This window comes from Ambystoma mexicanum, chromosome 9 (assembly GCF_040938575.1).
Source record: "Ambystoma mexicanum isolate Mex_15411 chromosome 9, UKY_AmexF1_1, whole genome shotgun sequence".
In the NCBI taxonomy this organism is placed as follows: Eukaryota; Metazoa; Chordata; class Amphibia; order Caudata; family Ambystomatidae; genus Ambystoma; species Ambystoma mexicanum.
In genome coordinates this window covers 157,149,551-157,293,729 of record NC_090931.1, presented here as the reverse complement: position 1 = coordinate 157,293,729, position 144,179 = coordinate 157,149,551, and the positions used below count along the sequence as shown (strand labels likewise).

At 43.9% G+C, this 144,179-nt stretch overlaps 1 protein-coding gene across 4 annotated transcripts; it reads right to left on the bottom strand.

Annotated features, from left to right (window-relative positions):
* Nucleotides 1-79,343: 79,343 nt before the first annotated feature.
* Nucleotides 79,344-139,568, bottom strand: TRIM29 (tripartite motif containing 29). Of its 4 annotated transcripts, XM_069614346.1 has the most exons (11): nt 138,362-139,568; nt 126,035-126,130; nt 114,884-115,117; nt 113,278-113,467; nt 110,551-110,640; nt 104,929-105,021; nt 104,593-104,649; nt 97,301-97,360; nt 94,095-94,181; nt 92,269-92,345; nt 79,344-83,088 (listed from the first exon to the last, which is right to left on the bottom strand). In XM_069614346.1, exons 1-11 carry the CDS (start codon nt 139,286-139,288, stop codon nt 83,026-83,028), a joined length of 1,974 nt encoding a protein of 657 aa, XP_069470447.1. In that variant the 5' UTR covers nt 139,289-139,568; the 3' UTR covers nt 79,344-83,025. The 4 variants fall into 4 exon arrangements, with proteins under 4 accessions (XP_069470447.1, XP_069470448.1, XP_069470449.1 ...); XM_069614347.1 differs by lacking the exon at nt 97,301-97,360; XM_069614348.1 differs by lacking the exon at nt 104,929-105,021.
* Nucleotides 139,569-144,179: the final 4,611 nt, after the last annotated feature.

The window sequence follows — 144,179 nt, the reverse complement described above, 5'->3', positions numbered from 1 at the left end:
AACTTGTAATGAGTCCCATAGCTTAAATGCACATCTAGAGCAGTATGTTCTGGTGTTTGCAATGGCCAAATCTTGCAAACTTCCTCATAAAGATTCCAATCCTTGGTAATGCAAATTCAGCACCCCGGGAAGGCCAGCACCATGCCTTCCTCAAATCCTAAAACAATACTCAGGGCCTCATTACGAGTGTGGCGGTCTGGAAACAAGGGTGCCGCTAAGCTTACCGGCACTCTTGTTTCCAGCCCGGCACACTACGGGTTTACCTGCCGGGGCCGCAGCCCTGGTAGGTAGACTTTTCACCAAAGCACCGGCACTGTTAGTGCTTCCATCGCCCCACTCCCATAGAGTGGACTCTATGGGAATGCTGAGTTACAAAACCAGGCGCCTGACTTCTGGCGCCGCCGGGACTTGTAATGTCCCGGTGGCACCGGGAAGTTGGGCACCGGAATCAGTTTTACGGGGTAGGCGGCAACCCACCAGTCACACCAGCAATTTATTGCCAACCTCGTAATGAGGCCCACATTTACTTATTGAAAAGATCTGAGAAATGTTCTAAAACCGAATATTTAAAAAGGTTTTTCAAGAAAGGAACTTGGAACGGATACTGGTCAGATTTACTACTGTTAAACTATCGACCACTCTGAATATCCCTGTGGTCATTTCAATTTTGATCCTCATAGACCTGGTTTACAATTTGTAATGCACTGTTGGAATTGGGCCAGATTTCCCCAGATTAGGAAACCTGGTTTCCAAATAAGGGGAAACCAAAATCCCTAGCCTAATCCCCCACAAAATGAGCCCACAGTGATCGGCTGTTCCCAGTGCTTGGAGGAAAACCTCTGCGCTAACACGACCACGGCTCCGGCTTGTGTTTATTTCACATCTAAGCACATTCAAGAGCAATTAAGTTGCGATGCTGCAAACTCAGCAGTGAGTGGGTGATTATTGTCCCTGAAGAGGAGCAGATGATGGGTGATTATAAATGGGAGGTGTGCATGAGGCTGTGCAAAAAATGACTTCATTCAGGCGATCATAATGCAGCGTATTTCTCTGTTTCTTTCAGTGTTCATCGTAAATTTAAACCCTGATTGCTTTAGGCCAACATTACTTTGGATGCTGGTAATTGTAGACTTCTATTTAGGATGGCGAAAAAATAAAGCAACTATTGTACCCTTTTGTTTTAACATGTCAGTGTTATGTTTTATACATTGTCAGATTGGTTTATTATGGGTTCTGTGTATACTTCAAGACATTTCTTTAAAACGCAGTTATTTGATCTCTTATTGTTTAAAACTTGACTGAGCAAAGCCCTCCCCCTATTACTCCCTCGCCAGATGTGGACACCCAGAGATTTTTATTTCTCCATTTCAAGCACAGATTTACTTTTGGGTCCTGATCTACAGAGACCTGGCAGGTTACCATTCTGATGTGTGCCCCAGTAGCTGAAATCTTTGCTGCAGAGGAAGGACCTCTCTTGACTGTATGTAATGTGTGCGATTAGCAGTTACTAGTTTTTGGTGTACAGCCTAAGTGATATACTGGGGGGAGGCGGCCTGGGAGTGGATGAATCCCGGGTGGTTCCAACAGCTAGACCCTGTTTCCCTACGAGAACGTATGAGTAGATGAACAGGGAACCGGCTCTCCTACTGGAAACAAGCCATGACCAGTTTGGCTTCCTTGGTCGAATACACATAGCTGTTCACACTCTAGTGTTCCTATGTGTTTCAATAGTGTACATTTGAACCTAAGTCTATGGAAACCCCAAATTCAACAACAGGCATAGATGAGGTTAGTGCTGTAATGGCCATCTTCTCCACCTCTAAGCTCCTTAAAATACTGGAGCACGGCTTCACTGGAGCGCCACAAGACACTGGGAGTAGCAACCTTCCATGGTGAGGTCTGAGCAGCGCACTTGCTGGTTCATTAACTAACCAGTGGTCGCCACTATTTCTTACCTAGATAGGCTGTCTTGACTAGATTAAAATGATGCTTAGGCCTATTATTTTATATTATCTAAGAATGATCCGAATTTCTTCATTCATGAGTCCCAGGTATGCCGGTCTGCTCCATCGCCTCCATCGTTTGCAGCAGACTGCAGACGACTGCTCACCCTCTGCTCACGCTCTGCTCACCGCTCCATGGTGAATGACTGAGTTTAAAGCACTTCTCAGTGTAGACAGTGTAGAAAGACTGGCGTGACGACTGCTCACCCTCTGCTCACGCTCCGCTATGTATTATCTAAGAATGATCCAAATTTCTTCATGCACTGCATTCTTTACAAAATTTGACCAATTGCTATCAAAGTTTCTTTGGAATAATAGAACTCCCAAAATAGCTCTTAATAAACTTTAAACAAATAAAGATAATCTTGGTGTTAAAATCCCAGACTTTCCCAAATACCAAAAAGCCATTTTCCCACAACAAGTTATATTACATCTTCATAATGAGTCACTATTTTCCAAAGCTGCCACTTGGATTAAAGTAGAATCGAATCTAGTTACCCACTTTTTGCTTTCTCACTTTGTTCGAACTTCCTCTTGGCCAGGTATTAAGAAATTACCTCTTTTGCATTTTATGAAAAATGGTTGAAACTATTTGTTGAATTGTTCCTTTGTTGTACAAGATATTACCAAAGTCTTTTTTATGGTTTAATATATTCTTCCCCTTTAAACCTAAATATAATTTATTACAAAAATGGTATCCAGCTGGCATTCATCAAGTCAACTACATCCTTTCCAGTGGTGGAACCAGTGCCCAGGGCCGTTGGCCCTTGGAGGTTGCACCTGCCTGCTTGCCGTTCAAGTGTTAATCACTCACCGAAAGGAAAAACTCACGCTTAATGTCCTATTATGCCCAGTGAGTCCACACTCTCAAGAGGCATCCACCTCTCCAAAGCTCAGGTCAATTTCGAGTTAACCCCCACCATGCAGGGATCACCTAGGTACCTGATCCAAGTAAACTTGGAACCCAGAAGTGATGACTTTGCATGATAGGAGGACCCCTGGCTCAGCTCCCTATACCGACACAGAGTATTGGTAGGAGGATGCGCCTTCCGTATCCTCCTATGAACACTACTTCTCCTTAAAATGTACACAACCCGGCTACTCTGGTCTGCAGTCATGAAGTGTGTGGTTGTGGCAACCTTGCTAATCTCAAACATGTTTGTGTCCTTTCCTCCCCATTAAGGGATGGTCTTGAATGTTAAAGTCCTGCATTGCCATTGCATCCATCTTTAACAAAGGCCCATAACCTCATAAACTCATCTCCGTATAGGGCCATCGCTCAGTCATTCCACAACCAAGTTGGGTAAAAACTGTGTCAAGGCGCCTGATTCCTGGGACTGGAATCATGACCACTGCTGGACCTGGAGAGCCACCTGGCACTGCATAGCTCCATATGCGCTGTCTGGTATGTCCCCTGTAGCTTGTATCCCTGATCACCAAAGTGGGTCACCCAAAAACTGCAACAGCAAGGACCTCAATCTCCATGTACATGAATGCAGCTGAGAAACTACAACCACATGGTTTAGGAACATTTCTTAAGTGACTTTCAGCATTGCTGAAGTGTTTATGCTTGTTTCAGAAACTGTGAGCTTGCAGGCTCAGAATACGGGTAGGGTACCGAGTAAAACAGTCTTAGTAGTACCCAGACTCGCACAGACATTGGCAGTGAGGAGACACAAAACACAACCTCTGGAAACAGAAATGATTACATGTGGTCAAAGGTGGGCGAGGAGGGGTGTCTTGTGTCCCGGCAAGAGAGCTGTGTGTCTCTCTGGTCTAACTGACTGAGTTCTAACTTTATTCATGTTAGGAACCCCCCATTAGTAATTATGAGATTATTTACTCATTGTTTGGTTTATATGAAGCAGTTTTCCTCTGTTGTTCATTTTGTAGAGCTGAGGTTGATGTTTATGCCCGGTCCTCCTCACACAATTCCATAATGATGACAGCGGCTTGCGGGGTCCTGCAGAGAACTTCAACCATCGTTGCAGCGTACGGCTTACTCAGGTGTAAATATTGTACTGCGCCATTCAGATATTGTTTTCCTCTGCACTTCGTTGTGATGGTGGCGGCTTACCGGGCTGAATAATTGCTTGGTAGGATTCCTGTTTGGCTGACAGGAAAGCTTCTTAGCTTCCTGAAGAAGCAACACATTCATACGCAAGAGCGTGGCTGCACTTTGATAACGTGGCCTGCACAAATATGACATTTAGACTTCATAATTGGTACTGTTACTTAAATTAACTCTTATATTGATTTACTCTGTGAATGCTTGCATTTAATAAGGGAATTCCTACTTTTCATTCATTACAAGATCAGTGAACATAATCCTCTTTCTTCCTTAATGGAATTAACTTCACTCAACAAGGGAATGGAAAAAGTCTTGAGTGAATTATCTACTATACAATCATCTGTTTCAGTACTAAATTCCCAGACCTCGGTAATGCAAGATGACTTTGGTAATTTCAAAAAGGAATTTAAATCATTCAATGGGGGACTAACTGAGATGGAGGAACGTATTTCATCTATTGAAGACAGATTAGAAGGGTTTGAGGACATGCATCATAAAATATTTCAATTGGGGTCTGAAGTGTCGAATTTAGAGGATAGAAACAGGTGTGACAACATCAGTATTTAGGGGATTCCAGAAAACTCCAAACAGAATGATCGTATTACATTTATATGCAGGTGGATTACTAAGGTTCTAATCTTACTTTCTCCCCACCTCTTGAATTTCAAAAAGCACACAGAACTAGACCTAGTTTTTCTAACAACAGCTCCTCTCCCCGAGCTTTCACTGCCTGCCTCCTGCATCACCAGCAGGCGTGTCCAATTCTTCTGTCAGCAAAAAAACAGTCTCATATAGCTTTTCAGGGTAATGATGTTTATTTTTCTCCTAATTTCTCAAAAAGCACTCAAGATAAAAGGACAATAATTCTGGAAATGAGACCAGCACTGAAAGACCTGGATATAAAATATGGTCTATTGGAACCTGCCAGAATGATTGTCTCTCCTCCTCATGGCATCACTAAGGAAGACTCAGATCCTGATGAATTATGTGCCCTTATCAAATCACTTCAAACTTTGGATACAGATACTTCCTATTCCTTCATCCTGTTCAGCGATGTGCTCCAATACTCAACAACCTCTTCAAAACAGCCAGTTTTTCTAGCAGCAACAAGTCTAAATATAGAACATGTCATCCCTCCAGTAACAGAATTGATCTCAATCCTCTATCCAATTAACAAAACACTCCAGATAAACACAGAGACAAATCCAGATCCCCTATAAAGCAATTAGATTCTGAGGCTGCAGCCCCAAACTTTTAACTTTATGTTGCATATATACGTTTACATATAACTAATATCAACTGTTATGGTCCTAATGCATATATATTTATTATCTGTTTTACTCAGTCAGCCGCCATTTTATTCACTGTACCTATCTTTTCTTGCCTATGGCTGCTCCAAAGAGTTGTTTGATTCCTTATTTTATTGGTTTTTATTACTGTCACTTTTATTTTTTCCTTATATTTCCTTATATTCCTTATATTTCCTTATATTGATATTTTTCAATTGTACCATTGTCTTATTTATTATTATATTAGAATTTCATGTATTCTCGTTTCTGCCAGTATGTAGTACTTGTGTCTAAAATGTGTTTGCGTCTAGTTAAGTTGTTCATATCTGCTCCATACCTCATACTTCTGGTCAAACTATCTACATATGCTTCATATTGTTAGCTTACTTATCATATTTCTTCACTTGTGCAAGAATGAGTATTAAAATAGTTGTCTGGACTGTGAAAGGGCTAAATCATCCTGTGAAGAGGCAAAGAGTTTTGAGCCTTTTAGGTGAAAGTAAAGAGGATATAGCTTGTATTCAAGAAACCCATCTCAACGCAATTAATGAGAATAATACATTGAGTAGATTGTGGGTAAGCCATGCTATGTTTGCACCTGCATTAGCAAAAACAGGAGGGGTCATTATACGTATTAACAAATGAGACGCTTTTCAATTAATTAATGTAGAACATGATTCTCTAAAATGCTGGGTGACTGCAAAAGCCATTGTTAATAAACTCCAAGTCGCTATTATCAATATGTATGGACCTAATGCCCCTCACCCACAATTTTGGATTGACTTAAAATTGAAGATTATTAAACAAAACTATGAACGCCTTATTATTTGTGGGAATTGTAATCAAATATGTGATTTTGTTCTTGATCAGAAATTTGACACCAATATCAAATCACAGAAATAATTGATCAATTTTAAAAGGAATTTAAATCTTATTAGCACTTGCCATTTGTGTCACCCTGAAATGAAAGACTATGGGCCTCATTACGAGTCCGGCGTTAACCGAGGCGGTAAAACCGCCTCGGTTAACGCCGGACTCATATTACCATTCCGCCTCCGTGATTCCCGGAATTACCGGGGCATTACAACCCCGGTTTTCCGGGAATCACGGAGGCGGAATGGTGTAAATCCCCATTCCCATTGAGTCCTATGGGACTCGATGGAAATGGGGATCATGGAAACACCGGCAGCATCTCGTAATGCTGCCGGTGTTTCCTCGTCCGCCTGCATGCGGGAGGTGTTAAACCCGCCAGGTCAGACCTGGCGGGAACATCACCTCCCGCCTTCAGGGGTCGGACTCAGGCAGTCCGGAAACAACGGTGGCGGCGGGTTTACCGCCACCGTTATTTCCGGACCGCCTGTGTCGTAATGAGGCCCTATACCTTATACTCTCCTCGATATCATCCTTATCTAGATTAGATGACATTTTCATTAATACTCCACTCGCTTTAAAAATGCTTCATTCTGAAACAGGTCCTACTGTCATATCAGATAATGCCCCAAACTTCACAGACCTTGAATGGGAACATCAACCCAATTTCTCCTCCAAATGGAGATTTAATTAATTTTGTCAAATGATACATATTTTCTTTAACATGTCAAAACAAATGGATTTTTAAAAATTAATAAACCACAAGATATCTCAGTCCATAACAATTTGGACGTGATTAAAGCTACTCTTGTGGTTTTAACATACAGTATGTTGCTTCTAAAAAGAAAGAAAATGATAAAATGGCAAATGAATTAAATTACTAGAAGCATCATACTTTAATTGCCCATCAGATATTACATTTAAATCCCTTTTAGCTAAGCGCATTGAATTGAACAAAATGAATACCAATACAGCATGTTCCTCTTTATTAAGAACAGAAGCCTAGTTCTATGGGGCAATCTAACGAATCAGTTTAATTACTCTCTTCTTAAAAAGGAAAGAGAAAAATAGTAGTACTTCTATCATTAATCAGCATGGTTTGAAAGTTACCACTTCCAAACAAAATAATTCATTTTATACATTCTATTCAGAACTTCACTCAGCACTTTACAAATCCGACCGTACCACTAATAATGATAATATTATTAACTTTCTACATAAAAATAAGAAAATCATTGGTCATCCAGTGGATCTATCCTTCCTAGATTCTCCCATTTCTTTGCAAGAAATTATTTTATTTATTGTTTATTTTATTTTTATTGTTATTTTGCTACAGTTTGTTGCAACTTTTCACAAAACCTCTTGCACAGTTTAAAAGCAGCGCAAATCCTATTTACGGGAGAACCATCATGCATTAAAAAAGAACTAACACACTATGACCCCACTGTATAATCCAAAGTGAAAGTAAGACGAGCAAATTTACCAAACACTTTTTTCGAGTTAGCAAGAAATTTAAAAAGCAATACTTGATCTTAAAATTGGTAAAGCCCCTGGTCCACATGGGTATTCTATCGATTTTGACCATTCCTTTTCAGATTTACTTTCCCCTAAACATCTTGAGTTATTTTATTATTTCTTTTCATAGAGTCATAGTTCTGGAACTTTTGGTGAAGCCATATTAATCCTATTTCCTAAAACAGATAAAGATCCCTCACTTATCAAAAATGATCGTGCCATTTCAGTTATTGACTCTGAGTAAAAAGAAATTTCCAACACAATTGCCAATATAATGAAAGAGGTAATGACTAAACTTGTTAATGTAGTTCAATCATGCTTCATTAGGGGAAGATGTCCTTCTTCAAATACCAGACTTCTTTATAATATAAATTCTTATGCACAAAAATCATCAGAGTCTTTACTTCTCCTTATACTTGATGCTAAGAACGCATTTCACTATGTCTCAAGGCCTTTTATCCTTAAAATTGTATGGTATTAGTCCATCTTTTCCAAGTTTACTATAATTCTTAATTCCTCACCCTCTACTCGTCTTTTCATTAATAGTTCCTTTTCTCAATAATTTCCCATTACGTGCGGTAGTCGACAAGGTTGCCCACTTTCCCAACTTCTATTTAATTTGGCCTTAGAACTCCTTTTACAAAACATTACCCTTGATGATAATATTAAAGGTATTACTATGAAAGACTTTTTGATAAAATTCTCTGCCTGTACTGATGATATTGTTCTCTATTTCTTTGAGCCCTCGTCATCATTGATGAACAGTCTGGAAGAATTTTATAAAGTCTCGAGATATAAAGTAAATGTTCATGAATCGGAAATTCTGCCATTAACCAACTCCTGCACAGCCTTTTACTTTCCTTTATGAAATGTTGTACATCTTCCATTAAATATTTAGACATCCTTATATCAAAAGATATCCCTTCCACTCAACCCGTAATGAAAATATAATTATAGATTTAAAAAAATTCATTAACTAACAAGTGGTCGCCACTATTTCTTGCCTAGATAGGCTGTCTTGACTAGAATAAAATGATGCTTAGGCCTATTATTTTATATACATATTTTTTTTATTACTTGTCTTTAATCCCCCAAAAAAAAGAGATTTTTACAAGAGTGCATTTCATTCTTCACAATTCCATTTCAATATTCACAATTTCATTTTGCCTAGTGTCTCACATTTGGTATGATCCTTGCAATTAGATTATTTGAAGGTTTGTTGAGCCTCCTACCTCCACTTTCACTTTTGTTCTTTCCATTGCCAGGTTCAAAAGTTTTGCAGCAGCCGCGTGCCATCGAGTCTTTTCTCCTGTGATTAGCCGATTCCACCAGATATGTTCGTTCCCCACAAATGAGGAGGCCGTCAAAGGGGAAAAATAGGCGATCCTAGCTTGGTGAAGGGCAGGGCAGCGCATCAATAGATGTTTTATTGATTCAATTTCTTCGGAGTTTGCACATAGCCTACAGGTTTTTTCCTCTGAACCCCTTCTAATCGCTAGAATTTCTTGAGTTGGTAAGACATTGAGGCGGGCTTTTAAGAGGGTTCTCATCAATAGTTTGTCAGGGTATATTTTGCAATACTCCATGGGTTCTTTCAGTTTATTGGTATTTGTGGGAAGGTGTGCTAGAAGTTTGTTCGTTGCAGCTTTTTCGATCGTATTGATCCAATCCCAACATTCCAGTTTCGTTTTTATCCTAGTTGGATTCTTCTTCAGTTCCTCTTCTGTGTACGCTATTGTCAGTAGTTTTTGTTTTTGATCCGTAGCCCACTGGTTCATAGTATGGTTGGAGCCATTTTCAAGTTCTTCTGCCATCATTTGATAGATTTCGAGACTCTCCGGGTGAATGATTTTTCTGTATAGCTGGAGTGAACTGTGGTCTACCACTGCTTTCAGAGACAGAAGGCCAAGTTCACGCCTTATAGGAGCTATCGCAGTAGAGTTTGGTAGACCCAGGACAGCTTTCCATATGTGGCCTTCAAGTTTCTGCCAGAGTAGCGGAGGGATGGATGGTATGGCATGCCGTAGGTCAACGACGGAACAATTGTTGCTTTATAGTAGTTTATTGCCGGCTGAAGTGAGAACTTCCCATATTTCTGGTCCACAAGTCTCAATTGCGCTGTTAGATTTTTCGTTTTCGACCATAGGATGGATTGCATGGTGCCAGATTTCTTCGAGCTGTCGAGATGAACTCCAAGATATTTAAAAGAGTCCACCACTTCAATTTGTGTCTCATTGAAATGCCATTGAAACCGCTCTTTCTTTTTACTGGTTGTTTTTTGTAAGATCATTATTTTTGTTTTGGATTTGTTAATCTCCAAGTTGTTCTCCTGTATGTACGTTGACAGATTGTCCAATTGACGTTGGAGACCCACCTGGGTAAGATCGAGTAGAATTAGGTCATCCGCGTACAGCAATCTGGAAATTCTTGCCGAACCTATTTTCGGTGGAAATTATCTGATCTTACTTTGGCTATCCTTGAAATCTCCCAAAAACGCTACGAACAGCGCCGGAGCCAGAGGGCAACCTTGCTTCACTCCGCGGCACGTCGGGATGGAATTCGATGTTAGGCCTTGATTGTTTAGGTGAACCTTTATGCTGGTGTCACTGTGAAGACTGATTATGGGTTCCAAGATCGATTCCGGACAGTCCCAAGTCTTTAATTTCGCCCACATTTTGTTTCTGTCCACTCGGTCGAAGGCTTGGGATAAGTCGACAAACGCAAGAAAGATTCGAGGGCCTCCTGTTAGAACTCTTTCCTTGAGTATGGTCAGGCACATTATATTTGCGTTGGTACTTGCATTTTTCTGAAAGCCTGTTTGCAGAGGATCGAAACATTTGGATGAGAGAGCCCATTTTCGAAAATGTGACAAGAGGGTAGAAGCGAAAATCTTCCCAATAACATCAAGAAGGGCTATCGGCCGATAGTTCAGGGGATCCTATCTGGAGCCCTTTTTGAAAATTGGGACGATCAGAGCTTTTGACCGTGATTCCGGGACTGTTCTTTTGTCCCTGCACATTCTGAAGATTGCGCTAATAAGCTTAGACTACTCGTCCGGATGTTGTTTTAGATCACAGTTCGCCAAGCCATCCGGTCCGGCTGCTCTTGATGAGTTTAATTTCATTATTGTGAATTTGATGTCACTAATGTCCATCAAATCCACCCATGCGGAGTCGGTGGCTTAAGTAAAAACGTCCTTTGTTCTTTCTGGTGGTTGGAACAGTTTCGAAAAGTGCATACTCCAATTTTCTTCCGGGATGGATTGATCATGTGTGAATTTGCCAGCTTATTTGGTTTGTTTATCAATGCCCAAAAGTCTCTGGATTTTTTGTTGGCAAGTGCCTTCAACATCTGTTCGGCGTCCGCTTGATAGCGGAGACTTCTTGAATTTTTCAGCCATTGCTTGTAATGTCTGGTTTCCACCTTGAGAACTTCCCATTTTGATGGTAGGTTCCAACTCACTGCTTCTCTTCTTAATTTTCTTAGGGCTCTGCGTTTGGTGACCAGAGTTACATTGTATTCATGGGTGTGCTGGATCGACTGTGTATTGAGGCTGTTTCTAGGTTTTCTGAAGGCCAGAAGAAGTGGGATGTAGCTCGATCTAGCCACGCCATCTTGCAATACAGGATCAGACATTAGGTTTGTAAACTGGTCTGTAAGTTTACAGATGTCTGATGCGATCATACGTAGTCGAGTTTGTTGCGGATTTGTCTCAATTTTTGAATTGTACAAATGTGACATTGTACCCTTGTATCTGTATGAGAGATTTAGTAGGTTGTGGTCGCTGTGTCTTGTTTTGACGACACTGAGGAGATTATGTTGAGATATAGCGCATTGGAGACAAAGATATAATCGAGAGTTGCCGATGATGTGTCACGTTCCCAAGTTGGAATCAGGGCATCTAAGTCAGTCACCATGGCCGAATTCTGAAGATTACGAGATTTCATAATTGCGTTCCATGCCAAACCCCTATTTGAGGGGGTCGAATTCGTAGATTGTTTTCTTTGAGTCGGGCTGCATGTTGCGCAATTAGCGTTGAGGTCACCGCAGATCAAAATGTTAGAAGAATTGTAGTTGATTGCGATGTCATCAATTGTGTTGGTCACTTCCTCGCACAAATTCTCAGTTGAGGTCTTTTGAGGATTCCAGTACACATTTATTATTGCTACTACATCTTGTGTTCCCGACTTAGTGGAGAAAGATCCCGGATTCCATGTGGTGAGGACTGCCAGGATTTCGTAGGTCTGTTTTATGACCTTTATAATTGAAACCCCAGAACCAGCCGCGATCGCTGTAAGTAATCCCGACGAGGGGCGGCCTAGTGGTCCCTTATGGGCCGGAGATATTTCAATGCATTCACCGTCAAGTGCCGGTTTTTCACGCAGCCACGTTTCTTGCAGACATATGATGTCATAGCAACTGAGGTTGTGGCTCTCAGGTTCTGTGAGATGGACATGTCCCCTGGTGTTCCATGATGCTATACTTAAGATTTCACTCACAGGTGGTGACACAGACGAATGGGATGTGAGTATCGTCGACTTAGCATCTCTCGATGGTTGCTATCTTTTCAACCCTGGAGTTAGAACACTGCGAAACCAGCTCCATTTGTCCTTCTTTGTTGATTTTTCTGGGTCCGTCGGGGTTTGTTTGGTGGCTCTTCTTGCGGATGTGTCGTTGAACGGTGAAGTTCTTCATTCATGATCTCGAAAACGTAGAGTTGTGGCTGGTTTAGTGTACCGATCAGACTTGTGCTTTTGTCCCCTCTCTTCTCTGTGTTCAAATCTTTCGTAATCGCTTAACTTGTGTTTCCAGTGGGCAGAGCTTGGCACTCCTTCTGATAAATTGCTGTTGGGTCTCTCAGTCTTGTACGATTTAACTGTTGGGCTTTTCCCTCTTCTTCCTGATCTATATAGATCTTCAGTTCTGCATTTGAACCTGTAGTTCTTCATTGGGGAGGTTCTGTGGGCGAGTCTTGGGGACACTTTGGGTGTGACAGTCTGGATCTCGCATAAGTTGAACCCCAAGTAGGCTAATTCCTCGTAAGCATCTTGAGAGAGTTCTTTCAAGGCTTGTTTTTTATGTATAAATACGCCTTTTCGATCTTCTTTCTGTGATATGGCTCAATCAAGACAAAATCATCTGAGTTTAGATTTCATAGGGTTTTTACCTTCTTAAGCATCTTAAGGACCATATTGCGATTTAAGACCATATACTGGTCGATTGAGGTTTTTTGTTCAATTTTGAAGAGACGTGTCTCCGTTAGGGATGGACCTCTTTGTCTGGCGTGATCGTCCCTTGAGCTTCTTGGTGGACTATTTTTACGGTTTGGATGAGGAACTGGCCCTGGAAGTTGTTTTTGATCCTTCCGGGCCGTCGGGTCTGGTGCTGGAATGGAGTCTTTTAATTCTGGTTTGTTCCTCTGCGCCGAGGTAATAGTTACTTCAATAGGATTGATGGTTAGGGTACAGTTGCCTTTTGTAGTCGCTGGCGTCGTAATTCCACCATCTGCTCCATCCAGATGTTGAGTTAAGTCCATCATCGAACTCTGGACTATAAATTCTTCTACCGACCTCGGGGAGGTGGACATGCAAATTATTGAGTTGTTGGTGCTTTCGGTTGGTTGAGATATGTTTGAGGTTTCGTTTGTTAGTTTCTTTTGTTTGTTTCTCTTTGTCATCAGTGGATCCAGAGCGATACTATCTGCTCTCCGTTTCCTCTCGATTCATTCGTCGTTGCGATTTTCAGCAGTGGTTTACTTTTAGTCGACAATGTTGCTGTCTGTTGAATTTCCATGGTCTTCTGATGTTTGGTCACTGTTGCATTGCCTAGGGTTTGCTTTTCTGATTGTTTTTTGAAGACGGGTGCCAGATCTCGAGGAATGACTGGCCCTTCAGTCTGAGATTCTTTTTCCACGGTAGCCAGAGAAGCTGGTTTGATACGAGACAAAACATCTTCTAGCCGACTAGTTTTGTATCCCATATGTCGCTTTGATCTTTGTATTTCTGGTCCAATGCTGTAATGAAACCTTCAACAAATATTAATTTGCTGTGCATCATTGCGGTAAGGACCGAACTATCTTTCAGTGAGTCGTTGATTAATTCATGCAGCTTTCCAAAAGGTGCTAAGGCTATTGTAATTGCTGACATGATAATTGGAAGATCTGTTTTTTTCGAAGGCGAGTCTTTGTTACCTGAGGCTGAGATTTCACTGAATCGTCTGTTCTTGGGGGGTGATCTGAGATGTGGTGTTTGTTGAAAAGGTTGGTTTGAAATTGGCGTATGGTCGTCCGTTTGAGAGTCCCCCACATCTGGGGCCCGATGGTCCAGAAGAGGCCGTTTCTCTGGTGGTGTTGTATATGAGCTTGCTTTCTGTTGCGGGCCTTTTTTAGGAGTGGACAAGATTTGTATACCCCGTACAGAGTCTTTCGGACTGGACGGCTTAGGTGACTCGTGTTGCTTGGCCTCTGACCTCCGCAAGTTGTCAGTGTCAGATCGATTTTCACCGACTGTGATGCAAATCGCTTCTTGTAGTTCTGGATCTTTGTTACTTTCTAAGGTCGAGGGGACCTTGTTGTTAGGGTTTGATGCACCCCTTTCAGGTACCTCTTCATTTCTTGGGGCCTCCAAAACTTCTTTCGATCCAATTAGTTGGTTTTTAATGGCCGATTGAATCTGGGCTTCATTGGGCAGCCCAGAGGTTAATTTCCTTGACTTGCACACCGGTGGTAGGTCTTGTATGGCCTCCAAATTTTCTGCATCTGACAGTTCTTTAGTTTGGTCCAATTTTCTTTTAAATTGTTTGTTTATGAAGTCTTTCAAAGCGCTAGAGAGAAGTGGTGCAGGAAGAGTAGCTTTTTCAGTTTTCTTTGATCTGTTTAATTTTGTTTTTGCGTTTATAGTAGTCTTTTTTTTTCTTTTTTGAGTTGGTTTAATAGCTTCTTGAGGGTCTTTGCCTTCTAATTCCGATGCAGTTACTGCTTCCAAATGGGGACTGGGCAAGTCCGAAAGCGTGTCCGTATGAAGAAGTGCACATGGATTCCTTGGATAGCCAGGCAAACTCTTTAGGGTCGCGCAAGACTTTTTCCCTGTTGTTGCTACAGTTCCTTGTAAGAAAGTTTCAACCCAAACTGTTAATGGGGGGGCCAGAAGGGCCGAATGACCGTCTGCATTTCTTGACATTTCTTGCGAGGCATGATACTGGGCCACCACTGTGGTTGTCATGGCATTTGCGCTGGAAATTGAGTCCGTTGTGAGGACCTTGGAGGGGCCCTCTGGTTCAGACGGCCGAACAGCGTCGTTCTGGGGGGACTTTGGTGCCATAGCGGAATCCCGTTCTATGGAGGCATCCGTCTTTGCCTTCGCCTCAGCGGCCCCACTTCCCACGGCCACATGCCCATGGCCCGTAGCCTGCACAGGGACCCGGGCCATCCGTCCTTCGACGGGTGAATCCCACACACCTCTCGTCTCGTTTCCAAGACGGGGGGCAGAGCCAGAAGGACGTGGGAGCGGTTTCCAGGGGGAATGGAGCAAGCCGGCTGTGTTACGGCGGGACGAGAGATATCCGAGGACCCCAAGCCCTGGGTCCGAATCACTGGAGAAACAGGTATGGCAGGTAGTGTGTGCACGTTTGACTCAGCGATTTCAGAAAGGATTTCTGGGTGCGCCGCTTCCGCATCGGAGTCCAAAATGTCCGACACGTTTAGGGACGTGTTTGTCGATATGCTTGCTGCATCAGAGAGGGTTGTCGAGGCACTGAGGTGTTCTGCCTCGGCCCTATGGGTAGTTTTCAGGCTTTTCAGGCTTTGTTCTTTGCTACCTGTAGAAACTGTTGTTTGGGTCGGGAAAAAGATAATGTTCAGCCACTGGTGCGGCTCTCATTTCCTTCGGTGGTACTCTTTGATCTTTCAGCTTTTTGGGGCCTGGCGTTGTGCCTGGCGTTGGTTTGATTTTGGTGTTCTTATTATCAGCTGACTTCGCAGAGCTCCGTAATATTCGGAGGGAGGCCTCCGAGGCGAGGGAATCCATTGTAATAGCGTTTGCGGGCTGTTTATGCTGATTAGGCTGATTAGGCTGAGTCCCAGGTATGCCGGTCTGCTCCATTGCCTCCATCGTTTGCAGCAGACTGCAGACGACTGCTCACCCTCTGCTCACGCTCCGCTCACCGCTCCGTGGTGAATGACTGAGTTTAAAGCACTTCTCAGTGTAGACAGTGTAGAAAGACTGGCGTGACGACTGCTCTCCCTCTGCTCACGCTCCGCTATGTATTATCTAAGAATGATCCGAATTTCTTCATGCACTGCATTCTTTACAAAATTTGACCAATTGCTATCAACGTTTCTTTTGAATAATAGAACTCCCAAAATAGCTCTTAATAAACTTTAAACAAATAAAGATAATCTTGGTGTTAAAATCCCAGACTTTCCCAAATACCAAAAAGCCATTTTCCCACAACAAGTTATACTACATCTTCATAATGAGTCACTACTTTCCAAAGCTCCCACTTGGATTAAAGTAGAGTCAAATCTAGTTACCCACTTTTTGCTTTCTCACTTTCTTCGAACTTCCTCTTGGACAGGTATTAAGAAATTACCTCTTTTGCATTTTATGAAAAATGGTTGAAACTATTTGTTGAATTGTTCCTTTGTTGTACAAGATATTACCAATGTCTTTTTTATGGTTTAATATATTCTTCCCCTTTAAACCTAAATATAATTTATTTCAAAAATGGTATCCAGCTGGCATTCATCAAGTCAACTAGATAATTCAAAATTATACAGCTATCCGATTGCCCCAACTTTGTTTACGTTTTATTCTTAATGATGCTGATCACAAAGGATATACTACCCCGATCAATTTAATTGCTAAAGCTCTGCCTATTTACTCACAAAAGATACCTTCTAAACACATAGAATTGCTGATGCACTCACCATCCTTCAAAACATCTATACTTTATTCTATCCTCAATCAATCCAAAGAAAATGACCTGCTTAACTCCAGAGGGATTGGAACTTGCATCCCTCACCTGATATAGAGGTTAAAATTTGGAAACAATCTTTCACTACATCAATTGCAGCTAACCTCACTCAGTCATATTATTTTATCTTGCATAGAGCTTATCTGACACCAGTTAGATTATCGAACATGTCTAAATTATCGAAAATGTTCTCCATCGTTGCTGTTTTACAGGAATTAGACAAGACATATTCTATGTGCAACCACAGCTAGGGTCAAGGAAACAAAGGTAAGTGGTCACACACTGTGATGGTAAGTTTGCACCGTGCCATCTGTGAACATTTGATACTGCTGGATCAAAATTCAGGTCCATACCAAAAGTTGCAGTAGAAACTGGAGATTTTAGGCAGAGGTTGATGTGAAGGTTGTGGCAGCAGATGATCTAGGCACTAATCACTTGTATGGCAGACTGGTTGACATCTTGGTTTCTCCCTCCCTTAACTATATTGCCTCACCTGCCTGCTCACTTTTCCTTTTCCCTTTGGGCTAGGAGGAGTGGTGGAGAGATATAGCAATCTTATCTCAGCTGTTTGGAGATCTTATGCTCCAATTTTTGCCCTCAGTTTCCTCGCTGTGGTTTTCCTTGTTGTTGAACAATGACCCTTACTTTAAGCATCGAGCAACATTGCATCTGGCTTGATTGGGGGATCAGAGATGACTACCAGTTGGAATTTATGATGGTCTTTCTCTGCTATCCCTCACATCACCTTATGTGACTTTATTATGCTGCAATTCTAAACTTCTGGGAACGTTCTTGTGGATTGTTCCACTCCTCTGCCTTCATTTCTTTTACAGGGCCAGTGGGTGGACTTTGTACTGAAGCCTGAACACTGCAAACACCAGTTCCTAAACTACTCTAGGTCTTGGAGCCAGTGGAGTGCCTTGGAGTCAGACGTTTTTTGCATCGCCATGGACTCTTTTTCTTTCCTTGTGATTTTTTGCATAGTTACCTTTGCTGTTCTATTTTTGTATTTTATGTGCTTTTGGTGCAATCATGCCATTTCTTGGCAACTTCCTCCTCTTACCGGAACTATGTGGACTCTGTAAAAAATAGTTAACAAAGAAAGAAAGAATACAACACTGTTCACATTCAAAGCCATCGAAAAATGGTTCCTCATTCCGTTGGCTTGCTTGTGATTTCTCTTTGATCTTGCATTTCTGTAGAAGGTTTCGAAACAACCTGTTTTTTGTGGTATGCCGCATTCAGCAAAATCAAACAACAAAACAAAGTATCATGCAATTTGTGAACAGATGGGTGAATGCAATTTGTGAACAGATGGGTGAAAATGTAGTTCCTTTCCCCATATCCTCTGAAATGTGGCCACATTTTCTGCTTGAAGCATCAATGTGGTGCCTTCTTGCTGGTGACTCCATCATCTCAGACATAATACTCCTGACCATAAAAGCTACCTTGTCTGTAGAGCATTAGGCAGTGGTTCCATTCATGGTGCTGTATTGTCTGCCCTCCCCAGTATGAATGGGCCTGTACAGGTTACTGGGGCAGGCCTCTGTACTTGTTTGAGGACAAATAGATGAAGACTGCACAGCTCTGGTCTTTTGACTCTTACAGACCACCATGCTGTTATGCTTGAGCTAAAACATGGCACTGGTGTGCAGTGCTTTCTGGGAACGCTCGGAGCCATGATGGATATTTACGTCATGCCGCAGTGAAAAGCTGCACTCATTTTGCTGAGAGCTAGATTCACGATGCTGAAGAAAACATGCTTTCCAAACCTGGTATGCAGTCAAGGACATTTCTGCTGGGAAAGCTAACTTTGTTATGACTTGTTATGAGCTCTGGGACTGTTTTCCGTGGTGCTTGTTTTTAGAGGAGGGAGGCACTTTGCCCCTTGAGGGTACTGTCAGTTGACCCAGCTGGCAACCAACGGCTGCTCATCAATGCGCAAGTGCGTTGCCAGAAGGTTCGAGAAATCGCCACCCCTTTTTGAAGGGTGCATATATGCGGAACCCCTGATCGGTCAGGTGAGACTTCAGCCGGAGGGGGGACGCTTCTTTCCGGCATACCTGTGGGCTGTTGTGCTCTCGGCCTGGCTGTTATCGGGGTCTTCCAGCCGCTTCTGGCGAGATGAGGAATCCAGTTACGCTCACGGTGATGTATTTTCTTTTGAATTCTCTGTTTCTTCGGTGATTTATTTCTATGTTATCACTGGTTGCTTCTAAGCTTTGAATAATAAATAGCCGTATAAGTGCTCATTATTTTCTAAGAATGTGTGGTTGCAAGTTATTGCGTCTTCCTGCGTTCAAAGTATTGGCTCCGTAATTGTACTGGTGATTTATGACTTTCCGTGCACTTTGGGAGAGCAATACACATGCCTGTTATATTTTGTGACTTAAGAGTATTTATTATTTATTTTTATGTATTTATTTGTATAGCGCTAAAGCCTGGGGAAATCAAAGCGCTGCAACATAAAAGACACCACAAACAAATAAAGGACAGCAATTAGGCAAGTTCAGCATATCAAGAAGATAATACAGGAGAGTTGGTACTAGATGAATGATTTGGAAGAGAGAGACGTTTTCAAGCTCTTCTTTTGCGCAGATTAGGTCACGTGCCCCGTGCAAACGTCCGTCTCAACCGACCACTTGGTTCAAGGTGGTGTTCATCGCAAAAGCCTGCTTTATATCCCAAACCCACATACCTTTGTGTTCTATTGAAGAAAGCAGTCTGCACCACTCGTGTCTGCTGAATCACACAAAATTGGATGGCTCTTGAGGGTATGAGACCTGCATAGCCCAGGTCCCATGCCCAGGCGAGTTTTTAAAGAATGAATGGACTGTACAGTTCTATGCTGCCTTTTCTTGTAGGCGTCCACACTTGCACGGCTCAATGGGAAATTATGAAACACTGTAAAGTAGAGGTGAATGTGCGGATCCTTTTTGCAGCTCAAATGATGAGGATGCGCTTGTAAATCTCCCTCTCTTGCACTGAAAACGTTTTGAGGTACCGTGAGTCCCCATGGATTTTTAATACAGTCGTACAGATGGATTTAAGCAATATTGAATTCAAGAGTGCAATAATTCAGTACGTAGATAACATATTAATCTGTAGTAAAACTGAGGATGAATGTAGGCAGGACTCTGTTCAGCTAATGACTGCATTGGCAGACAAGGGATACAAAGTAGATAAGGAGAAATTACAGTATTGCCAGGAAGAGTTGTTGTATATAGGCCATTTAATTTCACATGAAGGAAAGAAAGTGACACTTGCGAGAGCTGAGGTTATCATGAAAACAACAAAGTCAAATACAGCGAGGCAAATGCAGCAATTTCTTGGCCTATGCAATTATTGTAGGGCCTGGGTGTTCGACTACAGTACATACACAAAACCACTTTTGCAAGCACTTAAGGAAGCACATGTTGGTGAGGAAAAGATAGAAAGGACTGAAGAAATGGAGGAAGGATTTTAGGAATTAAAAAGAGCAATTTGTACAGCTCCAGTTTTGTGAATTCCCAATTATAGTGAAGAGTTTCATTTGTTTTCAAGCACTTATGAATCAGTAATGACAGCAGTACTCACATGAAGAACAACACTATGGTGTGAATCTTTGGCGTATTACAGGGGGATTTTAGATGCAGTTATGAGAGGACATTTTCCATGTGAACAATCTTTGGCTGCTGCCACATTTGTGATTAAGAAGTGCACAAGTATTACTAAGTGCAATGACGCTGTGTGTGGAGCACAGCTTAGTTGCCATTTTAGAGAAACCCAAAAGATCATGTACACGATTGCACTAACGATGTGGAATTTTATGATGATATACCCCTTTTGAAAGAAAATACTTTAGCAGAAGGGGGGATTCTTTTTATTGATGGTTCATCACAAATCGAACAGACTAGTGGGGAGAGGCATTCATGATCTGTAGTTGTAAGATACAGATTAAATGGTGAATTTGAGGTAGTGGCAAGTGCAAGACTACCATCCCATTTTTCAGCACAGGCAGCAAAATTGGTAGCAGTTATTGTTGTGCTCGAGAAACACAAAGATCAGGAAGTAACGGAGGGGTCATCTCTGCACAGACGGCACTCCAGTGCAACATGTGTCTTTATTGGGCAGGCTCATTAAGACACTACAACTCCCAGTGGCCATAACAGTCATAAAATGCACAGCGCACAATACACAAACAGACTTTATTTCTCACGGAAATGAAACAGCAGATTTAGAAGCCAAAAGTGTTGTATATTATTCAGAAATGTTTAGTTTTGAAACTGAAAATGTTAAAGAAATATTAGATAGAGGCATGTTAGTACGAGAGGGGCTTAATATGCTGTCAATTATGAAACTAATAGAGATACAGGATAGAGCCCCAAAAGAAGAGCAGGACCTATGAGGACGGAAGGGGTGTTCTTTATCCCCCAAAGAGGCACTATGGAGACAGGAACACTATGGAAAGCCAGTGATGCCAGCAGCATCATTAAAAGTGGCACTTGAGCAGCTGCATTACCCCATACATATAATCCAAGAAAGTCTTGCTGCCACTATTGGAGAAGACTGGTCTGTTCCCAATCTATTGGAACATGTTGCACAGTTAATTGTGAATTGCATGTGTGTCAGATGTTCACAGTTGGGCATACACTAAGAACAATAGGAGGAGTACTGCCACGTCCAAAAGGCCCATTTCATAATGTACATATTGACTACATAGATATGCTGCAGACATGTAATGTATATAGGTATCAATTGGCAGTGGTTTGTCCTTTTTCCCAACGGACCGAAGTTGGGCCTTGTACATATCCTGATACCACCCGTGTAACAAAGTTCTTAGTGCACAAGGTATTTCCGAGATGGGGTGTGTGCAAATATGTAAGGTCCAATAATGGGCACACTTTGTCAATGAGCTATTTGAACAAATAGGACTTTTATTGAACATAAAGCATGCGTTTTTCACCACTTATCACCCACAAGCAAACAGGATATGTAAGAGGCTCAATGACCTCCTCAAGGAGAGAATAGTAAAGATCAGATTAAGTTTGAAAAAGTGATGGCTATATTGTCCATCCCTAGCCTTGTATACCCTTCGAAATCAGCCAGGTTTAGACCATCACTTTACACCCCATGAATTAGTAACAGGGCACCGCATGAGGAGGCCCTCACACTCCAATCTAGAGTTCAAAATGATGCCCAGAGTGTAGCGCAGACTCCAGGTGATGAGATGCATGATTATTCGACATGTATGACTACCAGTGTTTCTTTCATTTCATATCAAGTTAAGCATCAGAAGGAGGGGTTGAAGAACACGCAAGACGACAGCCCAGTAACTGATCAAAGTGAATTATTGCCACCACCAAAGTTGTATGTTGGAGATCAAGTGTTTATTAAAATGTTTACATGTAGGCGGCATGAGCCAGGGTTTAATGTATCATATCAAACCGAGTATGCTTCCCCTACTTCAGTTAGGGTGTCTGGAAGAAGAGCATGTTTATATTTGGGTGACGTAAACATCTATACCCGCTGACTGGGAAGCAAGACAAGAAGAAGAAATGCTGCATGTGTAGACTTGATCGATGACCAAGAAGAAGGATGATAAAGCAATGTGATTAAAAAACATTTCTTTTGGACTGGAATTCATTGGACACTCCTTAGAAATATTAGCACAAAGTGCATAGACTTGCAGATCATTCCAGATCATTCCAGAGCTTAAACATACTTTTTAGAGATTCTTTGAAAAAGTAAAATCACATTGGCATTATGCCAATGTGCCAATTCCTTATAAAAAACTGGAAGAGAGATCAATACCCAGATTCATTTGGAGAAAATATATCGCAAAAATAACACATGACACCAGCCGATAGTGACACACATAGGTTTGTGGTTACAGTTTTTGTGCTAATACTTCGTTCATACCCTAACCTCCTTAGGAGAGATGTTAATATTCTCATCTTTCTCCAAGATCCAAAGAACAGCCCAGTTATAAGAAGGTTTTTGATTTCAATAATCGAGCAGATTGTGCAACTACGAATGTGGTTTCAGTACATGTATTAAAAATGATTCAAAAAGAAGAAAGTGCAGCCGCAAGAAGGCTAGCAATTCAACATGAAATGACATGGGATACAAAATGTTTTTTCTAGACTTTTATGCATGATATACATATGCATGTTCTTTCTTTTCATCTTTTTGTATCTTACAGTCTTTATCATTCAGAAAGCTTAATTGAAAATACGACACGTGATCTTTCCCAGTATAAGTAAAAATGATGATAATTACTTTAACCTATTTGGGCATGTCAAACAAAATATGAGAGCTGCAGAAGAAGATAACCAGGGGATATATACCTATCTGGATAATTACGCACACCTGGGGAATAATATGTGGTACCAACATATAAAAAGGGTGGGGAAGAGGGCATCTGATGAGAGCTGTTATGTCTGTTCTCTCATCCCCTATAGTAGGTATAGTAAGAACATTTTTTTAAAAGAAGTGCTGGTACATGATGCAAAGTGCCTCAGCCATCTAGCAGCATTTACTACCAGGGGACAGTTCCAAGGGAGCTGGGCAACCCTGCAATGGCGCTCAAGACAGACATTCCCGTACCAGGATGATTATATCAAGACAAAACAAATGGAAAAAGAGCCTGGATGGACAGACAAGATGCTTGTGTATCTTTCTATGGGAAAAAACAATCTAATAATTGAAGAAATGAAGAGGATGAACAGCTCTGACAAAGCTGAAAAGACTGGAATGCCTGGATGCTGGGAGCACTCACCGCTGTTAATCTACAGACGAGTAATTATGGCCAAAGGATGGGAAGATGGGATGATGTCCTGTGCAGCTCATCTGCTAAAGAAAGAACCAGTGCACGAGGTGCAGAAAGTTAATGATGAGTGTCTAAAGTCATGGGCCAAGAACGCTAAACTGCTAACATGGGTGGATGATGAATCAGGAACTGTGGCTGTAGTCCAATTGACTAATGCAACAATGTGCTTTCAAAGCAAAGGTAAAGTCTGAGTTGGAGAGGATAAAGGGTGTCAGAACATAATTGCTATCCGAGGAATGAAGAGAGGGACTGCTGTCCCAATGGATCAATATTGGAACTGTGGATCTAGACCATATATGAAGTTGCCCAGGAACTGGGGAGGAGTGTGTTCCGTGGTACTCATCCATGTTCGAGCCTTGGTGATTCCCCAAAGCGGCCTGAATATCGAGGGATTTCCGCAAATGGATAGGCACCTGAGAAGAAGAAGGTCACTTATACTCCAGCAGGTGAAAGAAGAGAATTATTTCTCAGCTAAGTCAATAGAAGCCTACAATGAGATTTCAGATGAGCACAAGTTGTTCAGCAAGACTGCTATGATAATCATATCTATATTTATGCCTGGACTCCACACAGCAGTGAATGCCAAATGGTTAGAAATTACCAGATGGGAGCTGTTAAATACAATCAATGACACTATAAAATGATTTAACGCCATAAGGCAAGAATTGAGGGCCATAAGGTTGATGACCCTCCAGAACACGTATGTCTTCGACATGATTACAGCAATGGAAGGAGGTGTTTGCACCAAGGTCGGGCTTTCTTGTTGTACTTTCATACCATCCCATGACAGTGAGAACGGGACACTGGCGCATGCTATAACTATGTTGACAGAACTGCACACGAAAATGGAGGCAGGAGACAGAGGCTATTGGAGATGACGATTGGTTCTCATTTCTCAACTGGATGGCAAATGTGCTAAAGTTCCATGGAGCAATATTCGTGATGATAATTTTCAGATTCTGTGTCACAAGGATAATAATTGGACAATTCCAGAAAACAGCTAAGAAAGCAGTGGGAATGAAGAACATGATTGATGTGAAGGATGAAACAGAAGACAACGCGCAGACTGAAAGTGCCATTAGAGGCCACATGAAAGCAAGTATTGTGGCACCTAAAGGAACAAACTTCCTGTACCCAAGAGATCATAAGCATTATATGGGATGTTGGGTATTTTGTACCCCAATGGGTGAATGTGATTACATGACCTGGGGTGTGGACGCACACATTAAAAGTGCGGGCACCCTGAGGGGGGGTGATGAAGATATGGATACCAAAGAAACCCTTTTTCAAGAGAAAACAGAGAAACTTGAGGAGGTGGTCAAGGACTCGACTTGAGAGGGGAATGTAGAGGGTTCCATGTAATTTCATCGCAGAATGTTTTTTTGCGGGTTTTTCTACCGCGATTCTTTTAACGAAAAAACCCATCAAATTTGTTTTTATTATTTTTAGGGGGATTCCCCTCCTAATCTCCCCAGTATATTTAATAGTTTATTTATTCACAAACACCCACACCCCATGTATATAATTGTCTAAACCCCCTAAAAAATGTGATGGGTTTTTTCGTTAAAAAATTAACGGTAACAAAACATGCGAAAAAACCTCCTGCTATGAAAGGACGTTGTACCATATAGAGGAGCAAATGTATACATCTGCAGGAGATCCTACCTCCCTACCTCCCCTGTTTTGGAGACCTTAGACCGTGCCCTGTCTAACACCAGCTATTGTACCAATACTGCAGCAAGTATTTGGAAGAAGGTATTCATTGAGACAATCATATCAAATGTACCTTTAAATTGATGACAGCCTGCAGGAGGAAATCCCTGAAGGAATATGAGAAAGAGCTAAGAAAATGGACTGATGACATCATAAGAAAGTTTGCACAAAGTCCTGAAATACTAAGTAAAGAAAATGTATGAATCTTAGAGGACAAATTACGAAATAAAGAATCAGATGAACCTTAAAAGCGTAAAAGAAGAAGATTATACTTTGGAAAGTACTGTAGAAATCAGAAGTATAATGAATGTACATACGCTGAAACACAAGATAGATCAAGCCATCATATAGGCTAGCTTCTAGTAGTGAATAGAATGCAGGCGGAGCCGCCATTGTATCAAAACTGGACATTGGTATCAAAATAATTAAGCCAAAGAATCATGAAGAGGGAATGAAAGGCTCTGTCGCAGTAGCATAGCAGGTTGTTGGAGCTGCGTTGGGAGGCTGTCTGGCCTGTCAAGAACTGAGTAGTCGAGGTCAGCTATCGACGCATGAAGACGAACATGTGTGCAGAGGATGAATCCTCTGACGTTAAGGTGCAAGAAAGCACACAGAGGATGCAGAGTCTTAATTCATTAAAACATTTAAAAGCTTGCAGAATGAACAGAATTGTGGTCTCTTCTCACATGAAGTCGAGGCTGAAAAATGGCTTGGACTTGGAGTTCCAGACACGATAGCGAGTGCCCTCACTCCTGTTGCATTCCTAGGACAAGAATACTCTGCAAGGCCAAGTACAAAGAGAATTCCAAGGCAGAAGGCATGGGTGATGAGGGATGTTGGGCTAATTGGGTGGTAATGCAGCTTCATGTCCTATCTGTTTTCACCTGGGTCTCAGCGTATGGGCTGCTAATTGAACCAAATGTTCCAGACATGGCACAAGTGTGCCAAACCAATTGTATTAGTCCGTATTATGAACAACTTTATTGCTTGAGAAACCAATGAAACACTGTGTAACTGATTTTTCTTAAATGACACGTATGAGAAGTAGGCATAAATTGTCCACCTGACAGCCAATAACAAACCCACCTCCTATATGATTGTGTATCTAGCTGTGCCCCTTAATCAATCCCAATCCTTGATAGGTTTTTCACTATTGCTGCATAGCATGAAGTCATTCTGATGCATAAAGAAGTATATAATTGTATTTTTTGTGGAAATCGCTGAGAATGAGTGTACATCCTTTGATGCTCATTGTAAACTCCCTGTTTTAGAAAATTGCTAATAAAACAGCAACTTGCCATCTTCTTGAGTTTGTCCGGTTATTTGGACTCCAAATTATTCCGGTGTAATCCCATCCAGTAACAGATGCACATTCCAAGGGCCCTCATCTCACTTTTCTGCACCACAAGCAGAGAGGGTGCTGTGTATCAGGCTACTAATCAAGCAGGGCACAAGTACACTATGCCTTTGACATGGAGTAGCGACCATGGGGGATCTGGTTAGCACCCTTGCCAGAAGTAACCCTTGAAATCATGACATCACAGCAGTCTTCATTTTTCCCCTCTGATTAATATGATCAAAAATGAGGTGACGCGACTTTGAACATTACTGAATGAAGGCAAGTCACAATTCGACACCCCAAGATTTGCAATAAACATGCAATGTCACATTCAAGACTATTTGATTAACACATATGAAGAGCCGATAGAACAAGCTCCAAACACCCTGTCAAACAAACCCAGCCCAGTGAGACGTACCCTGTGTGGACAGTGCAGTGTCTGCTCACTAACAAAGAGGTCGACCTCCATAGACATAGGTTGGAAGTACCCTTGAGCACTTTGTACACAAAGACCATGGTCCATCAGATTTCACCTGGACAATAATAGAAAAAAAACAAGCACCAGGTAGAGGGAGCAACCAGCAAGCACTACTCTTTAAAGAGAGCAGCTGTGGATTTTCTGACTGGGCACTGATAATGTCGGCCTAAATGAGCACACAAGCTGGCAGACTCTAGCAACCCTTTAAGAGGTGTGACTATTTTGGATGATGGTCTGGGGTTAAGCATGTCCGGCTCGAGTTAGAATTTGGACATGGACATAGATTCAAAAAATCAGAGAATAGGGAAATATGCCATTACAGACCTGAATGTGCATAACATCACTATCCTATAAATAAAGTAAGAAAACACATCAGAACATACACAAGACTTGTGCTAGATACACTCACACACAAGGCAGAATGGATACTAGCCAAGCTTCATTAAGCCCCTGGGGGTGCTGTATTTAGGAGCACGCTCGTAAACAACACACTATGCACTGCAGCTGTTTGGGTGCAAATTTGCATAGCCCATCAGTGAATGTACCAGCCAACCCTGGGATGGAAAAAATTAGAACGTCAAACAAGTTCCAACGGAAATAGGATGAGGGGACTCTAATTTAACATCTCATATGCACCGCAGACATGACATTCTTAAGTGAAAACTGGAATATGAGCATTACCCTAGGAATACGAATGATCCTGCCAGATGAAGGAAAATAAATTGCACATTGATATGCCAGAGCCTGTGAACACTCCAAGATGGAGGTTCTAGTATTCTTCACGCAGCGTGCCATTTACGCGCACACGCGATCAAAACAGACCCGACCCCCGAAGCAACATCTACGGTCAGAGAATCGCGCGTTGAAAAGTCAGCTATTATTCGCCTGGCGTTCCTAGTGATTTCATTTCCTAAATTGAAGGTAAGATTAAAATAATCCGGCTGAAAAAATGGGAGCTTCCCTTCCTTCCACACCTGCCTACATTTGAAAATCAAAATTCCTGAGATTTAGGCCCCGCCCACAGCCACACAAGACTCCACCTATTTGCACACAGCTCCGCCCACACACCCCGCCCACCCGTCAAAAAGGTAAAGTGCCCAAGGGGGTCTGCCTGCATTGTATTCTACACATAAGCATTTCTCTTTACAACCTTGGAGTTTAGTGAAGTTTGTTCACATTTTCAATTAACATGAGGTGTTTAAAGGGCTGCAAGTCTGCAACCTCGCACACCACTACCTCTGGCAATACAATAAAATCTCCTTTTAAAAAAACATGCACGTTAAAAACACACACACAAGAAATACTGTATTTTCACTGTTTTAAAAAGTAAGCAAAATGAAGGCAGCACTGCCGCCGAAATAATGCTGCTTTCAATCTGATGACATGGCTTTCAATCCACGTCATTCCATGGAAAGCACTATTATTACGGCGGCCGCTTGAGGGAAAGGAAGGAAAAAGTTAAAAAGTAGCGGAATTGATCCTCGCTACACAGGCAGTGAGTTGTCACGGGGGTTACCAGTCACGGCACGGCACACGGAAGGCAGGCAGTTTCCAGGTCCCGCCCACTTCTCCACCCGATTGGCTACCGGCGGCAGCCAATCAGGTGGAGAATATGACGGGACCCGGAAGGAATGTGAAAATTCCTGAGATTCGAGGAACTTTTCCGGAGACCCGGAGAAATGCTCAAAATTCCGGAGTCTCCGGAAAAATTCCGGAGGTTAGGCAGGTATGCTTCCTTCATCATTCGCGCCGTGTTTTTAAACCTGCACATCAATGCTGTGCACTGCACTTTTGAAACAAGAAGTAGTTGCAACACTATCCCTCCAAGAATGCATACTTACATGAAACATAACGTTTGTTTTGTAGGCGCTGGGGTGTACAAACGAGACCCACACCCAGACGAGGCACAATAATGCCCCACGTAGCTGTGGCTTGGCATGTCAACGCAGATTGGGGTAAGGACATAATATAATATGCACTTGAGTGTTATAAACAAAATACTTTGAAGGGAAAGTAACAAACACGTTGTTTCCAAATCCCGCCATTCCCCATCCCGCTCTCTCCATTTGCAGATGCAGTGATCACCACCAGCCAAGCCTGCCTTTGTCGGTACCCAACACAGTATCGAGGCCTTAAAGAAAGTGACACAGCTTGATAAGCCACTGAAACTGGTAGGCCTGTTTTGTGGTTCCTGTGGTAATTGAATACCACCTGGAGGAACACTAGTGGAGAACCAACACTAGCAAAGGAGATAGCTCACAGTCAATGGAGCTCTGCTTCTTAACCTTTTGTTTTTAAATTTGTTGTGGGGTCGCTAAACAGGAAAATTAAAAAGTGTTAGGTATCCTGTATGGCCTCCATCACAGCTTGGGGCAAAACACCCAGTGCCTGTAGGAGTGTTTTTTTTAACAATGTTACTAAGAAACTCACCCATTGCCTGGATTAGGTAGAGCGAGCCTCTTCCGTCTGTCCCCTAAACCGAGTTAAGCGGCACATCAGCGCAACCTAGAGTCCAAACACTGCAGGAGGGCATAGTTAGCATGGTTGGAGGGCAAGATAGGTTGCACACGTTGGCAACATTAACATTTAAATAAACAGAATCATAGACCTGTGTGTTTGTGTGTGAAAATGTGATGGTACATTTACAGGTTAGTTTCCGACCCCCAGTTCCCCAGTGTGTTTTTTTCTTCTTCTAATTTGTGCAATGTTATGTTATGTTATCTGCACTTGTAAAGCGCACGGTCGCCCGAAGGCATCATGGCGCTAAAGAGGGAGGGCTGACCAATTAACAGAGACACATAAAGTAAGGGGCTAGAAAAGAGTGGTCTTAAGCGCTCTTCTAAAAGCAAGATGATTGGGAATTTTCCTCATTGCGGAGGGGAGACCATTCCAGAGGGTGGTCGCGGCTATGGAGAAAGCCCTGCCTCCGACCCTAGTACAATGATATCTTGGGACAACAAGAAGGTTCGCAGTGGATAAGCGTAGGTCCTGCTCTGGTAGATAACAGGAGAATTTGTCCCGCAAAAGCTCGGTCCCTTGACCGTGGATGGCCCCATGGACTGTACACAGGGCCTTGCAGCGGACACGCTGGCAGACTGGCAGCCAATGGAGTGAGCGCAGCACGGGGGTGATATGGGCTCCATACAGGGTGCCCGTCGCCAGCCTAGCCGCCAGATTCTGTGTGCGCTGTAGCCATTGTGTCAAGCCAATAGGCTACTACAGATACAGCAAATTATAGTAATCTAAGTGGGAAAGAACTAGTGCTGCGACTACCGAAGGACGCATAGGTTCGGGTATTGAAGGTAGATATTATCCTCTTACAGGAAACAATGAGCATAATAGATTTGTCTCTAGAAGGTTATTATACTTTTTGTAGGTATGCAACCAAGGGCTTAGCGGGTCGTCTGATGGGAGGGCTGGCAATAGCGATCAGCAATAAGATTAATTGCAAATCGACTAATGTATATTTGTCTTCTAATGTGATAGCTATTGAAATTGACATGTATGAAAAAGATGGGGACCCGCTGTTTATGTTATATCTATACTGGAATCCATTGAAAATAGTATTAGAGGAGATCTTTGATGACTTGGACCAATGTTTAGAATGTATACACAATTTGAGACCTCTGTCCAAGATCATCATTGCTGGCGATTTTAATTCCTTGAGTCTCATGAGCAATGAGGTAAACTACTACAAAGGTAACCCAGTGAAGCAGGTAACGCATAGCCGAAGTGCCAAATGGGTTGCTTATTTTGACACTTGGGAGTTATCTTTTTTGGAAACAATCTTGCAGCAGGCCAGAAGCACACATGGTGCCGTGGGAATTCCACCTCAATGATCGCTATTTCTAACACATTGTTGCATTTAGTTACGCCAGTGATGATCCATCCGATAACTACAGGTGACCATGCGCCTATACAGCTTAATCTAACATTGTCCCATGATTGCTTTAACATCAATCGCTTGCTTCCTCTAAATGAAATTAATTGACCCAAGTTATCAGTGAGGTGGAATCCTGTTTTATGCAAACGAATATCAGAGAAAGTAAAAATTGAATATGCCATCACTTCGCAGAATTGGGGTCCACAGGAATCGCCCTTTGTAAAAGAAAGAATTATGGGTGAGATAGTTGCTGCGGCTATACAGTCTATCCAAGTCAAACCAATGACAAAGGGAGCCCCCCACTCATGAAATTTGATTCTGAGATTCAGTTTGTAAAGCGTAAGTAAAATAAAGATTTGCGCATTATTAAAAAGCTTATAAAAAATTCGGCTCAGTTAAAGCTTGCAAAAAAACGAACTCTGCTACTGTATAAAAACAAACTGAGATCTCTGCATAAAACAAAGTTAAATGATCTCAATTGTGAGATTGTACGCAAATTATGTATGCATGATGCAAAACACATATGGTCTATCATACGCAATACCACCCCCTCTAAAGTGACATAATACCTTCCCACATATGGGTTTCTTATATAGCAGAGAAATTTTCGTGCGCCCCTCGACTCAAATTGAACGCACATGTGTTGAGACCCCTGGTGAAATGGGATATTTTTAATTGGACAGAGAAAGACATCATCTGGGCAATTAATAAATTAAGTCAGTCTAAGGCACCGGGTCCGGATGGCATACCCCCATGTATGTATAAAGCTGTACCGGCCGTATGGGCATCCATACTTAAGATGAAGTTTGATGTAATTCTAAAAACTGGCAACACACCAGAGCAATGGGGAACATCCATAATTGTTCCAATCTATAAAAAAGGCAATGCAAAGACCCTAATAACTATCGGCCCGTTTCTCTTATAGACACAAGTGTGAAGGTTTTTGCGAGCCTAATCCTATATGATCTAGAAATGTTTATTGCAAGTAATAACATTCTTGCTAAAGCTCAGATAGGTTTTAGGAAAAAGATGGGCACCTCGCTGGATGCAACTCTGATGTCCCATATTATCGCCAATATGAAAAAGAAAGGTGCGTTTCCAGTCTATATTGCAAGCATTGATCTCTCTTCCGCTTTTGATTCTGTGGTGAGGGAGTTACTTTAGTCCAAATTACTTCTATTGGGCATTCCTCCAGGAATTGTCTTCTGGCTGATGAGGCTGCACTCTAATACTGCATGTAAGGTTAAGCTATCCAGAGAAGGTTCCATTATTGAAGCTATTAAAACCTTCATTGGTCTTAAGCAAGGTTGCAACCTTGCAGCGATTCTTTTCAATCTCTATCTCTGCGATCTAGATCAGGTATGGAAGGGGCTAGGGATGTACCCTGTAAGAATTGGCACGCTTAGACTTCACTGGCTGGCATTTGCCAATGATTTGATCATAATGGATACTACTCCAGCCGGACTTCAGGCCAAACTGTATGTATTTGAAAAATATGCTTATAATTTGAACCTTATACCAAATGTTGGTAAAACAAGTATCTTGATTCTCCATGCTGGTAGAAAACTAAAATCGTTCAGATGGAAAATTGGGGAACTTATAGTACAGCAACAAATTGAGATTTGCTTCTTGGGGTATCAACTAAGCAGCAACTCTTCCATTTCTATTTGGAAAGAAAGACTCAATCAGAAAGCTCGCCCCCGTTAGGAAGTCCAAATGAAGTTAATCTTCGCAAAATACTATCAATTCTCACTCATTCCGTTATGTGACTTTGTAACTATGAAAGTACAAGCTGCACTTATTTACATTCTGGACATTTGCCCATTTGACTTAAGTTCCTACCTGGATTCTCTTCAAAGTCGCCTACTCAAAGGAGCTTTACATATGGCATTGTCAATCCCTAATTGTGTGATTAGGCATGAGCTAAGTCTTATATCATTATCTTGCAGAGTGTTATGGCGCTCATTGTCCAGCTACGCAAAGCTTTTTAATCCTCCAAACAATTGTTGATATAAAGATCTGCAATGTTTAATGGAAGAAAAAACTGTTGATTCTATTAACAGGTTTAAAACCCATATGCAGGAGGTTTTGGATAGGCTTGGTGTAACACACAATGATCTGTGTATCAGACCTGCCTTGGTTAAAAAGAAATTGTTTGAAGAAGACTGGATTCGAACTACTGACCAATTGAAATTATATCCTTCGTATTTTGAATATGCTAAATTCATACGGAAGCGTTTGCCATGTAGTCGCTATGTCTCTATATTTCCTTGTTCTGTGATCAGAGGGTTATTCATGCGTATTAAAATAAATCAATTTAGAACTAAGGAACAATGTCGCCATTGGGTGGACATGGCACCATGTATGCAATCTATGATATTTAGGTTTCCTTATTACCTTGAATCATATGAAACCTTGAAACACTTGATTGTCCTCATTTTAAAATTCCTCGCACACTCCTATGGATGAAATTTGTTAGCGCTGAATTTATTGATTGCACTGCACTTTTATGGAATAGACTTATGAATGATGTACATTATCCATTAATTTTAGCATTAGGACACTTTTTAAGGGTTATAGAAAAAGAACTTTCTAGCTTCGAAACTCTAGCTGAAATGAGTCAATGATGATAAACTAAAAAACTAAAAAGTGTTTATCAGTGTTGAAATATTATGTTGTCATAAACGATAAACGTTGTGATATTTTAGGTATGTAATGATGTATCTAGCATTGTTTTAATTTTGATGTGATCTGTTAAATTATGTATATTTCAAGTTTGTCTTTTGTAAAGGTTTACTTTTTAACCAACTATAATTAAAAAAAAAAGGTAGAACCTGCTTCAAAACCCTGAGATGGTGGTGACCTGCTTGGCACACAGCCGTTACTGGATCAGACATGGAAAGGGAGGCAGAGAGAATAATGCCCAGGTTTTTCACCTTGCTCACTGGGCTGGGGAGGGGATCCAGGGAGGAGGGCAAAAAGGCGGTGGTCCACAGTGAGGGATCCGGGGGACCGCCCACCACCAGCAACTCAGTCTTGTTGCCGTTGAGCTTGAGCCAGTTCTGATCCATCCAATCGCCAACAACCCTCAAGCAGTCACGGAGGCACGACAACAACTCAGCTTGATCCTGATCCAAGCGGATCAGGATTTGGGTGTCGTCGGTGTACGAGTAACAATTGAGGCAATGGGCACGGATGAGGCATTTCAGTGCCCAGTTGTAAATATTAAACAATATCAGGGACAGTGAAGAGCCTTGCGGGACACCGCAGGTGAGAAGACAGGGCGAAGAGAGGAACAGAAGCGTGGCAAGAGTCTGAGTCTGGTCTGATAGAAAAGAAGTGAACCAAGCACAAACCTGGCCAGATATTCCCATCTGTTCCAGGCGTGATAACAGGAAGATCCAACAGAATCAGTGCTCCAACACCACCTGAGTCAACCAACCTGGACATACCATCCTGCACGGACACAAGCGTGCTTTCGGTGCCTCTACCAGGTCTAAACCCTGCCTGTGCAGGATTAAAGGCCTTTGAGGATTCCAAAAAGTAAGATAGTAAGGGGGTAATTAATGATTCTAATAATTTAGAAAGAAAAGGGAGCAGAGAAATCGGACAAAAATTTGCAGGGACCATAGGGTCGACTGAGGGCTTTTTAAGAAGGGGACAACCCTCGCAGATTTTAACTCTGGGGGGACAAGTTCAGATTGGCAGGAATTATTTATTACCGATGTAAGTTCAACCAGGAGCGATCTTCTTCATGGTTTCAATAGGGATATCATCCTCAGGGGAGGACGATTTAATTCTTTGGATAGCCGCTAGAACTTCTGCCTCAGTGAAGAGGGGGAAGGACGACCAATTAGTAGGGGGTTCAGTGGAAAAGAAAGGGGGCAGCTTAGAAACATTAGGAATCAATGTAGCCAAGGATTTAGAAATATTGGTGCGGATGACTTCCATTTTATTTATGAAGAAAATAGAAAGATCATTGCACAGTTTTTGAGACAGTTTAACCCTTGAAGTGAGGGTTTCAGAGGAAGCTGGTGACTTCACAATAGAGAAGAGAATTTTCTGTTGACACATCGCTGTTTCAATCTTATGAGAAAAGAAAGAGGCTTTGGTGGCTTTATCGTCAGCCAGGTAGATTGAGAGCGAGGACTTATATAATTCTCTAAGATCGGGATCATAATTTTTGCACCATTTACGTTCCGCCTGCCTTAACTTCAGGCAGGTGGCTTTAAGTTGTTCCAAGAACCAGGGTTGGGAAGGTATCCTGCGGCCCCGAACCAACTTCCGCGGGGCACAGACTTCTGCAGCATCTAGAAACTCCTGAGAGAGAGAACCCAATGATAATGGCCTTAAAGGGGCACAGTTAGTAATTATTTGAGCGCTGTGTACTTTCGTATCAACTATGCGCCAGGGGCGTAATAATATTTTTGGAGGTGGAAGCTTAGTAGGGGGACTCACAGATTTAAATGCACAAGTCACTAAGTGGTGGTTGGACCATACAACAGGTTCCGTAATCCCAGGGCAAAGCAGTGGGTCCTTCGAAAATACCAGATCAAGGGAGTTACCATGGATGTGAGTAGGGCCTTGGACCAGTTGGTGAAGTTCAAGATCAGATAGACTATCAAAGAAAGAGCACAGCTCATTCGATCTGGGGGGATTAAAGCAGAGATTGAAATCACCTTGCACTACTAAATTAGTGTATTGAAGGTTCAAGTACGCCACTAACTCAATCAGAGATTTCCCAAAGTGTCCTATGGGTCCAGGGGGGCGATATATGCCAGAAAGTGGCTAATACAAGATGGTGGAATAGCGCATCTTAAAAACATGGCTTCCATGTTGAGCTTGTGGGGGCAAGGTAGCTGAGTAATAATATATTTAGCAAGGAAGATGGCAGCCACCCCACCTGCATGCTGTAGGGGAGGCCTGTCATGGTGGATAATGCGATAATCAGAAGGTATAGCTTGAACCAGAGTTGGAGCCGAGCTTGGCGCCAGACAGGTTTCTGTGAGGCAAAGCAGCGCGGGTTGTCTACTAGATAGCAATTCCAGAATTTTACCAGAATGAGCTGGGAGAGACTGAGTATTCAATAGGAGTAGAGTAGGTACTCCAGTGGAGAGCTTTTTATCAGTGATAGGGTAGGGCTGTTGTTCCACCCAGCTGGCCATATTGTATTAACTCGTGCTAGGGAAAGCAGGATACTTCTACCAAGCAGTTCCCCCCGTCCCATACCGGCACAAATGGGCACAGGCGGGCTTGCCTTAAGCGCGCCTTTGGCGGGCTTGCCCTAAGCGCGCCTTTGGCGCACTGGCGGTGCGGTCGATCCTACACGTAAGTGCTAGGATCGGCACGAAACCGAGGCAGAGGTCAAGAATAGTGGGGCTAGAAAGAGGACTCAGCAGTAGTCCTGACCTGTAGAACTGGCAGGCATTAAACTGCCGTAACCATAAGAAATGCAGTGGAGCAGTATAAAATGTCTAAATTAAACTTCATTCAAACCACAAGCTTTAACAATATAATTTCAGCAATTCAATAGTAATTAAACGTCAAGGCAGCACTAACTGTCTAGGTAGCTGTCCGCTAACAGAGCAATGCCAGAGGTTCATCCAACGGGCCCAATAGCCATACATTTTGGTTCAGGCTTTCATAATAATTTCCTTTTTTAGGACTTGAGTGTAGAGATTCTTTTTCTATTTCCACTTGGGGACTTGCGGGTCTTTCCCTGCATGGGATCATCAAACTCCCCGCGTACTGTGAAGCAGATTCTCTATATACCTTGGCCATCATTGCGCCATCATTTTTTAAAATATCAGGTTTTTTTTCAGCCCTTCTCTCAACGGTTTGTGCTTCCCAAATTCTCCATATTCCAGAGATGGTGTATTCATTTCTGCCAGAGTTTCTGAGTCACTTCTAGTGTTTCATCAACTTTGCTTTCTTCTTCTTGTTTACCACGTGGCTTCATTGAGTAGAACTGGAGAAGTTGTTCAATTAGTTCCACATCGGGGGTGGGGGGTGGGGGTGTCCAGGAAAGCAGGCCATTCTATCCCAGGGACTGTCAATGCCATGGTGCTTCTTGACGACGTCCCCAAGATGATTTGCACACTTAAGTCTGGTGCCCCTCTTTCAGCGTTCTCTAAGGGGGGATTTCCCGGTGTCATAGTGGTCATTTGTTTTTGAATGTCTTCAGTCCTTATTGTGGATTTCAGGACCTTTTTTCTGTGGAAAGGCAGCTGAGTAAATTCTTTCGGTATGTTGACTAAGTTGTTTACAATCTCCTTCACTTCATTTTTGAAAAAGAGAGGCAGTAATTCTACAATAGAGGTAATTTTCTTAATTTGTTCGCTGTTGCTCTTTGATTCTTCATTTAAAATGTGAATCTTCTGACAACTAATGAGATCAGAGCTATAAGGAAGTTAACACTGGCTAATGGGTGCAGCTTCTGTAAAGGAGCGGAAGAACAGGAGACAGTCAGACGTCTCTTGTTGTCATGCACAGGATTGACGACGCTAAGAACCACGCACATGGGGCACATATTTAGAGAGACTACAGCGTGCAGGGAGGAGGAGTGGTGGGGCCGCTTAATTGAGGTGGACAATACTTCCTTTTTGATAGTGGTCTCCCAATTCTTCACGAACTTGAAGCTTCAGGAGTGTAATTAAGACCCGTCTGGAAGATTTGGACTTGGTCCCCCAAATGTCTTTCTTCTAAGGAACTTTTCTAAGCAACGAAGGAGGGAGGAGCGGAAAAACCCTGTTTTTTTTGTTTTCTTTCTTGTAAAAATTTCTTGTAAATTAAATTAAGTAAATAAAAAAAATTAAAAAGAAGTTCATACGAAATTCAGTGTGGGTAGTGATTGATGTTCCATACTAGACTCTGTTGGAGTGCCACACACTGAGGAGTTAGAGTGTTCAGATGAGTCTAGATCAACAGATCTGTCTTTCTCCATAGGCGTATTGAACAGTTCGGGGGTATTAGATAAGGAGTCTCTGTCTGGATAGTCCTTAGCTAGTTCTTCCTCTGCTTGGGGTGGGGGGTTTATTGCCCCATAGAGAGGAGACTGAAGGAACATTCTGGCCTTCCAAAATTCGTAGCCCACCCTTCAATTGAGGGGGGGTTTGGGGCTACAGCCGCGTTAGTTGCAAAACATTCCCCTACTTTCCTCAAGATAGAGATGCTCTTTAGTGTGAAGTCCAGTGTAGCTGATTTTGCCTGGTGCACTCGATGCTGATTAATTTCCTCCAGGCTCAGTGGAATAGGGTCAGCCACTTTGCTACTGTCCTGGTGATGTCAAATGGAATACATGCTTGCTCTGTTTCCGATTCCGGTAAAGAGTTTGTGAAGACGTCATCACATATCGTTCCTCCCTTAACTTCACTTCTTAATTTCATGATTATGGCAGAATAGTCACATAAAAGTTATATAGTTCCTTTTATTAATTGGCCAAACTCTTTGACAATTATTTTTAGTGTTGTTAGTAGGGGGTTAGCAAATGCGGGTAGCGGCTCTCCTTGTTATGCTCCCGTGTAAAGTGGGTGGAAAGACCTTGGGACAATTTATTTCCGTTTGCCAGAAAGCTGCACGTTAGCTCCTCTTCTCGGAACATATCATTGAGCATGGAGATCCTCCATCAGAGAGTCCCTAAACAACTTCTCCACCATTCAATCCCCGCCCCCTGCTCTTACTGGAAGGCTTCTGAGTCTTACTTCCAAACACCAGGGGATTTTCTCATCAGGTCCTGCACCGCCGCGTCTCTGTCGGCTCCCGTGGAACACTGCAGAACACTTTTTCACATTTTCACTGTGCTTTCACATGCAATTCGATTTTTAAGCTGCAGTAAGGACATCTGGGTGATTCTATTAAAGGCACAGGGGCCTCAGTCCAGCATCATGGCAAACACAAGCCAGATAGCGCTCCTTCGCATCAGTCAGTCCTCCTTCACCACAGACTGCAGAATACTTTTTCACACTTTCGCTGCGCTTTCGCCAGCAATTTGATTCTTATGCTGCAGGAAATATTTATGTATGCCTGTTTCTAGGTGGTTAACTTAGTTTACGGATGACAAGATGGATCCCTGTGCCTAGGTGCAAGTTTATATCATGGAAGACAGTACCTTATTGAATCTTAATAGATGTATTCCTATGCTCCGGTATAGAAGAAGGTCAATGCATTTTTAAGAGTTTGTATCTGCTGTGATAGCCGGCTGATGGCTGTGGGTTATTTGTGTTGTTGTGTCTTGATGTATTGTGGGGTTTGAGAAGGCACTCAGTATTTTTGCATAACCGTTGATGATGTCCGAAAGGGTTGATATGATATGATATGGCATTTATAATGCACCTTTACACAAGTGTTTGTTAATAGAATATAGTACATTGGCGGAAGGTTTCGGCCAACTGTTGGGCACAGAGTTGTTGGTCAAGAAAGAATAGAACAGATAGTTTTGTAGCAAGGTAAAGTAGTTTTGAAGTACTGAAGAATTAAAAGATTGTGGAACCATTGGGTTGGGCTCGAGTAACGCTTGTAGGCGTGAGTTTATGGCCCTTAGGATCGTGCATATGGAATGGATGGGATCTAACCAGAAAGATTCTGAGTCCAAATAACGGAACCAACTCAGGAAGATGGCAAAGTACTGTTTTATTAACAATTATCTAAAACAAGGCGGTTACGATGAACTTCAACAGACATACGCTCAGTCTCTCAATGATCTCTACACAAAATATGTTTTTTTATACGAAAAATACATCCGAGTGGTACCAACCTCTAAAAACATGTAATTTCAGAAACATTAGATACACAATTTCTCATTGGTCTTCAAACTATAAGGTCACATCAAGGGAGTGCTCAATTGAGTGCTGTTTGCTGGAACGATAGACTGCTGTAACCTGAGCAGACCTTGCACAGACCTTGTGACTGCAAAACGAATGTTGGCAGTACGCATCAAACTCTTCCTCAAAAATTGGACTTTCACGTAGTTGGGCTATTTTTAACAGTAACAATGTTAATATATTCTTTATCCTTTATCTTTTAGTGTTTATCATGCAAACCCACAAGCACAGCCGCCACAATCAGAAAACAGTATGTAGAGCATTGTGCGTGTGCATCAGCTGCAGCGCATCAAGGGAGTGCTCAATTGAGTGCTGTTTGCTGTTCGTTGTTCGTGGCTGAGTGCCTGTGTGGGGTGAGGGTTTAGACACTTAAGCTGCAATCTCAGTGATTCCACGTGATAGCACAGATGGTAAAAATCCAGTAATTGTATGTAACATTGATCCCCCCCCTGCCTAGCAACCATGACCCTGTAGAGGTCAGGCAACACACGAGGGCATTCTTCCCAAATTCTAAAGAGCACGTGAATTTAGTTATCCATTGAGGCATCGCAAAGAATGCACCGCCAAGGTTATAGCGACTAAGGCAACTATGAAATGGTACAACGAGAATTACCAAGTATTACCCTGTAAAGGATGACCTCGCACCTTGCACTAAATAGACCGTCATGAAAGAGATTGGGCCTCATCACAACTCACCCGGTATGGAAACAATGGTGGCGGTAAACCCACCGGCACTGTTGTTTCCATACTGGGTGATCACGACTCCTGCAGGCGGAGGCGTCAATCCCGCCAGGTCTGACCTGGCGGGTTTAACACCGCCCGCCTGCAGGCGCACAAGGAAACACCGGCACCATCACGGGATTTACACCATTCCGCCTCCAGAATTTCTGGGTCACCGGGGTTGTAATGCCCCGGTAATTCCAGGAATCACGGAGGCGGAATGGTAATACGAGTCCGGCGGTAACCGAGGTGGTTTTACCACCTCGGTTACCGCCGGACTCGTAATGAGGCCCATTATCTCAGACATGAATGACACACTACAGTGTGTCGGAACAAAACTAATAGAAAGGGTAATGGGCCCTGTCAATCATTTAGATAGTCCTAGCAGTTAAAATGCTGATAATTTGCCAGAAGCTCAACGGTGCTGTGACAACAACACAAAAGGGATGACTAGATCCAATACTCAAGGCATTAAAGCACTTACATCAGCTGGACCACAAGTTTGCATGATGGTCCAAGCTGAAGGCGAACAGGCAAATAGCATTGAGCCAGATATAGCTGATGTAGTAATTGCACATGAACAATGTTTGGAACTACTAGCGTAAAATGAGAGGATGGTGAATGATTGCATACATATGGTCCCCTCTGCATGTCAAGGCTCCAATGTGCCCATTGAGCAAATTGAGCTGACTCGACTAGATGAGCATGCGCAAGTACAGGATGACAGGTGTGAAAGAGATGATGAGGTCATAGGAAGAGAATTTGCATTTGAAAATTCTCCATCACCGTCCTATGATGTTTTTACTACGACTTTACAACAACAAGTACAGTTAGTTACAGTTTTAGATGAGTGTTTCTGGTTGTGCGATGCAACACCTTGAACTGGGCACACGACAACCCCTGATGAATATTGCAATTGCAACCCCAGATATTGAGTGGCAAAGAGTTGACTTTGCAAACCCTATCCTTGTAACACCTTGTCCTATTGAACACATCACCTGTACAAATGACACGAGTATGACCTCCACTATGATGTTTGAAATCTCTGAGAACATATTAATCACTGTAGCTGAAAGATGTGAAAGACTAGAGACGAAGTTAGATGTGCAGTCATTACTGCTCCACAAAAGCATAAATCGATGTAGAAAAACACTATGAGAGCAAAGTAAAAACACCATGGGCCTCATTATAAGTTGTGCGGAATGGGTTTAACGGCGCCGGTAATGATGCCGGCGCCGTTAACACCCACTCCGCACTATTACGAGGCCCCTTGCGGGACCCGCTCTGGACGTCTGGTTTTTCCAGACGTCCATAGCGGGTCCCACGAGGGGACCATGGAGCTAACAACGGGCCATTCGTAATGGGCCCTTTGTTAGCTCCCTCCCCATTCCCATTGAGCCCTATGAGGGTTCGAATGGGAATGGGGAAGGACCGGGCCCGGGTTCCCTGAAGGGGGAAATACCGGGCCCTCTATACTCAGAATGGCCCGGTATTTCCCCATTCGGGTGACCCAGACATGATTTTGGAGGCAGCCATGCCCTTATTAAGGGTATGGCTGCCTCCAAAGTCGTAATGAGGCCCCATAAGTGAAAGTGAGTGTGAAATTATTTATATCGGTGCAAGTTCTGATCTGGGTCGAAATACCACAGTTCTCAGTTCTGAGTTACTCCTGCAACCAATTCCCAGAATAGAAAATATTGGGCCAGAGACCATTGACTCAGTAATAGGTTATAAAGATAAAATAACATCTAAAACTAGAAGTCAAACCCACAAAGAGGGGAGAAGAAAACGAAAGAAAATATCGCAGGCTACAATGTATGGCAATTCTCGTTCTAAACGGATGAGAAATGCCGGTGTTATAGATAATGACTCGCTGCAGATTGGCAGTATAGAAGCAGACGCAGAGATAGGAGATGTTGTAATTGCGTCTAGCAATAAGGCTCTACCAGGTGGAAGAATAAAAAAGAAACAACAATCTATTACTAGGAGTAGTCGACGGAATGGTAAAGTACATAAGGTTACTTAAGAAGGTCAGTCTAAAAATTCCCCTGGAGAACACATTAGAAATAAGGACACAATGCAAACCTGTGACATTCATATTATATGCTGGACCAAGCCACACAGAATGAGCTACTGGGGAGTGAAAGTGCAACTGGAGATTGTGTGCACAGCAAAAGATGTCGCAACATCCAGAAAAGAGAGCTGACATTGATCAGGATGACTGTGTGCATGAGGATGTGCAATGTCTGTTTGTTGAAGAGGTCAATACACTGTGTAATCTGAGCAGCAAAAAAGGTAAAATGGGAGATAACCTCATGTCAGTACTTGCAGCATCACCAACTGCTATGATCAGACCAGACACACAACCAGTAATACATCAAAACAGGATACACAAACCAACAATAGTACAGAAATGGATGTGATCCTTTGCTGAGTTACATCCACCACTTAATTGTGTGGCGATTCTACGTATCCTGCACAATACAGTTCCCCTACGGGTGATCAGCACAGAGGATATCAATATTATCAATATTATAGACAAAGAGGAACACACCACATATGTGACCTCCAACATTTGGTTTACAGTTAATTCAATACTCAACTACATACTTGAATACGAGAATGGCATGTTTAGGCTTGGCAATGGCTGCTCAATTGTGAATATGTTGCCCACTAAGCTTAGAAATATATCAGCAGTGCCTCCAATAATAGTCAATGGGCACCCTACTTTGACATCTCGAGGCCAAATTGTAATAGGAAAAAGTGATTTATTTGAGATTGTGGCTTTGCAAGCAACATTGATGTCTGTGAGACTGATGGAAGATCCAACTCACAGATACTAGCTGTAAAAGGGCAGGTAGGGCGTCCTAAAGGAGGACTACTTATCTCGGTATGCCATCCATGGAAAATGGAAAAATGGAAGAAATAAATGCATCCACTAGCATGGTTCAAGCAGTCAGATTAATTGGTGAAAACGTACCTCAACATGTGATGACTGTTATTAACATCTACAACCCACCGAACGCAGTCCTTAATAAACAAAACATTTCAACTTGATCCTCATCTTCCTGCATGGGTGGTAGGTGATTTCAATGCCAAGATAGACACACACATATTAGACACAGCAGGGACTACTGAATCTGCCCCGGTTAATCCTGCTTCCAAAATCGGCGTGGAAAGCATGGGCGGCGAAGTTATATCAACATAACTTAAAGATGCTCAATGAACTCTGTGCTGGTGATGAAGGAAAAGTGCATGCTAAAGTCAGCGCCAAAGGCACATCAACAATGGACTATGTGTTTATGAATCCAACAGCTTATGCCAGTGTTCAGAATATGTCCGTCCTAATTAGGGATGAGAGTGATCATATGCCACTATGTGTTCTCCAGAAATCGTATAGAAATCTCCCAAGAATGGGACATGAATGGTAATAATTTTGTCAATAAAGGCTCTGATCGCATACAGTGGAACCCTACTAACCTGGCAAAGGCAAAGTCCCTTGCAAATGTTGAGGTGTCTTTGTACAGTGCACAATGGGTCAATCTCTATAGCGATGCTGGTTCCCTTCCCATTGATGAATTCTCAGCCTTAACACATAATATAAAAAGAGTGTTCCAGAAAAAGCAGAAATATAAAAGTATTAATGAACACTGAAATCTAAAAGCAACTAATGTCATTGGTACGATCATAAATTTCAGCTTGCTAAAAAAGCACTATGTAAAAATATCACTGACATTTTTGTTAGTGTAAGTAATGGTCTAACAGAAACTTAAGCCAATAAAAGCATTAAAACATTAAAGGTGAGACATCGGCAATGGATGTGAGAGCACCGAATACAATGTGATGTTGAAGTATGGCAAGAGTTGGCATCATATGCCAGACTAGGTGATAATACTGGCATATGGAGGTGCACAAAATAGAGACCTATCAATAATTAGTGTATGTGAAGATATGTGGGGTGCACATATTGCAAAAATATTAGGAGCAGTAGAACGAGCTGACCCCGATGGTCACTTTAAATGTGTACAGTGGACATGTAATGCATCCGTATATGAGATCTCTAAGATAATTGAACGGTTGAAAAACTCAAGGGCTATTGGCCCTGATGTTACCTGTAATGGATTGCTTAAGTTATCCCCTGCAATCTGGGCTCAAGTGTTGCATATACTATTCATAACCATAGGCAACAACGATGCCATACTAGCTACATGGAGAGAAAGCCATATACCACTGGTACACAAAAAAGGGTGTTGGAAGGATCCTGGCAACTATCGAATGCTTGCAATAATAGATATACCAGCACAGATATTTGCCAGAGTTCTACTTGATTAACTGTATTTATGGATATCAACAAATAAAATCCTCCCTCTGAATCAAACTGGTTTAAGAAAGAAAGCCAGCGCAACACACAACCTCTTGACAATAGTCACTGTGGTAGAGTACACTGGTACAGACGACAATGATCTGTTTATGCAGCTTGCATAGACTTTAGTGCCACATTCGACACTGTAATGCAAAATGGCTTGAGGCACACACTATTGTCTTGGAACATTCTACATGGCCTGTTGAGCATGATTATTAAGTGCCACTAAGCTACGAGCGTTAGAGTTCGTCTAGATGGTCAGGACAGCCTATCAAACTCCTTCTCCACACTCAGGGGAGTAAAACATGGTTGTACATTAGCCTCTACCCTTTTTAACGTATATCTTGCTGATCTTCCAGGTGCACTCACCATCCTGGAGGCCTGCCCAATACAAATAGGTGCAATAAGGATAGGATAGTTAGGATATGCAGACGATCTGCTCTCAACTGACTACACCCCAAAGGGGCTACAACACATGCTTGATGCGCTAGGAACATATGCAGATGACAATGGATTATGTATTAACATTGTGAAAACCAAAATAAGAGTATTTGCAAAGAAGAATCATGTACCACCAACAACTTATATATGGAAAATTAATCCTGAACCTATTGAAACTGTAAAACAATACAAGTACTTGGGTGTAATAATTGATGACAAACTGAAATAGCACTCACATTGAGAATCAACCAAACTTAATTGTCTGAAGATAGCATATAGCATAAGTTCATTCATTAGTAGACAGGGAGGTTGTTCTATCCAAATAATATTCCGCCTTGACTCTGCCAATATTGTAATGTATATGTCGTATGGTGTTGAGGTGTGTGGAGACAAATGTATTCCTCAAATAGAAAAAACTTGAGGACAAAATACTAGGGATGTTATCCAGGATGCCCAAGAGCCTGCCAATAGAACACATACGTCTTGCATTTGCACAGAAATGTATCATGGTAGACTATATGGACAGATTGGTAATGTGCCATGAAAAGCTTGTAGTGTTTAATAATGATACCATAATGGTTGAAACCTTTAAAGCCTACATGAAGCTGGATACATATGAAAATGTTGGCACGCTTGGACAACTTTTGTCAAAATCTCAGAGATGGTTTTCTGGACTTGCGTTTTCAACAGGTAGAGTGCAACACATCTCTGGTAAAAAAAGAATTGGCCACAACTTTTAACAGTGGGTTGTTTATTCAATACTGTCAAGAATGTCTTCAGACTTGTAAGGATATTTGGCATGTTACAGCACAGAGTACAGCACTACTGCACAGGTAGCATTTTTTTTTGATGCAGCACCACCACATGGGTGTGGTGCATTGCTATATGTGTTGCCAGAGTAACATGGACATATAAGTAAAGACAGGCTATTCAGTCAAAAATGATTTTTCCATATAAGATGCAAATCTATTTTTACAGTTAAAAGCACACGTGCACATTCAAAAATGCACACTATTTTTCACCTGAAATGTCTATGGTGCAAGAGACACATTTGAAAATTAATAACTAACCTTATTAATAACTAACCTGACTAATAAAACTGCATTTAACATAACCCACTAATAAAAATGTGTCTCCACTGCAGAATTAGGCCTACTCTGAAAGTGAACTTTTAAACGCACATTCATTTTTTTTTCTCTGCTGCTCTGTCCACATAACTACAGGAAGCAAAGAGCTCGAAGGAACAGGAAATCAGTTGGTTACAAATTTTTACTGTAGAAATGAGCCATTGTGTAGTGAGGGAGGAGATGACATGATTGATTCTGATTGGAGGAGCGTCATAGCAAGTATCATGCTAGAGGCAGTGATTAGAGTTTTGCTGGGGAAGCTTGAGGAGAGAGGGAGAACAATCGAGATCTTGCAGAGCTGGGAGAAGGACCTGTTTCCTGGCTGAAGCATTCCTGCTGCAAAAGCTGAGAATTCCAGGCAATAACCCCAGTTTGAGAACGACAGACGCTTGTTTTCACTCGGGTTAATCTTCAAGGGAGCCAAATTCAGAAAGAGAATAGCCGGAGAAAACTCATGCTGAACAGATAAGGTAATTACAGAAGTGTGGGAGCTGTGCGAAAGTGTGCGAAACTGTTCAGTCAGTGTATTCGAGGGAGTCCCAGTCCCTTATCAGCATATGTAATGTTACCAATTGAATATATTCTCGCAGTTCTCTGTTCATTTTATCACAAATAATGTTGTACCATTTCATTTATTTCTGTAAAAAAGGGTTAAACTGTGTTTAAAGGAAATTTCTATAATACAAAAATATCTGAAAACAGATAGCTAGTGTGTATTATTTCTCTCTTTCATTTTGCATGGGAAAAGGTTAAAACGTGGGTAGATTTTTAAACAGTGCAATTGTCATTTTAAAACAGATGTGTGCATGATTCTATTCAGTATGGACAGTTGTGAGTGACTGTTTGTAGCATAGCTTGTTGGAGGTACATGAGCCAACGGGAAGAGAGACTCTCTGGACATAGTTCCATACCATATATAAGGTAGTGGAAATTACCACAAAAATACCACAATAGCCCATGATGGCACACAACACTAACACTGAAAATGTGGTATCCCTAAAATGTAGGCCTGAGGTCTCTCTAGTGATCAAGAACAATCTAGATAAAAAACAAGGGATGTTGGATATTGGGGCCACAAATAAACCAACCACGCAAATTATCGCGCACATTATCTAAATAGGTCTGAATTCTGAAATAATGCAATGTATTATTGTTATGTGTGATCCAATATGAATACAGAGAGTTATTATTGCTAAAGGTATTTTGGCGGTAAGAAAATACCGCAAAGCCCCAAATATCCACAAAATACCCAACATATTTATGGTGCGTTGCAGGCCGGGAAAGTGATCATAGAGTACCTACTGGGCGTGGCAAGCGTGTCTCACACTGCCATTTGCACATTAAAGGGAACCCATTTTATAATAGCAGTGTGCCACTAAAAACGAATTTCAGAATGTCACAAAGGGAAACCACATTTTCAGACCTAGTGCAATATTTAGAGGCAAAGTTGTTTGCACATGGGACGTGGTCGTCGAACAGCACCTTAGAATGGCGTGACCGCATTCAGGGTGAGGTGCAGAAAGAAAAACTAGACAATATTTTTGCAGAAGGCAGCATAATTCAGGTCTGCCTTACAAGATTATTGAATGCAGCCGATAAAAGTGCAGAGAAAGACTGTTTAATACGGCTATGCGGCAAAATATGGTTTATTTTGAATAAGTCCCTGCGAATGCAGGAGAATGATACCCAGCTAATTAACAGGTTAAAGACTGAATTAGATGGGGCAAGTAAAAATCAGGAAATGTTAAGAGCAGAATTGGATGTATGCCAAAAAGACATGCAATTAAAATGCAGAGACTTTGATGCTCAGTTATCCAAAAGCAAGAAACAATTTGAGGATAGTGAGCAAGAATTGGTACACTTAAAAGCCTTAGTGGACCACATTAGACAGGATAAAGATGAGGTTGTTTCAGAAATGCAGATTTTACAAAAAGAACATTGTGAAAAAGAATGTGGTCTCCAGAGTGCAGAACAAGAAATTATTAAAATGATTCAAGAAAGAGACAAGAGAAATAAAGAGCTCAATGAATGCCAAATGCAAATGTGCGACATGCAGGAGATGATTAATAAGATGAGTGATGAAAACAACTATTTGGAAAATGAAGCAAACAGACTCCTTAAAAAGTGTAAGGACTTAGAACAGCAAATGTGCATTCCCAGGTCCCAGGAGAGGCGGCAGGGTACCACATTCAATGGAGTGGAGGTGAATTCTAGCTCTGCCCAAAGAGCTAGTGCTCCAGTGACTGGGCCGGTGACTGAACTTGGTTGCAGCGCCCTTGGGGGATTTGATACTCCCATTGGGGGCAGCCACCAATCTCATACACCTGAAAACAGGATTGAATCACAAAATAGTGCAATTCCATGCATTGCAACAAATAGCCCCATAAAAATAATGAAATCCATTAAAGCCCTGATCAAACCATTTAAAAAGGGAGGTGAATGCTGCATTGAGGATCACTTAGAAGCGGTGCATGACATTTTTAAAGCACTCCAGATACCTAAGGAACAGTACAGACAATATTTTCATTTAACTTTAGATGCCCCGACGGCCAGCATCATAAGGGGATTAAATGAACAGCAGAATATGACCTGGTTGGAGTTTGAAAAAGAAATTAGGCGTCATTTTTCTCCTTTTCAGTCATTGCAGGAGGCAAAGAAAGTCGCTTACACAATTACTGCTGGACCTAATACATCCCCTCGCCAATTTTTACAAGACTTAAAAAGAGCATTTTCTCGCTTTGATGTATCTTTTGACTCAAATTCCAATGAGTTTAAAACTGCATACTTCTATGGGCTACAGAAAGACATCATATCCCAATTGGTCCGTGAATTTGACCGTGACAAGTCCCTTGAATGGATTGTACATCAAAGCACAAAACTATATGAGGTACTCTATTGTCAGGGTAGAGAAAGTGATAAAATGAAAGATACTAGACCTAAATCTAAAGAACCCTCAGCCACAGTAATGGAAATCAGGTCAGCCAAAATGTCCCTTGAGTCTGCTCAAAGCCAAGGTAAAAATAATGTGACACCTGAACAAAGGGGTAATCAACAAAGATCGCCATTTCCTGTACCAATGTTCCAATCACATGATCCTAGTAATAGAGAGAGCTACATCAGCCCTAGGTATTTAGGAGACAGACCCCGGGTAGGATATCGGCCTGATATGGCAGGTATGCACAATAACCGGAGACAAAATCAAGATCAAAGAAATGATGGTCCCTACCAGTCATTGGGGACACAGAGCAGATTTGATCCCAACACCATGATATATGGTAATCAGGATAGACCCCGATATGTGGATCGATTTACTGATAATGGAAATCAACATAGGGGCCAGTACCCACAATCTGAGAGACAGGACATGAGGCAAAACGTGAACTACAATCCACGTCAGTACAATGATTCCCCACCAGGGGACTATAATCAAAGGATGGGTGCAACCCGCTCCCCTCCACGAATGAATCAAGAGTTCAGAAACCATCCCAACCGACATCAATCACCTGAGAGGTATCAGAATAGATCCAATCAGGGGGAAAACAACCAATATCGACCTAGGCTACAGAAAGAGGATCCTAGAGAGATGGAAAGGTTCCAGTGCCTTGAGGCCCAAGTGAAAATGTTAGCTGAGCAAATAGGAAAGCTCTATACAGCGCAAAAACAACCTTCCAAAGAGGGGGCTGATGGCCATAGCAATGACCGGGGGGCTTCCGAAAAGTGACTAAGTACTCATGATAACTGCAGTGCCAAAATGACAGATTGCTCTGATATAATTTTGCATAACGACTCTGAGATGCCTAATGGATTAAAAATGAAAGTGCCAGTAAATGAACTTGTGACAGAAAGTGCAAATACTTCTAAAAAAGAGGTATGGTTAAACCTAGAGCTAAATAAAACAGTAAAGATTTGTACAAAGGAAAAAGAAACATTAGGAATTCCAAAAGAACAAAGGGACAGATTTAAGAAAAATGACTCATGCATGGGGAATACCAGTGAACAGGGAGTAAGTGGGAATGCTATAGCTCCTTCCCTGGCCAAGCAAAACAATGACCAAACACAGACAGAAAAAGGAAATACTCAAAAGGAGGGTACAAGTCAATCACCTGAAGAATTCTTTGAGCCACATATTTTTGAAGAGGCTGAAAGGGCTGGTATCACACTAAATGATCAATGCACAGAATTAAAAAATGACAAATTGCTGAATTATGTTGTTACACATGTTCAGTTGGAAGGTTGTAATGTGGTCTCTGATGTTACCCAGATGGATGGGCGAACAGTGGCCACACTCCAAAAACCTTCTGATCATGGAGAAATGAATAAAGTCTCTCGCGCAGAAATGGGTAAAAAGGAGGGAAAAATGTCTTTCCATTTACCAATGTGTTTAGCCAAAAGTGAAAAAGACCTGAGAAAGGTGAGCCCTGAAATCAGTAACAATTCACACTTCTTATGTGTATTAGAGGAAGTTGAGGACAGATATTATGCACCCATCACTGTAGAAGAAAAATGCCACACCTTTGCTATGATTGACACTGGCGCACAGGCCACAATTATGTCCAAGGAGCTGGTAAAGAGTATCAATGAAGGGAGACCCCCACAGAGTCAGATCACAGTGAAGGAAAATCAAGGCCCAGTCAGGGACGTCATTTCACCAAAACGCCAGGGGTAGCGGAAGTGACATCACAGTGCCACGCCCATAAGAGTGACATCACAGGAAGTGATGTCATTTGACCACACCCCACTCGACATCACAGGAAGTGATGTCATTTGACCACGCCCTCCACATGACATCACAGGAAGTGGCCTCATAAAGCATTATCCCCTCAGTACACTAAGAAATATATGGTTACGATATCAGTGTTTTGTGACATTTCATACAAGAATGGATCATCATATGTAGCAGTGTCAAGGTCCATGTTGCCACGCGAAGTGTATGAACCCAAATCCCCTCTTAATCTGGATCTGCCCTGTTAGTTCAACAGGACTACAGAGCGAAATCACATTCTGGGGGGACAGGGACGGATAGGCGGGTATGGGGATAGGGGAAAGCCAGGATAAAAGGCGAGAGGGAGAATATTTCACCAGAAAACATGTATGGCATCCACAGTTTTTAATAATTCTTCTTCTTGTGTTATTTTGGCTGCCAAAAGATTAGTTCAAAATGTGTTCAAGGTGTACAGTGCATTACTGAGCGATGCCACCTTCAGTACCAAAAGCCTCATAAGTCATGTCCCCATATTTTACGGGGAAAAAATCCTGGCTGCATTTTGCATTACTCCCACACTCACCAACACTCTTTATATGCCTAGGTTTCTGTTCCTACATGTTCATTGTCCTCCACACCCCTCACCTCTCCATAATGGTACACATTCCAACAATTAGTACTATTGTATAGATTTTGGGATAATGCCCAACCCTTCACTCTGATCATAAGACTTAAAATGTAGTTTCTTACCAGATTGAGCAGAACAGTGGCTTGACAGATGTGTCCGAGGCTGCTGTTTCAGTGGCATGTAAGGTGAAGATTCTGACACAGAAAGGAAGGAACTCCACATGAAGATGCAGGTCTGAAAATAAAAAACAAATTATCAGAATGGAAGAATCATTTGTACAACAGCACACCAGAATATCATTTGTCATAGAGACAAGATACTGACTGAACGCACTGAGGGGTGTGCTTTCCAGACTACCATTAACTGCAGTGCCCTGCTTCTGACCTTGCAATCCGGCCACCCAGCAGCCTATTCCACCCTCCGTTTCCCGGCATCCCTGGAGCCTGTGGTACCTCTCATCCCGGCACATCTAGCCTCCCCTCACTCACATGAGCACTTGGGGTGACGTGATATTATCGAATTATACTCCTGAAACTGAATACCCTACACCCAGTGACCCTAATGTGGCTGGGAAGAGGTGGATGGTGACGTCCCATCACCATGTGAGGTCATACACTGGGAAACTGGGGCGTGCAGCGTAACCCCTCACTATTTACCCAGAGGCAGAACTGATTATTGTGGCAGATATTCATTGGCCCATTATTTTTATGATGATGATATTTTGAATGCACAGAGCTGGATTCCAGCGAGCACTGAGCAACTCAATATGATCTCTGCTGCATAGGAGGCATTTCAATGAAGATGCAGGAAGGACAGTTGTCTCAGGTAAGGAGCGATTGTGCTGCGAAGTGACTCTGTTGAAAAGTCTACATGTCCCCTTTGTGTGAGGGACCGGCAGGGTTCCACGACTCCCACCACACTTGCCCAGTCAAGGAGGCGTGAGAGAAGGGAGGCCACAGAGAGACAGTACACCCTGCACTCCAGACACACCTCCACAGCACGGACCCAGGGGCCAGAGAAGCACCCCAGGCACAGGGGTCCCTTCCAGATACCAGGGAGCGCACAGACCACACAGCTAGGGGGCCGAGAGCGTAGCCCGCAACACTCCAGATAAAGCCCCCTGATTTGGGCCAACCAAGCCCTGCAGCACTCCAGATACAGGCCCCCCACATCCCACAAACGCACACACAGACTAGAGCAAGCAGACATTTGCATGCATGCACACCCCCACCCCGAAAGCAGAGCTCCCTGCCCTTGGCCACAGGCACCCTGCCAGTGGAGTGTGTTGGGACCCTGATTACATTCTGCTTGAGGAATCAGATTTTAGGCTTTTAGCTCCAATTGTGTGTAAGTATTTGAGGTATTACAGATGTGTGCAGCGCACTTAGTTGCTGTATTGAATCCATGCTCCTTCGCCAATGAGGTAAATTCACAAAACCCCCAATTCTATGGAAAGAGGCAGAGAGAAGCTTCATCATTCTCCAATGGTACTGTGTTTTACTTTGTGTATAGGCGCGTTATAAATGCCATAATATATCATATGTTGACATTCCTTGCCAATGACATTTTAGAATATTGCAAGGCCGGGACACACATGATACTTTATAAATCGGGGCCACTGTCTATATTCTAGGGACTCTAAGGGGGAGAAACTGGGGTGGCTAAACCTTAGCAACTCGACAGTCCGTGGGGCAGATTCCTAGCTCAGGGGCAACTGGAAGCAAGACGACGTGGGAGCAAAACAGGTTCGATCCCCAGGTCCATGCTTAGAAACCTCTGGGTATTAAGCAACACGTGTAGCTGTTGTCGCCTGAGGTGCCAAGCTATCCGCCTGCGGCCGCAGGCGGGTAGTGGGCTAGCACAGCACACACGCAACCTAGGCTCCACCTGGTCCTGGCGGCCGCAGGGGAATGCCACAAGAGCACACATCTGACCTCAGCCTGGGGCAGGGCTTTAAGTGGGCCGGGGCCTGCCGGGGCTGGGCCCCGGCAGGTTCCGAAATTTCGTTTTGAGGCGGGGCCCTGCCGGGGCCCACTAATCTCCCCGGGCAGCCCCGGCCACTACACGAAAAGGCATTTTTTTCTACAGCCTGAAACTCTCGCTCGTGTGCGAGAGCTTCAGGCTTCAGAAAAAAATGCCTTTCAGCTATAATGGTGGCGCCGCACCTGCGAGGCATCCCTTTAATCAAGGGATGCACGTGGGCCGGCGCCACCATTAAGGCTGAAAGGGTGAGGCCGCTGGAAGCAGAGGCCTTGCTTCCTAAATACTGAAGCTCCCGCGGATTCGCGGGAGTTTCAGTCTTTAGGAAAAAGGCCTCTGCTTCCAGTGGCCTCACCCTTTCAGCCTTAATGGTGACGCTGCCCCTCCCCAGCTGGCGAGGGGCAGCACCACCATTAAGGCTGAATAGGCGAGGCGCTGTCCCCTGCCAGGCAAGCCTATACAAAATAAATGCAGAGATCAGCACCCTCTCCCCCATAGGGGAGAGGGTGCTAATCTCTACAAAAGGCTGCCTGGCAGGGGTGCCAGTAGCCCATTGAGCCGGGGCTCGTCAAGGGGGCGTGGCCTAACGGCCCATCAAGACCACGTTGTTGGGCCACGCTCCCTCGATGGGCCCCGGCTCGATTTGTAGTGCCACTTAAGGCACTGGCCTGGGGCCTACGGCGGCACACGCCAGCAACATTAATCCACCCAGCAGCTCACACACACCCGCTCGCCCCCGACCTCAGTCACACACACAACACAGACTGACTCACCGCTGTGTGTTAGCTTGGAAGAAGTTAGTTGGCCTGGACTTTCTGGCACCAAGAGAAACCACGAAGCTGCTGCTGCACGCTGGCTTCGCTGCAGTGCTCACAAAATGGAGGACCACCAGCACGCTGCACCGCTTGAGTGGTGGCCACGCCCCCTCCTCCTCTGATTGGAGGAAATGCCAGAGGTCGCAAGAGAGTGACAGAGGTCGCTGGCCAATCGGCAGCGGTCGCTCTTGCGACCTCTGGCGACCCCCAAATGACGTCCCTGGGCCCAGTGCATAACTTTAATGGGGAGGAGGTGCCCATCATAGGTGTAACTGAGGTTGACATAAAAATAGGAAAGCACAGAATGAAATAAGAGGTATTGATGACATCTATTTGTGAAATTCCATTTCTGATGGGGACAGATTGCCTGGAAAGATTGTCTCCTCTCATAGATGGGGTGAATGGAGTGCTGTGGTCCTTAACCAAAAAACCATTGAGGCCTAAGAAACTAAAATCACAAAACAGCAATATAAATGAATGTCACACCGTTGCCAAAACAAATGATGCTGTGGAGGTATATCTCCAGAATAGCTGCATACCTAGTGTCACTGTTATATTAATGTGTCAAGACAAAATGCAGAGCGACAATGAAAAACTACCTGTACAAATATACTTGGACCCAAGGAAAAATTGCAGACTGCCATAGATGAGCACACAATACGTTTTTATTTAAAAGAGAAAACATGCAAACAGAATATTGCTCCTAAAACAGATTCAGAAAAACACATTACCACTCTGGCAGAAATACACATGGAAGATGAGCAACCATGGGTTCATGTTGGTATAAATGACTATTTTAAAACAATAAAAGCCACTTTAGCGCTTGGACATAAAAGGAGTTTCATTAATGATAAATTGTTGCAAAAAATAATGGAGAGGGAAGAAATCCCGAAATTTAGGATTAAAAAACCAATATGTTTCTGGGTTGGACAGTCCAGACTTTGAAAACCGAATTGCAGGCAGATGCATGCTTAAAATTAGCATTGGGCAGAAAACAATTTACCATAATGTATGGATAGTGAGTGGAGCACAAAATGAATTTTACATGGGCAATGACATCATGCACAGAATGTGTATGGTGTTAGATTTCCTTAATCAAAAAATATGGTCACGCCTAGGTGGTCCGGCACCTGAATTTGAAGACAAAAGAAGGGCTTATCATTGTGCACAACTGGTTCCTTATGCAATCGAATTACAAATGAGGAAAGATACTATTATTCCTGCATTTACAAAACAGTTTGCAATAACACTGAAATGCAAAAATGGACAGCAGATGAAAGGCTCTGATGCATTTGTATGCCTGAATGAATCCATAAAACAGCAAGGCCTGGATTATGAATACATTCCATTGGTAGACATTGGTGAAGGATCTGTAAAAAATATGGTAAATAATAAAGGTTGTCAGGATATTCATTTAGAGGAAAACTTCCCATTAGGATTAGGAATGGCCATACAAAAATCACATTATACGGCAGATTTAAATAACATGGTGATTGGAAATATCCCTGAAAAGTATGTAGATGCCAAGGGTGAGTTGCCAGAACACCTGGACTCTCAGCCCAAAGGAATATTTAAAATTCATTCTGTGTATCCTTATGATTCAAATGAGACAGTGTGCTGCCATCAGAGGATTGCATAATATTTAATTTAAATGAAAATGAAACAGAAAATCAGCCCATTGAAGTGGAAGCTGATATGCCAAAATATTTAAAAGTGGCAGTTTTACAAAAAGACACAGCCACACAGTTAGAGGAAAGCGCCGAGATTCCCTTACCAGAAGATTTTCCAGAATTTTCCAAAATGGTAGAAGAGCAGATCTCCTTAGCGGATGTGTGAAAGCAATGAGGATAGGGACAATCTGAGGGAGATATTTATGGAGTTTAAGGATGTATTTGCAAAAGATGCTTATGATTGTGGTTTAACTGATTTACATGTGGCCACACTACCAGAAGGGTGTAGCAGAAATCCAGTGTTTGTACGCCAGTATAGACTACTGCTGGCATGTTTAGAATCATTGGCAGTGATTATTAAAAATTTGGAATCGCAGGGAATCATCAGGCCCATTCATAGCACATCCAATACACCTATTTTAGGTGTGTTAAAGCCAAATGGTCAATGGCGGCTATGTGCAGACTTGAGAGAGTTAAATAAAAGAGTACCAGTATCTAGATGGCCACTGCCATTCATTGATCAGGGCCTAGCTCAGGTACATGGTTCAAATGTATTTACCTCATTAGATCTCACCTCTGGACATTGGTGCATGCCATTGGCAGAGGATATACAACATTTATTTTCCTTTACATTTGACAGGACTCAATATGCCTGGCTTAGAGCTCTGTTCGGGTACATCAATAGTGGGAGTGAATTTGGCATATTTTTGAGAAAGGCCATGCCGGATGCAGCGGAAAGAGGAACAATAGTTTATGTGGACGATGTCCTGATAAAAAATGAAAGCCTGAAAAGCCATTTTGATGAAATAAGACATGTACTTGGCCAATGCAGAAAGCAGGCGCCAAAGTATCTTTGTAAAAAGCACAATGGTGCAAGAAAAAAGTGAACTTTCTAGGGCATGAAGTGAATGAACATGGGCTAAATCCACAAAAGAAGAAAATAGAGGCCATACAAAGGTTAAAAGATCCTAAAAATGTGAAAGGAGTAAAAAGTTTATTAGGGATGACAGGCTATAACAGAAAGTTAATTGAAATTTATGCATAAATCACTCAACCATTGACTAAACTGCTTAAACTGAATACTCCCTGGAAATGGGAAAAAGAGCAGTCTGATGCAGTGGCTAAATTAAAGGAATGTCCTGTAAAGGCACCATGTTTAGCATACCCCATAAAGGACAGGGATTTCTTTATAGAAATAGGTTTTTCTGAACATTGTATGTCAGCAGGGTTATCACAAAAACACGATTTGAATCACAAAACCATTGCCTATGCAAGTAAGGCATTTTCCCAAGTTGAAATGAAATTTAATGAATGTGAAAAGGCCCTATTAACCACTGTGTGGGCGCTACAACATTTCCGCCCCATTGTTCAGGGAGAAAAGGTGATTATTGAAACAAATCATCAACCTTTGCAATTTTTAGAGAGTAAAAGAATTAGATCAGGTAATCTAGCGCAGTCCAGAATCACTTCATGGACGCTGGCATTACAAGGTTTTCCCGTAGAAGTGAGATATGGACAAAATAAAAAGAACCCAATTGCTCAAGGGTTAGCTGACTTACATGACTGCGCAGCTGGACAAATACCAAATGAAATGGAACTGGAAACTAGTTTGCAGGAATTTGAACAATCACCACACAAAGCTTTTGATGAAAAAACATGCAAGGATTTGCCAACTGTATATGTGGATGATTGTACTTTTCACATTGAAAATGACAGTAATAAACAATTAGTGGCAGGAATAGGAAATGTCTGGTTGAAATGTGAAGGCGTCCCCAGTATAGGGATGAGGATTGGAGATAGGAGCAGTCAGGTGGCGGAATTGGCAGCCATTTATAAAGCAATTGGTACTGCAGTTGATAAAATGTTCACTGAAATTGTCCTGGTGACTGATTCTGACTATGCACGGAATAGCTTTGTGGAGTATTTGCCTGGTTGGAAAGCAAGAGGCATGGTTACATACAACAAAAAGCCACTTAAACATGGAAAAATGATACAAGCCATAGACAAATTGGTGTCAGAGAATAATTTAACAATATACTGGAGAAAAATTCGTGGGCATTTAAAAACACCAGGAGAGGATAAGGAGGGAAATGATAAGGCAGACCACCTGGCTAAGATTGGGGCTGTGATGGGAGAATTGCTACCTATTGATTATTTAATGGGTGAAATACAAATTGATGCAGTGACACGTTCTAAAGCAACAAAGGAGGTAGATCAACCGGTGGTGCAGTGGAGTCATGACACGCCAGACCAAGATTTGATTGAGGCACAAAAGAATGATCGAATTTTGGGAATCTATTATAATCATTTGATAGATCCTGAACAAAATTCTTTAACAGAAAATGATTGTATGGGAAAAGAAGAGTTGAGGGTGCTATGAAGAACAAAACACAAATTAGATTACAGGATGGACTCATGATTAGAGAGTCCATAACAGGACAAATACAGTGGGTGGTACCCCTTTCATTCAGAGGGCTAATGCTACACCATGCACATGATGCCATAACTGCAGGCCATAGAGGTTCACAAAAAACATTAGAAATACTAAAAGATTATGCTTACTGGCCACATATGTCCCAAGATGTGGAATTATATACTAGAGGATGTCTAGTATGCGCCCAATTTAAACCTGCTTCACCAATGCATAGAGCACCATTGATGAAAAGAGGCCTAACTCTCCAATGGTCAGATTTGCAAATAGACTATGTAGGTCCTTTAAAAAGGTCGAGCAGGGGAAACCGTTATATTTTAAGTGTGGTATGTTTGATGTCGAAGTGGATTGAATGCATTCCTGCACCAGATTGTAGTGCGCAAACAGCAGCCACATTGCTGGTGAACCATGTGTTCTCAAGGTTTGGGTTGCCACAAAGAATTGAGTCAGACAGAGGAAGTCATTTCACAAGTACTCTAATGAGTAAGGTATGGCAAATACTAGGTGTGAAAAGGAAACTACATATCGCATATCGGGCAGCGTCTTCAGGTACAGTTGAAAGAAGCAATAGGTCTGTTGTGGATATTTTAAAGAAATTTGTGGCAGAAGCAGGTTCCAGCTGGGATTTACGTTTACCGTTGGTTTTGATGGCAATCAGATCAACTCCTGCCAAAGCAGCAGGCGTTAGCCCCCATGAGGTCTTGACAGGTAGGAAAATGGTGTTACCACAACACCTACTATACAGAACACATGAGCAGACACTTGTGAGTGCATCCACAGTTCATGAATATATTGATGAACTGAGGAGGCATTTGCAACATGCATTTGCTTTTGTGCAGAGAAATCTGGAAAGAGCTGTTGACAGTGCAAAGTCTTATTATGACAAAAAGACATCAGTAAAGGAATACAGTGTAGGGGATCAGGTGTAAAAGTTTCATTTTGGAAAAAGTAAACAGAAAAATTCTAAATTTCTAGCAGCCTGGCAGGGGCCATTTCGAATTATAGATAAGGTCTCTCCTATAGTTTACAAAATTTTGAAAAATGATGGTGAAACGGCAATTGAGCAGTTCGTCCATGTAAATCAAATCAAACCATGCCATCCCAGACATGAGATCAGGCAGCTTGAGCATGTAGAAACAAATAAAGTCCCTTGAACACAAAAAGAGAAAATAAATGGGTACAATCAGGAGGCAGTGACAAAGAAGTTAAAAAGTTGATTGTTATAATGGCACATAGACACTGTAATATATGTAAAAATATATAATATAAAATAAATAAATAAATAAATATAATGGAAGCTCATGGTTGGTGCGCAGAGAGAAAATGTATTAAATATTGAATGCTGTTTTATATGTGCTTGTTTTCTTTTTAACTTTTGTTTAATTTCAGAAAAAAAAAAAACGAAATATTTTTACCAAGCATGTTTTATTTTTGGCAAAAGGGTGAAGTTAGTATTGTGCTATGTACTTAATTTGTTTATTTTCTATTTGATTTAGAAAATTAACATTATTTGGTCGGAGGTTCCGGGATCAGAGCCCATGGGAGACGATGGAGTCCTGGAGCCCACGTGGACGGATTCCGGGAAAACCCCAAAGAGGGGTGAAGACCAAGGATGCAAAGCGATCAGCATTGAAGATGATACCGATGATATGGTTAATGATGATGATATTTGGAGGGATCTTCAAGAATTCAGAAGCACAGGTTGTCATTGAACCTGGACCAGCATCTGGTATCGCGGTGGAAGAGGCACCAGGATTCATCATGAGTGATAGAAGGATGATTTTCCAAAATATATACATACCATTGAATCCTGAGATTTTGATTGAAAAACATTTGAACAATACCGGAATTAAGATTGAACAGACTAAAGAGTGGCTGGAAATAAGAAAAGAGGACACTAAGCAGTCAATAAGAGATATATTAATGCAATTGCAAAAAACATTCGTGAATTCAGCAGACATTAAGAAGAGGAGAGGAAAGAGGGGTGGGGTGTTGCTCGCGATATCATTTGTAATGTCTATAGTTGGAGCCATAATAGGTACCACAATATCAACAGCCAATTCTATTTCGGTAGGAACACTGAGTACTAAAGCGCAACAACTGAGTATTGACCTAGAAATAATACAAAAAACATTAGATGGAATTAGAGGGGGACTGGATGAACAAGTAAGATTCATAAATGAAACTGCAATCATTCTAAATGAACAAGCGGATGTAATGCAACGGGCGACTAAAATAATACTTAAGCATGACAGAACTTTAAATGAAATATTGAACATAATGAGTCCTGTTGATAGACTATTAACGAATTATATGAGAGAAGTTCAAACTGCAGTTTCACAATTGATTCAAGGCCATATCCCCTTGTATTTTGTTTCGCAGGATATTATTCGTCAAATGATAGAAAGATTGACCAGGAGGGAAATTGATATAATACAGGTAAAAATTGCATTCGAAATGGGTAATGCAATGCCGTTATATGTGGACTTGGAAAGACTACAGATCGGATTTTTGCTATGCATCCCATATGTAGCCCCTGCATTTATTTATCAAACGAAGTGGGTACACAATGTGGGATTTTGGCAAGAGGACAAATTTATTAAGATTAAGACTCCAGAAGTGGTGGCATTTCAGTCATGGGAACCTGAAGTTTATTTAATACCAAACCTGGAAACATGTGTCAAATTTAAAGAACAAAATTATATGTGTCCAGGTAAACCGTTTGTTCCTGATGCCACAGATGCTATTTGTGGTTTGAAATCTGACCCAAGTATATCAGAAGGATGTGAAGTGATCATTAGCAATATGGGGAGTGAAGAAATGGCACAGGCTAAAATGGTCAGAGGTAAATGGTTGGTCAGCACCTGTTTAAAGAACATGACGGTAGTACATTTAAACCATGGAACATACGTGGTTAAACAGGTGAAATATAATGTTTTTTATTTACAGGTTCCAAAGGATACAATTGTGTCAATTGGGGGGTTAACATTGTTTCATGTAACAAATGATGTTTGGGAAAGCCAAGTGGAAAAATCGATTTTTTTCAAAGGGATACTTTTCCAATAGATCCGGATGTGGAATATTTATTGAATCACAAAGAAAGACATGTTATAAAAATGAATTTGAGAAAAAACAATATTACAATTAGTAATCTGGGGATAATAGAAGTGGAAAGATTTAATTGAGGAACCTGGGGGGAACGCTCAATAGTCGGTTTGGCTGTCCTGGTGCTAATCATGGGTGGATGGTTGATTGTGCTATCAGTAAAAATGAAAATGTTACTGATTTTAGTAGCTACGTCAGGAAGAGAAAGATATCCCAATACACATGCATTTTAAAAGAAAAAAAAGAACAAGCTGTTTTTAGGAATTGGCTTGGATCGTAGCCAAGTTCTAAAAACAAAAGGAGGGTATGTAAGGATATTTGGCGTGTTACAGCACAGAGTACAGCACTACTGCACAGGTAGCAATTTTTTTTTTTTTTTGATGCAGCACCACGACATGGGTGTGGTGCATTGCTATATGTGTTGCCAGAGTAACATGGACATATAAGTAAAGACAGGCTATTCAGTCAAAAACGATTTTTACATATAAGATGCAAATCTATTTTTACAGTTAAAAGCACACGTGCACATTCAAAAATGCACACTATTTTTCACCTGAAATGTCTAAAGTGCAAGAGACACATTTGAAAATTAATAACTAACCTTATTAATAACTAACCTGACTAATAAAACTGCATTTAACATAACCCACTAATAAAAATGTGTCTCCACTGCAGAATTAGGCCTACTCTGAAAGTGAACTTTTAAACGCACATTCATTTTTTTTTCCCTGCTGCTCTGTCCACATAACTACAGGAAGCAAAGAGCTCGAAGGAACAAGAAATCAGTTGGCTACAAATTTTTACTGTAGAAATGAGCCATTGTGTAGTGAGGGAGGAGATGACATGATTGATTCTGATTGGAGCAGCGTCATAGCAAGTATCATGCTAGAGGCAGTGATTAGAGTTTTGCTGGGGAAGCTTGAGGAGAGAGGGAGAACAATCGAGATCTTGCAGAGCTGGGAGAAGGACCTGTTTCCTGGCTAAAGCATTCCTGCTGCAAAAGCTGAGAATTCCAGGCAATAACCCCGGTTTGAGAACGACAGACGCTTGTTTTCACTGGGGTTAATCTTCAAGGGAGCCAAATTCAGAAAGAGAATAGCCGGAGAAAACTCATGCTGAACAGAGAAGGTAATTACAGAAGTGTGGGAGATGTGCGAAAGTGTGCGAAACTGTTCAGTCAGTGTATTCGAGGGAGTCCCAGTCCCTTATCAGCATATGTAATGTTACCAATTGAATATATTCTCGCAGTTCTCTGTTCATTTTATCACAAATAATGTTGTACCATTTCATTTATTTCTGTAAAAAAGGGTTAAACTGTGTGTAAAAGAAATTTCTATAATACAAAAATATCTGAAAACAGATTGCTAGTGTGTATTATTTCTCTCTTTCATTTTGCATGGGAAAAGGTTTAAACGTGGGTAGATTTTTAAACAGTGCAATTGTCATTTTAAAACAGATGTGTGCATGATTCTATTCAGTATGGACAGTTGTGAGTGACTGTTTGTAGCATAGCTTGTTGGAGGTACATGAGCCAAAGGGAAGAGAGACTCTTTGGACATAGTTCCATACCGTATATAAGGTAGTGGAAATTACCACAAAAATACCACAATAGCCCATGGTGGCACACGACACTAACACTGAAAATGTGGTATCCCTAAAATGTAGGCCTGAGGTCTCTCTAGTGATCAAGAACAATCTAGATAAAAAACAAGGGATGTTGGATATTGGGGCCACAAATAAACCAACCACGCAAATTATCGCGCACATTATCTAAATAGGTCTGAATTCTGAAATAATGCAATGTATTATTGTTATTTGTGATCCAATATGAATACAGAGAGTGATTATTGCTAAAGGTATTTTGGCGGTAAGAAAATACCGCAAAGCCCCAAATATCCACAAAATACCCAACAGACTCCTAGCTGTGGGACAGGTCCATGGCAAGAAATAATAGCTACTTGTAACATTATATAGAAACCATGTTAACTGTTCTTCATGGGTATCCTTAAGGCACTATTAGGAAACAAGTTTATATTTAGTTTTATCTTGAGTGTGATATAATGTAATCAAACCATATGAAATCTGATGGACCGTCTCCAAGAGGTTCATGCCTATGAAATGTTTAAAATTGTTTTTAGAGTTTTTATGTTGTAATGGATCATGTCTTAATTGTATATATATTTATATGAAGTAAATGTTTTGGCTAAAAGTATATTAATACAAATGAAATTAAAAGAAATAATGTCCTTCGTTATATGTACTAATACAATTGCTTGGCACGCTTGTGCCACATCTGGAACATGTGGTTCATTTAGCAGCACATAAGCCCAAACCCAGGTGCAAGAAGATAGGGCATGAAACTACCCCACCACCCAATTAGCCCAGCATCTCTCATCACCCATACCTTTGGCCATGAAATTGTCTTTGTACTTGGCCTTGTAAAGTATTCTGATCTTTGGGAATGCATGGGAGTTAGGGCACTCACTATTGTGTCTGGGACTCCAAGTTCAAACTCTATTTCCATCCATGGCTCACATGACAGGAGACCTCATTCTGGTCCATTTTGTTGGTTTTAAATGCTCTAAATGAATTAAAACGTGACATCCTTTGTGTTCTTTCTTGCACCTTAACAAGGGAAGATCATCCTCTGCACACTCGCTCCTCTCCAGAACAGATAGCTGACTTTGGTTGCTTCAGTCTTGACTTCATGTCAGAAGAGCCTCGCTATACAGCTCCATGAGCCTATTATTCTTGCTGCAATACAGTTTTCCATTCCACTTCATCGGTTCTGCCTTACTAGATTCATGATACCAATGTCCAGTTTCTATCCAGTGGTGTCCTTGCTTGAATTCTATTCACCACTTATAGCTAGCTTCTATGATGACTTAATCTATCTTGCGTTTCAGCATCTGTAACATGTATTGAACTTCTGGTTTCTTCAACATCTTGGTTATTGCGTAGTTTTCTTCTTGCCTACGTCCATAGTTCATTTTACCTCTTGCATCAATGTTTGTCCCCTAGGACCCATACCTTGTCTGTCTTCTTTATCTTGAGGCATTGTGCACACTTCTTTATGGTGCCATCAATTCATTTGTTAGCTTCTTTTCATACTCCTTCAAGTTTTTCCTCCTGCAGGTTATCATCTAGTCGTGGGTACATTCATTAGGGCTGTCTCAACGGGTATCTTCTTTCAAACACTCGCTATGGTATTGGTATTATGGCTGGTGTTAGGCATGGCACAATCTCATGTCTCCAAACACGGGAGCTAGGGGGGCGGGATCACCTGCAGGTGCACACAGTTGCTCCTCTATAGGGGGTTAACTGCTTTTAAAGGTCGGAGGTTAGAGTGAGGGTGGGGATGGTGTGGTATGTGTTGTGTTTGAGGTGCACCCAGGTATACAGACAGTGTGTGCTGAGGTATGCAAAGAGTGTGTAATGTGATCATGGATTTTGATTAAACTGCAGAGTTGCGAGTGGGGAACATTGTATTTTCAATGTGAAACATGGCTAAATATTGCTCAAACTATAAACCCCCCTTTTTTGTCTAAAAGAAAGAGCTTTTGTAAATGGCTGGCAGGGGGCCACATTTCTGCAGATGCCAGACTGTGTGCACGCAGTGATGGGGGAAGAGGGAGGGGGAAACTGGAGCAGGCTATCTTGATCAAGCCTAGGGAGTGAGTGTACATGTGGCTTTATTTTTCAACATATGTCTTGGAATAACATGCAGTAAAATTAAGTAAGCAAAAGAACAAGGTATTGAGCATTCTGGTAGGTAATTGAAGTATGCTATTTGGGTCTGAAACCATGTTTTCGAGTGGCAAAAATATTGAAGACGGAATACACACAGGAATTTGGACATAGGAAAAGAAGAGTTTTCTCCTTGTGAATGTCGATTTTGATTGCACAGCAATGACGAGGATGCAAGCATGCGTACATTAGGGAAGAGTATGACATTGAAGTGCTAAATGCAGCATAGAGGTTGTTGGCAATTACTGGTTGTTAACATTACATGTGACGGTGGCACAGCAATCTTGGAAAAGGTGGGATTTTTGGACCTTTGACAACATAAGGAATAGCTGCCATAAAGTGTAGCATGCTTATAAAATGTGATTTGGGAAGCAGAAGAGAAGAGAGCTATGTAGTAAGTTAATTAAAGAGGATGAATTGCTTCTAGTGGTGTGATCTGAGGCACATAAGGTGAGCGCGCGTGAAAAATAGATTAGGGAATAAGGAGATTTGGACTATAATATATAGGGGTGGGTAAGGTCAGAGATGATATGTATCGGTGTGTGTTTACATGACTAGTGCAGATTGCTGAATAAGACAGGGTTTCAGGATTTGCAATTCTTATCTATATCAGGATGAAGCAAAATATTGCTTAGAGTAAGCAAAGTGATTTTTGGAGTTTAGGTGCATTGTGGGACGATAATTTGGAAAAGGGGGATGCTTGCCCAACTTTTCCCCACATACACACATAGTGACACTGTAATGGCTTTAAGGGACCCGCGACGTGCCAACGCATTAAGTAACAAGACAGGGCCATGCTGACACATACAGCTATAATTATGAGAAAAAAGAAGCCCCAGATATAGATGTACATAGTTTATCTCTGCAAAAAATAACCACAGGAAAGGCGAGGAACATGAGTGAGAGAGAGAGAGAGAGAGAGAGAGCGCATACCATTAGGACACATTTTCAAGCATGCAGGTGCAGGAGAGGGACGTAAACAAATTAGCACGGTCCAAGAGGGAGATGCACACAGTGCATGACCACATGAATATTATGCCCAAGATGACACAGTGTCAGGCACATGCATCTCGAGTTACACCTGCATCACAGACAAATGCAACCACTACATGTACCAATGCAAACATGGGCACACACGCAGGATGGGGGGAGCACTTTCGAGGAGAGCATGACCCTTTTTACACCATTCATGTCAGCATTCTATGGCTAGAAGAGACAAAGTTGCATGCCATCAGACTTGGAAGCAGTCCCTCATGAAACACACACATACAGTCAGCATGAATGGTAGGGACAAAGGTCAGCATATCCTGATTACTAACAGGGTCTCTATTAAGATGCAAGGCACACATAGAGGAAGACTAACAAGCGGCTACAAGCAAGCTCAAAAGCTGCAATGGTGGGGGAGGACAGAGAGGCTTCATACAGGGATAATAATGAGGGAGTGAAGTGGGGAATGGGGACAGTTCTTGATGAGGGGCAGGCTGAATCATTTGATAGCTGGAAGCGTGTTTATACCAAATGGATGGGTATTTAATATACGTTTTATGTACCAACTAAAAATAGAAAACAGAGACAAGGAGGATTTGGTGTCAGTACTAAGCACACTGTGAGCTGGTAGCACACACGATGGCTACACATTGATGAAAGTAAAGATGGAGGTGGGAAAAGAGGGGGGCATAGTGCACAAAATATATGGAACCAGAGGGGTGTCTCATTGTGGGGTTTTGTCAGTTTTTTCCTCTTTTTGGCCATGAGAGGGGGAGGGGGCTACACCCGCGGTAAATAAGGACTCCCCCCCCCCAATATCAGACAATATTCCTGTAACATGAGTATGATAACAGATTGTGTGGCAGGAATCAGATGTTTGCCTGAACACAGAACAAGGGCCAGGAATGAAGGTCTGTAGGGGGAAGTACAACGTGCAGAATGGGAACGCATCTGCCAGCACAAGGAAGCAATGTGGAAGAGTAAATAACACAATATTCATGTATATGATTAACAGACCCAGGATGTGTCATAAAGTTTAGGAGGAGTTCTTACCTACGGCCTCATTGGTGTATCATATCAATGTAACTGGAAGGAGCAACACTTGAGGAGGTAGGTACGTTTGGAAGTAAAGGGAGGGTGAATAGGGATGACAGGTAGGTACTGAGGAGGTCACAGGAGGGTGGGAGGTCTCCATGGAAAGAAAAGGAGGTGCAGGCGAGTAGCAGGTAGAAAGTGAAAGAGGAGGAGGGATTTGGAATGCGGTGCATCTTTTGTATAGGGCAAGAAGCACAGGTAAAGTATGATGCTTAGAAGGTTGCCATCAATGATAAAAGAACATATTTTTCTATCAGATGTAGGAAATATAAATGCACTGAAATGTTATGCAATGTTTTTGTTATGTTTGAAAAGTAATATATGTTTCATGAAAAATTGATTCTTAAGTAAATACCTTTGAAGAAGGGACAGAAATGTATGTGCTAGAGATGGTAGGCACACTTGTGTACACATATCTCACACCTGCATGCACAAATACATCACATGCACTTGTTTCAGCGTCAGGAAAGGTTAGGGGGGTAGAAGTTATGTTTTGCAGGAACACCCAAGAATAAAGAAGGTCTAAAAGAGGAAAATGCTAGGACAAAGGCAGCTCATGCAAGCCTGCCTGCACATTAACAGAAAAAGGAAAAGTTCAATGGTGTTGAAAGAAAAAGAGACATTCTCGTACTTCACATGAAAACCATCACATTGGCCGAGAACACTCGTCACATGGAGTAATCACGCAGCGGCAAGACCAAAGCCTGTTGCGCAGAAGGGGAAGAGAGAGCTCATTAAAGTAACATTCTATTCTATACTTTATCGTGATTTTTTGCCCCCATTTGGTCTCTACAGGACATAAATAAATTCAGCTCATGAACATATCCAGAAGAACGAGCAGAATTGACAAGGACAGTGAAGGGGTTTTACAACTGTCGTTTCTGTTTTGGTCTTTGTTTCTCTCTGATGGGGTTAAAGGAAGGTGCAGCAGCTAATCCTCCCATGAAATTAACAATACAACAAAAAAATGATATTGGAGGCAGGTTAGGCAGTGAGTATGCAAAATATGCAGTAGATGGTAGGAGTAGTGAATACAAGGAAGGAGTATTAGAAGCAAGCCTGTGTATAGGCACTTTATGAAAAAACAATACCGTACCAAAACGAAACTAAGGATAGTCTGTGTAAGGAAGTTCAAAGAAAATGTCTGTCCGTGTCCAAAACCTTCACTTGCCTGTCTGTGTCCAAAACCTTCACTTGCCTTCACATCTAAATGTATACAATGTGTAGGGATGTCAGCATCAAAATAAGTAGTGTTCAAATACAAGTTCAGAGCTTCTTCCAGCTCTTTGCTTGTAACCAGGGTTCCCTTCCTCAAGTTCAAGATAGTTCACAAGACATAGGGTTTCCCTTCCCCATGAGTTGAAGTCCTTCCTGTTTCCAAAACAATACGATTCCTTGGGACAATTCCCAGGTGTTCTGACTTGGTTGTCTTTCATAATTCATATATCCAGAGACGTTCCTTGACTTCAGATCACACAAGTGTTCCTTGTTATTCAAACACAAGCTTCTTAACAGGTACTTTCAGTGGCTCTTATGTAGAGGGGTGCACTCGGTCTAGGCGCAGTTATCGGACCACACGGTCCACCCATCACAGGTCATCAAACCAACACACATTACTTGCTTCTTGTTCACAAACACTTTGCCACTGCTTCAGTTCGACAGTGCTGCTTGTTTCCTTTTGTTTTGCCACCATATACTTGTTTCACTTTCTTATATTCTACTGGCTCTTGCCAAGCCTTGTTTTCTCATATCATACAGTTCCTCAAACTGTCTTGGCTCTTGCCATAGCTTGTTCATCAATACTTCTCATGTGGCTCTTGCCAATACTTGTTTTCTCATTTCATACAGTTCCTTGTAGCAATGTTTCACCAACGTGCTTTCAACCAGTTCGGTATTCAAATGTGCTTATTCTTATTTTCATTTAGTTAGGAATCCAAAACAAACAAGCTTTCCTTCAAATCAGTGTTCATTGCTCACTTTGCATGTTCGCCTGCCAACCCAGTGGGTCCCCTGCTTGGTTGACTCACCGGTGAGAGCTTACGGCATTCCAGCAAGGCTTCATGCCACCACAAGTTCTTTCTCTCTCATGGGGCACCTTGCGTAGTAACCCAGCAGCTTTCCGTGGATTTGCTCACCCAGCGGTGCTTCTTCTGCAGCTCAGGCCTCAAGCGATTGCTCTGCCTGATCAAGCCAGTTCTCCTTTTGCAGTCCACCACCGGCCTCCAGCATCCTTTGCTTTGCTTCCCACTGTATACACTCTGCATCCTCCAAAGGGTCTCCAATACTCCACTTGCCACACCGCCTTACCGGAGAGGTCTGCTTTTGCCCAGCAGTCCATTGCCCTCCTCCCACAGCTGACTCCACGTTCACAATACTTCCTGCTTTTAAAGGTTCCACCATGATTGATCCAAAAATGACTAGACAGCTCACTGTTAAAACAGGAGTACTGCATTACTATTGCTGGCCTCCTCCTCATCCCAGTACCCAACTGTTGTCTGTATGTGGGTGTGTTAATAAAGTGAGAATATGTTTCTCTAGTTGGTCTCTTTCTCCTCCCAGTACCAAACTGTTGTGTCTTAGAGAAGGTTTTAGGGGAAAAATAGGGAAAGGACTGACAATAGCCTATAAACACTTGAGGGCCAGAAGACTCATTAGGAAAGAGAAATTGGGGCTATCATGTCTCACCTAAAGGTGCCTCATCCCCACTCCCCAAGTCTCCTCCACCCAGGTGATCCTCCCTCGCATAACCAACCCTAGGGTCAAGATCCAAGAGTGATGGCCTTTCCCTGGCCACCGAGAGGAGGATATAGGGCGAAAAGAAGTGAGGACCACCCTCAGGTTTCTCGCATTTCCTTCCCCAATGCGGTTTGGATCTGGATGTTTCACAAGTAAACCTAAAAAGGAAGTCGACATTTCCCTGATCTCGATCCTTCAGGTGTTCCACGGTGAATCAAGATGGATGAAGATCCAAAAACCACTGCATAGCTCTAGGCTTTGTTTCTTTTTGTTGGCTTATCCAGACAAGATGTGTACGATCCGTGACTAGTCTGAATTTTCACCCCAATAGATACATTTTCAGGTGAATAATGGCCCATTTGATGGCAAGTGCATCGAGTTCTATAACCAAATAGTTTTTCTCTCTGGGGAATAACTTTCTATTGATCTAGAGTATAGTATGTCCCAGGCCGTCATGATCTTGGGAAAGTACAGCTCCTAGTTCTGTTAAAGAGGCATCTGTTTGTAGAATTAAATCATTTGAGAAATCAACTACTTTTCAAATGGGGCTTTGACAAAGGGTTTCCTTCAAGGTGGTATAGCATTTCTGATCTTCTTTCGACCTGATATTTTGGGCTTCTGCATTTTTCAATTTGTCTGTGAATTTCGTGGTTTTACTTGAAAAGTTGGGGATGAACAGGCAATAATAGCCGATCAATCCTACAAAAGCCCTAAGAGCTTTCTTTGTTCTTGGTGTAGATGTATCTAGGACTGCTTTTATCTTTTCTTTCTTGTTGGGCCTGTACTGTGCCACTCCCCACAAAAAATCCTAAATATTTAACTGCAGATTGAGCCAGTTTACACTTTATAGGATTAGCTGTCAACCCGCTGTTCTCAAGACTTGCATGACTGTATATAGGTGATAGACATGATCTTCCCAGTTCTTACTGTGTATTAAGTATTGTCTATGCAAGCGCCACAGAAATCAGAGTAGGGCTGTGAGATGGTATCCATCAACCATTGGAATATTGCAGAGGGCCATGTTATCCAAATGGGAGGACATGAAATTGGAACACACCTAGAGGTCTGGCAAAGGCAGTTTTTTCTTTTTCAGGCCCATCCAAGGGGACTTGCCAATAGCCTTTTGCAATGTCTATGTTAGAGGGATAGACAGCGTTACCTAGCCGATCAATGAGACCATCAATATGGGGCATCAGATATGCATCAAAGGCGGATATGGCATTGATTTTACTGAAGTCAATACAAAATCTCCAGCTCCCATCGGGTTTGGCCACCAACACAATTGGGGAATACCAGGGGCTATGAGATGTTCAATATGTTAGTCTCAAGCATCTGCTTGACATCCTGGATGATGGTAGCTTTCCTTGCCCAGGTAGTCTACAAGGTTTTAGGTGTACCACTTTGCCTTCAGGAGTGTGTATATGGTGGTAGATATCCTTCACTCTCCCTGGTTCCTCCCTGAATACATCAGTAAACTGGAGGAGTAGGTCATAGAGATCTTTTTTCTGGTTATTATTAAGGTCAGGCAGGATAAGTACCTTTCTATCAGAGTCATCAGGAAATAAACAGGATAGAATGGTTGTAGTAGACTCTGTAAGGTTTTCCTTCCATTCCTTTAAAAGAATAATATGGTATGCCTGGGTCTTTAATCGGCAGTTAGGTTGGAAAATGTTGTAGTTGGGTATTGCATGTTCTAACACCTCATAAGGCCTGTGCCACTTAGATATTAGTTTTTTTCATAGGATGGTAACAACACTAGTATATTTTGGCCTACCTAAAAAGATCTTAAGGTGATCTTTCTATCATACAAGGGGTTTTCTGCTGTTCCTGTGCCTTGGCCATATAGGTTTGGACTAAAGACCTGACTCCAGTCATGTGTTCTATAAGATGTTTTGTGGTTTGGGAGAGTGGAATCAGAGCGTCCTCCCTTTCTTCCCATGTCTCATATCCAGGATGTCTCAAGGTTCCTGTCCATAGAGTAATTCGAACAGGCAGAATCCTGGAGAATCCCGGGGGTTCTTTTCCGAACAGAAAATAAAGCCCAAGGTATCATCTGATCCCAATTCCTGATGTCTTGTTCTAACTTCTGCAACATGGTTTTCATGGTCTTATTAAACCTTTCTCCAAGGCCATCTGTCTGTGGGTGATAAACTGAAGTTCTTAAGGTGGTAATATGTAACAGTTGTTTTACTTCCCCCATGAGTTTGCTCATGAATGTAGAGCCATGATCTGTTAAGATTTCTTTGGGAAACCCTACAAAATAAAAAAGAAGGCGAGTAGGAGTTTCATGATCACCTGAGTGGTGTTAGCTCTAAGAGGAAAGGCTTCTGGATATCGGGTGGCATAATCCACTATTACAAGTATGTATTTGTTCCCTAACTTTGATGTTTCCAGAGGGCCTAAAATGTCCATGCCAATTCTAGTTAATGGAACTTCAATGATTAGGGGAGCTGTAAGGGTACTGGTGGTGGCATATGGGTCCTGGTCTTTTCGCAGTTTGTGCAGGACTGTACAATGGTCTCAATGTCTACATGAATTCCGGGCCAACAAAATTTGTAAAGCACAGTTTTTGTCTGCCCTAAGTGACCTATTGTCAGATGGGTATTAGCTATTTCCAAGACCACTTGCTTATGACATTTAGTGATGTCTAAGTGAGTTTTTACTTTGCTATCTGAAGTGGTGTCTCCCATTACATTCAACCATGACTTAAAAAGAAAAATTGTCCTCCTCTCTCACTGCCCCCTTGTTGAGTTACAATTTGCAAGAAGGCTTCCGCCAACAGTGGGTTGATCCTGTGGGCAAAGGCAAGTTTGGGAAGAGTTTCAGTGTCTTCTTCTCTGATCCTTCTAGGCGTGGGTTTTTGTGGGGTGTCAGGTGTATTATTAGCCTCCCCGAAGCCTCGGGTACCACGATCTGTCAGTTATTTCCCCGCCTCTTCCTTTACCCTAGGGAACACTGCTCTTTCAAGCACCCCTTGTACAATTTTATCCCCTTGAATGATCTGGAAGGGGTCTTTTCCATGATTCTATAATAACACTTTGATGTCATCACTGAAATCTAGATCTCTAACCCTACTAACACATCTTTCCAAACCTCCATGCTAACCCCACCTTGGAAGCCAATCAAATGTAGGAATTTGGGGTGTAATCACAATCAGATCAGTGGGTATTAGTCTTCTTTCAACTGGGGGAATGATTGCTTCTCTACTGCTGCAGATATCAAACAGAAAAAATATTTCTGTGGCTAGTGAGGGGTATGATGCTTTGGGACTTAACTTCTCAAACTTCACGGTTCCCCAGCTTGTAGCAGTTGAACTGCACCCCACTCTGACACCATTTGTGAAGGCATCACGAAACAGACACAAACAACAGATCAATGTCCGGTCTTCAAATTTTTATGAAATAAAGAGTCAGTATGGAAAAGGGCCTAACTTGCCCTATGCTAGGGTCGGATTTCCCTACCTAACGGAAACTAAGGATAGTTTGTGTCAGGAAGTAGATAGCAAATGTCTCTCTGTGTGTGTCGAAAGCCTATATATGCCCTCACATCCAAATGTATACAATGTGTAGGGCTCTCAGCATCAATGTAAGTCGTGTTCAAATAAAAGTTCATAGCTTCTTCCATCTCTTGGCTTGTAACTAGGTTTCCCTTCCCCAAGTTCAAGATAGTTCACAAGACACACGGTTCCCCTTCCCTATGAGTTCAAGTCTTTCATTTTCCAAAACAGGATTCCTAGAGACACTTCCCAGTTCCTCAGACTTGTTACATTTCACAATTCATATATACAGGTCAGTTCTCTGACTTCAGATCACACAAGAGTTCCTTGCTATTCAAACGCAAGCTTATTTGCATGTGTTTTCAGTGACTCGTTCATAGAGGGGTGCACTTGGTCTGGGCACAGTTGTAAGACCACACAGTCCACCCATTACAGGTCACACAACCAACATAACTTTCTTGCTTCTTGTTTACCAACACTTTGCCACTGCTTCTTTATGACAGTGGTGCTTGATTGCTTTTGCTTTGCCACCATGTACTTGTTGCACTTTCTTATATTTTCCTGGCTCTTGACAAGGCCTGTTTATCAATACATCTCATGTGGCTCTTGCCAATACTTGTGTTCTCATTTCATACAGTTCCTTGTATCAATGAGTTTCACCAACTTGCTTTCACCCAGTTCATTATTCAAAAGTGCTTATTCTTATTTTCATTCAGTTCGGTATTCAAAGCATACTACCTTTCATTCAAATCAGTGTTGATTGCTCACTTTGGGTTTTCACCTGCCAACCCAGTGTTCCCCCTGCTTGGTTAACTCACTGGTTGGAGCTTACGGTGTTCCAACGAGGCCTCCTGATGCCACGAGTTCTATCTCTCACGTGGAGTGCCTTGCGTAGTCTCCCAGCGGCTTTTGTGGCTTTGCTCAACCAGAGATGCTTCACCTGCAGCTCTGGCTTCATCCGATCTACCGCCTGATCATGCCGGTTATCCTTTGCTGGGCCGCCACCAGCGTCCTTCAGCTTCACTTCCCGCAGTGTACACTCTGCATTCTTCAAAGGGTCTTGAGCACTCTGCTTGCCAGTCCGCCTTCCCAGAGAGATCTGCTTTCGTCCAACAGTCCATAACCCTGCTTCCACAGCTGGCTCCATTTTCACAATACTTCCTGCTTTTAAAGTTACCACCACCATGATTGGTCTAAAAAGGACTGGACCACTCACTGTTGAAACGGGGATCGTGCATTACTCGTACTGGCCTCCTCCTTGTCCCAGTACCAAACTGGTGTTTCTTAGGGAATGTTTTAGGGGAAAAATAGGGAAAGGATTGACAATAGCCTATAAAGACTTGAGGGACAGAAGGCCCAATATGAAATGGGGGGTTCCATGTCTCACCTAAAGGCACCTCATCCCCACTCCTCAAGTCTCCTCCACCGAGGTGATCCTAGCTCACATATCCACCCCCATGGTTAGGATCTAAGAGCAATGGCCTTTCCCTGGCCACCCAACAGCAGGATGCATCGGGAAAAGAAGAGAGAATGCCCTCAAGTTCCTCACAACCGATTATCCTACTATCCAGCACTTGGACTCATTGAAGGAGCGTTGGACTGATCAAAGGTTCCCCCCCGACCCAGCAAACCATCAAGGTGACAGATGCCCCTCACTGAAGCAGCCCTACATGCCATAACCGGATGACATCGCCGAAATTATCATGAAGAGGCGACATGCCTGAACACACACGCACATGTACATGCGTTAGACATGAAACACACACACATTCCTGCATGAAGTTGTGCAGACACTTAATCCACATTTCTGCAAGACATGAAGAACATGCTTATGACTCACTTAGTTAGAGGTTGGGCACAATTTCGCAATGCAGTAACCACAAGTGCACAGGAATGCACATGATCTGCTTGCTGACGCTTAAACGCAACTAACATGACCATATAAATCAAGATGGATGCCAGACCGCATTGAAATGAATGGAAGGCATTGAAGAGGCTCAAGAACACAGGGAGAGACATGACATACTGATTTCAGTGAGAAACATAGCCCAGCCTGTCAGTGCAGCTATTGTGCCCAGCCTTACCAAGAACACAGAGAGAAGGAACATTTGAAGTTGACAGAAGAGATAGGACACCTGCAAGAGTTAAGGCAGAGAATCCCCATAAATGCAAGCAGGAAATGTAAGTTTGTGGTCCCTGCACATGTGATATGAACCTGGGAGACAAAGCCCATTTATTCGAGCAGGCAGGGATCGTTGTTCCCACCAAACTGGAGACAGAAGATACAAAGGTAATAAAGCACAACGTTGGAAGCTAGAATGTCCTTGCTTGATGCCAGGGGAGTCAGAGGGTGCTAACCTTATTGGGACAAGGTGACACCCTGGGGTCCTGCACCCCACCTCCTTTGTGCTTGTGTGCTGGTTGCTTTCCTAGACTGAGAAGGCCTACAGTAGCCAATCCCTACCCACTGTCCACTCTAGTTCACACTTTGTTGCAAGAACCAATAGAAGAGTGCCAGCCTGGCATGCCTGTATTGCAACATGTAGGAGGTGGTTGCAGGTGGAGCCACCAGATAAAGTATATCCAATTGGAACACTGTCCCCGTATGGATGCTTTATATAGTTTGCCCCATTACCCAAACCAATCCCACCTTATGTTTGTGAAATGTATCATTTGTTTGCGACCTAACTGTTCCTTAAAGACTCCATGGCATGCCTGTTACCACTGAGAGGGCATTGGACATCTTGAGACGTTCATGCATAACCCTGTTTTTTTAAATGTGTTATTAAAGCAGTAATTTTGTCACATTCACACAACCACCTCTCGCACAGCAAGCTGCACGCACTTCACCACACCGCAACAACAAACAACACATAAGCTGCACCAACAGCACACGAGGACTGACATTGATCAGATACTCGCACTAAAGCTCAGCGAACGGTGTAAACCGAACTGAAGCTGTCAACAGAACACCACTTCTCTCACTATCCTACTCCCTCTCTCGCCATACTAACCCACCCAGCCTTCTCGTTTGCAGATCTACCCGAGTGTTCAGGGACCAATTCCGTTGGTGACGGTGCGCGGTACAAATACCTTTAACATTCCTGGACTCCACCTTCACTTGGGCATGGGGATTTCCTCTGAGCCAGACCTCTTGCTTTTATTTTGCTTCAGAGCTATGGTAATGGGTTGGACCTATTAAAGTTCTCAGAGTAATTGGCTCATTCTTAGCAGCTCGGCTCATCGTACAGTCACCCTCGCCAGTGCTTTGGAATCTTTGGAAGTCAATTTGCAAGTGTTTCGGGAAGATAGGCTGCAATGGATCAGAAACGTGTTTTCCCAATTCCTGGACAATGTGTATGGGAATCATCTCCTTGGACCCATGGGTTCTTTTGGGAATAGGCATTGATTATGTTGCACCTCATATTGCATATGTATGGGGAACTGTTCCTTTTACTGATAAATGCAGTCTGCAGGCTAACACAACATGACTCATACCTTGGCTCCCTTATATCAGGAACTATGCAGAGCAGAGACCGAACTCATATGCATTGGGAGGAAGCAAATGTTAGCATAAAAAAAAAATCTTTGGGAAGTGTGCTCAACAAAGTTCAAGGATACAAAGCCTCAATTTTGTCCTTGACTTTTAGCTCAAATGTTAATGCCTCAAATAAAGACAGCAGTAAAAAAAGCCCTTCTTCCAGCACAAATTTAAACTGATTCTCTCGTTTATCCCCAAAGACTGCGGATCGTGAGTAGTCAGCCCTGGAGCACGCAGCGTAATTAATTTTGACAACGCCGTCTGTTGGAGCTCTCTGCAAAAGCCAGCTCCCTCATGCAGAAGGAGCCAAACACGCCGGCCCTTCCCATTCTAGGGCAGTGCTGTGGATGTCCTACCTGGGCATTTACTAGAAGGCGTCCATGGTCACAAGTCAAGGTGCGCATCACCAGCAAGCTCATATGGCCGTCCATTAGCACCGGGGAAGAGGTGTGCAGTCAATCAGGTACTGCGGATCGTGGGCTGAAACCTCTAATCTCAGCCCGCATTCTGTGGACCACGCCGGCTGCCTCCCGCAGCCCCACAGTGCCACCCCCTCCCCCATTCCCGTTTCTTTTCTTTCTTTTTACAATTCAGCAAACCCCCTTCCCTGCCCCACTTACCGGAGTGTTGCGGCGGCAGCACCCACCGCCTTTCACTTTTCCAGGCTAGCATGTTATTGGGAGGTGGGGTTCCGTATTGAGCCCTGCCTTCCATTGCCATGGAGACCATCTGACCAAAGGACTTTCATTTATTTAACAGGAGGCGTGCGGCCTGCTGTTCAATGAATGAAAATCCTTTTTTTGTTTTTAACACCCCGGGTTACCGCTTTGGTAACCTTGGGTGCTAATGGTGTTAGAACCCCGCTCCAAGGGCTGCAAAGCAGCGTGACATCCCGGTGCCCACATTATAGGCCCTTGCTTCGCTCGGGCTTGTAACTCGTGCTGCTAGGACGTTCCCCCCTGTTCCGGCCCTAGGAACAGGGTGCCAACGCCATGCTATGCTCTTTACAGTCTTCTTTAACAATCTACTGCTGATCTAGAGAGTGGATACTTTTCGAGCAGGTCTTTGTGCCCATCTCAGCTACGGCCAATGGCTGCACTAGAATTTCACACTCAGTCGTTACAACTCTAGGTCCGTGCCTGTACAGAGCACTGGTGTCAACGAACCTTCACATGCACTCTTGTGGTGCCAGCAGTGCAGGCTTTCGCAGGGGCTTCATCAGGACATGTCGTCAGGCTCAAGAACAGAAGGGTGTCCATTCCTGACGTCACTTATTGCGGGGTACTGTAGCGTGCTCGCTGTCCGGCGGTAAAAGTGATGCCTTTGCTCAAAGACGACAAACCAAGTGCCAGTGACCCTAGGCGTATGTCATTGCTGAATGAAATTGTGGTGTTCTCCACAAGAAGGGCATGCTTTTTGTACCCTGTTCTCTCTCAGCTTTCCACTCCCCACAGCAATCTGCATATTGCTACCTGAGAGAGAAGTCATGTCATGCAAGGCACTGCCCAAGTATCCTGAGGACACTCCCAACTCACCTTGCCCCCCTGCACCGGAATCTTCTTCCTCTCCCTTTGTGCTCTATTACTTCTCATTCTTTATTCCGTAAATCACTGACACAACATATGATCGGGAGGATAGCTCAGTGGCAACGTGCTCGCTTTGAAAGCAAGACAACACAGAGCAGCACAGGTTCGATCCCTGGTCCGCACATAGAAACCTCTGGGTATTAAGCGCGTTATAAGTAACCTATCATGTCCAGCAGGGCTGATTCCGGGCACCCAATGTCAATTTCCATTTGTTCACTTTTGTGCCGTTTTCATAATTTTGCTATGTTAAGCGCTTTGGATTAAATCGCTATATAAATACCAAATAAATACAAATAAATACAAAATACAACTCGCATTCAAAAATCTTGCACATAAGCTGGAAACGGAGCTTCATTTGAGGAAAAAAAGGGGAGTCAAGATGAACCAAAAGAAGTCAATGAAAAGGATGTAGTTTTAGCATCTTTATAGGAATGTGCCCTTTAATCCACATTAACACATTATGGAACAGGATAAATGAGACAAAACATAGATCAGGTCCAATTTTATAAAAATTAAAAATGCAGAAGAATTTAAATACTGGTGAGCAGCCTGCCGGAACAGCACGTCAAGTGTCTGATATCGTTCCATGTGGACACCAGAGTCATGCAAACACTATTTACAAGCCATGGGTACCCGATTCCTTTATTGCTGAAGTATTCCCCATATTACAGCCAGGCATGCAGTACACAGCTTGAGTCCTCACCAGAATGTTGCCTTGGCAGCCAGTCCCACCATTTTACTGCCTTTCTGATCAGTGGGAAAAACGTGCTCAAATCGGCGGAGACTTTGAGCGACTCTAGAGAGTGGTGTGTAGCAATTGGGCCTTCAAGCGAAGAATATTAGAGGGTATTCCCCAGGTGGGACCCAAGCACCATGAGTGACTGGCTGGAAACCCCGAAGGATGTGAGCAAAATACTTGACTCGTAGAGAATTCAATGGAATAAACCCATTCCAGTCCCCTGCTACCCCTTCTGGCCAGCAGAAACAAAGTCCAATCACTGCTTTTTAATGAGTACCCTCTGTCAGCAGAAGGGGCCTAGACGTGGGACGAATACGATGCATATCTCTGCTCAAATGGGACCATTTCCTGCCTCCGGAGGACAGGTCTGTGGGTTTCTGTAGAACTGAATGTTAGTATCAGATGCACAGAAAATCAGCTTTGGTAATGGGACAGGCCATCCCAAATATTTGTGGGAGATTTGACTGCTGGTAATTGACACCATACAGGTATGTCTGGGCACTCTTATTTTTCCGCTCTGTTAGTTTCCACAGGTATATTTTCTGCCACATTATAATTAAAAAAAAAAAAACTGAAGACCTTTTGAAAGGAAGCTGGCCAAAGTTTGTCAAGTCAAAATAAGAGCAGCTAGACACAGCTGTACACTGCACATTACTGGCATCCAAGCATTTTTCTTTGCCCAAAAATATTGATGCAAGCAGAACTCACCTGTGATGAGTAGGTAACCTTATTGCATTCTAGCACCAGGATAGCTCTACTGAGTCTTGCTATAACACTGATACGAGCCAAAACAGCTCTACCCACTCCTGCTCTAACACTGATTCCAGGTGGAACAGCTCTACTGGTTTTGGCTGTAGAACTAAGCCAGCATAGCTCTAATCCATCCAGCAATAGCAATGACACCACCTCAGGCAGCTCTACTCACTCTGGCAGTAACACGGATACCACCCAAAGCAGCTGAACTCATTATGGCAACAGCAGTGGCACCAGCCAGAACAGCTCTGTTCTCTCGGCTTGTTATCGGATCTACCCTACATTTCCATCACACACAACCACCTGAAAACCTAGGCCTGTGTGCTCTTGCCAGCCGTGATGTGTAACACCAAGAAAGTCCTGCTCTGATACAAGACCCTGGTCAGAGTCGGGAATGCAAGGTGTGGATCTGTTTTTGGACATTGCATTTAGTGCCTGCGTGTGTACTCGTGTGTCTTACGTTGCTGGGGGGAGGGGGGCTGGAGGATTGAGGGGGCTCTAGCCCCGGGTCGTTTGGTTGTAGGCCCAGATAGAAGCTCATGGGCTACAACCAAAAGGCTAGCTAGCCCCGACAGTCTCGACATTAGCATAGCCCCAGATCTTTTCCAGACCTATCAACACCCCTGTGTCTATCTATTTTTATTTACTGATCATACTGCGCTGAGCATAAAACAATAACGGAAATCTGTTAAATGTTACATAAACCCTAATGGGTTTCTTCTACATCCCCTTACCACGCTCACATATATTTTCCTCTGATATCAAGCAAAATGCGAAGAACAGCAAATCTGCCCTGGTGCTGAATTTTGGGATGGAGGAAACACTGCGAACCTTCCAGCACAGCAGGGAGCATGCAGATCCCTCAAGAAAAGGGGGGAGCATGCCGATCTATCTGGGACAAGAATGGCATGGATATCCCTCTAGCACTGGAGGCAGCATGCATATCTCTCCGGCACAGGGATATGCAGATCTCTCTGTCACAGGTTGGAGTTTGCAGATCCCTCTGGCCCAGGTGGGAGCATGCAGATCCCTAAAGCACAGGTGGGAGCATGCATATCTCTCTGGCACATGAGAGAGTATGCAGATCCCTCTAGCACAGGAAGGAGCATGCAAGTATGTCTGGCACAGGGGTGGCATGGCGATCCCTCTAGCATAGGTGGTAGCATGCATATCTCTCTGGCACAGGGGGGAAAATGCATATCCCTGTCACAGGTTGGAGCATGCAGATCCCTCTAGCACAGGAAGGAGCATGCAGATCTATCTGGCACAGGGGTGGCATGGAGATCCCTCTAGCACAGATGGGAGCATGCATATCTCTCTGGCACAGGTTGGAGCATGCACATCCCTCTAGCACAGGAGGGAACATGCAGATCTCTCTGGCACAGGTTGGAGCATGCAGATCCGTCTAGCACAGGGGGGGACCATGCAGATTTCTCTGGCACAGGAAGGAGCTAGCAGACCTCTCTAGTACAGAATGTATCATGTAGATCCCTTATCACAGGCACCGGAGGGCACACATATCTCTTCAGAAAAGGAGTGAGCATGTAGATCCCCCAGCACAGATGGGAACGAGTGGATCCCTCTCACCCAGGATGGATCATGGGAATCCCTTCAGCACAGGAGGAAAATATGGATCCCTCTAGGACAGAACGGAGCACACAGATCCCTCATGTAAAGGAGAAAACACATGGATCCCTTTAGCATAGGAGGGAGCACACAGATCCTTCCAGCAAAGGAGGGAGCACATGGATCCCACTAGCACTGGAGGAAGCATATGGATCCTTCTAGCATAGGAGGGAGCACACAGATCTGTACAGCATGGGAGGGAGCAAATGGATACCTCTGGCACAGAAGGGAGCACACAGATCCCTCCAGTACAGTAGGGAGCACATGGATTCCACTAGAACTGGAGGGAGAATATGGATCCCTCTAGCACAGGAGGGGGCACACGGATCCCTCCAGTACAGGAGGGAGCAAATGGATCCCTCTGGCCCAGGGAGACAAGTTCAGAACCAGAGACATGATCCCTCATTCCCAGGATAGAGCATGTGGATCCTTCCATCATAGATCCCTTCGGCAGAGGAGAGAGCACTGTAGATCCCTCTGGTATATGAGTAAGAACTGCACAGCTCTCCGGCACAGGAGAGAAGATGTAGATCCCTCTGTCACATGCGTGAACACTGGAGAACTCTCGGATTTGAGGGAGCACCAGGAACCCCTTCAGTACAGGAGGAAGCAGCAAGTGACTCCCCAACACTGGAAGGAGCACCACAGAACTTTCCAGAACGGGACAGAGGGACAATAGACAATCCAATGACAGGACAGAGGATGGAACGAAATTCTTCCTGCCCTCCCTCCACCCCCAACTCAATTCTCTATCCATTTCCAAATCCCTCCTTCCACCCTCATCCCCACCCATCCCCTTGAACACGAAACAGTCCTCAGTAAAAAAAAAAAGATTGTCAGTGAAAATCAAGTTTCGGTCCTCATTCCCCTCCATCCCCCAAGTGCAGATGTGTGTTGCTGCTCCATGTGTCACAAGCCATATTTACAGGTCCATCCAGAAGGCCCCCGGTGTTCTCGCCCCCGTCTGGGGGCATTACTGGGAATCGGTTGAGTTTGCTGCTTTGCCTTTGTTGACATAAAACGGGCGCTGGTGTGACTGCAAAAGAAGGTCGTTGTTAGTAGTGAGATCACAATTTCATACATGTATGTATTTTATTGCTCATGTGTAATGTGCCTATACAAAAGTGTTTCAATGTCCTTTGAGGGAGATTGTAGGGGGGGTGATAATTCGGTTCTACGTTATTTCGCCGCAGTATTTTTCATCGTGGGTTTTTTCATCGTTTTTTTTTCAAAAAACTTGTTTTTTTTTTTTGGGGGGGTTACCCCCAGAAGCACCCCTTTTTTTTAATTCCCTTACACTCACAACCATATATTTAATTTTTTAACCCCCCCAAGAAAAAAAAAAAAGAGGTTTTTCGAAATAAAAACAGCGATGAAAAAACACGCGATGAAAAATACCGCGGTGAAATGCGTGTATACCGATAATTCGGGCCTCAGAGAGACAGGGGCACTGGTGCTAGAGCTTGTCCATGAGAATGGATCAGATGGTCTTTATCACACACACACAGGCTCTGTCTCTATACCCCTACAAAACTTTCCAATCAGAGAATTTGTATATGGCACCAGGCTATTATGCAAGGCTATGCAAAAAGGACACGCATACTCTTCCTTGGCACTTAAGGGGTTAAAAAGAGATAGTGAGACCCTTATTTATCTCCATGTTCTGCAGCACAAAAAGCAAACCTTGACTTTGGGATACGATTAAAGACATGTGAAATCCAGAGGTACCGGTCAGAGGTCACCATCACCGGTGCAGGATCCTTGAATGCAGCCGGCAACTGTCATGATAATGGTTAGGACCAGTGGTAAGCACCTGTCTGTGCCACCAGGTGAGTTATATACCTGTCTATATGGAAGGCAGATGATTTAGGGAAGACTTTAGGCATATAATGTAAAATCCCCTGTCCAGTTATATTTTCAAAAAAACAGTTTCTACATACAAAGGTTTCAAATACAACGTTTCGCGGAAAAAAAAAACGAATGCATTTTTTTTTAATGTTAAAGGGTTTCGTTTAGTTTCGTATAGTAAAATAAGTGTTTTTTAAAAAGAAAACGGGGTTGGGGGAACCCCGCTTTAATAACATTAATTAAAAAAAGGCATTCGAAACTTTTTTTCCAATGCTTTTGTGACGAAACTTTTGTATGTAGAAACTTTAACTGTCAAAAAAATCACTTTAAACCGAAAATCCCAGTTCACAGACAGAGCATAGAAATGTCTCGACTTGGGAAAGGTCAAAATATCATCTCCAGACATGATTAGCATATTTCCGGCATCCAGAGTGTTCTGTACCCACCCCCCTCATAGAGTAGGTTTCCAATGATCCAGACAAGTTCATCTCTTCAACCATCTAATATAGTTCAAATTTTAAGTGCCAAATGGACCATTAACAAGGGTATGGAAAGGCAACCTGCCGCTACACAGACATTTGGCGTACAACTTCCATCAGCCCTAGCCAGCATAGTCAAAGTTGGGGATCATTGGAGGAATAAGACTTGACATGTGTAGAGCCACCAGTTGCCTAAACCTGAACTAATGCTTGAGTTTTGCTCTCCCATAATAAGCTGAGCCTTTGAAGAGACTGTGGGCCTCATTCTGAGTGTGGTGGTCTGGAAACAAGGGTGCCAGTGAGCTTACCGGCATCCTTGTTTACAGACCTCCACATTACGAGTCTGCCACCAGGGGCCGTTGCGTCCGACAGAGTCAGACCTGCTGGGTGCAACAGCTCCTGCAGGCAGACTTTTCACAGAAGCAACAGTGCCATGGCTTCCGTCTTCCCATTCCCGTGGAGTCCTGTGGGACTCCACGGGAATGGTGATTTACTGAATAAGCCGCCTGACTTCCCGCACGGGGAATATCCCAGTAGCACCGATAAGTCAGGCTGCGGATTTGGTGTTTCCGGGACGGTTGCGAATTACCGCCGACTTCGAAATGAGGCCCCATGTTTCTCCTCCATGCACAGAGGAGAGTTTCAGCATATCAGCTTTAGACAGCCCCATAGCTGCTGGCACCAGACATGCACAAAGATCTTAAAGCCACATTTCACGTATGGGAAAATAGCTACCACAAGGCTCCTCTCCATGATGAGCCCAGAAAGGGCAGACTCCATGTTTTTTATAAAAGGTTTGCACTGCCTCTGGCCAGATATTTTCTGAAGCAAGGAGAGAGCTGGTGGCAAGGAGTGGTACTGCAGCAGAAAAGTAAATCGGGGTTGGAGATGGGGAAGCAGTGGGTAGAGGGAGGGAAGATAGGGGGCAGGTGGAGGTAGCAGAGATTGTGTTCAGTTTGTGAGATTTAGCCTGTGTTTTCAGCAACCTGATTGGCTGCACCCGCGCAGGTGCTAATTGTACCTATTTACCCAGCCGATAAATCAGAGGGCACTACAGGAGAAATTAGATGTCACACTCATCTCAGTCTGAGAGGTTCGTTGTAATAATAACCCTTTCAGTAGTATTCTGGGGGTTAATGAAGAGCTAACAGCTAAGATAGAAGATTGACCCCCTTTATATTAAATGTCATTTAATAAGGAAAAAATAGACATTTTAAATGACAAAAGCAGAAATAATGAAATCCATTGTCTGTTCTAAAATTGTATGTGCCTGTGCATGTGTGTGTGAGAGAGAGAGAGAGAGAGAGAGAGAGAGAGAGAGAGGATACTTTTTTATTCTAAGGATTATGGTTACTACCTACCCATTAAGAATTAATTCTACAAAATGTGAAAATGCCAACCTTGAATTTCCTACCAACAGCATAAATTAACAAACATTACAGTCTACACATGTTGAAGTGTCAACGTAAATGTTACTACAAACCATATACACTATTTCACAAAACTTTGAAAAGAAAATATATATTTTTGGGCATTTCCAAATTTGTCCCCAAAAGGAAAACACATATTTGCATTTAGATATAGAAGGAATAAAGTCGACAGTCAGAGATTGATAAATCCAACATAAATTGTTATTTGAATTTGATATTTTTGCAACCCTAAGTCACATAAACTAGGGTCTGTGTAGTATAAAATAATGTGATTGTGTAAGATTTGCAGCCACTGATGTGGAAAAAACACTGTTCCCAGATTTTAATCCAAGTATTTTTGGAGATTTGCAGATACAATCAAATTCCCTTTGTAAAGTGAGTTTAGAAATAGAATCCTTAGATTGATTGGATGGAATATAATTTAGAAGCTTGTGTCGAGAGGGAGCACAAATGTAATTCTATATATTTTGAGGGAGCATTTTGGGAATAGTAGGGGATAGCCTTGATAGCTTTCATAGCTAACTTTGCAAGGACTGAGTAGGTTTTGAAATCCAAACCATTAAGATTGAATCGAGCACATAGATCAGGGAAAGGTATGGTCAAATTAGTGTTTAATAAATGTGTAAAAGGAAAGATTCTAGCAGAGTTACACTTTAGCAAAATGACATGCTTAGGTCTAAATGGAGAAGATGTATTAAGCCATCAAAATGTGTTAGTGGAGTCTTGCGTAATGGGGAGAATCAAATCAGGCACCTCCATTCTATTTTGAAAGAATATAGGAGTGGGTGTTTTTTAATAGGCAATGAAGATGTTTTGAGAAAGTGAGAGAAGGAAAGAGGAACTAGGCACTATGATTCTAATATGACCCAAGAAGGGGCATTAACCAATTGGGATTCATAGGATAGAAACAGAATATGTTGCGATGAAAAGGATTTCTGATATCTAATAACATCTGTAAATTTAACCCCACCAGAGTTTTTACACATTTTGAGTTTTTTCAAAGCCATTATTGGGGGGGGGGGGGGTTCATTTTTCCAAAGAGAGTTAGACAGGAGTTTATCTATTTTTTTGAAGGAGGTGGTTGGCAATAATACCGGGGTCATAGAAAGGTAATATAGGATAATAGGTCCAAGGGTCATTTTGATGGAATCAAATTGACCCCACCAGGAGAGAAACAGAGGAGACCATCTAACAATATAATAAAAGGCCAGATGTATGTTTATCCTGTATGTTTGTCTGATACAGTAGCTTTGCCTGTTGTCATGGCTAGAGGGAGCTGTTGCCTTAGGTTATGTAGTGGTCCACTGTGTTAATGTAAACCTGCAGTTTGGCCTGTGTACACAGGCTTCTACACTAGTTAGCTTATAGACAAATTAACTTTAGCAATGATGACATTCTGATTTAGGCTTAAAATCGAAGAGATATCTTTAGTAATAAAAATACCTAAATATGCTATGGCTCAGGAGCACCACTCCGTACCCTAAATAGGAGTATTAGATGAACACAAGAATTGGTTAAAGATCGGATTTCTGATTAATCAAAGTTTCATTTATTGACAGAGACTTTAGAAAATTGGTCAGTGGTAATCATTAAAGCAGGAACAGTGGTAGATGTGTCAGATAAATAAAGTAGGATATCATCTGCATAAGTGGAAAATTTGATTGAGAAATATTTTATGATAATTCCTTTGAAATTGTCGGTAACTGAAATGCTTTGAAGAAGATGTTCCAAAGCTCGAATAAAAAGAAGTGTGTACAATTGACATCCTTGTCTGATTCCACGCGATATTGGAAAAGATTTAGAGAAGGCATTATTGATGAACATACTTGTCTAGGGTGTAGAATATAAAACCGAGATTAATTTGGAAAAAGGGTTAAACCAATGCCATAATAAAGACTCAAACAAAAAAGGCCAAGAAACTCTAGCAAATGCTTTCTCTACATCTGGTGTGAGAAATATGAGGAGATCAGGAGAGCTTTGAGCATGCGTGAGGACATTAAAAGGAGTCTAGTAATGCAGGAAGCATATTTTCCCATTAAGAACCCAGTTTGATTGCTATTAACAAATTTAGACATTATACCATCAAACCTATTGGCTATTCCCGTGGCCAGCATGTATGAATCGGAACTCATTAGGGGGATAGGGCAATCATTTTTAACATAAGAAAGATCTTTGTCAGGTTTAGGGAACAACATCAATAAGGCTTCACCAAAAGAGCCTGGGCTATATCCTGAAGTTAGAAAGTAATTAAAGAGTTTGAGGAGCTTTGGAGAGAGGAAGACTGAAAAAGAACAATACAAATCTATTAGGACCATTAGGCCCTAGGATGTTTCAATTTTGACATCAAGAATAGCCTTTTGAATGCCTTGTAACGAAATAGGGGAATCTAAGAAGCGGTGCAAAACATGCATGTTTAACTCATAGCTTAACCAATTCATGATTTCCTTCGGTGGATTCTACATGTGTTCCTTGATTACAAGCAACATCAGGGTTACTTGTCCGCATATGGCTGAGAATGATTTTTCTTGTGATAGGGTTTTTAACCCTTTCACATTCTATGACATGACTTTAACACTCATTACTACAAGAGATTGGATGTATGATAACAAAAGGAGTATCTAAAATCAAACAAAAGTACTAATAATTTGTAAACTGGCAATCAGAGCTGAAGCAACTTTAGTGGTCGGATACCCGCACCACCAAAATGGGCATTGCCAAAGAATGGTGAATAATAATGGAGGTGAAGAGACACACAAAAGTGTAGGGAACATGAAAAGAAAAAAACATACATAATAACCAAGGTTATCGATAATGAGTAAAAGTACAAAAATGAACAAGTAAGTTGCAATATAAACAGAGAAACGTTAAGAGCTGCTATAAGAAGGGATAAGACGGTTCACTGTAGATCAATGAACCGGATGCAGCTGACTCAATATAAATGTGGAAACAACGAAATAGGCCATATTAATGCAATAAAGGTCAAAAACGAATCAAGAATGAGAAAATAACTGGAGTTGTGGTACAAACATACAGAATACTTGGTTGAGTAGTTTTGTATGTTTGTACCACTGCAATGTATCATCTGCATCAATTTGCTAAACAGGGGACCTGGATGCATCTCTCTGTTTTTTCTGGACCCCAAATGGGTTAGAAGAAGGACTGAGTTCAGTTATATTCCTGGAGTGACGAGGTTTACCAGATTTGAGCACATTGCGATCTGGAGGATAGCTCAGCGGCAACGTGCTCGCCTTGGAAGCAAGATGACACGGAGCAACACAGGTTTGATCCCCAGGTCCATGGTTAGAAACCTCTGGGTATTTAAGCATGTTATAAATGTGCAACTAAGACAAAAAACTACGCAACTAAGAAACAAACAATTCCTGTAACAGTGCCTTGATGCCCGTGAGCTGTGTGAGCACTTTAAAATGCTAATAAATCAATAAAATTGGTGTAGGAAAGGGAGTAGGGTCAGGCTAGATGTCCATCTCTGAAGATTGGATGGACTTGATGAGAGCATAAGATCATCAGGGTTCAAGTACTCTTTATTGATGCCACCAGGGGGTGTCATACTCATTCTTGCTGGTTCTAATAAACCATACTTGATTTCTAGGTTCTTCCAGGCTGGTCTCAAGTCCAAGAATCTCTTTCTTTTGTCCTGCATGGCTTTGGAGAAATCTGGACAGATGAGAACTGTGTTGCCTTTGAAATTCAAAGGAGAATGTTGTTTAGCAGTAAGTAGATTCTGACAAGCGTGTTAAAGATGCACTAGGCAAGCTACAACAGGTCTTGGCGAGGAGCTGTTGGTGGCAAAACATGGTCTGATTCTGTGCTCACGTTGGAATTCAAGAGGCAGGGAAAATTAAATGTTAAAAATTTTAGGAAGCCATCGGGTAATGAATGAAGTTATGTATTTTTCGAACAACATTAAGATCATTCAACAAAAAGGAGTTGAACATCCATCGGGAGGCAGGAGAAAGCCAGAGTCCCCATGGAAGGATAGTAAGAATTGGAGCATGTCAGAAATAACATGGGGTCATTTTGGTCAGCATTCTCTGGAACCCTGTGAATTCTGATGTTATCCCCCTATTTCTATCTTCTGAAGGTGACCTCTGTCTCCAAATGATAGCATTTGTGTTGCATTTGTTCAAGACCTTCCAATATGGCTTCAGAAAATGACCTACGTGTTTCCACTTCAGTCAGCCTTGAATTAATTGTTTTAATCTCACTTTTGCAGCTATGAAGTCATCTTGGAGTGTTGCGGATCTGGAGTCCAAAACAGAAATGGATGACTGGATGAAAGTTCCAATAGAATGTTGATTTTTTTCCATACCACTATTGATAGAAGACAGCTTTCCTGAAGGGTTAAAGAGGGTATTGTTCAGCCATAATGGGTAAAATATCCAGGGCAGGTAGGCTTTAACTTAAGTTATTTATTAGGAGGCTTATAAGCAGGAGATGCATATGAAAATGTTAAATGTGATTCGCAGTACCAGTGGCAGACACTGGATGTCTGCAAAGAGAAGGCATGTATGGAGGTGGAGAGCCGTGTTCTCGCTTATTGCGTCACAACGTATCCCGCCTCAGGGGGAACGGAAGAGTGCAAACACGACAACGGAAATCTGCAGTGGCAAGAGAGGCAGCTATGAAACTGATCACATCAGGTGCTGCAAAGAATGTCCACACCGGCACAGATCTCGGCATGCGATGGGAGAAAATTAATAAACGCTCATGTCCGGGTTTAAGATCCAATGGTCCCCTTGTCTGTGGTAAAGCTGCTCCACACACTAGTTCGGAACAGCTGACTGCCGCGGTTCTGTTTCTCTGCCGTTTTTCATGTGTTCCTAATAGGCGAGGCCCTTGTTTTTGAAGCCAGCATTCAAGTCAAACACTGGTGGGTGAATTTGACAGCAGGGAAGGAAGTGTGTCCCAGCGCGCTAGAACACTTTTTGAAGTTATTTACTGTTGAGCGAATTCGGTAGCAGGGAAGCAAGTGTGCCCCAGTTCGGTAGAAACTTATTTAAGGAATTGTATTTAGCGGAACACTTTGCCTATGAGGTGGAGCTTTAAATATTTCACTTGCTTACTGAACGCTAGTGGAAACACACAGTGGGGACCCACACGAATCGGAACTTTTTGCAAAGCTGCAAAAAGAAAACTTTTTCTAAATGGACGTTCATAGCACTAATAAAGCCTTTGAATAAGTCTACTAATCCTGAAGAAGACGTTTATGGTTCTGTAAAATCTGGCCAATTCATGTCAAGTCGAAACTATACAAAAGGAGTCCAATGATGAGAGGAATACTACTAGAATAATCTTGGATACTTATAGTTGATACATAATGGTGAACTGTCAAAGTAGATTACTGCTATAAAAATTATTTAGAATGTCGCTATACAAACTAGATTTGTTTGTGAAGATGAATGGTAGAATGGTGCGTTAGTGATTTACGCATAGGAGAAATATTTACACAAAAAGGCGCTATTTGCACACAAAAACTTGTTCACAAAAATATATGTTGATTGGAAATGAATTGGTGTCTTATAATTGTTAAAAAATGATGTATTTTATGAAATTGTAATAGAATAAAATGATATATTTTTAATAAGAACACACTCTCTGGTTCTCAGCATGCACTTTCTGAAACACATTTATTGAATGTTTCAGCACATAGGGCATCCTCTGTTTAGTATTTACCACACAAGAAGCGCACCAGAGAGAGAGTGCACCAATATGGAAGATGAGATCAGCGAATAACACTCCGAAGAGGAGCACAACATCAAACATTGAAATAATGAAGAGGTGGAGGTAAGTTTACATCCTTGTACACATGTAAAAGGCTGTTTGTGCACTCTGTCGGACGAGCCCAAAGATGAAGCGACCATCTTGCTTGATTGCAGGCTATGCCCATCGAGATGATATAATGAAACAGTGCAGTTTTTTAAATAAATGCCATGTTAATTTATTTTCTGCGTGTTTTACTTCAGCCATTTTCAGAAAACGATAATTTTAGACCATTTTCAGCAATTTAAATTTGTCATGATTATTTTTATTTTGCTACTTCTCAAAATACCAGAATGTCATTATTTTACTTACCTTTCACTAACCCTACTTTTTTTTTAATGTATGGTATAATATTTTTAAAAAAAAACCTTTTTAAAAATTCATTCAAACATCCCGTTCTACATGGCTCAGTCTTGCCAGCCCCACATACTGAACAAGTGGTTAATATTTGATATCTAAAGTGATGTCACCACAGCGACCATCACTTAACTCTGAACATCTGTGTTTGCACATAGTGGTTCGGTAGAGTAGCAATTCCCCTTCCCATGTGCATACCTGCAAATGGATCACACACTTCATTCACCCAAGTCAATAGCGCGAATCACACGGTGAGCCAGTGGTGGATTACTCTTCCCACTGCATTATGCCGGTAGATTGGTCGCTTTTGGATTCACTTACCAGCAGACTCTGCTTTGAAGACTTCCATGTCTGGGTTTGTGGCTTGGTGGTCTGATGCCTTGTAATCATTGGGTATGCTGAAAGAGAAATCACACGTTCATGTAAAAACGACTTCAACAACGTTGGCCATCTATTGTTTTTAATTGTTGGTCTATATATCAATCAAACACTGGTGGGCTTAAATAATGCATAAAACCCTTACAAGCTAAAACGTGAAAGTAGAGTGGGCCATGTTAACTAACAAGCCACACAGGCCACAGCATCGCCCATTAGCCATTCCTGGTAGATCACATCCAGTTTAAAGCTACCAAGCAATGCATGGGGGATATGCAAATTAGCTGAAAAACATGCGTTGTTGCTCCTTGCATGATTTTCTTAGCTTGCTTATAGGACATATACATTTTAGACATAGGTTTATCAACCCAAGACAGGCAGCCCTCAAGGATGTATATAGCAAAGTGATGGAAGACAACTGAACAGAGGAAGGTAACGCAGTGGAAACAAACTGCACAATATAGAAGCAGACAATGTAGGAAGTAGCAGGGTTGAGAACCACTTGTGAAATGTGCATTCTTCAAAAACAGTTTTTTTAGAAATAGTTTTTTTTTTTACAGATGTAGTTTTCAATGTATTGGAGCAGATATTGGCAGCATGTTTGCAGAAACTGCTCTTAAAATCTAGCTGTCAAACTGGTTATTGGACAGTATTTCTTCAGCCTGTCAATAGATTCGAGGTGTTTTTTTTTTAGGCAGGCCACTTTCAGCAATATTGTAGAGATGTCTTCACATTTCTATCTGAGGTTCAGGTGAAATATACCAAAAACATTTTGTCTGTAAAATATTTCTCCAACAGAGGTTTTTAAAAACCATGGTTTTGTAGCAAACAATGGCATATATTTTAAATGTATAAAATCGAGTTAGACGTTTTTATGACCTGCCCTAATTATTATTGCTATTTACGTTATTTCAACGATTTCATGATGTTGTCATTGCTATTTCAACGTGATTGTGGCATTTCCAAAATGTTTTACTTGTGTTTAATATTGTGTAAATGTTAGTTGGAATTCAATGGCTGGGATGGGAGCCTTCCGCTTGGAACTAAACAGATTCCTAAAAAGAAAAAATGCAAAATGGAGATTTTCGAACATCTTACTTGAAAACTGAACAGATTAAAAAATGTTCAACTTCGTGAAGATTTCACCTCAAATTTGTGAAGACAATATCGGATATTTTGATGGATTTATGAGGTAAGAAATTTAATTTTATATGAAAGACACCCGAGCTTTAACACTGGCAGCGTGAGGATTGTAATAAATTGTTAGTTCACTGATTTGAAATAGAAAATGTTTCAACAATTTCCATTCGAAGCTCCTTAGAAACTCAAAAAATCCCCATTAATCCACCATGGTGTTATTCCACGTAGAGAGCGCCTGGCTCTGGTAGGAGAAGCGCTGATCTAGGGATAGACAGCACAAATTGGAAACATTATTATATCCAAGCTTTAGATGTTAAAAACATCTTCTGAAAATACATCAGCTTTATTGGCCAATGTATGAGGACGAATGTTTCCCTGATATGCATCACTGATGAAGCCTGCGTGTTTGCAGGACACGCTTCAACGATATCGCCGCCTGGGCTCTATATCCACCGCACATGGCCTGCAGGATGCCACATTGTTCATTTAAAGCTTGTGGAGTGTAGATGGTGCATGGTGGGCCTGGACACAGCAGGGGTGCCTGAGTGATTGAATTCAAAGTCATATTTTAATAATACAGAGCAGAACCTGCATTCTAAAGGAGGTGAAAAGGGCCATGCAGGAAGACTTACCATTGTAGATGCTGGACTCGGTCTGCTTGGTCACCTCCGTAGTCCCCTGGCTCATGCTCTGGTACTGATATGGTAGCGGACTGGTGGCTGCAGAATGGACAAATGGGAACACCTCGTTAATGCTCATTTCTGAGCAAGCATAGCATTGCTCATGGATGAAGGAGCATTGATAGGTCAGAGAGACCGACACGATGGACGGATAAGGTCAAGAAGAAGAAAAACATAGAAAAGGTGAAACTGCTACAGGAGAAGAAGCAAGACAGTCTACTGGAGACGTGTATCCACAACTATAGCCATAGCCCCCCTCACCCATTCCCCTTAGGTGGGTTCTATTTAACTTGACACCTGGTCTGTATTATAAGGAGCAAACTCTCTGACCATCTCGTCTATACCGTCACTCAAACCCAAGGTGCTGAGGTGAGCAGAATGTCAGAGGACCTTGCAGGGTTGAAATATTTGTAGAAATGCCGGTCTTACTAACGAATGGCTGACACTCTGTGTCTGCACATGTATTTGCCTGTAGCTTTGTATGCACACTGTTTAGGCCTGGTAGTATGGAATATTCCTGTCTGGACTAGACGTGTTGATGTATACTCGCTATGGATTGTGTATATTGCTAGAATTGTCTGCTTCTCGTTATGATCCGTGTACAGTCTGGTGTGCTCAGGTTACCCCTGCCCCGTTTGCCAGTCTGGTGAGGGTCCCTGGCTGTCTGTGGTTAGCTCCTGTGCTCTTAACCAGCCTGCCCTCCCCATGTAAGCCCTAGCCTCCCTGCAGCCATATTGTCATGTTTCGGCCATGTTTGCCCCCTTCCTCACCTTCAGTAGGTATCCCAGAGCCCGCTCCCTGAGACCCGGTGGGTTTGGGAATGTCCACCATACCATCTTCCTGCCCAAAAGCTCCACAGGCCAGAGATCTGTGGGGGGGCCTTGTCTTTGATCCTGTGGCTGCAGCATTCCTCATAAACGTTTTATATAGCCCCCCCTCTGGTCCTAAGAGGGACCAGATCATTTTATCATGAAAATGAATATACATATGTTGTTTGCTCAAAGGTAGGTGATGCAAGCGGCTTGGCTATACAGTCATCAGCATTCCCAAAACGTCATGGGTGTTTAACGGAACTGAGAGATGTTGCTTTGTGTTGTGTGAAGCTATATTCTGATTGGCTGCCCCATGCCATAAGGTGTCCATTCAGGAAGGCAACAAACCCTGACCATCTCAGTGTTCCACTGTGATTGTGGGCGCTGGTCATCGAAGAGACGGGTGGTCAGGTACCTACTCTGCCCTCACTTCATCTCATCCCTGGCGCTATGCTCCCACATTAAGGGGGCTGATAGGCTCCCTTGTCAATTTGCTTGTTCCGCGAGAGTGCAGTTGGGGGGACCGTGGCCTCAAAAGATCCTCCTGCGTTTGAAGGCAGCAAAGCATCATCCTGCAATCCCACCCTGCAGAAGAAGGGAACTACAGAATTGGCCGTCTGCTGCAGGGACAAACAAGTAACCCGAACCAAAGAAAGGGACTTTTAACTATTTATTTTCAGACACATTAAACTCGCACCCCTGTTTGCTGGAGAGAGTTAAGCTTGTTTTTTTTTTTTTTTTTTTTATTAAATGTTTACATTTTTAAAAGGCACCTCAAATCATGTTAGACTTTTAGGGAAAACACAAACCTAAATACTTTTCCATTTTATTTATTTATTTATTTCTTAATATGAGAAGGAGGCCACGCACGCATAACAGGATGGGATGATTTGAAATGCGTTTAGCAGCCGACAGCGCTACCTCGAGTTCAAGCAGGAGTGACTTTAAGGCAGACTGAATTGTGATGGCTTTTAGTGCCCGGTGCATCGTGTTCTTATTTTAACAGTCCCGAAGGCTAGGCATCTTTGCTGATTTTGTCGATGCTGCCAAATACTAATGTGCCCTCCAACAGGTAATGTCTTGCCCAGCGGCATGCTGGGCATGGAGGAATGGAGAAATGTAAGAGCTGGGTCCCCAGCGTGAAACATGGAGCATATTCTGTTGATTGACATTAGGGAAAAATAGCAGGAGCAACTCTTCTACTGACATGTTTTCTATTTACATGTACATGGCATGGATTAGAAACATTTCAGAGAAAGTAATAGTTTATGATCTGAACTTATTTAAATAAAAAGGGCAATGTCATAGAACACAAATAATTAGTTTATTGTTGTATGAGAAGGTGGATGATCTGAAATTATAGACTGAAAAATGCAAATGGTAGTTCACAACTGTGATTCACAGATAACACCAGCCAGAGCAATGGCAATGTCAGTCATATATAGCAGTAGCCTCACGATTGGTCACTATTGACATGGCTACCCTAGTCTCATCAGACCGCCTCAGGCGTCAGCTCAGAAGTTATTGGAAGGGATGGTTTCTGAATGTTGGCGCCAGATGATGCATAGGATCACCATGCACTGCCGCACAATGGCATGCATCTTCTGCACGGGAGTGCAGGTTGCAATGCCCGGGTAACAGGAATTCCGGAATACTTGTGCAAGTTTCAACATACTCTTCATTGCTGTTCTCTAAATGTGATGTGCAGTTTCAATGGATCATAACAGTAAGACATGATTTTGCTAAACCAGGAGGGTGTGCAAGTGGACCTCAGCACTCACGGGTATCTGCTGCCCACAGCAAGGATTCTTTTTTCTGGGAGAGAATGGAACGGGCACATTTCTGCAGAACATCAAGCTTCATCATCTCAAGCACTGACAAATGATAGGGCTGCAAATTTGGCCCCCAACATGATTTGTCTTCCATACGAGAGGGAGGTCGCCATGGGCTGATAAAAGATTCCCCTGCGTCCAGCCCAAGGACCTTTTATGGCACAATTCTGGACCAAGTTCATGGTTCTGCTGGAGACAAACAAAACAGAGAAACAAGAAGAGAAGGAAGGGGGTGACAAGTGAACAGAGTCCCTGGAAGTGAACCAGGGGCACATGACAGGACGCACAGACACAGACAGAGAGTGTGCTGCAGGTGAGGCTCGTGAATGGGTGAATGGGTGGGCTGCGGTGTCTGCGAGGCGCAACTTCTCAGCCCTCTGCGCTTTGCCAGGCATTTGGGACTGGACCCATGGTTCTGGTGAGAAGCTGCGCCGTGTCTGGTGCGGTGACATATAGGACGGAATGACCACGCATGAGGACGCCCCTTTCAGAAGAGGGCCTGAACATTGGTTACCTGAAGTGTCCTCTAGAGTCGTGATCGGGGACTGATCCCACTGCCTGATATTGTAAGATCCTAAAAAGTGATTGCAAAAAGCAGAGTTCAGGCAAACTTTTTCTTCACTGATGTGCAATTACCACAGGGCTTCTCCAACATGACACCCCCAAAAACATCCCAAAATTACAATTTACGAAAGAGGACCACTCTTTTCAGGCGCTGCGGCCAGTTTACGAGCTCAGTCCATCCCGCCGGATGGGATTTTTCTCCTGTTCCCAGAAGGGTTGCCTGAAGCCCAGGGTTCTCCATCCACCCAACCTGGGAGACGGGTCCTCCATTTTTGATCTTGACAATGAATTGAAAATGTTAGGGGAAAGGGCTGTGTATCTGGAATCACAAGAGCACTAGATGGAGAAGGAGGGAGCTTGAAGAAAGTAACCCTGTTTCCAGTGCGAGCAGAGAAGAGCATAGAAAGAGGAGGGACAGACCCAACACATAGAGGCTGACTGTGAGGTACACACAGTGAGGGAGAGGACAGGCCCATCAATATCCAGTGAGAGGGAGGACAAGACGTTAGTTCAAGTTAGTGAGCAGCAGTGAAGTCGACAAACTGTCAATTGGGAAGAAAAATAACATCAGTTCTAGAACATTTTTGGAAGTGTGTGGAATCTGGAGGCATCCATGTAAAGTTAATGTTAACGTGTGGATAATACGCTCCACCCCTTAGCACAAGCCTCATTCCCAGGAGGCTACTAGGATGGAAACAGGTGCGGTATACATGATTGCCACTTTACAAACCTATGATCCATGAGATATCTGAGACATAGGACCAAGTGATGCAGGAAAAAAAAGAAATGTCAGGAATTCCGAAAATTGGAGTTTGGAGGTAAAGTGCAGCATTCATCTCCAGCAAAATGCTGAAGGTGACTCCTCCACTTCATCTCCAGCAAAATGCAAAATACTGAAGGTGACTCCTCCACTTCATCTCCAGCAAAATGCTGGAGGTGACTCCTCCACTTCATCTCCAGCAAAATGCTGGAGGTGACTCCTCCACTTCATCTCCAGTAAAATGCAAAATGCTGGAGGTAACTCCTCCACTTCATCTCCAGCCAAATGCTGGAGGTGACTCCTCCACTTCATCGCCAGCAAAATGCTGAAGGTGACTCCTCCACTTCATCTCCAGCAAAATGCTGAAGGTGACTCCTCCACTTCATCTCCAGCAAAATGCTGGGGGCGACTCCTGCACGTTACCTCCAGAAATCTGTAGAGTTACAATGTGGTGTTACAGTCTGCAGTAAAGTCACCAAAAATCCTGTGAACTCCAGAAATGAGGATTGACACCACCATGCCACCATTCGTAATCCCCTGCTGATGCCACGTGGCTGAGCAGTGGGCAGAGTAAACGAGCGTGGAGGCAAATGGGCTGATTAACTGACAACCTCTTGATGCGGCCCGTGGATTCAGACCACAGGTAAATCCACGGAGCAGGCAGATGTCTGAGCACACCTCGGACCTAAACTAATGGGTGCTCTTTTAAGCGCTGTAATGAAGGTGTTATTATAACCCAACCAACTGGTCATCAATGTACTGACCACAGAAGAGTGAATGGTTGAGTTGGCCTGTCCAATGGGATTCAAAGCACTAAAGTTCAGCGTAATTCAACAGCCTGTACCCAGTCTACAGTTTTAGGGCCTGATTTACAGAACGTTTTCCTATGGGAATGTGTCATTATAAAACACTTCTGTGAATCAGGCCATTAATCTTGTGTTGTAGCTCTGTGTTTGTGTTTGTCATCGCACCCCTTCCTTCCTTCATTAATGTACTGCAGTTTGATGTATGCCAGCCTTTCCACTGTGAGACTGTTAAGTGCATATACGTGAAAACTAAAGTTGAGTTGAGGTCCAGTCCCGTATCGCACGTGTTTTTGCCCCCTTCAGTCCCGTATCGCACGTGTTTTTGCCCCCTTCACGGACTTGCTGTAGAACGAAGACAGAGAATTCATCACCCTGCGTCTGCTGTACAGAATTAACTTATTTCTAGGGCGTGTCCCCTTGTTCATCACATTATTATCAGAGGAGGAAAATACATTTTGTGCTGGAGGCACGTCCGCATCGCGTGGGGGACGTAAGGTTTAAAAGGAAAGTGCTACCACCCAGAGGCCACGCTCAGTACTGCAGTAGAGTCCTGCCACTTTAGCACATTGGTTGTGAAGGCTCCTTTTGGGCCTGCACGCTTGCAATTAGCTGCTCGGCGACGTCTGCAGAGCACAAGTCCTAAAGAAAAGTGTGGCAGCTCATTAACATGCAATGGTGAGTGACGTCACCGGAAGTGACGTCTTGGGAGGATAGCTTTGTCTTGGGTCGATAGCTCAGGGGTAATGCGTTCACCTTGGAAGCAAGACGGCGCGGAGCAACAGAGGTTCGATCCCAAGGTCCGTGCTTAGAAACCTTTGGGTATTAAGCGCGTTATAAATAACTCATTACAAAAAACTGAACAGATTTTAAAGAGAAGCTCAAAATTGCATTCAATTGTTATTTATTTATTTTTTTGTCCCCAAATTAAATAAAGTGCAAAGGACAAATAAGTATTTTCCTCCAAGAAGATTTATCATTAAGAGATGAAAAATAACCAGAAGGGAGGAAGATTGCAGGGAGTGTTGCTGGCAAAGTGCACAGGGTGCAGATCTTTTTAACCTAAAAGGCTTAATTGAAACATTCCCTGCTGTGTAAAACCCTAATGACACATGTCGCGCGCATTCCGCCCAGACATTTGCACAGGCCTTCTGTGTAGTTGACTGGCGTCTTACCCTGATGATCTTGGCTCTAATTCATCCCTGCACTGTCTCCAGCAGGCCCAACAGGCTCAAATAATTGAAAAGACGGGAATGTTTTTAATTCTTCAAACACCCAGGTGGGATGCTGTCCGTCCTAACATGCGTGCATGCTCTCCAACAATGTCTAGCTCCGATTTGGTCCCATTTACAGCTGGTAGAAAGCAAATGGTATAAGCGCTCACCTCTGGCATGCAGGCCTGCCTGCGCTTCAGAGATTCCAACCCTAGCAAGGCTGACTAAGCCCTTCATCCTTCCTAGGCCAATACGTTGAACAGCACTAGATTGGGTAACAAAAGCAGCTATCACAGTGCTTAGAAGTGGCGAGAATATGGCACGAAGCACTATCTAATACAGGCATTGGCAAAGGCAACCGTTTTGACTTTTGTGAAAACATGCAATAGGCATTTTCCAGACCCTTCCATCATGGTTATTTCATGGTCATAAGATGGCAACAGCTGGCAAATAGTGCTTGTACCTGGGTATATTATGACAGTGCCAGGCACATTCCTACGTAATGGCTGTAGAACTTCCAAAACGTCTGGCTTTGCCAATTCTTGTCTTTAACAGGAATGCACTACAAGGTACAAATGTAGCGCACACACATACTGCTTACAAATCAAGTGGCTGAAGGCACGCTTGGGTAAGACTTTTTTTACACCATGAGATGGTCTACAGCTGCAATGAAGCCATTACCTTTCAGAACGCTGCTTGAGAATAACAGTGGCATCCCCTTAAAAGCAAAAAGCTTAAGGGCAGAGACCATAAGGGTTGTGTTTGGCCGGGGTGGGACAGGTAGTGGGTGGGAATAGCCATAGGAACAAGTATGGACATGAGCTGCTAACGGCTGGGCAAAAGACCAAACAACAAGCGGTGTGTACCGCCTCACATCCCATCTGTTACCCATCTTCACTCCCCATGCCAGTAGTTTCAGCTTACATGCAGTGCCTCTGGCCACACCTAACAGCTAAAACTAAAAACCTTATATATCACACCGTAGATGAAGTTGTTGCACGAGTACATTGTTGTGATTTTGGCCTGATCTATCCCTGGTGTGCCATACTGATGTGAAGCCTGGGCCTTCTACATCACACCAATGAATTATCGATCACACTTATTGCGACTTGAATTGCCATTATGGCTGGCCAGACAGCCCAGGCGGGCAAGAGCTCCAGACCACGTGTGCCATTATGAGGATTTAGTGCACAGTACTGCTGCTGGTTTCAACCAATCGTACTGGCCCAGTGCGCTTTAACTGCGCCTTTGCCCACAACTTTGCCTAACAAATGTGCCCCCCAGTTACTGCTCAGTTCTTGGGGTAAAATGTCATAAATTGCCATTTGTAAATGGGGGGGCACCTTTGTTAGTGTCTGGGAACAGTTGTAATCACAGTCTTACTCTGCACAGTGGCAAATGGGTCACATCTGGCATACAATATTGTTGGCCTTTTTCTTGTCAAAATTGTGGCTAGAAATAGAGCACACAAGACCTTATATGCCCCCTGATGTGCAGGGCATATTAGTTTAAGTGGCAAAGCACACCCTCAGCATATAATGCACACCTGTGCTTTCTCTCACTGTAAAGGTTAGGTCAATATTGTTACAATGTATTTGTACAGTGAATCCAAATGCATAAAAGTAACTTTCACCTTCAGCGTTTCGGTCTCTAGATGTGTTAAGCTTTTTAAAATTATTATTTTCATCCACAAGTCGTATGACAAAAAGTTGCATGTTAATAGAGGAGTAAGACCTGGCTGGCGGGTGCAAATGGCAGGCATTTACATCCACATACTTAGTAAAATCATTCTGAACCAGAACATACAAATTGTGATCATGGAACCCCGCCCCATCAAGCAAACACTCTCTGGAGTGAGGCCAATGAGTGAAGCAATTGCTCTTGAGGACGGTTCCCTATTATTTGAAGTTTGGTAGCTATCTATTTTTATTTGGGTAACAGTTAACAAATGTTTTTATAGTTTATTAGTACCCAGCGAGGGGGAGGGGGCTGCCTCTCAGCCAATGAGCAGGCCCGGAACGGGGGAATTTCCAGTGGTAATCCCCCGCTCCAAGCAGCCTCACGGCTAGAGGCCTCCATCTTCCCCCACTAGGGAACGAGGTACTTGGTGTCCCACTTCCCCCCTCTCCTCCCTCCTCCCCCCATTCAGAAAATTCCCTCCATGTCCTCCATCCCCACTTACCTTCGTTGAAGTCCATTTTGTGAGTGGACACTCTGGGAACACTTCTGGCACCTGCGCGTCTGCTCCTGATCAGCAACAGGCCGTCTCTCCTTTCCATGGCAGCCATTTGATCGTTTACTTTTTAAATGGGCGCCATGGAAAGAGAGAAGGTACTACATGTAGTCCCTTCTCCCGTTTCCATGGCGGCCATTTTTTTGTTTACTTTTTTCTATTTTTTTCAATGGGCGCGAATGAAATGGGAAACAGACTTCGTTTTCCCTTCCCAGGCGGTAATTTTTTTAAATTTCTTTTTTCTGTGCCGGAGCGTTTCGGGAACATAAAAATAAAACTTTTAGTAACCCAGTCTTATGGGCCGGGGTACTAATAGAAATAGGCCCCTCGCAGGGGCGGCATTACCACTTCAGGTAATGCCCGAGGCACCCGTCAAATGGTGCGAGGGGCCTATTGCTTAAATAGAATACATACATAATAAGTGCTCCTCCTGATGAAGACCACATGTGTGCTTATCAGTTGAAACATGTCCATCTAGTGCTAATCGGAACAGATTCAATACTATGCATTTCCAGGCTACACCTGTATTATGTTGTTTATGTTGTTTGTGTTTAACATTTATATAGCGCACCAGGTACCCGAGGGCTTAAGGGCGCTTCAAAACGAAACACTCACAAAACAAAAGAACGGACAGGAGAGACAAACCCAGTTGGACGCAAAAAGGTTCATAAGCGGGGAGAGTAATCAGGAGGCGAATCCAACCTATGAGAAAAGAAATGTTTGTTTCCTCAGAACGAAGGGTACGGATGTTCTGAGGAAACTAGTTCTTTTAGATGTAGTGGCATAACTTCATATTTGCATTTCTGGGTGATAAGAAGCAATCTAAACATAATTCTGGCCTTAACCGGCAACCAGTGGAGGCTGCGCCGGGCCTCCGACACATGGTCTCTTCTTGCTAAGCCTTTCACTACCCTAACTGCTCCATTCTGAATGACTTGCAACCGGTGGATGTCAGATACCGGCAGCCCTATGAGAAGGCTGCAGCAATAGTCGATCTTAGAGCTGATTATGGCCCTTGCCAATGTTTCTGCGTTGGCTTCCGATATGAAAGGTCTCAAACACCAAAACAATTTGAGAAAATAGGAAGCGGAAGAGACCAAGTTATTGACTTGGGCGTTCATGCTACGGTTTTTGTCCAAGTAAATGCCTAAGGTTTTCACCTTGCTCATGACCTCAATGCGGCAGTCATCAATAATGAGCGATTTATAGCAAGGCCCTAGTTTGTCTAATTTGGCCTCTGAGCCGATAATTAGAAGCTCGTCTTTGCGCTATTCAAGGCTAGGCCATTGTGTACCATCCAGTCCTGAATTTTCTTATAAATATTGTTAATTCTTGCCTCATCTTCAACAAGGGAACCAGATATGGGCATGACACATTGGGTGTCATCCGCATAGTTTGCAAATACAATCCCCTCGTTCTGGAGCATCTGGAAAAAGGGAATCATGAATATATTATAGAAGCAAGGCGACACGCAAGCACCTTGAGGGACTCCATACATAAGTATGTTCGGTTCTGCTTCTGCAATGTCGCTGGCCACTCTATTTAGCCTATTCATCAAAAAAGATATGACCCAATTAACTGCTTCATCAGAGAAATTGGCATTCTATTACAAAGATGTATTATAAAAAGGGCATTAGTAGCAGCATTTTGATGGTTCACAGGATGTTTGCACACCAGTATTAGACCCATTCTTTATATCACTCAATTAGACTGATATTATTTGTGAAATACGGAACCAACCGGATTGCCATTCTCGACTACTGTCTGACTGGGAACATTGAATCAAGGAGCATGTGCAGGTGACATGGTGAAATCATTCTAAATGTATTATAGAGAATATCCAGCAGCTGCTGTGCCTGCTATGATATCATATCCATGAACATGTTCTGTATCGCTAGTTTCACTGCTGTATGTATGAGATTTCACATCACGACTGTGCATTAATATGTCATCTGTACACGTGATTGGAAATTGGAGAGAACTGTAAAATCACATCGTCTCTATGACCATATTGTGACTAGACAAGACACTTGAATTCTCTCAGCTTTTGGCCTTCAAACCATTGATAAGGGTTTAATTGCCTGATGGAACAATGCCTCTTTGTGAAAGGGGAGTGGGAGGGGTGACTCTTTTTGCATTATTGATCAACAATGCATTTTTCTTCTTTACATTTGAATCTTTATTGTTTTCATTGCAAATCGTACACAAATAAAAAAGAAATGGTTTTCTTACCTTGCGTCCCGTAGAGGCCGCTCAGGGATTGGGGAGAGGTGTCTGTGTATGACCGAGCTGGAAGAAAGAGGTTCAAATAGGACACAATTAACACCCAATATCAGTATCCCACTCCTGTCCTTCAATGTGACACAGCGGTAAAGCGGGTCACTTTGCTAACAGGAAGGGCCACATGCCATCTCAAAGAACTAATCTACTAGCAGAATCAAAAAATGCGGTGTAGTGATTTTGAAATCAAAGCATTCCAGGTGTTCTACGCAAACTACGATTGTTCTTTAAAAAAAAAAGAAAAGTCAAGCTTTTGTGCATGCCCAAAATAAGGAATGAGTGTCCTACTTTTCGTGCCATAGATGCTGTTTAGAGACTGTGGGGAACTTTCTGTGAGTGTCCGACCTGGAGTTGAGGGTTGGAATGAGGCTCTGTTACCACCTGATGAAGAAAACATGGTCTAATCATTCAATGCTCTGTACCGCTGAGAAGACCATGGAGAATCAGCCGAGAGCAGCATTTCATCAGATGCCTCAAGTGGCCTCTGATCCCGCATTGAACATTCAACAACATTATTTGGCCAATGGCAACTATTGGACTCCTCACAGTTCCTGTCTGTTTTTGTGTGAAAGTTAAAACAGTGTGCTTTTATTGCACAATCTAAACGCACTACACACGTTGTAAATGTATCACATTGTAGAAAGAAGCTTTATGTAACTTTCCCAATATTTGAGATTAGAAGCTTGTGACCGTCTCTCTTTTGGAATGTTGTCCTTACTATATTGCGATCAGACGTGGTGTAACTCTTAATAGTGATGTGGCAGGATTGCGATGCTATGCTGAGATATGCAGGATTGCTATGCTAGGTTATGCAGGATTCCTATGCTACCATATGCAGGATTCCTATGCTATGTTATGCAATACTTTGTTAGGCAATGCAATGCTATTATTCGCTCCCATACAGTTAGGCCTCAGACCCTCCATGTCACCTCCCTGTGCCTGCTCTACACGCAGCGCCACCAGACAGGTCCAAACCCCTTCTAGGGCACAGGACACGTCGGGCCTTCCCTTGCGCTTATTCTCTACAAGTGTAGCACTAGCCCCATGTATGAGAGATGACAGAAGGGGTGTCTGCGAATGCCGCTTATTCATGATACCACACAACGTCCCCGCAGGGCTACGTCACAAGGTCAAAAGTAAGATATCGACAGTTCTTGGCAAATGTCATTAATGTCGTGCCAAGTAACACCCCCATTGTGAAAGTACAGAAACATATTAGTGTTTGCCTCTGAGATGCTATATAAACAGGCACTGTTGGGTTGGGGGGCCAGAGAGGGCTCCTTGTGCCTACTGCCTGAACACTTGCATGCTGTTTTCCCTGCTGATAACGCTGTATGCCATGTATGGGCGATATAAATACACAAAGCTTAATTTACCACCCGTCTGTCTGCTCTCCTTATTTGCTGCAAACTGAGGCTGGCCGAGGGAGCGTTATCTTGGCCACCACAATAAGTACTGTGCACTCCCAACTTAGAAGGCCTCTTCAAAAACATATGGCTTTCTCGCTGTCGTAGCCTCCCAAACTGCCATCATTACATAGTTATCTTCTTCTAATATTTGAAAGAAGACGACAGAACCCAGACAATTGATCAAAGAACAATAGACAAAATATCTCAAACGTAATAACCCCTAATCAAAAACTATTCCAGCAGAAACAGAGTATATAATAATGACTTGCTATTTTTTTTAAAGAAAACAATCTAATCTGATTGCAAGCACAATAGTGGTGGCTAAGAGTCCTGCATGTAAGGGGAGTCAATTCATTAGTGTATTGTTTTGAATCGGTATGCAGTGATATAAATCACTGGAAATAACATCATGGGTGACTCGATATTTTTTTTAAAGGCGCTATCCAACACTTTCCCAAAATGTTCTAGGACTGGAGGTTATTTATATAATTATACCAGTCCTAAAATATGCTGGGGAGGGTGTTTAGTGCCTTTGAAAAAACTACTGAGTTGCCCTCAATGTTTTTTCCAATAATTAAATTACTTGTGACCTTTTGAAACATTTTAGGCATTAATCAGATTTCTTGTAGTTAGTCTATATAAGTGCCTTGGCGGCTCCCTGGCTCAGCTGGCTCCATGCAAACTCCCAACATGTCCATTTATGTATAAGACATTTGCTTTCCCTTTCACATAGCTATTGCTCAATGTATGTAATAGTTGGCCAATATCAAAGTATTCCTCTCTGCATATCTTTTAATCTCTCTATGTATTTCACTTTACCCCATGTGTCACCTCTCCCGCCTGATTCCAAGGTCATTGTTGATTCCAAAACAATATTAGACTTAGACTTTGCTAGTCTCTGAGCAGAGTTATAAGTAAAATCCTCTACTTTTTTTTTCAGACGACACCTATGAAAGGATTTGGAGAAGGTGAGCCATACGCTGGCCAGACATCCTGACTCTTCAATGGTCCTGTCTAGGGATGTCTGCCTTACATTTCCCTTTCTGTGTCTGGATGAGTTTTTGACCAAGGACATAGAAAAGGGATCTATTTGCTTTGCTCTAAGGGAGAGAACGTCTCCATGGCTTTAAAAGGTGTTTTGCTTTCTTGGCCATACACAGATGTTTGATCGCTCCCAGCCCATAGAGCACCCTGGGGGGATCAGGGATGGGTAAGTCACTTAATCCAAGGGGCTGAGACATGCGACAGTCTCGGTGCTGTGCAACATTAGTGCTGTGATCTGTCTCCATTGACTACATTGGCTATGGCTGATGGGAGATGTAACAGGCTAGACTGCATCCTGCGGGGGTGCAGTCACACCTAGTGGATGTTGTTTTTCTTAACAAGCTTTTAAGTGCACAGGGCAGACAAATATCACTGTTTAAGTCAACAAAATCCTTGCACTGGCTCTCAGCTAAAAGGAAATTTAGAACGCCCGGTCAGCATTCACGATGGTGGGCAGACAGGCCGTCCCCATTTTTCTGATCATATCTCCCGCAGTCTCTTTCAGCGGGAGTGGAGTAGGTATGTTTTGATTGACCTGGATTACTTTGCCTGGGTCTCGCCTGTGTAGGAAGACACTGGCCTTGCCAGGGGGTCCAAGGTCAAGCACAATGGAGCACTAGATGACTGAGTCGAGCGCAAGAATAGGATACCCCCCACCCCAAGCAAAGCAGTGTTATTTGAGTGAGTCATTTGGCCGCAGTATCTACAGCAGAGACGAGAGTCTGTTCCTCAGGCATCCTTGCTTTAGCCGTGTCCCTTTGGGGACATGGACAGACAATCTGCAACACATGGGCGAATAATCTGCTGATCATGTGTGCAAGCCTTTCCCGGAAGACATGTTTGTTTTTCTTTTTCATGTATTTTCATGTACTGAGTGCTCCATGTCTCCATACTAAACTTGCACACATAGTAAATATTTACTAAAGCTAAACTTGGAGGTTCGAATTGCATGCGCAGGAGTGTCCACTGATAGGAAACTAGTCTGCTAGCACCATGATTGCCTGCAATGTGGTCATTGGGGGCATGTGTGTATGTTGGCACTTTAGCCAAAGGCTGGGCCAAAAACGAGTCAGACTGTCACTGCTAGTTCACCTACTCTATGGCCTGGCAGGAACTGGGCAAGTAAGGACCGCCTAAAAGTAAAGACAGGTGAGGTCCAACCACAGCCTTGGACTGTTGTGGGAGTCTGTGTAACAAAACACTGAGGGCCTGATTCATGGAAGGTTTTCCTATGGGATTGCGCCTTTATAAAACATGTCCATGAATCAGGCCTTTGAATCTGTACAGAAGGACACATGGATGCCACCTGGTGTGGGGGTGTGATACCCATGTCAGCCCAATAAGATCCGCTGGATGTGGCACACAGTGGTGGGTTGGCAAAATCACTGGACGACGAAGGTAAACCATCTCCACCTCTTGCATCTAAGCAGGGGCCATAACCGTGCCTGCGGCTCATCACAGTCCACACATGCTGCCATTCTGAGCAGAGTAATCGGGCCCTCATGGCCACTGGTGGTGCGAGCGGCCACTGGTAGCGGAATGTACACCACACACATCGCATCACATGCAAAGCTGCTCAAGCACCCACCACAGCAGGAATCTCGGGTGACTGAGCAATGCTGCAAGGGGCGGGGGGGGCTCAGAAAATAGCAGGAATTAGCGAAAATACTCGAGTTCCTTTCAGCACAGGTGTATCATAACGCGAGAAAAACCATGGGGCCCATTACAAAATAATAAAGCCTCACAGACCGCTGGTGGGTCATTAACCCAAGCCACATTGACCACCCTGAGGTGTATAGGGCTATTAGCACACAGAGGTAATAGTAAGGCATGTTTGGGAATTTGCATGGTGACGTAAAAACGGTACTTTAATAGTGAGTAAAGTAAATAGACAAACTAGTGAATGAAATTGGGGTCGTGAAAAAAATCTTGCCTGGAAATCGCACTGTTGTTTCCATGTTTGGTTTTTAAGACAGTGGCCCTCATTACGACCCTGGCGGAGTGGGTTTACGCCAGCGGTATTCGTGGCGGACCCGTCCGCCCTACTACGAGTTCCCATAGCGCCATGGAGCCTTTCTCCGCCTGGTTTTTCCGGGCGGAGAAATCCATGGCGCTACGGGACCTTGTTGTTAATTACGCCACCGTACTTTACGGTGGCGTAATTAACGCCTTCCCCACTCCCATTATACCCTATGGGGCAAAAATGGGAATGGGGAAGGGTAAAATGGGGATTGGGGATTTACCGCCCCGCCATGGTCGGAATGGGGCGGAAAATCCGCCAACCCCCATGGCGCTATCGGCAGCTTTCCGCCGTGCTCCAAGGTGCATTTTGCACCGCGATTTCCGCCAGGGTCGTAATGAGGGCCAGTGTGTTCAGAATGCAGTCAATGCCAGTAGTTATTGACTGCACTGTGAACATTCTGATTGGTTGAGAGGAGGTCAATAATGATCCCCATGGGCTTAATAATAATTCCATGAAAGGACTTCTTAAGTTTGCATTCGTGTACAAGAGGTCTTCTCTGTGACGTTTGTATTGTTCTTGTGTCCAGATGCAAATCCAGCGGAGACATCCGGCTTGCCCTAGCTTTCTGTGCTGCTTTACACTCAATAACATATACAATTATAAGTGCCATCCATGCAACTTCTGTGCATGGCGCATGTCATTTATGAATCTGTGCATGGCGCATGTCATTTATAAATCTGTGCATAGAGCATGACATTTATGAGTCTGTGCATAGCGCATGACATTTATGAGTCTGTGCATGGCGGGTGACATTTAAGAGTCTGTGCATAGGGCATGACATGTATGTGTCTTTGCATGGTGGGCGACATTTATGAATCTGTGCATGGCGCATGTCATTTATGAATCTGTGCATAGAGCATGTCATTTATGAATCTGTGCATAGAGCATGACATTTATGAGTCTGTGCATGGCGGGTGACATTTAAGAGTCTGTGCATAGGGCATGACATGTATGAGTCTTTGCATGGTGGGTGACATTTATGAATCTGTGCATGGCGCATGCCAGTTATGAGTCTCTGCATGACGGGTTACGTTTAAGAGTCTGTGCATAGCGCATGACATTAATGAGTCTTTGCATGGCGGGCGACATTTATATGAATGAATTCTGCCTGGTTTTGCAGCTGCAAAAACCGCGAGACATGAATGTGAATTTCAGGCTTCATACTGCATTGTCTTCAGAGGGGCAGAATGGTGGAGGCGGGGGCAGGGCTTATGCTCCACCTCCCATCTCTAGACAGAACATGTATGGATCATAGTTTACAATACAATCTGTGCGTGTTTAAAAATGAGCCCGTGGTGGTTTCAAAGCATTGACAGCTTCGGTCAATCATGTCCCAAGTTGCATGGATATTGCTACCGGCGTCACCTCTTTATCAACACAGAGAAGGGACATTGAGAAGAGCAGGTTACGATGGCGACACAAGGGGTACCATACCTGATCCAGCCAGGAGCGAGGTGAACCGATTGTAGGGTTCCGGCTGGCTCCACCCTGCATTGTAATCTTTCATCATGTATCGGTTATCGGCTGTGGAATAGAAGGGACAGCGCACGTCATGGTTAGTAGTAGTGCACTGGAATGTCACACTAAACCCAACACATCTAGAAGAGCAACACACGCCCACATTCATGCGCCATTGCACTGCAGGAACACATTAGCAGCCATGCTGCCCTCAGCACCTCTTGCGTCTGGTGTGTTACCATCTCCAGGCTGAGAGCTTACTCTCTGTCCAATAAAAAATTGCCTATAGAAATTAGCCAGATCATTTGCTTATCATTAATATCCTCGATCGTAGACCAGGAGTCTGCACCTTTGGCTCTCCAGATGTTTCGGCCTACAACCCATGATATCTTGATATTGACTTTGCTGATTAGGGATGATGGGAGTTATAGTCCAAAACATATGGAGAGCCAAAGGTTGCACATCCCTGACCTAAATGATCCAGGGTTATCAGTGTTTCCCCCACAGCTGTACTTTGAGATCCATGGTTTATCTACGATCCCCATGAACAGCAGTCGGTACCCCTTCCCCTAATCCCCCATACCTCCATCTTTTATCTATATATGTGCACATGTCATGTATGATAATCTTCATTTATATGGGCACACTCCATACTGTTATATAGCTAAAAAGACACCTCCTTAACACTCCTGGTTAATGTATCTGCATTGTTACTAATGTGACTTCCCAATCACCGATACTTGTTCATGTACAGTTTCTTGTCAGATAAATACAAAATAGAAAAATTGACCATGAAGATCGTCAGGTAAGCATGTTGGTGTGGTTATGTTTCTTGTGGCTTTGCATTCATTCTGTTATACTCCCGGCAGAAAATGGAGCACAGTTCTCTTGCACTTCTTTGATCACCTACAAGATCAGGAATGGAGCAAATGGATTGTGCCCTCATTGGGTTCCCTGCTTTTTCATGATTCACTGTGGCTTTCAGGCCCCAGCAGGGGGCGGGGGGACATGGCTGGTAACGGACCACTAGCCAGAACCATGGTAGGCTCGAGCGCAGCCTGCGGTTCCGCCAGGGTGAAAATAGCTTTCTTATTTTCCCCTTGGGAGATTCGTGCTTCATGCGCAGCCAATCTCCCGAGGGGAAAAGAAAAATAATAATAAATGAAAAAAAGATGGCCACCACCATAGGGAAAAGGGACTGTGTCCCTTTTTCCATTTCTATTGCGACCAGGGCGGGGCTGCAGCAGACAGGACCTCAAAGCTCCGGTCCCGCTTGAAAGTTTGGAGGGATGGAAGGGGTGGGGGAGAGGAGTATGAATATATATTTTAAGTTAGAGCATAAGGTGCCCATTCTATAAAAAAGGGGCAAAATGGAAAACATGACGTTTTTCATAAATTGCCAAAATGTCACGTGCCTTTGTTGCGGGCAACACAAATAGTGTGGTTCTGGAACAGGGAAGAGGTAGTGTCATTCTTGGCAAGTGACCCATGCAACGTGGTTTCTGTGAGGCACGGGCGATCAGTGGGTTTCTGTATCTGGGTCTCCTATAGTGGGGTTTTGGTGTGAGTGCACCCAATCTGGTTTCAAACTGGGGTGCACGGTGTGATTGCCGAGCTGTGACATGTGTTCTGTGGTTCTGGAACAAACGTAAAGTGGTTTTCAGATGCAAGGGCTATGGTATGGAGACCCGTAGTTATTTTCTCTGCCAGGTGGTTGACAAGTGTGGTTCCGTTGAAGATGAGGGGGTGTGAGTTAGTGGGGCAGGATCACAAAGAAGCAGCTACCAGGAGTAACTCTGAGTTACCCTGAAGAGGGGGTATTTGATACACAAGTTACCAGTAGCAGCTCAGACCTACTCTTCTCTTCCAGGAGTAAGTGGATAGTACATTGAACTACTCCTGGTCAGTTCAGTTTTAATCAATCTTTGTGCCTCTAACTAATAATTGTGAGTCCTAATTGAAAAAGGAGCAAAGAGTGGTTATGAACCAGGTGCGGTAACAGTGTGGCTCTGAATCGGGATGAGTGTGGCCCTCTACGGGGTAGATACTTTAGAGCACTGGAGGGTAGCCAGCAAATAAAGCACTTATGGATACCCACTCACCCAATTGGTACACGGCACACAATCAACGCAAACCATTTTTCCTGTGCCTGCTCTGTGCCATTATTACAGCACCAGGGAATGTCAAAGAAAATAAGCAAAAGTACTAGAAGCTTGTTTGAAACAAATCGAACTGGCAACAGGATAGAAGGAAGCAACGATGCACTAAAGTACCATTGTTGGCACAGAATGGCTCTGTAGTGAGAGGCTGTGAGGGGTGGCAGGTCTCCATGCAGTTGAAGTTCAACTCTAAAAAGGGACAACAAGCAACAAAAAACAGATGGGCCACCTAGAAAAAAAGTGAGACGAAATCCATCGACCCATGTATGCTCAACACATGCAATGTGACTTCAATGCACAGACATTTTAGGGGTTCGGAGTAGGACGCCATGACGGGTGCATTGTGGAAATCTGAGCTTTCTATGAGTAGACGTGGAATCGGGAGCAGTGAGGGCAGAATGGGATTTTCGATTGGGGAGGGTAATTTATGATGCTCAACTGTGTGTACCTGGACCTGGGAGGGGTTTCTGGCCTTGGACCCGAAGCCCTTTTATAATCTGAACCCAGATGTTGTGCTAGGAGGACCTTGACCAGCATCTCATACCATTGTTCTTCTCAACGAGGTTCCTGCTGAGCTCGTTTTTGGCGACCTTCTCCACGTGTTTCCTGCAGACGGCTACCAGGTCATCCCTTAGGCAGGCCATGGATTGGGTCAGCTTCTCTCCGTCCAGCATCACGCTGTAGGTGGGAAGAGGTGGGATCGGAGGCGCGTTTCGAATCTCAACCTCGTACTTCTGTAAGAGACTGAGCGGGTCAGTTACATGGAAGAAAGAGCATTCAGTAGAAGTGCCTTTTATAAGGTTGGCAGAACCTCTTCGCAATCTGGATGCATTCGAAGCTACCCGGGGAAACCTCTACTCATCAGCAGTTTACAGGCTACACTGGATAAGTGACGCGTTCTAATACCTGACATATCTCGCACGATTGCCTATGTCCAGAACAATGCAGACATTTCTCAGACAAGGCATCGCCACCCTAAGGCTACTATGGTAGAAATTGGCAGAGTATGAACGCTTCAAAACATAACATTGTGTTCGTGTTACTGTTTGGTAATATGAGTGCTGAGGACGAGTACGCTCATCCTATTTGCATAGACTTGCATAATAGCCCAGCAGTTAAGGGGTTAATCATTAAAGCATATGCATTTCGCTGCATTAGATGTGGGCTGGTGCTCCATTCATGGTCTAACGGGACCATGGGTCATGACTATCAGAAAGGGCGAAACATGTGTCCGATGAACTTGCACAATAAATGGATTACTGGATTAGACGCAGAACTGCTGTAGGCATTACACGTGTCAATTACCAGAACTACATCTAATGCACACTGATGCACAGGCATTAATGGAGCTGCATCATATTACCAAGCATAACAGAAGCGCAATGTGTGAGATATTAGCAGTTGTTCTCTTATCCACTTCACCCAGAGAGCTCAGGCAGATGTTCCTTTTCCTATTTCCAAAAACGCACAGCTGTGTCTCACATAACTTACACCACCAATACTCTCACCAATTTGCAGATGTTTTATATTAATGACTGCATAGGATGGGCAACTGCCCCCTCTTCTTCTAAATCTTAAACACTAGCAAGACATCCACATCTCAAGTGCCTGCGTATCTTCAATCAGTCCAGCTGGTATCCGGTCATTGCATCGACAACCAAAGCATCGACAGCCATACCATCTAAAAATAAGCATCAGAAAAAAAAGCATCTAATGCATTTTTTTAGATTTTAAAGGGTTTAGTTTAATAAAAATGGGTTTTAATGGTTAAAAAAAAGGGGATTGGGGGGACCCCCCATTAAAGAAAATGAAAACAAGTGCATTAGATGCTTTTTCTTTCAATGCTTTTTTTAGGTGGTATGGCATAAGATGCTTTGGCTGTCGATGGAATGACTATAAACTGTCCAGCTCACATCACTACTTTCAGCAAAACCTCCGACTAGCCCCCCTACCACCATCACACCCACCGCAAACTCATCCATTCACACCCTCAGCTATATCATGAATCCCCCATCCACCTCCGGACCCACTTGAGTTGGGCCTTGGTAGCCCTCCCCATTACTTCCCGTGCCAGCCCAGGGTGCGTGCTGATCCATTCCCGGATCCCTGCCCTCCAGACTGGAGCATGTCGGGGACCCGCCCTGCAGTACCTGCAGGAACTGCACAGCATCGGTGGTGAGCAGCAGCTTTGCCCCATCGTGTTGCCGCATTTGTAGCTGCTCCCTCTTGCCCTCCAGCTCGTTCACAATGTGCTCAATGTTGTCCATGGCCTCCCGCTCCTTCTGGTCCAGGCCACCCATCACCTCATCCCTCTGCTGCTGCAGCTGACGTATGACGTCCTTGAAGCTGTGGTCCACGGCCGCCTTCTGATTGGTCGTGTAATTCTGGCAAAGGGTGGAAACAAAGCATGCATCCCGGTGTGAATTGCATTACGTATCGGCCATATTGAAAGGACTATACAGGATTGCAATGACATGGTTTCACAGCTCAGGATTCGGTCCTAGTTGCAATGATAGTGATTTCGTGTTATTTCACTGATTCCTTGGCATGTTGGACTCTGGGTGGAAGTTTTGGGAAAATGCATTAGCAGTAGCAGTGATGTAACCGGGGCCTGGACATTGGCTTTCGACCCAATTCCCGCCCTCCTCTCCTTCCCATTCCAAAGCCCAGAGCTGAACTCTGCTGAGTCTCAATTGCTTTCAAGATGGCCATGTAAACACCCAGCAAACTTGGAGGGCAGTTCAATATTGCTGGAGCGACATCATTTGGTTAGACATCCCTTTTGGGTTCTTCTTAACCCTCAACCCCTAGTCCATGATGAGGCCAATACCGGTTCCGGCAGTCAATGCCCTCCGTTCTCATTGGAATGAGCCATCCCTCAGTTGGCAAGAATACAGAATCTTTCTTAAGTTGCGATGGTTGGCCTCTAACATTTTCGGACTTACATTCTGGTTATACCCCGTCTGTGATTTTTTTTAATACAACATTGGCACGTCTACCCCTGTGATTTGGTAGGGGTTGCATTTTAGGACCCTGGGTGTAGTTGTAAATTATCCGGCAATTCCATGATTGAGGTGGCCATGCCAACCTGGGATGGCCAGGTGGTGTCATATTGGTGCAACAAACAACTCATGTGAGTGGCACAAAACGAAAACAAATATATATATATATATATATATATATATATATATATATATCCGACCAGAGATGTATGATTTATGTACTTAACGTCGGTGCTCTGTAAGGCGCTGCATGCATACATTTCTTGCCCAACAGAGCAGAGGCAGATAGGAGGCGAGAAGGGTGAGGGGGGCGGAGGGGTCAGGGGGGAGTGAGGGGGAATGGGGGGGCAGGGAAGAGCCACATTGCGGGAAAGGCTATTTTGACAGAAAACCTATAAGTCGCATTTGTGACGTAAACTGTTGTTATAAACAAGAAGACATGAAGAACCCAGAACCCAGTGTACCCGACCATGGTTCAAGCACAGCCTTTCTAATCAAGGCAGCATTTGCCACCATCGAGTGCAGACATTTAAAGACCACCAGCGCGTGGGATGTGAGATTCTCTTTGTGAATAATTCACCAAAACCTCTGTGAATTGGTGCAACGGAAGAGTGTGACCAAAAAAAAAACATTAATAAATAATGGATAGATCTTTTTACACTGAAGTGTTTTATAGTTTTATTTTTAAGCCGTGGTTGTGCTATATCAATTACAAAAAGAATACCAAAGTCTGGGCAGGGTGCGATCCCTTACTGAGAAAACACATGTACTCTGGGCTGGAGTCAAAGAATCCTACACATGTCAGCTCTTTTTGCATGGATGTTTAGTTAAGAGGTCACTATTTAAAGCTGGTCGTGGCCAATGCATCACTATGAAGAAGAATGTGTTGCACGACTCGTCCCTTTACAATACACTGCAAATAACGTGTATCATTAGTGTTACAGAACACCATGGTACACGTTGTGTAAATGGCAGAAGGGTGAAAGGGAGTGGCATTGCTGTCAGGATTTCTAACCCGTGCCCATGTGGCGGCACACAGGTCACAGACGTGAACTCTCAATTCGCTGAGTTATCTTGCAAACTGTAGTGTGGGGGTGGGTGGCAGTGTTTCTGAAGGTTTGGAATGTTAGTTACGCGACTTCGGAATACGCTCTTAGCGTTGCGAATGTGGTATTGCTACTGGAAGGTGGTTGTGGTTGCTGTGCATGGGATCCTGTCGTGCATGTGCGTGTGTGTGTGTTTTGACCTCTTCCTACATTTTTATAAGGAAGGGGGATGTGTAGTGCGGGGCTTGCATTGCATATCGCAATGCAAGCCATGGAATGTCGCTAGTGGTGGAATGTTGGGTTCCCTCAAGTTTTCACAGGTTCCAGTTGGGCATTCAGGTTGGGAGATATGACTGGAAGGATGTCATTAGCTATGTTCTCTCCATTCCTCTAGCCTGTTACCCTCGAACTGGAATACATCTCACTTACCTTTGTATCTGCTGGCTCCTGGGTGTTGCCTGTGTCTTGTCTGCCATTCCCTAATCAGGACACTACACAAACGTTTCCTTCTTGCATCCTTTGCTTCTTGCATCCTTTGCAATCCAAGTTTCCATGTCAGAATGGCTGCCGAGGGACTCACTTAGAGTCAGGAGGGATATCCTTGAGATGGCCAGAGACAACCCTTAAGCCAATCAATGAAGAGAACCTAACAATTCCATCCTTGTATTGGAGACCAGGAATCAACTAGACATAGTCTTCAGCACTGCCAAAAGGCAACCTCTCTGGGTTCTAGTAGTGCGGGTACAGAGGGTGGCACAGGAAGATGACATTGCTAACCCAACCCTGGTCTCCTGTGGAAGCCAGTACCCTCCCTCTGGCATATTTATCTCTCCTGTTTGAATTGGTTTCCCCCTTCCAAAATCAGGGCCAACCTTCTGCTGGGACACAGCTTTATACCCATAGGGTTCTGCATCTTCGATCCTCCCGAATCTTGAATGTGTAGAGTCTTTGGGATGAAATACACTCATTCTTTGGGCTGTTCCTTGATTAACGTCGCAATGCAATCAAAGGGAAATAGAATGAAAAGAAAAGGAACCACGTATTGAATCCCACCGGGAACATCCTGTGTGTCCAAGAGCCATGTCAGTGCGGGGGCTACTTAGAGCCATACACTCAAGCCCCACATGAGGACAGGCTAACATCAACTGTACCCAGAAATAGGCAATATTACCCCGACATCTGGCCTGTGACACGGCCCCAACATTATCTGATCCTGATTGGCCATGATCAGAGCACATGGTTAAGGGTGTGGGTGGGGCTAGTGGTGTGAATGACTCCCATTGTGTAGGGATGCGGGACCATGTTGCTTTTTGGATTCTGATTCCCACTCATTTGTAAAAGAAAAATACTCCTTCACTAGGAAGTGGTGTAATGGGCTGCCTTCTACCCACACAATGTCAGAGCACGGCTGTAGCGGGATCGCAGAGGGGCGCCTCAATGGACTCACAGACGTTCCCCAGCCAGTGATAGAAGTGTATGAAAAAAGTAGTGGAACTGTGACTCCAGCGGTGGACAGAGTAGGAAGGACAGGAGCACCGTGCAACACATTTTTCAAGGGTTGCAGTAATCCTGGTTGAAAGCCAGTTGAGCTGAAATAGATTACAGTTTAGCTGGTAAATTGCAGAAGTGTGCTTTAACTTCACAAAGAACAGTTCCGGAATGGTGAAAATGGTTTCAGAGAGCAGTGGAGCTGTTAACAGTAAAAAATAAAAGTAATGGGACACTGCTCCCGAACGTTCCGGCTCACTTCGACCACTGCGCACAGCTCTACAAGTACATTGCATCCGCTTCCCTACAAACACCAGCGGGCATTGCACCCATTTAAATTAGCCTTTAACGAGCATAGGTGTCCTGGCAGGGTACAGGGGATTTGACTAGTGGCAGAGCTCCAGGGCAGCCGAACAGCAAGCCTCTCTTAAGCATAGACATGAGATGCCCTGTGGATTGGTGGGTGGCTGGGTTTCTCCCTGCCTCTGTCTCTCTATAGCTCTCAGTGTCCCTATTTCTCTGTCTTTCTCTGGGTGCCTCTTGCTGTCTCGCTCTCTCCCAGTGTCTATGACTGTCTCTCCTGCTTTCACCCTTGTTTAGATGGGAATGAAAGAGAATGAAGACAGCTCCACAGTCGCTAGATTAGACACTTGGGGCCACTGTGATGCTCCAATGATATCAGGCATAGAAGGTGCGGGGCTTCCATGTACACGAGTATTCCTTACTAGCCGGCTGGAGAGTTTGGGTAATCCAAGGGTCTATTACAGAAATGTTACACTAGTGCAAGTGCAATTAGCATTAGGGCATCTATTACCCTGGTGCAAAACATTTTATTTCAATGCATCTTTGCAATAGAAAAAAAAGGACTACGTAAAACATTTCCCTAGGACACAAATGCATTGAAAACATATTTTTTTTTGCATTAGGCAGTTTTGCCCTAGTTCCAGTTTGCCCTGAATCAGTGCAAGGTTTGTGCAAAACTGCCACATATGTTTATAATCTCCAGCAGACACCATTGTAATAAGGCCCAGACTCCACCACTTATTTTACGCGGCTTGCTCATAAAGAGCGCTTATGCCGCATAGAGAAGGGTGCAGGGTGGTCACACATCTCCATTCCCTTGCTGTGCCTGCATTTGGTCCTTGTGCTGCACATTCATGTGGTTTCAGGTGCTGCACAAAGTACATTGTTCTGGGTCATAGTGTAACTGTGCCAGTTGTCCAGCTCTATGTTCCCAACACCTCTCCAATCCTGGGGTACATATATGTAAAATCCAGCTGTGTGTAGAGTTTAGCTCCATATCAGCCTTCCTGCCAAACTCCCGCTGACACCACCACGTGTAAAGCTCGTCCAGCTCCTGGCACCACCAGAGAGGGATGTCAAATTAAAACACTTACATTGTGTGCGCCATTGGAACCCAACCTGAGTCCAATAGATAAGGCTAGATGGTTGAAATTACATTTTCCTGGTGATGAATAGGGAACATGGTCTAACAAAGTAAGTCACGGTTAAAATGCGAGTCATTCCAACACAGACCCAGAGTCAGCCATCAGCCATCAGATTTCAAGATTCATTCATACCCTTCCAACCATCAACCCTCAGTGTGGCATTTGTCACCCTGAGAGGGAGGTGTATAGGTAGACGTGGGTCCTGAGACTGCTGTGCCTTCAGCAGAAAGCTACACCTCACTGATGACTCCCTATAAGGCTGAACCATATCTGGGGTGGCCCGGAGTCTTGTGCAGAAGGGACGTGACATAGCATTTCAGGCTGCATTGCCTCTATTAGGGTCGGACCAAGCCTAATTTCCATATGGTCTTTCCGCTTTTGCAATGGCATTGCAGGTTGCAAACCAATGGCCTGGACAGTTGCCCAGAGCAATTGCCAGGGGTCAAGATGCATTTATTCGTAACCTTACAGCCGTCAGCCATCAGCGATAATTCCAAGCAATTTCGTGGTTACATTTACTGCAGAGTCGGATTCAAAGAGATTATCTGGAAGGTATAGGAAACCACTAAAGCCAGCAGAAGAAAAATGTCAAGATATATATATTTTTTTATTTTGACACATTGTGAAATGGCTGAGTGGTTTGGCCTTATTTAACCCTGTGCTCATCCTTGTCCCCTTTCTTTTGAGATTTGCTCTTCTTGGCATTGAAGTGACTCCAGGATAATCCTATAATCAGATAACTTACAAAGGTTGCTGCTGGTTGTTCACCAAGGATTAATGGAGCCAGGGGACATGCTTGGTGGTTGAACCTTCAATTACAGACCTTGTGTAGAGAACATCCTGAAGGGTACAATAATCAAGACCCTACCACCCTCTGCAGGCCTCTTACCCAAGTAAAAGGAAGCACAGTGTTGAGGGGCAGATGAATACGTCATCCATAGCTTCTGCCCCTCCCCTGTTCAATATTGCACAGGTGAAAAATGCTACTCGCTAAAACAATCATACAGCCCTTATCCCAGGCAGGTACAACAGGAGAGGGGCACAATTTAAGCTGAAGATCGCACAAATAAACCAAACCAAAGATATAACAATACATGTGCATACATTAGATACAAAGCAAATGCACACTCAACATGAAGAACGTGAACACTAGGAAATACATGCATTTACACATGAAAAATATTACCATAGCATCCACAAGACATGAATAATACTAACATAATCAATTTTTAAGCTAAATGAAATATGAACAACACCAAAATATAGCTCACTAATATAGAAACTCAACAGGCAGCCATATTTTCCAAAATGCAAGTCAACACACGCTTCTACGAAAGGCCTCAAGGCTTCACAAAACCTAAAAATGCTGAAATAAGAAAAAAAAGATCCATGCATAGCTCAGACAGGAGCTGACAACCACAGCCATTGTTACCGCGAATTAAGGGAGGCTCAGAACTTTGCAGTGAAAGCACGATATAGCAATTCCGAAGACGCAAAAAGGACACTCCCAGTTAATTAAAGTTTTATAAGAGAAAAGCCTGTCCTTGTAAACCAGGTGCAGGAGAATTATTAGTCCAAAGACTCCATGGGGAATAGCTCAAAAATGTTCCCAGTGTTAAAAGAAACCATAACACTCAGACCAATATTTGCTAAAATCCTAATCAATGCAGGGTGAAATTATTCCAAACATGGTCCTATTACAAGTGATTCAAAATTGAAGAACACGTCCATTCATTAGTAGTGAACACAGATAAGACACCTGCCTTAAACGCTACATGTATCCCCAGACAGAAGACACAGCACAAGGCCAAATACAAAGGGAATCACCATAGCTCACAGCCTCCTAGAAATGAGGGATGGTATCTTCTTTAATTGAAAGGAAAGCAGTCCACAGACTGTTCTCACCCTTCTCCTATCTGGCTCATGTCTTGACGACCTGTCAGTTGTCCAAGGTTGGTTAGTATGAACCCAACAAATGAAAAACCCTGATGATGAGCCACCCAGTTCGTATTATGCCAAACAATACTTTATTGTAGAGGTGGTGTCTTTTTGCTGTTATTGATTAAGACGTGATCTCAAAAGGAACCATCAGACAAGTGTAACCCAATTTGAACTCTAACCCTTAATGTACATGTAGTCACTACTATTATCCAATCCCTGTACCACACAGGTTTTGGTAACTAAGATTATAATATGATGTAATTTATGACATATGACTATAACATCTGTTGTTTTTGATAAGCATGTCGAGACGGTCAAGATTTGTATGCTTGTATGATGTCCCTGCTTTATTTCAATGTCAGTATAACTTGGTTTTTCCTTGCACTGGGTCTATTTCCGTTATTGAGTCCTATTTGATCTGGCTCCCAAACTGCTGTGAAATTTTAGGAATTTCCAGGCCGGCTTAACAAAGGAGACAGGGCACTCTGGCCAACCGGCCTGGTAAATCTAATGTATGTTGCTCTGGGATGCAGACACATCCACTGGTGGTGTCTTCTAGTAGTGCACTGCCTTGGGTCAAACAAAATTAAACAAACAAACCTGTTACCAGGGTCCAAGGATTCTTAAGGAAAAGATTAAGAAGCAAGTGTTCTCTGTGGCCGGGTAGTGGGTCTTTATTCTTCTGCACAACTGATTGTGTGAATGCAAAAATGACCAGATGTCCCCTATAACTGCTAGATGTTTTTTGGACTACATTGCCCATCATCCTTAGCCAACACAGTCAATAGCAAGACATCATGGCAATTGTAGTCCAAACTTCTAGAGAGCCAATGGCTGCAGACCCATGCCATGGAGTGACTGAACACTGATGCCAGCCGCTGGCAGCATCATACACTAACGTCCCCAATGGGGTCAAGGTGCTTTGGGTCCGACTCGTGAGCAGACCAGGCAGTATGTAGCATTCAAAATGTATTGCCAAAGCAGATCTACAGCCCCCTTTCAACTGCACTCCTGAGCACAGTAGCTTCAATTAATAGTTTCTGTTCTGATTGTTGTATACCTACAAGATGGTCCAACAAAGGCGTCTGCTTCTTGTGTTTCAGATGTATCTGTATTCGTAAATCTGGGAGGAAACAAGCTTGCCTGAGATGACCCAGTGAAAGAATGATTCCGTGCAAAGCCCCAAAAAGAGATTGGGGGATTCATCCAAACACAAAGGTGGTCTCTGCCACCCCATATATTTAAAAAGACAGTCAAAAGTTGTGCCTGTGCCAGAGGTCTGAAACGGGCAGAGGGGTGGGGGGGATCTAAAGATGTTTTGTACTACAACTCCCATCAGCCCTAGCCAACATAGTCAATGGTGAGGGCTGATAGAAGGCATAATAAAAAAAATCTGGAGAACCACAGGTTGCAGACCACTGGCCTATGCAGAAAGGTCACACTGGGACAGGAGCAGTGGCTTATTTCACATGCACATTTCGTAATGAAGGCGATGCATAAGGACATGGGCTTCTGCAGAAGGGGGTCTTACAAATCAGGGATTCGGCTGACTTCAAGTGCAAGTGTTTTTCTTATTATGACACATGTGACCGTGACTGGCAGTGGCCTCATTTGCCACTTTCCCAGTCAGACAGTCCAGGGTGGCATACCGGCACAATGCACCCTTCTGCTCAGGAGTCACAAAGGCACGTTCTCCCAAGAAGGTCTCAGGTTTGTTTTTCTCTCTGCAATGAGGGTGTTCCCCTTTGGCAATTTGGGCAGGTGGCCCGGGTTTGCTCCTATTTCAGGTGGACCTGGTGACAACGCAATCCTCAAACAGAACCCGGGGCTCACAAAACTTGTTTTCCCGGTTAACTGCCCACGTAGGCATCGAGAAATGTGCACCGCCATCTCGACTCACAGCTCACAGGGCCGCCATGCACCTGAAACTTCGGTGTAGGCCTCTCTTCGAGAGTCCTTCTTCCAGAGACGAGTGTTGTTTATTCCTGTACCAACCCGTGGGCACAGACATCCACCCACACACGCCAGTTGCATGCCCCCTGCACTAGACGTCAGTCGCAGGCACACCTGCCCCGTGCCTCCACCCAGCGAGCCCGAGGCACACGCAGGTGGCCCGCCCTTCACCTGGGCACTAAGCTTCCCCTTTCCCAGACCTTCCGATAACAATGGTTAATGCACTCGGTTGTTCTTGCGTGGGAAACTGGCTCGGTCTCGGGTGGATGCGTCGGGCCTGTGAGCAGCGGGGTACCTGGAGAGGTGCCCAACAAAGCAGTGGGAAGGAGCAGACCTTCGGCAGTGGCTGACGAGCCTGTGCGAAAATAAGACTTCCGGCAGAGTATTTCCTCAGGAAAGTCTGTAGGTCTGGAACCAGACTAGCTCTCCTGTGCTCCCATGTCTGCAGGAAGTGCGAATAGATCATCCAATCCTGTTTATTTCTTTGCATTCTGGGATTTGCAGTCCTGCATTGATAGTGAGACATGCAAGCCTAAAATTACCAGAATGGCAAGAATAAAACAGGAACTGGATAGGCTAGTCTCATCTGATGTAGGACACAAAGAGAACTCTGGTTTGTCTAGGTCACGTGAAATGCCAGGCACAAAGACAGCCTCATATCAGCAGGACTTAAAGTGTACAAAAAAATAGTAGAACTATGCACACGTGCCAGGCACCCACCACGTGCATTCCTTTGCGCCCCTACCCTTCCACTCCCACTCACTAAAGCCCCTACATGGTTTCCTATCTCTCCACTACGCCACCCCCAATACTGTGTTTTACACCTGTACTATCAAGATTTAAAGAAACTTAGTGAAAGAAAATTAATTATAAGGTCAATGCTTTAAGTCATTGTTCCACACAACATGAAACTCTACATATCCCTCCCTTTTCTTATGACCTCATCCCACCTCTTAAGGGCTAAACACTACAGCCAGTACCATTACAACCAGTGATTGAAGTGAGCGGGAACGGTCGGGAGCGGTGTTCCACTAATTTTATTTTGTTCTGTTTACCATTCCTCTACTTTTTAAGACCATATTCACTATTAGTAACCGGCGAGTGTCAATCAGATTGTAACAATCAATCTGATTGGCCCTCGTCATGGATTTACCTGACTGCAAATCCCTCGTATCCCTCTTCCCACCAGGTTCCTTGATGTCCCCAGCAGGGGCTGGGGGTGCCAGCCACTCAGCCAATGAGGAGACTCGGAACAGGGTAATCCCCGCTCCGAGCCACCACAAGGCTGGATGCTGCCATCTTCCCCCACCGGGGATCAAGGTAAGTGTTTCTTGGCCCCCATCCAAACAATCCCCTCCCCGCCCTCCCAACCCCACTTACCTTCTTTTTGGTCCATTCCGGGAGTGGACGCGCTAGAAACACTTCTTACACCAGCCAGTCTGCTGCCGATACACGACAGGCGGTCATGGAAAGCAAGAAGGACCTTGCCATGGAGGGCATTTTTCCATTTTTTATTTTCTGTTCCGAAACGCTGGAGCGTTTCTGAACAAAAACATGTACTTTTAGTTCCCCGGTTTTATGGGCCGGGGTACTAATAGCAATACGCCCGTCGTTGCGGGGGCATTACAGATTCAGGTAATGCCCCTGGGCCCATAGTTACAGGTCTGAGGGCAGCTGTGGCCCCCGGGACATTACCGGGCACGGTAATGCCCCCACGGCTCAGGGCTTATTGCTTAATTCTATATAAAGGATGTTTCAATTCATGTCCCTGTGCAATTGTAAAGCTGTGATAGGAGCCTTAGTTACTAGCCACTTAGACTATTACAATTTCCCCCAGCCGCAACACCATGTCCCATGTTGCACTGTACTTCCACCTACCCTCTCCCCTGCAGATATCACAGTTCCACTATGTTTTCGGTACACTTCCGCCACTGATTACAACACACTGTGCCTGCAGCATTCTGACTTTAATTGGGTTTAATTGTAGAAGACAAACGCTGATCGTTGACGCTGATCAGGCCAGGGGCGCAGTTAATGTGCATTCGAAATAAAGTGCAGAGATGGTGTACGAGCAATATAGCTCAATGCGCTATGGCACCAGTGTGCTTCATGGAAGGGGGAACTTTAGAAAATCCAAACGTGTCCTCCCACCGTCTGGGAACGGTGCTCCATAGGGAAAACAGTAAGAGAGAGTTGGGTGATTTGCAAGAAAGCGAAAGGAACGCCGTAGGCATTAGTTCCCGCCCATCTCGATCTCAGCATATGAGGCATTGGACGGGCTCCTTGGCTGCCATACCAGCTTTCCAGAGACGCCCACTGCAGCACAAAGTCTCAGACTTGTGTATTGTTGGGTTTACTTACGTCACCAGAGAAACACAGCGACAGATCTGAGCAGTAACTGAAGGAAAAGAACATGGACTGACCTTGATTCGGTCCTTTTCTTTCTGCCACTTTTCTTCCTCGTCGCCAACGTCCAGGATCTGCAGGTGTAGCTGCTCCTGGATCTCCGATAGCTCGGCCTTAAGTGGGGACAAACAAAGTGTGTTAGAAATCAAGGAAGATTCACGGCAGCCAGGAAACCTGTCAAAACCTCCCCAACCCACTAAACCTCAGCCCTCCTAGGCCTCCAGCATTACGCATGTCACTGTGTTCATTCCTTTGCTGATGTGACACGGTAACGCTGACTTGGTCTCCAGGTTTACCCAGGCTAGTAGAACCGAGACACTATGTCTGTCCTAAATGTTCACTGTTGGCACCTAAGAAGACGTTTCATGCACTTACTACAATATTTATAGGGTTGCCGGTTGCCTTCAGTTGCCCACTAATGCATGTGAGCTTACCTTCTGCCAACCTTTCATTTTAAGGCGATTGCTCGTCAGATGCTTGGAGTGAGTAGGTGACTTCATGACCAGGGATTTAGGTGTGCCGGGGCTAACAGGGGCTGAGCCCTGGCAGTCTCCCAAAACTTCTGTTGAGCCACGGATCCCCATGCTCTCACAAGCACAACAGCAATTTTTATTTGTGTATCTTCTGCTGCTAGAATTTGAACTCAAACTCTACCCGGGAGAAGCAAGTGTCGCGTCTACTGTGCCATTTGGTAGATGCTGGACTTTGATTTCTTAATTCAATAGGCTGCTTGAAAGCCTGTTACGTGTCAGTAGGTGCTGGATTTCTTTTGTTTCATTTAATAGAATGCTTGCCACATGAAGCCTGTAATACGTGTTATTTGCCAAGCGGTCTCACAAATATCAGGAAAATGTGTTTTTTAGACAACTAAACAAATAGCATTATTTGCTTAGATTAGATTGGAAATGTGTACATTAATATAAATAACAGGCAATCTTGAACCATGTATTTTGGGGATTTTATTTTTAATTCAATGGTATTTGCTAGTCCCCACCCAGCACTATTTAGGCCACGCCCGAATGAAAATGCTGTGAGCCCCCCTCGCTTTATCATCCCACTCAAGGAACTGTCCATTACAATTGGACACCGATTACAGTCCTGTGTTCCTTTCTGCAAATCACCAAAAGGCACTTGAGATCCACAAGGTGAACAGGACTTCAATTCCCAGAATTCACAAGTGGTGTTGCACTGACATGGCACATTGTGGTTACACCATGGAGACAAGCAGTGAGTGCCCAACCCACAGTACATGAAAACAAATACAAAGCATCAAGTGCAGGATTTCATGGTCTATTGAGTAAAAATACTGATCGTGCTGTATCGTAGATGCCACTAATCACATTTGACAGCGGTGCTCACAGTGGCATTGCCCAGTTTTCCAGCTCAACTTGTTCAAACCAATGTAAAATGGCCCCAGTTTGGTCAATAGGTTCAAATGGAGTGAAACAACACTACAACTCCCATAATACATCAGATTGTTGGGTGAAAGCCTAAACATGGAGTTTTGGTTTACCTGGTGATACAGTCATCTGTTTTTTTTATTTTTTTATTATTTGTCCAGTGCCCAGAGAAGGCATATATAGGGATAAGCAGTGCCTGAATTGGGCCGGATTTTCTCAGATTTGGAATCTGGTAGAAGTTATCCCTCTGGGATTCTGAAGCCGGTTCCACCAAAAGTCATTGACCAAGATACCACACAACAATGGATCAGATGTCCCAGTGTTAGAGGACTTTACTTCCACACACATAGATGTTTCTTTTTCTTTTTACATTTAAGCATGATTAACATTAGAGTGATGCAGGCACAGCAGTGAGTGGGTACTGGGGACAGCTATGGTCTATGGCATATCCCTAAACAGTGCGGGTGATTAGAAAGGGGAGGTGCACATATAGGTGCATTCTTAGGGGGGGACAATGGCTGCAAGCAGGTGATCTTGAGATGCATTTGCTTTCTCTGTGATCCTTTAAGTCTTAATAGAGCTGTTGTAAAATACCGAGACTTCTTTAGGCTCATATTACTTTGTATGCTGATAAATAAATGCTTCCCGTCCACATGGAAGACAATAAAACTACAATCGTGTACTTTTTTACTCAACATGGCACTGCAACAATTATATTTTCAGATTGGTTTATTTTGTGATTTGTGTACATTTGAATAAAACTGTTTTATTTTCACTTGCCTGTCGTGGCCCCAGCCCTAGCCCTGCCCTTATCCCCTCATAGAATCCCCAAATATTGATTTTCTGTTTGCAGCACTTGGGGACACCTATGATTTATGACAAAAAGCCCCCTCTGCTCATTCTAATAAAACTTCCCTCATAATTCTTGGGGCTGTTTTTTGCATTATGTAGAATTTGGACGTGTAATGCTCTTTTTGCCATCAGTGCCTCTAGGAAATAGCTACACATCCTGGAAAGGACGCCCCCTTCTGGCTCGAATATGTGGTGACAATTGTCACTCTGAAACACTGCAAGCTACAGTAAGAGATCATTTAAAAAAACACCAGTGAAGTCAAAATAATATCCCACCGCTGCCTCAGCCCACCTAGACATGGAGCAGGGGCTTGCCCGTTCTTTAAACGATATTTAATTTAGGATAAAAGAGATGATAATGGGGTAACTAACCATCAAGTCAGTGTGATTTGAAAGGTTAATCAGAGGAATGGAAGTCATTTTGGTAAATTCAAGCCCTTATATTGGTCCTGTTTTTGTTTTATTTGGCATCCTGAAGTGAGTATGGTTTTGCCGAGGGGTGGGTCCATTGCACGCTGAACTAAATTGAACTAAACCACATGTACCTGACGAGGCCCAACATGGGGGGTGAAACATGTCACGGGTGCATGAGTTAGCGTGCAGAGGTGCCGGATCTACGTGATTTTACTGAACTGAAAAGTTCGACTACCAAAAGTCCGTTTTTTTTTCTTCAATTTTCCGCAAATATATATGTGGGGGGAGACTCCCCACAGCCCCCCACCTTACCCCTCTCCATTTTTTATTCCCTTTAACCCCCCCATATATATATATATGTGTAAAATTGGGGTTCAAACTTTTGAGAGTCAAATTTTCAGGAGTAGGTAATTTTGTACAATACCAAGTTGCCATAGCCTAGCACTTCAGTCTTGACCCAACCACTGGTGGCAGGACCAAACCCGACTTGCATTGACTTGGGAGGATAGCTCAGGGGCAACGCTGAGCAACATAGGTTCTATCCCCGGGCCCGTGCTTAGAAACCTCTGGTTGCACATTATAAATAACCAATTACAGTTGCATATGCCTAGGCAGGGTCGTCATTTGGGGGTCACCAGAGGTCGCAAGTGCGACCTCTGAGGTCTCCCTTGACACCTCTATAAAAAAAACATATATCTTTTTTTTATGCAATGCAAGCTCCTGGCCTGTGGCTCTTTACTTCTGGAGTGGCTGGCTTTCTTGTTCAGGCCCCTTAAAAAAAAGAAGAAAAATGAACGGGAGTGCCACAAGTCTAACTCTTTCAGCACTGATCCTAAATAAGAAAGATTAGGAATACCAAATAATGTGTCTTTCTGGAATTCTATACAATAATTGCTAGACTCATTAAAGGTTTATTTCAGGCACACTTCCAGGGGTGAGTCGCTGATTTAGTCTGTTCTTAAACGCCCCAACTCAGCCTTTCATCCTTCTGAGGTCGATAAATGGGTACCAACACAGGTTGGGTGATATTGGGTGTATATTTCTTCTATGTAAAGCGCTTAAGCGTAAGTGCTATATAATAACACATCATTATCATTTGGTCATGGACGTCTGCTTGCATACACAGTAATTTGGTAATATGGGCCTATACACACTGATCTTAACGATACATATGGCGATCCATTCTTGTATGAAATGTACATCACCTAGTGATATCATAACCATTTTTTTCGTAATGTACAAAGCTATGTGATGCCACTTCCTGTTTTGTCAACGGGTGAAGGGTCGTGTTCCATCGCTTCCCACGATATCACTTCGGGGTGGGGTCAAATGACATCAGTTCCTGTGATATCATCATAGGGTCAAAGGTCGTGTGATGTCACTTCCGCTACCCCTGGCATCCTGTACTCATCACTCATAAAATTCCGTTTTCCATCAAACTGAACCAATTGGGCTAGAATATCTGGTTATAACATTTATATTTAACTGTTTGATTTTGATACAATTAAAATAGGTTGTCCGAGGACAGGAGAAAGGTGTCCTCGGTTACAGAGTCACCAGGTAGGTAACCCTTCCTTTCTTGGGAGTGCCACACCATGCACTATAGACTCACGCATTGGGTGTGATAGTTTCACACCCTGTAAACGCCTCTCGTGTATTGGCTATGATTATTATTGCTTGGTGAGAGACCCACTCCTTTGGTGCCATACAGCTCTCCCTCATTGGATAGGAGGTCTGCACCTTAAAACCATGTCTTGCTGACAGTGTATGAGTCTTAGGGGGGGGGCTCAAGAGGTCCATGCTAGGCATGAGTGACTCAGATCTGGTTGTTATTGTACTATCGGGCTTTTTAATGGGAATACTTGAAACTTCAAGTAACAGAATGCAATTAATAAAAGCAAGACTGGCTGGAATAGTCAACCTTGATATGGGACAAAGGGGGAGCTCGGTAAAAGGTAAAAGGGCCTTGAGATCAGTCATTTCCTGGCTGAGTCACGGACCTTCAGTGACAGTATCACTCAACAGGCATGAACTCTAGACCTTGGGAAACAGCCAGGAGCACGCCCTCACTCAATGGATGCGAGTCAGACATTGAGCTCAGTCTCATCAGGTGCACGCTGTGGACCTTGTACCAGAGTTCAGGTTATGTGTGAGACATGCACTGTGCAGTGAAGCTTCATTCACTGGGAGGGAGTCGTGCAGTCCGACTATAATCCCACTCACGGAGCGCACATCGAGCCGCGGTGTCCTGCTTGCTGTCACGATATGCTACTGGCTTTTCTAAAGTCCACGGCGGCCATCTTGGTGGTCATTTGATGTTTTGGGACCTCAAAGGTAAATAGGCTTGGTTTGGTTAGTAGGTGCAGAGGGACCAGGCGTAAGACTGCTTTGCTGTAGTGTAGATGGGAAGGAACTGGGCTCGGTGTGCGGGTCGGCCTCTAGGTGTTTGTGGCATGTACTATGATGCGACATGTGGCCTGGGTATACACTGAGGTATGCCCCGAGGGGCATGCACATGTGTGTATCTTGCTAATGTCTGTTATGGGATGTGTGAGTGTTATGGCTGTGTGGGGTGGTCTGTGGTTAGTTTGCTGCAAGCGTCGTGTTATGCGGTGGCCCGCATCAGTATGCGAGTATAGGGTCTGGGCTTTGCAATGTTTCTGGTGGTTGTGCTTGGCGTTGGGTAGTGGTTGGTGTAGGGTAGTGTGGTAAAGGTGTGTAGCGTGCAGAGCAGATGGCAGATAGCAACAACCACAGACAGTTCAACAAAGAACACACATCACACTGTGGGACAGCAGTGAGAAAGTTCATAGTGTGAATAGCAGGGAGCGCATATTGCAATGCTCTTTATGGGAGAGCAAATGGCATAGCGCTTGAGGTCTGTAGTGCCTTGTTCATTGGGTGGCATGCACGAGTCGGGAGTTACTGTTCACCAAGTGAGTGTGGGTCATAGCCCTTGGAGAACACTCTCGCTCATATTTTCTCACTCATAAATCGAAGAAATTTGTTCTTACTCATTAGACGTGAGGCAAAATGGCATGCAGTGCCCTCTCATTCAATGTGTGGAGTAGTCGATCTATTACACTCATACTCATTAGTAGTGAGTCATATGCAATGGAGTGCGCTCACACTCACTAAGTAGGAGTTTTATATCTAAGACACTCATACTCATTAGTAGTGAGTCATATGCAATGGAGTGCGCTCACACTCACTAAGTAGGAGTTTTATATCTAAGACACTCATACTCATTAGTAGTGAGTCATATGCAATGGAGTGCGCTCACACTCACTAAGTAGGAGTTTTATATCTAAGACACTCATACTCATTAGTAGTGAGTCATATGCAATGGAGTGCGCTCACACTCACTAAGTAGGAGTTTTATATCTAAGACACTCATACTCATTAGTAGTGAGTCATATACAATGGAGTGCGCTCACACTCACTAAGTAGGAGTTTTATATCTAAGACACTCATACTCATTAGTAGTGAGTCATATACAATGGAGTGCGCTCACACTCACTAAGTAGGAGTTTTATATCTAAGACACTCATACTCATTAGTAGTGAGTCATATACAATGGAGTGCGCTCACACTCACTAAGTAGGAGTTTTATATCTAAGACACTCATACTCATTAGTAGTGAGTCATATACAATGGAGTGCGCTCACACTCACTAAGTAGGAGTTTTATATCTAAGACACTCATACTCATTAGTAGTGAGTCATATACAATGGAGTGCCCTCTCATACAATGTGTCGGAGTAGTCGATTTAAAACACTCATGCTCATTAGTAGTGAGTCATATACAATGGAGTGCCCTCTCATACAATGTGACTGAGTAGTCGATCTAAGACACTCATGCTCATTAGTAGTGAGTCATATACAATGGAGTGCCCTCTCATACAATGTGACTGAGTAGTCGATCTAAGACACTATGCTCATTAGTAGTGAGTCATATACAATGGAGTGCCCTCTCATACAATGTGACTGAGTAGTCGATCTAAGACACTCATGCTCATTAGTAGTGAGTCATATACAATGGAGTGCCCTCTCATACAATGTGTCGGAGTAGTCGATTTAAGACACTCATGCTCATTAGTAGTGAGTCATATACAATGGAGTGCCCTCTCATACAATGTGTCGGAGTAGTCGATCTAAGACACTCATGCTCATTAGTAGTGAGTCATATACAATGGAGTGCCCTCTCATACAATGTGTCGGAGTAGTCGATTTAAGACACTCATGCTCATTAGTAGTGAGTCATATACAATGGAGTGCCCTCTCATACAATGTGTCGGAGTAGTCGATCTAAGACACTCATGCTCATTAGTAGTGAGTCATATACAATGGAGTGCCCTCTCATACAATGTGACTGAGTAGTCGATCTAAGACACTCATGCTCATTAGTAGTGAGTCATATACAATGGAGTGCCCTCTCATACAATGTGTCGGAGTAGTCGATCTAAGACACTCATGCTCATTAGTAGTGAGTCATATACAATGGAGTGCCCTCTCATACAATGTGTCGGAGTAGTCGATTTAAGACACTCATGCTCATTAGTAGTGAGTCATATACAATGGAGTGCCCTCTCATACAATGTGTCGGAGTAGTCGATCTAAGACACTCATGCTCATTAGTAGTGAGTCATATACAATGGAGTGCCCTCTCATACAATGTGACTGAGTAGTCGATCTAAGACACTCATGCTCATTAGTAGTGAGTCATATACAATGGAGTGCCCTCTCATACAATGTGTCGGAGTAGTCGATTTAAAACACTCATGCTCATTAGCAGTGAGTCATATGCAAAGGAGTGCCCTCTCACTCGTTGTCTAGGAGTGGTAGATCAAAGACACTCATACTCATTAGTAGTGAGTCATATGCAATGGAGTGCCCTCTCATACAATGTGTCGGAGTAGTCGATTTAAAACACTCATGCTCATTAGCAGTGAGTCATATGCAAAGGAGTGCCCTCTCACTCGTTGTCTAGGAGTGGTAGATCAAAGACACTCATACTCATTAGGTATGAGTCATAGGCCTTGCAGCATAGCCCTACTCCTACTCCATGTGGGCGAGTCTTGCATCTCAGAGCAATGCCGGGCCACTATGTTCGGTCGTTTGCCGAATGACCTTTATTTGGGGTGTTTTGTTCAAGGTGACCAATAGGTAAAACCACCCTACACAGGATCCTACAGCCAGCCCCATTGCCCCCCAAGGTCCAGTAGGTATTAGCAGAAGGTCCCAGATCACTAGATCATTAATTAACTGTGAGGCATGCCGTTGGGTACACTGTGGTACTCACAGCAGCATTTGTCTCACGGTTGGCCGTTGTCAGTGGCCCAGTTGAGGTTGTTTATTCACTTAAGGAACCGTCGTTTTTCTGTTCATTATAACCCCTTCCGTGCCGCGCCCCTCGTCTGATGGACTTTTGAGGTTTGAAATCACTGCCTAATATCCCCTTAATCTCGTGTGTTCGGGAACATCCAGGATTTTAAGGGCCTGCCCAGAAAACCCTCCCCTCCCCCCGTGCACCGACAAGTAGGACATGCTGAGAGCTGCCTGCTCAGAGGCTCAAAGGCGCGGGAGGGCGGGCACGGGGCGTGACGTCATCGGCCCCTTTGATCATATCGCAGCGTTTGGCTGCAGGCAAAAGGTGCTCTGTGTCAGACAGGCTTTTAGGCCACAACCCAGGGTGTGTTTCCAACAATCACAGGTTTAATGTTGTTTAGACACTGGCATTCGGTGAATGTTGCAAGAGGAGCATACGCCCTGATGGGCGTTGTGTTCCGACACGAGTGTGGGGGTTTTCTGCTCAAGTGTCTGAGCGGTCTCACAACAGCTTCTTCCTTAAAAAAAGTCACTAAACAAAGTGTATTACTCACTTCCTTTGACTATAGTGGTGACTTTGCTATGTCTCAAACTGTTCTTACAATTCATTCACTTACACGGGTCTCCAGTTGCCCCGTGTCAGTAACAAGTAGTTGATCCAGTCCAGAGTATTTTTAAACTGCCGGTACTAATTGTTTTTTTTTCTTTTTCATTTTGTGCATACTGAACGGTGTGAACCGGAACCTAAAAATGACCAGGGCCGCTTACTCCATGTATGAAGAAATATTAAGTTAAGAAAGATGACATGGTGGGGGGCAAGCTCTGCAAGGCTAGATGCTTTGCGAAACAGTCCTCATACAATGTAAAGAAAGTCAAATGAATTCTTTAGAAGAAGGGGGACATCTGAAAATAACCTCATCACTTCTGTACACTATAGTGTGAGTAGTACGGATACATACATTTAAGGACACTTTAAAACAGGTTGTAGAGTTCCAAGAAGGTGGCTTTTTAAGGGGTTGGTGTTTTTTGTTATTGAAGTCGGATTTTTACTTTTCAAATTCCACTAGGACGTAGGGTGATATAATGTGTAAATATACAACACTATCACATTGCAGGTTTTACATTTAAAATCTCCAGTACCCTGTACGGTCATTTCACAGTTTACTCGTTGCACGCAGTAGCTTGCATGGGGTTCCACGCCACGTGTGGCACTTCCCACTATGCTGGAGTTTCACAAGAGGGCACTCTGCATGTCAGGACTTGTAGACTCAAACATTTATTGGGAAAACCAAAATTACAAGTCCCAGAATAGAAAATATTGTTGGCTGAAAACCCGGGTATGGCAAAAGCTGAATAACATACATGCCAACATGGTCCATTCCACGTGGACGACAATAGTCCAGTCCTGGTTTTAAATGTAAATGTATGGAACTTGTAATTCGTGGCTTCCCCACTGGATGCCCATGACTACAAGTCCCAGAATGCAAAGTTATAACCAGGACTAGACAAGTTTCTCTCAAATGGAATGAATAATGTTGGCAAGTATGGGTACCCTCCAATTTTTTCTTAGCCTTTCTGATTGCAGGTTTTTTTAGCAAGACATTTGATTTAAAGTCAGTTTGTCAGTGATCTGAATGCATGCCACCTTTCGCAATTCCATTTGAGGGATTCTAATCCAGTCCTGTTTTTCTTACTTACATGTTATCCCTCACTCCATGCCTCTTTATTAAAGATTGCTCTAACGCTGTACATGTTACTGTCAGTCTTTTCATAAACATCTACGAGTTACCGTCACGTTGTCCTTCTTGGACAAATAGTCTGTTTGAGTTCGTTTGCCCATAACAGAGATTATCATAAGGCCTCTTGTACTCTTGTTTTCCTTGCATTCTGGGACTTGTAGTTATGCTGTTCCCATTATAAAACTCAGACTACACACCCCAGAATTCAAAGCAAACAATAGGACTGACTTAGCACCTACAGACTGGAATGGATCATGTCGGCAACCAAATGCACAAGTTGTCTCCATATCACAGGGTATCCTGCCCTGTGCTTTCTTTTAGCTCTATCCTTACGTAACTTTAAGCAAGAGGACTGAAGCACCACATCAGAAACATTTAAATATGGCAAGTCCGGAAATGGGACATGTCCACCGGGCCAGTCACCAGGTAACCACACAGCTAGTAGGACTAACACTAGACATGTAGAGCGTACAAGGGACTGCAAGATGATCCCCACTGTCAGAGGGCACATCACCATACAACATGTGCGAGTCGGTGCTCCAGCCACGGTTTTATTCTTTACATTCTAGGGAACCAAGCTGCACCTCACTGAGGAGGCCCAACAAGGCCGAAACATGTCTGGAGTTGCTTGTGTTTCCGTGGCCTAACAGTTCGGGCTGGGCTGCTACCATTGGTGGTGGCAGCTGACTGATTTGCCTGGACCCCTTTTGCAATGGCGCAGACGGGCTAAAAAACGGTGGTGTGGAAGGTTGCCCACAGCAATGGCAGTGGTTCGGTTTCATTCAAAACCTCCCACCCATCACTTTTGTGCTTATTAATTGTATTTGTGCACCCACCTGTTCACATTAAAAACTAAAAGCCCAGGAATGCTTTAAAAACAAAACGCAGGGACCGATTCTTACCCGACGTGGGACAACAGTGTTCAAAGCTATTAGGGTGCACAGGGACAGCCGTGTATAATGTGTATTGTCTTGTTTGGTCTTCGCAGTCTGGGACTTGTCGCCCCACATGTATTAGGGGTAATGCAAACCCGCTGGTACCAAAAGCTAAGAAGGAACGTAGGACTTGCTAAACTATTTACACCTTACATGGACCAACTTTAAGCTTCTTTATAAAAAAAAAAATCAATTTACGAGACACCATGTCATGCCCTACACGTCCGCCAGTCCTAGACATTCCGTGGTGCATTCTGGAACTTGTAGGCCAATACTTCGAATCGGACTAGTAAAACTACAAGTCCCCGCAGGCAAAGGGAGACGCCAACATTGCCCGTTGCCTTTACCACGTGGCTGAAGTGGAAACATTTACAACAAGAGAATAATCCTAGAAAAGCGATTTCCTGCTGTCAGTCTTGCACTGTGTTACACCAGCGGAAGACATTTTGTTTCCCGGGCAAAGCTCATCAAGTTTTCATTTTGTTTATCATTCTTTCTCTTGTAGTTTTAATATTCTTTCGAAATGCAGTAACAGTGGGAAACTCCCAGGACACAGTATGAAGCCCCATTCCATTTGGGAGGTCCATGTCCAGTTCCGTTTTTTTTTTTTGCCCACTTGCCTTGACTCGCGGTCCTGGAATTCCCTCATAAATACAGGCCTGCGAGTGCCAAAAATACACAGAAAAAATATGCCTGGACAAGCACCCCCTAAAGGAACGCGGCATGCGTGCGCGCATGCTACTGTAGTGTGATTATGATTGGAATAGGGAGTGGCTCCGTCATCCAGGACTCAAAGGGTCACTGCTGCCTGAGCGACGTGACAATAACCGATGGGGCCAGCAGGGGGAGCCTCTTCTCGGATGACCAAATGCCTCCAGTTCCACCAAGGAAACCATTGCCCAGTACAGGTTTTCCTTTGACAACCAAATGCATTCTGGGGGGCGGGCGGTGTAGGCTCAGAGCACTTCCTTTGAATTCGTAGCACTAGTGTGGTGGATTGCAGCTGTTCGGAAAAGGAAGTATACAGCATGAAGCTTGGGTCTAGAGTCAAATGAAATAAAGTTACCCGAGGAGCCCAGCTTCTCGGGCTGTGCAAGTGTTTTCTCAAGAAATAAGAGGGTTCTTAATATTTGGAGAGCTGAGGTGTGTATGAGCCCTTCAGAAGTCAAACTAAAAGTGCAAAGTTCTAGATCAGTGGTTTTCAATCTTTTTGATGCCCCCCAGATGCCATAGCTGCTTGTACTATCTATTGAACGCAGTTACTATATTCACTTTTTGAAGAGCCTTGCACTCCCACTGGCTATCCTTCGAGCACCCCACGGGGAGGAGGCCCCACAGTTTGAGGACCACTGTTTTATACAGCCCAGGTGAGGTGCTTGAGACATCCTCCTGTTCCATGTAACACTATCTCTGCAAAAATGTCTCCTGACAAAAATATTGCCGTTTTTTGCTGAGACATTATTGCATTGAACATGCAGGGGATACCCCACAGCCCCCAATTATTATTTATTTTTTACAAGGGGAGCAGGGGACATCCCTGCAACTCGTTCCCATACATAATGTCACCATGTACAATGTTGCCAATGGCTTTTCCCGGTGACATTATATATGGGGACATTATTGCCTGATATCCATCCCCCAGCATGGATTCCCCGAGGAATCAGAGCGAGCACTCACCTCTTTGACGTACTTCTCGGCCTCCACGGTGACAGTGCTGTGGTTCTTGTGCTCCTGGAACATGCACAGGTAGCAGATGCAGACCTGGTCAGCCTGGCAGAAGAGCTCCATGGTCTTACTATGAAGTTGGCACTTACGGGCCTCGAAGTCCTTGATTGGATCAAGCAGCTTATGGTCCCGGAAAGCAGCCCCTTCAAGATGGGGTTTGAGGTGGAGATCACAGAATGAGGTTTGGCAGACCAAGCAGGACCTCACAGCCTTCTTTTTGCCATCAATGCAGTAGTCGCACAGAACGTCCTCAGCGATCACATCTCCTAACTCGAAACTTCGGCGGTTGGTTTGCTTATTCTCCTCCACTTCGCTGCTAGAGCGGGTGTACAACTTCGGGCTGGAGGGCTCAGGGGCATAGCGGGACGACGCCTTAAAGTCCCCCGATTCAACATTAAAGCGAGTGGTTTTCCTGACCTCTGCGGGTGAGTCTGTGCTTGATCGGTTGGTCTTGTTGGCATCAGTCTGCTCTGGAGCAAAGCGACTGAGCCTCATCCTGTTCAATTCGGGGCTGAAGCGATTCGTCCTGGTGTCACCAGCCTCCAGGCTGAAGCGGCTTGTCTTGTTATCAGTCGGCTCTGGGCTGTAGCGACTTGACTTTGAGTCGAGGAGCTCTAGACTGTAGCGTCTTGTCATCGATGCATCACTTGGCTCTGGACTTGCGTGATTGAGGTGGAACCCGTGAGGATCTGAACCGGATAGGCTGGTTGGAGTATCCCCAGGGCTGGAGCCGTTGGCTAGTGTCAAGTCACCCATATCTTTCATGGGACTCTTCAGGGTGTCGTCATCCCCTCCATCTGGGTGGCTGTGGTTGGGTGTTTCTTCATCCTCCGCAACGGTGGCGGTGCCGTTTATTGTTTTAGCGTCTTCAGCTTCCATAATGCTGCCAAGCAAAATGTCCTCTCTGGGGTCCTTTGTTCAAGGTTGGGGCCTTGTTTTTGGTTTGGTTGACTGCGCTCCCAGAGATGTCCCCTTATTGCTCAGACGCCAGTCCCTGCACGGCGTGCCCTGCTCGTCCTTGTTGCGGTGGGGGAATGAAGAGACGCTGGCAGGATTATAGACTCTGCCCCGAGCGCACCTGGAGCGATAAGGCGAGGAGTCCTTGTTACGTCTTGTCGGTGATAGTGAGTGGCAGGTGTGCTGGAGCGACCAGAAGCTGGGGCAGCGAAGGGGGAGAGGATTACACAAGCAGATCCACGCCCAGGAAGTTCAGGAACATTCCTGCCTCGCCCATTCGGCGCAGCCTTTTCTAATTATTTTCAAAAGCTGCAACCTGTTTTTCCGCCTGTCTTTTCGGCCGCAATTACTATGGCGTGCCCTGCAAAGTGGAGTCACCTTCGCCAGGTGCCCTGGCAACAGTAACTAGGTCACAGCGTTGCAGCGAGCGCCTACTATCTATCTTCCTGGAACTAGTTGATAAAGTCATGTAGGGCGTTGCCAACTTCAGCCACTCTGTTGGGGACGCACACGATGGGCGTCAGCCACAAAGGAACCAGTCTAGAGTCTGCCAGTAATCCAACGAGACCTCTTGGCGCTTCAATTACCGCTGATGCTGCCATCCAACTCGACAAGACACGTGTTATCAGCCACACACGCAAATCCAGGGCTGGCAGTATTTGAACCTGTCAGCTGCAGGCTGGCACACACATATGCGGCGAGGGTTCAACCCACTGCGCTATGATTCCTGGTGGGGTGTAGTCTGGGCTGTCGTTGATACATGTCTAAGTGCGCTCCACAATATTGCAGCTAAAGAAGTTCTTTACTTTGGCCCACACTGTCCCCTGGCACAGGCTCAGAAGCTAGGCAGCCTGAAGTGTGAAAATTCAAATCGCAAAAGTACTGCAGATGACGAGTTTGTGTGCCTTCGCATGATCCGTCTGCCAATCATTTGCAGGATAAGCAGTACAGGGGTTCAAAGGTCTTTGCTGCACAAATCTCGAGCAGGCCGCAGTCCCACTGATTGCACCTCTCAGACTGGTTCAACCCATCAGCTGATCAGAAAACGTGCTTATTGTCCCCAGAAATACGTCTCATTGTTATGTTAAAGGTTCTGACACCGCGCTCTGTTGCCACCTGCATGGCCCACATTGGTCAGAGGCCCTTTGCACTGGTGGGGTCCGAACTCTGAAGGGGGCTGTTGAGACGCATTTCTAGTTAAGCCGAAACGATTGCATTAAAGTGCAGATAGAGAGAATTGGCTTATGAGGAGGGACAAACAGCTTGTAGGCAGTGTTTGGTTATTTGCCTTCCCACTGACTGCCCGTGGCCATGCTAATACCTATGGCCATTCCCACCCCGTTCCTGCCCCACCCCAAGCAAAACACTGCCTCATGGGAACTCTCTGAGCTCGCTTTAACAAGCCTTATCATCAAACCTTGCACTCAAATTACCTGGCAGTGTTTTTTCAAAGCAGTCTTTCGGAGATTGTATGATATATTTGGAGCTGTAAACAAGCTACTAGTGTAATACAAATATCTTCACCAGGTCTGCCTTCAGCCACTCGATTTGTAAACACTTTGCATGTAGTACATTGAAGTCCTGTTAAAAACAAGCATTGGCAAAGCCAACAATGTTGGCTTGTATGTAAGCATTAGGCATTTGCCAGGCACTGGTCTTAGATGCACAGCTACTCGCACCATGTTGCACCAAGTGCCTTTCCCAGGCCTACACAAAAGCCAAAACTGTTGGCATTGCCAATGCTTGTTAGGTTTAGTTCATAGATGGTGGGACTTGGGCAAAAATGCTAGAATGGGACTGGTGGTAGTTGGGCGATGACATCTGAGAAAGGGCACACAGCTTGCCTTCGTACTACAATGTGTGCCTATATACATTGAAACACTTGTGTATAGGTGCGTTATAAATGCCTTATCATATAATATGCTTTGCTCTTTTGCTTTGCTTTAGTCACCCCAAGTGAGACGGTTATGCCCAGACATGAGTCCCAAGTCTGCTACACCTAGAGACGCAAGCTACACTTCACTGATGGCACCCAAAGAGGCCAAAACATATCTGGGTGGATTGTGGTTTCGTGCAGAAGGGATGGGACCAAGCAGTTCAGGCTGCACTGCCCTTTTGGGTGGGACCAAGCCTGATTTGCATATGGTTGTTCCCTTTTCTGTAATGGCTTGGCAGATGAAGAACAATGGTCTGGAGGGTTGGCCGAATAAACCTTCCAGGCATCGCCTCCTTTGCTATGCTGACGCCCAGGAGCATTCACCACCCTCTCATCACCTACCCTGGTGCAAAAAGTGCCCACAAGTTTCCTCTAAGCTCGTTTGAGGCTTGTGGGAGGCAGCAGGGTAGACATCTGGACAGAGCAGAGTTTGGCCCTGCCCTGATAAATGCCTGACCAATGCCTGACAAACTCACTGCCTTGATGGCAAAAAGTCCCAGCAGGCCACTGGGCATAGCTCCTGAGCATGTTAAAGTTTGAGGCATCTCATCTTTCTGCCTGTTAATCAATATACTAAGGACGGTAAAAGGGTGAGTGCAGTCCTGAAATGTCAAGCTGCCCTTCCATTGAACCTTAAGTTCTTGCCTCCCATAACCCTTAGCTCTTGCTCATGGTGATTTCTTAGTTTCCACACTATCCCTTTCCCCATTTGCCAACTCGCAAACGCTTGTTTTGGTTCCTCATGGGGCACAATGTAGCGAATGTGTGTATATATATATATATATATATATATATACAGTGAAAAAACGTTGTCAAAGGGACGTTATGGTTCCAAGTAAAACCGAAAAACCCTTGAAATTCGCCAGTTATGGTAAGCTAAGCAACCATAACTCACGCCACCACTGTGCACTGCTAAGACTAACACCCAGGACCTCAAAGATGACATCACAAATGTCATTTACCAAGATGGACACCATGGAAAGGGAAGGCGGGGTGTATAAAGAACACAACAGGGCATGAGCGGGGGATGGGGAGGAACAGGGGAGACACATGGGCATGAGCGGGGGGTGAGAGGGAACAGGGTACAAACGGGGCATGAGCGGGGGTGGGGGGAAAGGAGAGAGACAAGGGGCATGAGCGGGGGGTGGGGGGAACACGAGGCATGAGCGGGGGGTGGGGGAACACGAGGGAGACACGGGGCATGAGCAGGGTGTGGGGGGCAACAGGAGACAGACACTGGGCATGAGCAGGGGGTGGGGCCAACAGGAGAGAGACACGGGGCATGAGCGGGGGGTGGGGAGAACAGGAGACAGACACGGGGCACGAGCGCGGGGTGGGGAGAACAGGAGACAGACACAGGGCATTAGCAGGGGATGGGGGAACAGGAGACAGATACGGGGCATGAGCGGGGGTGGGGAGAACAGGAGACAGACACGAGGCATGAGCGGGGGGGTGGGGGGAGACAGGAGACAGACACGGGGCATGAGCGCCGGGGTGGGGGGCAACAGGAGAGAGACACGGGGCATGAGCGCGGAGTGGGGGGTACAGGAGACAGACACGGGGCATGGGTGGGGGCAACAGGAGACCGACACGGGGCATGAGCGGGGGATGGGGGGAACAGAAGACAGACACGGGGCATGAGCGGGGGGCAACAGGAGAGAGACACGGGGCATGAGCGGGGGGTGGGAGGGTAACAGGAGACAGACACAGGGGGTGGGGGGCAACAGGAGAGAGACACGGGGCATGAGCGGGGGGGTGGGAGGGGTACAGGAGATAGATACGGCATGAGCAGGGGGTGGGGGTCAACAGGAGAGAAACACGGGGCATGAGCGGGTGGGGGGAACAGGAGACAGACACAGGGCATGAGCGGGGAGGCAACAGGAGAGAGACACGGGGCATGAGCGGGTGGGGGGAACAGGAGACAGACACGGGGCATGAGCGGGGGGTGGGGGTACAGGAGACAGACACGGGCATGAGCGGGGGGTGGGGGGGTACAGGAGACAGACACGGGCATAAGCGGGGTTGGGGGGCAACAGGAGAGAGACACGGGGCATGAACGGGGGTGGGGGGAACAGGAGACAGACACGGGGCATGAGCGGGGGGCAACAGGAGACAGACACGGGGCATGAGCGGGGGGTGGGGGCAACAGGAGACAGACAGGGGGCATGAGCAGGGGGTGGGGGGCAACAGGAGACAGACACGGGGCATGAGCGGGGGGTGGGAGGAACAGGAGACAGACACGGAGCCTGGCGGGGGGTGGGGAGAACAGGAGACAGACGACAGACAGGGGGCATGAGCGGGGGGTGGGGAGCAACAGGAGACAGACACGGGGCATGAGCGGGGGGTGGGGGGCAACAGGAGAGACACGGGGCATGAGCAGGGGGTGGGGGAACAGGAGACAGACACGGGGCATGAGCGAGGGGTGGGGGAACAGGAGACAGACACGGGGAATGAGCGGGGGTGGGGGGAACAACAGACACAGGGCATGAGCAGGGGGTGGGGAGAACAGACACGGGGCATGAGCGGGGAGGTGGGGGGCAACAGGAGACAGACACGGGGCATGAGCGGGGGGTGGGAGGAACAGGAGATAGACACGGGGCATGAGCGGGGGGTGGGGAGAACAGGAGACAGACACGGGACATGAGCGGGGGCGTGGGGGGCAACAAGAGAGAGACACGGGGCATGAGCGGGTGGGGGGAACAGGAGACAGACACGGGGAATGACCGGGGGGTGGGGGGCAACAGGAGATAGACATGGGCATCAGCGGCGGGTGGGGGGAAACAGGACACAGACACGGGGCATGAGTGGGGGTGGGGAGAACAGGAGAGAGACACGGGGCATGAGCAGGAGGGGGAGAGACACACGGGGCATGAGCGG

Coding starts and splice junctions, on each gene's coding strand:
- TRIM29 (XM_069614346.1), bottom strand. CDS start 139,288: ATGGAAGCTGAAGACGCTAAAACAATAAACGGCACCGCCACCGTTGCG. Junction 110,641..113,277: donor CCTCGTTGAGAAGAACAATG/GTATGAGATGCT, acceptor TCTATTCCACAG/CCGATAACCGATACATGATG. Junction 92,346..94,094: donor CGAGTCCAGCATCTACAATG/GTAAGTCTTCCT, acceptor TTTCTCTTTCAG/CATACCCAATGATTACAAGG.